This window comes from Strongylocentrotus purpuratus, unplaced genomic scaffold (genome assembly GCF_000002235.5).
Source record: "Strongylocentrotus purpuratus isolate Spur 01 unplaced genomic scaffold, Spur_5.0 spur5_scaffold_19, whole genome shotgun sequence".
NCBI classification, from domain to species: Eukaryota; Metazoa; Echinodermata; class Echinoidea; order Camarodonta; family Strongylocentrotidae; genus Strongylocentrotus; species Strongylocentrotus purpuratus.
The window spans coordinates 7563340-7694945 of NW_022145604.1; the positions used below are offsets into that span (position 1 = coordinate 7563340).

A 131606-nucleotide genomic window follows, 5' to 3' on the forward strand; every position below is an offset into this window, starting at 1 on the left:
CCCTCTCTCCCTCTCTCTCTCTCTCTCTCTCTCTCTCACACACACACACACACACACACACCCAGTGGGTCAATCAATCACTATGGGGGTAATTTTGGCTGGATGGCTGTTGTCCAAGGGTGTGACGATACAAAGATACTTAAAATCCTTGTACATGTAAATGTACGGTATATCTTCTGGAGCCATACTCGTACACACAAGTTAATGATTTTTGAGCTGGCTCCAAACATACGATATACTCCCTAAAAATGAGATAAACATTAGAAGAGAAAATTAAGTGGCACAAATAATAACAAAATATGGATATTCTACTTTTAAGATTGTTTTATTTGTAATAAAGATACAATGTACAAATATTTTGAGAAGTACCGTATACATATATTATACAACATTCAAAGGTGTTTTTGATAAGCACATTAACTACATGTGTATTATGCATATACAAACATTTTTCATTTACAAGCATATACAATGTATATACAATGTATATACAATTTTTACAAGTATTTAAAAAAAAATCTTCAATTTTATTTAATACAATGGTTGATATGAATTGATCTATTGTCGAATAATTTCTTTTTAGTAGTCAACGAGCCTTAATGACTATCCATGGGTTAACTATAAGAATTTTATCAGTGAGATTGGGGAAAGTTTAGAATCCATCTTTATTTACCCAAGATATATTAGCTATATTACATAATCCATCTGCCCAAATGCAGCTAGAAATATGTGAGGAAGCCTGGATAAAAAAAGTCAACAATTTGACTATACATAATCATTTTTGAAATCATTTCATTCTCTCCTAAATTATGTCACTTTTAAGCAACATTAGTATGATATTGATTATTGGATACATAAAATAGAACAACCCAAGGTTATTCACTATTGTGGATTCATGATTCTGGCCAACAAGTTTGACTACATTTTATCTTGGTCTTTCATGTACAGAAACACACAAAAACATATAAATGCATCAGATGTAGTTTCATTCTACAAGTAAAGCTCATACACTTTCTAATATGTAGGCAAAGACTCAACAGCTTCTGTTTTCCTCTTCAAGTATAGCAAATTATCTTTCAAGTCTCTATAAAGAAAGCAGTGTTGGTGCATACAGGAATTTGCAATTAAATATAACTCAAGCATTGAACATTTTTCTGTTTACTTAATTCATTTAAAAACAAAAATAAGTGTGCAATTGAATGGAATTATCATTTCAGGTTTAAATAATTTTCTACAGCTGGTCATACCAGCAGTACCTGTACAGACAAATCTAAATAGGCATTTAAAAAACTTATTTTTGAACATGTCTTGAGAAAAAAAATTATATGAGAAGTTATTAGAGTATCTATAAAGTTAGATATTTTCAAAAACATATGTTATGTGGTGAAATATAAATAAGATTCACCATTCTTTCATTACGAAAGAATCCAATGCTGATTTCAGGTTGTTGTAAGCTTGAACTTTTTCCTCGCTTCCACAACAAACTTCATGAGGTTGTTGGACTTGTTGAGCCCTGCGACCATCTCTGGAATTCCATCGATAGCTGGGCAGCAGTCGGTCACTTTGGGTCAAAGGTGACAAAAAAGGAAATTATAATTACGGTATTACTCATATTTTATGGATCTAATCACTCTATATACAATTACCATTTAATGTAAATATTGTATTGCGATTGTGGCACAAATATTTTAAAATGTACATGTACCTAGAAAATACATGTATGACTTTCTTTCATTTGGTCTAATGCCAATTTATCTTGTATCTAGCACACCAGTGAAACAAGACTCTGGGTTTTTAGGAAGGCAAGGAATCTAGTATTTATTCAAGTCCCATTTGTGAATAAATGATTCAACTTCTTTGTTATTTCAGGCATGACATTTTTCAGAAGTGAACATAACAACACCACTTTAATTAATTTGCATCAATTATTCGGCTTTAATTTCAAGAGCATGAAGAACTAGTCAATTATTCAGAATAATTTCAAGAGGTTATCTGTACTAAAGTTGTACATCGGGAGGGGCCTGAGGGCTGCGGATGTAGTAAGCTACAGAGGGCGCTCTCCTACTTCCCTACTAACAATTTACAACAAGATCAAAGACCCTAGAAATACCAATTCAAAACAAAGCTAAATAAGAGCCTGTTGCTTCTGACAGAGGAGAAGATGAAAGCACTGACAAGGGTACCATTAAAGGTATAGACCAGTTCTGGTCATGCGATTGCATTGTGAAAGAAACGTTGTGGAATTGATCAAAAAAGGTTGATCATCTAGCATATAAGTATTGGTGTATACTGCAAGGTTCTGGAATCTTAAAAATGATTTTAAAAAATTTGGCCCAGTCTTGGTAAAGTTACAAGCACTGTGCACAAAAAGATGTATATGGGACTACCCGATATCAATCCAGGCAGGCTAGATATGATAATTTACCAAATATATCAATAGTAGGCGGTTTCCCAGTAAAATTTGAATCGTCACGTATTAGTCAAAACATATTCTTTCACGTGATTGGTAATAAGAGCTTCCATTTCATTTTTTGAGAGGGGGGCGTTTCCAAAACTGGTCTTTACATTTAAGTTGGTAACGACGGAAATACAGCTTCACATACACACGTACCTTGATATTGGCTGTTATCAATTTTGATTGTGAGATAGAAGCTCCTATCATGGTTCTTAGAGTCCACGTTAGTGAAGACAAACTGCAGATGATCACCTGATATAAAAGAACAATCACATGAATATTTTAGTACTTAAGTTTTTGCAGCACATAATACAGAGGAGTCTTGCAATTGATAATAATAAAGATTTTCAAATGAAAATGTGGGTGAAAAAAATAGGTAGACATTTTTCAAAATGTTTGGAAGTACTCACTGGGTTATTGAAAAGGGTCCAGGTGCCTTTTTGTTTACTCCTCAATCTCATTCCAGAACGTGTTTTCAAAATCAATGATAACAAAATTTCACATGAGTTGGTCCTATAAAAAATATGTAAAACGTACGAGCAGGAAGGGAAAAAAAAATCCAATGTGTGCCTTGAGAGTTGAGTGACCATACGCTGTTTGATTAAATGAATATTTAAATAAAAAATACAAAAATAATGTCATTTATTTGGCAGCAAATAGAAAAGTTCAAAATTCTTTTTGAAGGAAAAAAACAAAAACAGTCTGTATAATCAGCTGGTCTTTATGTACAGGTCTCTAATATGCTCAATGTGAATTTCTCTTCAGGGATATTAAATCAGAAAATGGAGAATATATAGACAATGGTCTTTCTGTACAGGTGGTGAAGAAAGCAGGTTAGACTGTGTCTAAAAATACATACTAGTACTTTCAAACCTGTATAGAAAGACCAAATTTGTATTTTTTTAAAAAATAAGGGGGGGGGGTGTCCTTTGAAAAGTTTCTCATTGGAAAAGAAAAGAACCTGTACATGAACTCCAACTCCCTTTAAAGACTAAATTTCTTAATGTCTCCCTTGAGCGGTCTTTATATACAGGTTTAGCTTTAGCTAGTTCTCACCATCGATCTTCCTGAACTCTAAAGCCATGATGTCCTTGAAGTAATGCTCAGCTTTATTCAGTGCTTCAAGCCTCTGTCTGGTTGCTCGCTCTTGGGCTTCAATTACTACAAGATGGAGGAATTCAAGAATACAATATTATATTACAGCCTACAACACTGTATGAGAGAAAAAGAAATGATAATGATACAGTAATGATGAGGATAATGACGGTGGTGATGATGATGATGGTGACAATAATAATGAAGAGGAAGAGGATGATAATGAAGATGATCATGGAGATATTGATTATATGATGTTTATGATGATAGTAATGACAATAATAATTGCATTTTCAAAGTGTCTTTTCCAGTTTGCAACTTGGACCTGGAAATATGATTCTAGAGCGGGCAATAAATTCTGATATCCCCCATTAGGTCAGCCAGTATTATGAATATGAATATGACAATGAAAAAAAAAGATTACAGACACTTTCAGAAAGAAAAACAACCATGAACATCAGGTTATTACATCAGGTACATAATATGGGATGATAACACCTATGGCACTGTAATGACTACCACCGCAATTTGATTAAAAAATTTTACATTCTTTCTGTTCTTGGCACTGCTTAGTCTCTTCCACCAGCTGTTTTTCCCATTGCTCTTTCTGGAAGAGTAGCTGCTCCGTTGTAGTACGGGCTTGTTCAATAGCCTTCTCAATGTCCTTGGCTTGCGACTCTTGATTTGCCACAGCTGAAATAAAAAACCCAAAGAAATAAATATATAAACAGATTTCCCTAGAACTTGGCATCAAATGTTAAATTGTATTTAATTCTGACATCATATATGATTTTTTAAACTTTAAATAACTTAAATATATTTTGATAAGAACAAACACTTTGATAACATTATAAAGATAAAGACTAACCTATGTGAAACCTATCGATAAAATCATCATACTGGCAATTTTGTCATGTCATACATGTAAATGCATATCTTTCTCTAAATGATTTTTTACACAAAAACAAGATACAATGCATACTGTTTGGTTATGATTGGATATTCATTAGATTGAAACCAAAGTAAAACAATTATCAAATATGTATACCTTTCTGTTTACAAAATTAAAGAAAGAATCAAAACACATTAAAAATCCCACTATGAATACATAGAGTTGGAAATAACCGAGTAGAGTGTCATTATCTGCGATTAACTTCTTGCACTGTAGGATCTTTTGTCATTTTACACCCAAAAAATAATTGTAATTTATCAAACAACATATTTATTTAAAGAAGCCTGCACAACCGGAGGCCCCTGGTGGTGTAATTTGTGAACATTTTATATTGTAGTCATATCTTACTTACCTAACTGACTGCTGGAAGCTTGCTGTTTTAATGCTACCATTTCTCCTTTCAAACTTTCAATTTGATCTGTAAAGGAATGGGAAATTGAATTTAAAAGAATTTCAAATGAAACATATGGTATGGTTTAGAAGTTAAAATTCATGAGAAAGAGAGAGAGAGAGAGAGAGAGAGAGAGAGAGAGAGGGAGAGATAATGAGAATGAATCTTTAATTTTATTTATTGTTATGTATTGGAATAAACTAACAAAAATTTGATATTTTCACTTTGTCAGGAAACTTCATCTAAAAGAAACATCAACTGCACACATACAAATGTGATCAAACTGAGCAAAACCAAGGTAAATGAAGAATCAAAGGGATACAGTAACTTGCTACTAATAAAAATTTGTTCACACAACTTGGGAAGCCTTCTCAAAAGCATCGCAACAGCAAAATTAAATTATGTAAGCATGGTTCACTTTGCATTTCTGTATCTTCAATTCTTCAAAAATATAGACAGAAGAATAGTGTGCTCTTCCTTTTTTTCCATCCTTATGAACTACTTGTTTACACCAAGACTTTTTTTGCACCATTCTTTAAAACAATTTGGTTAATTTTGCCCTCTCATGTCTGAACAAGGCTGACCAGCGCCCTGTTTCATGAAACTTGTATCAATAACAATTGCTACATTTCTACGACAAATTTGCTCTCAGTCAATAAAATGCCATGATTTCAGTAGCTCATAACAGGAAATGTTCTTTTTCCTCTTCTTCTTCAAGAAAATCTGCCTCCTTCAATACTGAAGATTCTTGCTGATGGTGTATACCCGGCCTGATTGGGGTGTGCAGGTGGACCACTACACCGGGGTTTCTACCTACTCTTATACGAATAGTGCAGTGGGTTATCAACGTGCAAGGGTGGTGACTCTCCTATACACATGGCCTCCATTTAACGTCCTATCCGATGGATGTTACTTGTTATTGATAACAAGTTTTATGAAACAGGGCCCTGAATGATTTCATCCAATACTCATTGCCTTAATTACCTTCCGCTTGTTTGATGAACTGTCGTAGTTGTCCTTCATTGTGCTTTAGATGCTGGAGAAGGTTTACGCCGGTCCATTGGTTGATGAACTTATCACTGACCTGGCTCAGCTTACTGGAGAGATTGGCGATCTCTTGGTCTGCAACGGTCCCCATCACGCTCCCAGTCATATCAGCATGCGACGTCATGGTGAAGCTTGAAAATGATCATCAGTGACATTGATTGATGTTGAATCTTCATAATAATAATATATCGAGCCATTAATGTTAGCGAGGTCGAGGGATACAATGACGTCAACGGACCGCACAGTGCCACTCGCGAACAAAAATGAGATCAATATTTTGTCTGAAAAGTGAGTGGCATCAGGCCTTCAGGGCAAACAAAAATTGCTCTAGGAGTCTAGCATTGTTAATGTTATTTTAAACGATATCCATTATCTTGCTAAAATGTTCTGAAACAACACGTCTTATTATAATTTTATTAAATTGTCAAGAAATATACCTGGAAGTTGGAAGATCGAAGAAGGAGAAGGAAAAGACAAAGGAGAAGGAGGGGGGAAGTTGAAGTATGAGGAGTAGGACTAGAGGAGGAGGAGAAACGTGTAGGAGGAGAAGAACTCAAGTCAGAAGGATGAGGGAGGAGGAGAAGAATTAAGAAGAAGAAAAAGAAGAATATCCAGGCCTAGATCTAGGCCTAATCTAGATCTAGTATAACCTAGACTCTACTAAAGATATAATAGTACATTACAATGCAGTTTTGTTCATTAACTTTGCATTGTTTCGGGGGTGCGTACAAAATTGTTTGCGGCGCGGCGATTGTAATATGAATCACAATCACAATTTGGTCACAGTTCGGCGGCCAATCAATCTAACATGATTTTGAACATGTGGGACAATACATAATTCTATAGCGATTTTGAAAAGAACATTTCTATATCATAAAGGCATCAAGATTAGCATGATTTATTCACAATCATATGAATTATGCTACATAATCATCTTCTTCTTACCTTTGAGAAAAGAAATCCACAATTACAGGCAAAACCGCAGCAAAATGTTGTTCGTCTTCGAACTCTAATTCTAAATCAAAACTTACCGGGAATTTTCACCAAAAATAGTTTTTTAAAGTTTTTAAAAAAAATAAAATATTAGTAATTAATACTTCAATAAACAACAAATATATATTTGATAATTCAACTGAATTAAAACAATAGTTTTATTTATAGTTTTAAAACCTAAAATATAAAAAAAGTAACAAAATAAGTGTACAGTTCTTACTTACTTTTGTACGGCAACGCAAAGATACTCTCTGTGGATAGATCACATACTTTGCATTGGACTCGACAGCGTAAACAGTCGTTTTGTGTTTTGTATATGATTCCTATATCTTGTGAGTGAAATAATCGAGCAAAGAAAGACAGAAAACATTAATTCCTTTTTCCTTGGGGTTACATTAGTTATGGGGAAATGAACAAAAAACAATGCCCGGAAGTGATAAAAGTGGGAATAAAAGGAACCTTTAAATTCACTAGCTGCTTTCAAATGAGTGTTTTTTTCTTTTTTCTTCAATATTTTTTCTTCTTAGAGATTTCATTCAAAATAAATCATTTCATAAAAATCAATGTTCATAATTCCATTCAAATACAGATCTTCATTTCGTTTTCTTAACATAATTGAATTATTCACAAAACAGTGAGCAAAGAAGGAGAATAATGGTATGAAATCACTAAATTTTTCTAATAATAATGCACATACTGATCTTAATTACTATCATCATTCATGAAAAATGAAATAAAATAATAATACATATTTGTATACAATGCACCCTAGGCCTCATTGGAGGGGTGGCGGGCTTAGGGTGCTTAAACCCCTTCTACTATTATAATTATGCCTACTCTCTCCCTCTTTTACACAATGCTAATTTCAGTTTTAATATATCGATTCCTTCTTAATTAAAGTAGTCGTGAAATTGTTCACATCTCTGTTAGCTAGCTCTGTAGTGATTATGTCTATTGATATTTTCTCCCCTCCCCCCCCCCTCTCTCTCTCCCTCTCTCTCTCTCTCTCACTCACTCTCTCTCTGTCTGTCTCTCTGTCGCTCTGTCTCTCTCTCTCTCTCTCTCTCTCCCCCCCTCTCTCTCTCTCTCTCTCTCTCTCTGTCTCTCCCTCCCTCGATCCCCATTTCTCTCTCTCTCTCTCTCTCTCTCCCCCCCCCCTCTCTCTCTCTCTCTCTCTCTGTCTCTCCCTCCCTCGATCCCCATTTCTCTCTCTCTTTCTCCGTCGATTCCCTCTCTCCCCGTGTCTCTTCCTATATCTCAGAGCACCCTCTATCCCTCCCTCCCTCTCTCTCTCTCTCTCCCTATCCCCCTCTCTCTCTCTCTCCATATCTCCCCCTCTCCCTCTATCTCTCCCTCTATCTCTCCCTCTATTTCTCCCTCTCTCTCTCTCTATCTCCCCCCCTCTCTCTCTCTCTCTCTCTCTCTCTCTCTCTTTCTCTCTCTCTCTCTATCTATCTATATATCTCTCTCTCTCTTCTCGGTCCTTTTCTCTTCTCTCTCTTGGGCTGCCCCATAATATAGCCCAGGGCCTATATACTATACTTTCCCTGTCGCCATTCTCAATATATCACTGTACATTTATCCAAGGGGACTAATTATGAAAGCACAAGTTTAATCTTGCAATTTATGTAGTACAAAAATGGCAAGTACATCATTCAGTATAAAATCACCAAGTACAAATTAGCTCTCTGAAAGGGGAAAATAAATACATAAGAATACAATTATTGAGGCACCATTTTGATTGAATTTCCTTTTTCTTAGACAAAGGTTACCCTGATGATATTTATAGAGATATTAAAAATATAAGAAAACTTATCCATTTATACTTTCGTGTTTATACTGCTTTTGCCAAACAAATTCCTCCAAATGTTCTTTCTTTCTGTAAAAGAAATAATAATAACATTGGTGTTTTAAGGCTTTTTTTTAGAAGGAAGCTTTTTAAACTATTATCATCTAATGAAACACAGAATAAGTACAAAAATCATTAGAAAATACACAATGTAAACAACAACAAAAAAAATCTATATTTTTTTCTCTATCTGTTGTTAAATAAATACACAGGCGTTTATGAAATGATTTCAAGGTAGTTAACCAATCATAAAAGGACAAGGCTGAATTAAGACTTTCGTGAAAGAACCATGTTGACTAATTCAAATAATACCAATATACTTAATGTAAGGATATTATGGGACAATTTACAAGGCATATGCCTATTTTCATGTTTTATAGCTACCCTGTCTCTTAATCTTATAACACACACAATGTCAGTCAGGTGACATTAAGTAAATGCTATTGTCTTCTTCTTATTTTTATTCTAGTAATCTTTAAAAAGCTATATATGCAGCCTATATAACAGAGATGAACAACTTTCAAAAGTGGGGTGAGGAACACCATGAGGTTGTATGGGATATGAGCAATAATTTAGCATGATAAAATGCCTCAGTATTAGTGCCTGAAAGTTCTATATTTTCATTTCATTTCAAAGACTTTATTTTCTGCAATCAAACAAATCAGTTATACAACAAATATGGATAATTATATAAAACACAAGGTATACAAACAATATAGAAAATATAGAAACAAATGTATAATACATGAGTAAGAGTAAACTTATACGTTGGGCCATTTGCGTGTATAAAGAAAGCAGAAGGTCGCCGTTATAAGCAAAAGTAGACGGTCAACCGAGCTAAGATAAAAATGAGTTGTGAAATTTTGGCAAATTAACAAGAAGAGGGGCCATGATACTCAAATGATATATATTACAATTAAATGTGAATGTAAACAGTTGTATTCAATATAAATAATTATAGAATTAGCATATGAATCTAATATTTATACGGCTACTAATTATACGTTAATGACAGAGATAAGAGAGAAACTAAACAATGTGATGGAGTTAATGCAATTGAGATTAGAATATACTTTTTTTGGTGGACAGTTGCTAAAATCGATTTTGATTTATCATTATTGATTTACCAATTATATGGACTGTCGACGTGCAATATATCTGCTGGAAGACTGTTCCACTCTGGGATAGAGCGTTGGGCAGAAGCAAACTTATATATATATATATATATATATATATATAATTGAAATCGGTCATAGTAAAGAAGAGAACTCTCAAGGATTTTTATTATACAGTTAACAACTGAATTATGAATACCCTTACCAAATTCTGAAATTTTGTTAGTATGTGGAAATTTGAATGTGTAGAAAACGTGTTATTATAGCTTACATGATCTAAAAGTATTGTTTTCCAATATACACTCCTTTCACTATCTTTCTTTATAAACGTTCCTTTATATGGGTTTCAGATAAATTCAGCATTATTAGTACATATGGGGTGTTTCACAAAGATCCTAAGTTGAACTTATCTCTAAGTTGGACTTAACAATTATGGAAAGCCGTTAGCATCTTTACAAATATTTTGTAAAAGTTATATTAAAAGGCATAAAATGTTGATTCAAATCATTCATATCTTCTATTATCAAGGAGATTTCATGTTCTTGATGTGGAAGTAATGAAAAGTCTAAAATACTTGAATTTTTGTTTTTGAACATATTTCATTTTCATGCTACAATTGGCTTTCCATAATGTTTAAGTCCAACTTAGAGTTAAGTACGACTTAGGATCTTTGTGAAACACCCCCCTGTAAGTATTATTACATCTAATGATAATTTTGTTCAGTGTTGTTTTGAAAACTGCTCGGCAATTTAAGGACCAGGAGGAAAAGAGGATGGGTCCTGGAGACATGGCATTGCAACAGGTTCCTCTGACATAGCAGTATATGGAGGAGAACCACAGCTTCCACCTGCACCCATGGTTTCTGTTATGAAAAGGACATTGATTTGACTTTATTTTATAATTATATTGAGTATAGAGAGATAGGGGGTAATCTTGCGACGACGACAAATAGATGAATATGAAAAAACAGGCTTCCTATTTTTACAATGAGTGTTACAAAATGACAAGAGAGGTGAACAGTGAGAAAATTTAAAATCCTGATTTGATGAGTTGATGTAGGCTGCTATACAATTATTTGAAGAAAAAAAATAGATTTTTTAAATAATCAATAATGAAAGATAAACAAACACACATAATTAAAACTTTATACGAAATTTATTACTGTCAAAGTTAACTTTATTGTACCAAAAATATGGGGTGCAACATTTTATTTTTAAATGTTCTTATGACCCCCCCCCCCCCCAAAAAAAAAAAAAAAAAAAAAAAAAAAAAAAAACTCCATAAGAATCGGCCATTTTCAAAGACAAAATTAAATCTACTAAAAGTATTAGATTCCACTGTATCACACACACACACACATACACACACCAGAAAATGCAACGCTTCCTTGAATCGAAATGGTTTTTTATCAACGCTTACCTGGTCCTGTACCCACTCGTTCTGCTTGCAGAAGCTCATATTTCTCACACCTGTCCTGATAGTAATACATCCTCTCAACTGTAAGCTTCATATTTTGGCGAAGCTGATTCACCTCTTCTACAAGATGTCTGTTCTGTTCCTCCAAAACACCCTCAGCGGACATCCTCAAGTGGTTGTTCTCCCCCTTGAGCAGTTTCACCTGCTGTTCGAGGTCTTTGTTCTTAAGCGAGAGCATCTCCGTCTCCTGCATAAGGGTGGAGACTATCTCGATTGTCTTAAGGTGGTTGACCTCATCTGACCTTCTTCTGCAGTGATACATTTCATTGATTTGTTGGACAAAGGTCAAAGGTTCTCTCACTGGCTCCGAAGCCGATGCCTTTGACATTGATGACTCTGATGTGAATACTCCTCCAAGTTCCGACTGGTCTTGGGAGTACGTTAAAGTGCTCGCGTATGAAGCCCCAGGGACTTTCGCAAACGCAGATCCAAAATTGGAAGGGATAGCGTCTGGTACAACATCATCATCAAAGTCCTCATTGTCTTGGACTCCTCCAAGTTCTGACTGGTCTTGGGAGTACTCTAAAGTGCTCGCGTATGAAGCCCCAGGGACTGTAGCAAACGCAGATCCAAAATTGGAAGGGATAGAATCTGGAACGACATCATCATCGAATTCCTCATTGTCTTGGCTTCGATCCATGCTTTCAGTGTCGGAAATCTGACTGCTCTTGTTGTTTGGTCCTTCACTCAATGAACTGTGTCTTTTGACTTGCGTATAAACTGTTGGTTTGGAGTTATCTTCACTTTCAGAAATCACTTGACTGGCTTCCACAATAAACGACTGTTCTGCAGAAGGTCCCTTCACTGACGAATCCTGAACTGTTTGCTCTTCTGCCATTTCAATCCAGTATAGGTCTGCAGTGCAAGCATCAATAAATCACCTGCATGGAAATGTGACAAATAAATAAATACTTATCTTAATAAATAACAAGACCAACAATGTGATAATGATAATGATGATGATGAATAGTAAGAACACTTGTAATGATAATAAAATTATGTTTAAATGATGATGATATAAAATTTTTTTTAATGATGATAATGATATTAATACATTTAATAATAACAACAATAATAATAATGATGATAATAATGATAGCAATAGTAATAATAATAATACAATAATAATAATAATAATAATAATAATAATAATAATAATAATAATAATAATAATAATAATAATAAATCTTTTAAAATACGATTAGCATAAAGAACAATCAATATAGTCAATGAAATTTGTTTCTGACCCAAAAGCTGAAGGTTCCTTTATTTCATCATCAACCCCAAACATCATCCCATCTACTTTTTTTTAAAGGGCCTTTTCAATAGCCTTATGTGCCTCAACTCTTGTCAAGTGCAAACACAACATATTCGGACATGATGTCTGCGGGATATACAATAAGGTATTCAAATTGCCCTAGAGTTTATTTTTTTTCAAAAAGATTTTCAATCGTGTTCCAAACTTTTTCATGTCCAAGGAAAACAATCATCTAAGGATCTTCTTGCTCTGTTAACATTAGAGTTCCGTGCTGGCATCTTATCAAGTGATATTCTTTAGATATTAATTCTAAGAGATATTTCAAAATTAGATATCAAAATGGCTTCCTTGCTAATTAAAGTGGGTTGATTATAACCAACATAATATTTTGGGCTCTCATATATCTCTACAAACTAAAATGTGAAATCACCATTTCAAAATGGCATATTCAAAATGTCAGATTAACTTTTTTTTTTATTAAACATGCTAGATTCAACCTTTATAGTGTTGAATCCATGCAGCAATTTGAAAGTGTAAAACTACAATAATATTTTGAAAAAGTAGTCACTCGTCAGCCCTTTCAAATGATGATTCATATATTACAGTGTGCAGAAGTATAACTCTCTGAATCAAATTCCATGCAGATTATCCCATCATGCTCTTTCATCATCGACCATTATTTTGATATCTACCATACATCATTGGAGAACCTTTATATCTAATTTTCATGAATCAAAAAGCAACTAAATGTGGAAGATTAGTCGCAATATTTCAATACACAACTCTATTGTCATACCCAACAAAGCTAAACATTGTCTGTATTTTTGCAGTCTTTAACTAACACAGGTAACAATGCTATGACCCTGGCTTATTGTCACCAAGCAAATAGCTACCCTGAAGAAAAGTAGGCCAAGATATTTCCATTATATTATATCTCATGTATTACTACAACCATTTGCACAGTGTTGCCTATTCGCTTTCATGAAAGCTATAATCATAGTACTATGATATACACTTCGCATCGTATACAATGATTCTAAAATAAAATTTTGTTCACAATGAGCAATTTTCATTCTCTATACTACTTACCAGAAAGTTATATTTCTGTCTATATACGACGATACGGGATTATTGCTTTAGTTTTACTACGGTAAACATGGTAAAGTAGGTGTCTAATATCAAAATCATTTCATTTTTTAAAATACTTTTAGAGGCATGATATTATGAGATCATATCGATATATTCATACTCACGAGTTTTTTTCGCTTGCGCTTGTATCTAGAGCTGTCATCGTCTAGTTCTCTCAACAACAAAACATGTGAATGAAAACTGAAACTTGCCTGATCAACAAGTTGGGAGAGCATTCATTAAAAATATTTCTTGGTCTGATAGCGTTCTTTTACACATTAACACTTCAACAGATAACTACGCGTCACGGTGCATTGACATATTCAACTACGTCATCGTAACAAAAGGTGGGATTCCCCCCACCTTCGAACCGACTCGAAATGGCTTACCTGTCTCCGCTGTCTGGCCTTTTATGGAATTTCACTTGTTTTCCCCACATTTCCCGAGCTCCCTTTGTGTGGATCTGTTTGGACACATTAAAGGCCTCATCTTCGCGTTGATGATGCTCATTTTATTGACCATCAAATTGCCACCTTAATTGAGGTGGGGATACAGATTTCCTATATTTAATCATCTGAATTCTTTTGAATGGGGCATGACGTTTGAAATACAACGCCCCCACTTTCACATATTTGATATAACGAACATAATTATAATTCGAATGAGCATAGAAAAAAATCTATATACCGCCCCCTCCCATGCATGCTGTGAATCCACTGCGGAGTTGCATGCATGGACCCAAGTCCACATCCTAATGCCCCCCCCCCCAAGTTAACTTGGTACAATGTTTATTTTCTTTATACACTGCTGCCAATATAAAAGTTAGAATGACCAGGGGCGGATCACGGGGGGGGGGGGGGGGGGGGGGGAGGGGGGGGGGCTGGACGTCATTTTTTAAAAACTTTTTTTTTTTTTTAATGTCGGGGGCAATTTTTTTTTTTCTGTGCTTTCTATCTCCCAGACCGTCATATTGGTCATATGGATACATGACTATACATTTCCCCTCTGGCAGCATCCTTATGTACCCAATTGAGGTTGCAAAGACCGTCATTATTTTGTTAACATATTTTTTAAACGTATATAAATTATGGGGTCGGCAATATAAAACAACTTTATTATTTAAACACCGAGAACTCCAGGCATTTATTGCGTTTTTTTTTTAATTGTTGAAATAAATAAAAATCCTCAAAACCAAAGAGAAAACTTTCTAATGCCAAGATCATTATGTACATGTAAAGTATGATATACTATATCAAACTCCCTTGACAAACTCTATGAACATGGAAAGTGTATAGTCCTACACATTACCCAGGCAATTATGTTTGAACTACAAGTATTTTACAAGATAGTATATTTCCCCGAAGTGTAAACATATTTAGAACGGTCTGATAGTGTTATCCATAAATTCCAAAACAACGTTAGGTATTTTTAAATTATTTTAGGCGTAACCGTTGACTTAGTATTTAAAAAATTCTAATGTTCTGAACCAAAAACCAAAAAAGAAAGAAAAAACGAAGAAGATAATTATAAAGATTAAAAAAAAAGAAAAAAAAGAAGAAGATATTATAAAGATTAAAACAAAAAGCACACAAACCTCGGATACTCATATATTAACCATTTTGTTTGGTCAGTGGCGTAACGTGAGTCCATCAATCGAGGGGGCGCTATGATGATGATTGGAGGCCGGGGGGGGGGGGCCGGGGGCGGTGCACTGATCTTACTCAGGAAATTAAATGCGCGAATTATTGTGTAAGGCTGCATGAATAAGGGTGTGGGAGGTGGTCCGTGCGTTTTCTGTCTTATCCTTTCTCCCTTCTCCTTTATCCTTCCTCTCTTTTATTACTTTTTATTTATTGTTATGTCTTACTCTTTCAATCATTCGATTTTTTTTGGGGGGGAGGGGGGGGGGGGGGGGGGGGGGGGGGGGGTGGGGGCACGCCCCTGTGCTATGTCACAACAAATTAAAAACAAATTAACAGAAACAAAATCTTGCCAAAGAATGGAACTAGGCTCGACTAGCACTTGTGCTAACTTCTCGTTCCCATTAACAACTTCACCTAAACATAGTAATATACATATTTACGTATATATCTTTTGTACATTTAATAGTATGCAGATGTATGTCTAAAAAATATCGTTTTAAAACCATTACTGTTCAATCGACATTACTCTTATGTTATGTATACATGTATCAGTATTATTCTTTGCATTGTATGATTGTTCATATGTACTGTCATTATTGTGATGTGTTGTTGTTAATAAATTCAAATTAAATTAATTGGTGAATGAACGAGATAATAAAGTAGTTTACCGAAACTTCTGAAAGTGAGTCTGTCTCCCTCTCTGGCCACGTTGACTTAGAAATAAAACATTCTTTTTATTTCTATGATAGGAAAGGGTATAACCGTATAGCGTACTGACCTCAATATTATTTTTGTTACCTTGCGTGTGATAGTCTTTGTCAGAAGCAAAATAGAATACCGGTAGCAGTATTGTAAAATTAGCTCCTTTATAATATAGGAAAGTATTCTTCTATACTTTTACAATGTTTCTTGGTAGACAACTAGAACGGCCATTCGGTATTTTAATGCAATATCTGATGTTAGCCGTGTAACTGCTCAAAAGTCCAAAGAAAACTACTTGAATTTAATTAATTATTGGAGCTAGCTTTCATGAGTCTTACTTATTTGAAAATCAAATTTAGTAATATAAATGTAATGCCACTCAGTTTTTTTATTGAAATATTGGCCTATAATTCATTAAGCAAGTAAAATAAAAAACGGAAAAAAAGGATGAAAGCGTAAAGCTTACATACGAAAATCCATAATCCTAATTATTATCATCAAAATTGGTGGAGAGTGGAGATGTTTGTAGATTGGCCTACCGACCGGTAGCTTTCAGCACCTTTTATCAGCATTTCCAAGTATAAAAGTGAATCAAGCAAACGAACAAATATTTATACTCTATATATTACACTGACAATCAAAAACAAATTATGGTTCACCTTGCTACCATCGCTGAAGTTACAGTTTCGCCAAATTAAATCAGGGGGGGGGGGGGGGGGGGGGGTTACTCAAATGTTAAGACATACGGGGGTGTGCTGCTCTAATGGGTAATTTTTCACAAAAAATCCCTAAACATGGGTCCCATTTTCAACAAAAATACCCCTAAATATGGGTCCACTTTTTCAATTTTTCCAGGGTTTTTGCCATGCAAACACCCAAAAATGTTGTAAAATGGACTTTACTTTAAAAAAAAAAATCAACCAAAATGACCCTTATAAATGGGTAGGGGTTTCGAGGCTTCAGCGGCAGCTCCCTGTTAAAACCAAATCTGAGTACCTCCCCCGGGATTAAATCAGGGATGTGAGAGTGTCTCATGCAGACATGCACCTCCCTGATTTAAAAAATATATGAGTAGTTACCATGCAAGAATGTTTGTCCACTGGAATTTCCTCAGTGGGTCTTCGTAATGAGACTATTTGAAACCTTTACCATCCTGTAAAAGAAAACGACAACTGTATATCGTAACGCGTACTAGTACTGGATTCGATTAACTGGGTATTGTTCAAACTTCACGGATCGTTGAATCTCATCATCAGTTTATAGTTAATTGTATTCTTTTTGTGACGAGCAGCTGTATGATTAATACTTTCATGTATGAACAAGGGGATGTTTCCTTGACTATAATTTGGTGTAACTCATGGGACGCGAGTTAAAATCAACCATCGGCGCCGACTGAATTGGACAGTGGAAGTGGAATTCAGAATCAGTTTTTTGACTAGATGATACCATTTGGAATTGCAGTTGCAAGTTCGTGTTTCAAGCAATTTTAGCCACGCCAGTGGCATATTGCAAGTAAGTATCACAGTCAACTCCTTCGTGTATATTCAGTATGCTCTCAATTTACTCAATTTCATTGTCCCTCCCTCTCTCTGTATGATTATAGACCTCTGCCTTGTGTAGACCGTATTTTCCGTCTCTTTCGTTCGTTAGCCTCTTATTGGGGTAGGGTCGGCTCTCTCTTTAGAGACGGAAGCCGTTTATACACATATCCTTGCTAACGCCACGGCCAGTTCTGGTCGTAGCGTTTTGCCCCCAAAATCCCCCAAAATGTCATTTTACCTCGAGCATGTTATATTGTAAATTAGGCCTAGGCTATAATAAATCAGTTCCACTTACCAACTTGACTGAAATAATCAGTTTAATAGTCCCTTTTTAGGAAATTATGGGTCAAAATCGAAATCCATTTTGAAAATCTTTTTCAACATGGATTCCGATTTTGACCCATAATTTCCTAAAAAGGGACTATTAAACTGATTATTTCAGTCAAGTTGGTAAGTGGAACTGATTTATTATAGCCTAGGCCTAATTTACAATATAACATGCTCGAGGTAAAATGACATTTTGGGGGATTTTGGGGGCAAAACGCTACGACCAGAACTGGCCGTGGCGTTAGCAAGGACATGTGTATAAACGGCTTCCGTCTCTAAAGAGAGAGCCGACCCTACCCCAATAAGAGGCTAACGAACGAAAGAGACGGAAAATTCGGTCTATGCCTTGTGCAGCTGAGTCTGAAATAAAGTTCTCAATTGAATTGTGTGTTTGTCTGACTCTCACCTCGACACCTGTACCTGCCCACTCTGTTGTCTTTCTCTTTCTCTTCTCTTTCTCTCTATCTAGCTTGGTCATGTTGGTCGAGCAGTCAAATGTGCAAAACCAAAAGACTAAAGTCTGTCACAAAAAAGTAAGACTAGTCTAGTCTAATGTTAAAAACTTAAAAAGACAATTTTGAATTTGCCTGATGAGTGATCATTCATTCTCAGTATTCTGATGGTTGTGAATCAATGATTGAATGAGGTCATCCTAGTTCTACTTCATCGTTCATAGATTTTGAATTTGACAGTCAGAATGGAAAAGAGTGCACTAAAATGACTATGACAATCGGACAAAATAAGTAAATCAATGTACAAAAACATGTACTGTATTGTGGCTGCATTGTTGTTTAATTTTTACAGCGCGTATCAATATCATTCAGTTGGGAATATTTACAATTTTACACCATCGTTATTGTGTAAGTTTCAGTATCAATTAAGTTGTGGCTTTGTCATAGGCTTGGTGATTTATAAAATATGATATTGATATAAAATTATCAAATCTTACTGGACCGGGCATGCATTTCGCTGTCTGCGTCCTGTGTGGCATCTAGACAAAACAGTAGAGGCGCTGGTCCGAGAATGAGGATCGTTCGCATAAACGAGGATATTCTTGTATACGCTGCGCGGACAAAATAAGAATCGTACGTTTTTTCTTCTTCAGCGCTCTGCAGGTTTCTGGTTCCCTCGTAATGAAATACACCCAGTTTACCGTCTACTTTCATGGGTTGTCCATCTCCCTGAGGATTTATCGCTCATACTGTAATGTGAAAGTCTCTGTACAATGTCAATGTAAAACGCATCAAGAAAATCATTGCTTAACCAAGAATTGTCAGGGAAAATTTGGACGATCCTTATTTTTATGGATGCGTCTGTCCGCGTTTACGAAGATGATCCTTGTTTGTGCGGACGATTCTTATTTTCAAACCTTGCAAACTTCTGTACCTTCAACATTTGCTTGAGGAGTCTCTGTGTAACTGTTACTCATTCAACACAAAGAAAAAATGCAGAATAATTGAGAGAGTCTTGTTATTTCCTCTTCTTTTTCCTTCTTTTGTGCAGATGCAATGGGTTATGTCTTCTCCAAGATCTGGAGTCTTTTCAACAATGAAGGTGAGAACTGAGATCTTAAAGGGCTCATTCGTAATGTACATGTACAAGGCATCGTAGAATAAGGGAGTTTACAGATAGCACATGGAGAAGTTCCACTTTGAGCATCTCAGAATAATAACTGCCAAAGTCCTAGATGTGCTTCATCATTCATGAATACCTTTTGTTTGACCTCTTGAAAAGAATACTTCCACCTGCGTATCATAGAATGTACCGTTGGTGCATAAATGAATAATGTTACATAACTTTCATGAGCGCATATCCAGTATTCATCTCTGTGGTTTTACCATTTTGGTACAAATGACCTTTATCTGCCCATGTGATCTGTAAACTCCCTTATTGTAGAATTTATTGACTCTTTGACCCCCTTTCAGAGTATGAGAGTACAAACAAACATAAAAGTATGAATAGCAATGAATGACTTGTGAATACAAGTCTTATACATGTACATTATACATAGATAATGACACAAATCTATACAAACAATAATAGGTCTATAGCGCATATGTAAGTCAGGCCTGATTAAAACCTGATTTAAATCGGGTTTCCCAATTTACATATTTTTACCTGATTTTTTTCTTCTTTTTTTACCCCCCCCCCCCCCCTCATTGCAGCATGAGCTAAATCAAGGATTATTTTTAAAGGATCTAAGATAAAATTACCGGATCCCTTTAACAAACTTCACTTGCTGCCTGTTGAAAAACATGTTGTATCCAAGATACTCATTATTGGCTTTAAAGCACAGAACGGTCTCGCTCTATCCTCTGTATAACTATAAGAAACTCCAGTTACAGTATGTACACTACATTTAAATCATCATGACAACTTCTGGTGGTACACCCTGTAGTAATAATACAAATGGAAACCGATCCTTCATAGCATCAGCTCCTTAGGAACCTGTCTTCTCTTGATATTAATAAACGGGCTTTCATGGGGAATTCAAAACCATTTGGGTTTGTTTGTTTGTTTGTTTTATTTCCGTATAAAAACACATCATGCTTTCAGTACAATAATAACAAATAGAATAATGAATAACAAGATAAAATAAACGGCTGGAAAGCCCATATTCGCTGGTCTTCCATGGGGACCAGAATACAGTAAAACAATACATTAACAACGACAAAGAAAAATGGCAAAACATAAATTCCCAAGCAAAATATAGTAAGAAATTAAATATCCAGGACAGACAGTGTAGAGAAAAGAAACAAGTATTTATAGAAACAGAATTGTGTGAAGTAAACTTACAGATAACTCAAAAGTCTCTTAAATGAAGACAATGTATCACAGTTGCGTAACGCCAATGGTAATACGTTTTACAGTACTGAACTTCTAAAGTCCTCTATATACAAAGGTTCTTTTACAGTAATTTGTCCTGGGTTTAGGAAGGACAAGATTACCAGCGTGTCCACACACAAAACAATTTATCCTGAAACTCTATAACGAAACGTCGTATAAAGAATCATCGTATAAATTTTAGAGTGTCCACACGCAAGAAACGTCGTATAAATAATCATCGTATAAATTCCAGGATGTCCACACACAGAAGAAAGTAATCCTGAAACTCTACAGCGAAATGTCGTATAGGTGCGCAGTTTGCTACTGCGGTCATGAAATGGAAGCGAAAATGAGAGGTCTGGTCTCCTTTCGCTTGAGGTCACGTTAAGCCCTGCCCAGTTAGTTACGCTAGTTACACTCCCCCTGTCCACACACAACATTTTCCGTGATTAGGCGTGATTCTTTATTGAGTTTCAGTTTGAAACGATGCCCAAACCTACGTTTCTTAGACTAGTTTCGTTATACGACGTATCGTTAGTGAGCGTCCACACACACAATTTTCATCGTAAAACTATCGCGAAACGGTATCACTATCGCGAAACAGTATAGCTAATCACGCCTAATCACGGAAAATGTTGTGTGTGGACAGGGGGTAAATTGGCTTTGAAGTGTGTATCTAGTAGCTCTGGGTGTTTACCATATGCTGTCAATCACCAGGATTAGCCTTCAGTTTCATGACCAACAGGCCTTATGTAATGCCCTGCATTTCCACCCATCCCTCCATATGGCAAAGTTATTATCTCACACTTCCCTCACTTGAACCTGAAGACTCTCTGAGAGACTAGGGGGTATTTCTTGATGGGACCACGGGTTTGCTGTGTGCATTACATGTTCTTGTACACCCATTAGGCCATGTAAAATTGATTTCATGTTGATCGTCCCCGCCCGCTTCCTTTTTGGGGGCCGCCTCCTATTTTTTGTTATTTGTTATTTTTTTTTTGTTTTTGTTTTTGAAATTTTTTGAAATTTTTTTTGATTTTTTTTTTTTTTTGAAAGAAAAAAAACATGAAAAACACTGCTAAAATGGCTCTATTTCTGATTTAAAAAAAAAAAATTGTTGGCGGCCATCTTGAAAAAAAATAGCCTCGACTGTCAGGGAAAATGTACCGAGCGGCCATTTTGAGCGGCCATTTTGAAATATCAAATATCAAATAACATGGTACACCCTCCTCCTCTTTTTCAAAAAATCCGGACGATCAACATGTAATCAATTTTACATGGCCTTAATGGTATTTCCACCAAGTCTGAAGCCAGCAAATTATGACCCCCTGCACATGGAAATTGACGACTACAGGTGTATCTCCCTTTAAGACCTATTTTTTTGTTTATTGCAGTAGTGTTGTATTTTTCTGTATTATTTTTATTTTTTTTTACAATGTATGCTATCCAAGTTTGTAATGTAAAGCGCACAGAGAATATGTACTTTAATATGTGCTATAAAAATTCAACATTATAAATTTAACAGATCTCTGCATAGCAAAGCATTCCAAGAATGCTCACTTTTCTGTGTGTTTAGAAGATAGAGAATAAGTATTTTTTTTCTTTTGAATAAAGCTTCACATTCATGTATCTGACTTCTAAATACAGAGATTGAATAGTGACCTTTGTAAATGTGCCTTTTGCCATTCATTTACATTTGTCACATACAACTACATGTACGTCCCAATCTGCACGTTTAAAATAGCTCAAGGCTATCTGTTGTTAGAAATGAGCAGCTCATTCCTAAAATTACATGAAGAATACAACCTATTATGCTTAAAAAGCCCCCCCCCCCCAAAAAAAAAAAAAAAATCTTGTGGAACACTTTAAGACCGCATCTAACAACTTTTCACACCATTATTTAATACTACATCATGCACAAACTGGAAATGGGCTTGAACTCCTTGGAAGTTTGCAGTTACCCTACCGGTATCCTTCATTCCTTATGTACATGTACATGTAGCTAATGGCTGACTAGAAACCTTTCCACAATTCCAAATCCTGTAACAATGCATGAAACAGAAATAGCTATTCTGGTAGAACTGATTTGGGTATCGTAAGAAGTAGTCCAAATTTACGTTTCATTCTGTATGTCGTGCAGATTGATTGTCATTGTATTTAGGCCCAATTGTATGAGAAGTCTTCTTATTTATTTTGTGTACGATAGAGCAGTATCGACTGACCATGTGACTCAACTTGCGTGTACACTCCCACAAGCTATTGTAAACAAATCAAACTGTACAAACTATAATTCAGGTTTTAAAGATTAAATTTGAGTTCTGGTCCCTGTTTCAGAAATTTTGTTATCAATAACAAGTTGCAGTAACTGTTCTAAAAGCTACTGAAATTGTTGCACGTGATTGGCTGTGAGCAAATTTGATACAGAAAATTTGAAATTTGATACCTGTACTTGACTGTTATTGATAACGAGTTTTATGAAACTGAGCTATGAGGCCCTGGTCATGTAATTGCAATGTGAAACAAGATTGGAAAGGTTCATTACCGGTATGAAACACATCGGTGTACTACATGTTACATGTATACTGTAAGGTTTTGGAATCATAAAAAATGATAAGCAATCGGCTCGGTCTTACTAAGAGTCACAATGAATGTGTACATGTATACAGCAGGCCTTAAATTTCAATATTTTTAGGGCAAGGCCACTTTTCTGTAGGGCACATTCCTATATTACAGCACAAATAGGAAGAATTGGAAAGGGCACAAAAAATGTCCAAGGCCAATGAGAGGGGCATTGAGGCCAATCAAAGGGGCATCCACGGCCATGGCCTTGGTGGCCTTGGATTAATTTAAGCCCTGATACAGTTGTATGAGACTACACAAGCATGTTGTATATACTCTTCCACACTATAGAGTAACATAAAAAGAATGAAAAAGCTCACAAATTATTTTTAACCTTTCCAGGAACTTAATCTTCTTTTTACCATAATCTAGAAGTGCTTCTATTTACTTTGGTGAGCATGCACACAGTGTAACTGTAAGGTATTAGCTAAAATGAAGAATATCAGCTAGAGAAGGTTGACTTGCTGAGTAGTGAGTGTTATGGGGACAAAATGAGTGAAAGTAGACAAGGCCAGTATTTGAAATGTGGTTTAATTTGGAAACCTCTTTATTTTAAACATTCAAGGTTCAAGGTTCATTTTATTTCTTTCTTTCACAACATTTTTACATATAATAATAGAACAAAAAACATCATAAGAAAAAAACAATTGAAGTGCAATTTTAAGTCAATATATAATCCAAATGAAAGATGAAGACAATTAAAATTTAATAAAATCCCATGCACTGTATATAAATTTCAATATGATTTCAGAAAGTTTGGCCAAAATTTGAACTTGGGTTCTTGATACATTTTGATTTGCATGCTGTGAATAGAATTGGTTTATGATGTACCGTACACTGAATGATGATTGGGTGTCTTTTAATCAGCCAAGCAATGGATGATATGATTGTCTGGCTCCACCTGCCCAGACCAGCAAACAATGCAAGTGATTGGTACATGTATGATTTCAAACCAGCAGTTATTTGGCTAAAAGCTTGTGCATTGTGCATTTGATTCAACAACAGTATCCACTATCTAGTAGTATATGTAATGAAGATACATGTAAGCGTACTTCTCAATCATAAGAATTTGTGTAATACTTTGTCCAGACTTGTATATTTTTCATACAGTATGTGTACAGAATATCATACTCTAAAATGAAAGAAAGAAAATAATATTCAAAACCACGTCATAAAAGTAAATTCTGATATTAGCATAGTACATTGTACATGTAGTGACTAAAGACAAATTTCTCCTGCGCCAATTGCTCTGTGATAAATACGCTTGGCATCATTTCATCAAAGTTTTTGGGTTAGGGTTGCAATTTATGGGGGTTGGTTTAGGTTTTGGGTTTATGGTATGGTCTACTTTGGTATAGTGTTTGGTCCAGTGTTAAAGTTAAGATTTAAGTGTAGATTAAATGGCTGAGTCAATTGCAGGCCTTAAATTAATCGACGGCCATCGACGGCCAGGCCGTCGATGCCCCTATGACTGGCCGCGGTGCCCTCCCAAAAAAAGATAAATTCACGGCCAAAAAGGCCGTGCCCTTTTTTTCCAACTGGCCGACGTGCCTTTTTTTCCAACTGGACGTGCCCTTTTTTTTTAAATTTGCGCACATAAAACCACCAATTGCGCCCATAATCATCTAAAACTAGACGGCAAGGCGCAAGTGTTTTCCGTGAAAATGCGCCCATAAATTATTAGAACAGTAAAAATACACGAATCACGAACAGTCTGCCGCCCACGAGCTCTCTTCTAGCTTCGTATTTAGTGCTTTAATAAGGCGCAAGTGCCGTGAAAATGCGCCCTTTGTTATTATATAGGCAATGCGCTAGCGCACGTACAATCACGCGATCGCATGATATGCATATGGTGCATGCTGTTGACGCACGCACGTACGTACGTACGTACAAATCGAAGGTCAGGATCAAGAAAACAAATCGTCAAATGGAGAAATAAACAAGCATTCAAATAGTCATTAGAGATCTGTCGAGGTTTGTTTGTAGGTCTAGTTTATTATTTTATCTCAAATAGAATTTAGAATTATCTTATTAATAAGTTAAGAACACCTACGATGTTCTCGATCGTAGTTACTCTCATTTTGCCACCAGCCGACCTCGCTTCAAAAAGCTACCCCGCCAGCTTCCCAAGACGAACGTTTCGAGTCCCGGTAAAATTACGCGCTGCGAATCTCCGAGGGTGCATCGGTTTCGCTGGCAAACTTCCAGCCCGACAGCTTCCCACCAAAAGTGGCGAGAGTGTGTGTGCGAGGAACGATTTTGATTTCGTGAATGCACGTTACGCAACTGAGCTGAGCGTGTCACTTTCAGCTGTCGAATGTCTATAAGGACATTTTTACATCTTATTTCATTAGTTAGGCCTATCTAGACCTTTCTATACAACAGTTAAAAAGATAATTTCTTCAAATTTGCTCCTACTACCGAGAGAGTGGCGGAAGGTTTGTGTGTGAGGTGCGATTTTGATTTGGGATACCCGGCCCGGCCCGGTAAACTTGCCAAGTCCTTCTGACTTTCGTGTTTGTGAAATTGACAATTTATTTATTCATTTGCTCATCAATATTTTTAGTTACTTTAAAATACTGTTTAATGTGCAAGTTTGATGTTCTTAATCAATCTTTCCTGTTCATATTGTTAAGATTAAAAAGTTATTAAATTGATCGTTCGATCTATTCACATTATGAAATTAACATTTGTAGACTCTCTTTGAACTTATGATTAGATAAGGGGGCCTATCTCTTTTTGGAAAATTGCCCCTTGCTCTGGTAAATTCCCGTGGCAAAGGGCAACTTAAAAAAAAAATTGCCCCTTGCTCCTGCATGGCTGCTAAATCTAAGGCTTGCGGGCCGCCGCCTTGTTTGTATGTACCGTAGACCTCTATACATTCTGTGAAGAAGCTGGTGCTAAAAGTCGTGGGAAATTGATCCCGCTCAAGTTTCATAAAATACACATGACATCTAACAAAAATAGAATCAATTTTTTTGGCCTCATACTCGATGCCCTTTTTGTAAAATATTTTGGCCTCGATGCCCTTTTTGTAAAAATATTTTGGCCTTGGTGCCCTTAAAAATATGAGGTACTCGAGGCCAAACTGGCCTTGCCCTAAAAATGACGAAATTTAAGGCCTGCAATTGACATATAGCACTTATTACAGGACCAAGCTTAGTATGGGTTTCAACAGTACATACATGTAGGCTACCTCATGCAAACAAGTACATTGTACATGTATGTGTATTGCTTGAGTGTATAGGAAGAAAACAATCAAATGTGTCATCATTATTGGTACCACATTACTTCCTGAATTCTCCTTAAAGTCATTCAAGTACAATGTAGACCTTTAGAGGTCGTACATGTGTGTTTTTGACACTCCAACCCACACAGGAAGCTCTGCTGGGAAACAACTTTCTTTACCTGTTCCAACCACAGTCTCAAATTCAGACCTTACAATACAGTATTCCTTTGTTGCCCATATGGCCTGCATGCACATACCAACTACAATAAATTGTTCATCAAATTGGCAACAATAATATATTTTCTTTTATGCTACATTGTTCAAATAAAAAGCAATGTCTCAGAAAATATAATTGGGTAGGAATTTTGTTCAAAAGTTGGAAAAAATTGCCAAGTTTGATGGAAAAAATTTGATTTTTCAACCTCTCAATAATTTGCCAATATTTCCCTTTTTTCCCTTTTTGCCCTTTTTTAAAAAGTTCCTATCATCAAACACATTGTATTCATGCAATAAATATGGACATGTAACTTTTTGTGTGCAAATTTTTCCCCTTTTCAGTTTTCATGCATCTGGTATATTTTTTTAAGGCTCTGAATCAAAAGTTACCAGCCAAACTACACAATGTGGAATGCTTACATTACAAGTCTTGAAATAGTTAGAAAGGCCATTACAAGTAATATTTGTGGGGCTTTTTAAGTATATTGAGTTGTATTCTTTATTTCATTTTAGGGATGAGCTGCTAGCTCATTTCTCAAGTAACAAAAGATAGCCTTGGGCTATTTTAAACGTGCAGATCGGGATGTAGTTTTATGGCTGCCTAAATTGGGTCAACCTTTGTTCAATGCAATGCATTGTAAAAGTAGATCCTGAAAGTGTTTGGAGCAAATAGAAGTCTTTTATGATATATTCTATATGAATAACAGAACAGTTTGTATTACACAATGTGTAACAAAGCAATTATTTTAACCATTCACTGCATTTTCTTGAGGTACATGTACCCCAATCTGGAAAATTGAAAGCCTATAAACAGATAAAGTATAAACACTACTGTACTACTGGTTAAAGTGTAAATGTATACCTGTAGGTATTTACAGTGCATACATGTACATGTATTATTAATTTACAAAAATAAAATGGATTGAAAATGTTTGAATTTTATGCCCTATTGTACACTGTAAATCATAATTCCATAAAGATGGGATAAAAATGTTCAAAGTTTTTGCCCTTTTATCACATCCAAAAATGCAATTAGAATTGAATATTGGATGTCTACTAATTATTGATTTGTTCTCTGCAATGAATGGAGGAACATGATAGAGCATAACATATTCTGAGATTGAATGCTTTTTATGTTAGAAAACAAAATGGGTTGGTTGAAGAAGTGCACAGAGAAATGTTAAGGTAATGTACATGTACAGTACATGTACATGAGTAAGTCATAATGTGATATTGGACAACACTCCAATACTCCATGAATTCTCCCTATGGAAGGGTTATCTGTCAGTCAATTGTATATTTGTTCATTTGTTGATACTAACAAATACAATTTTTTCTTTCTTGATTTATTTTTGTTTTCAGAACACAAGGTGATCATAGTAGGCCTGGATAATGCAGGCAAAACAACTATACTCTATCAAATGTAAGTAGTTATTGCATTTCAGTGTTTTCTTTATTGATTTTGTTTGTTTTTAATTATATAAGGATTCATTGAGTATAATATGATCTGCAGTTCGCTAATGCAATTGTCGAGTCAAGAAATTGAGTAGCAAGCATGATGATGATGTATCCGTGTGTTTACAAGGGGATATTAACATGATTGTTGAGTCAGAAGTTGTTAGGGAAAGAAGAAGAAGAAAACATTTAAGAATAGATTAATAGGGAGGGAAAGAGGAGAAGAAAGATGGAGAGGAACTAAAATTGTTATCACAGTGTTTCTGAATACACTGCCTACATGTACATGTATTTTGAAGCGTGTTTGGTAGAACATTGAGTGTTTTATTAAAATTATTCAAATATTCAAATTATTATTCTGGCCTGTCTTTCAATCCTGAAAGTCTAGATGTTTTTGAGAAATTACCCCACTTTTTTGTATGAGTACATGCAAATGCAATAGATACTTCTCATTCAGGCAAGGTAATAAAGCACCCACCTGTCTATAGAGACCCCCTCCCTCTTAAAGATGAAGTTGAGTTCTGGTCATGCGATTGCATTATGAAAGAAACGGTGTGGAATCGACCAGAAAAGGTTTATCATCTAGCGTATAAGAATTTGTGTGTATTGCAAGGTTCTGGAATCATCAAAATGATAAGAAATTTGGCCAAGTCTTGGTAAAGTTACAAACACTGTACACAGAAAGATGTATATGGGACTACACGAACACGTGGCGTAAAAATCCCACCCCCGAGTTTTACGATGTTACATGGCATATTTAGATTATGAAGGCATTTGAGGAGCCATGCTTTTCGGGGAACATGTCTTATCTGATGTTCTTCCACACTTGCATAATAAGAATGATAACGCTCACAAATTATTTTCCACCTCTTCCCAGAACTCAACCTTCTCTTTAAACAGAATTTCTCAATCATGAAATAAAGGAAAAGAAAAAAGATGTTTGTATTAAACCTGTTTATCTTGTATGAAGGCCACCTGCGTAAAGTGCCTACATGATTGTCCATGTACAGGTGTGTGAATTCTGAATTTCATCCTCTCTTATTGAAGCAGTCTATAAGACAGGTGTGACTGTTATATAATCATAATTACATGTACTGTACATGTACATGTATGTTAATGTCTTCTCCTTGATTCTCTTTCTCAGTTTGATGAACGAGGTAGTGCATACGTCACCCACCATCGGTAGCAATGTGGAGGAAGTCACATGGAAAAACATACACTTTTTAATGTGGGACATAGGAGGGCAGGATTCACTACGCACAGCATGGAGCACGTACTATGCAGGCACACAGGTAAGACACAAATTATGATTTGCTTGCATTCTTGAAAGGATACTATATTTGTTTTTACCTGACTGCTAAGAAAGTATTTCATATAATGTACCTTGAATATACCTTTAAGGCCACACCTCGCCATCATGAGGCCCGTCTTCACTATCTCGAGATTGCCAAATATCCAGCTATTTGAACTATCCCGATCGCAAACTATCCAGCTATTTACGTCTTCATTAGAACGAAGTAGCAAATTAGCTGGATAGTTGGTCGGGATAATATCCCAAGATATCTCGGTCTAGTTTGCAAAATATCCCACTATTTCCGAACTAGCGGGATAGTTTGCGACCGTCTTCATTAGACCGAAGTCCGGAGTCAAATATCCCGATCCCATCATGCACAACGATTTCCGGTTCGCACATGCGATCTATACCGCTCAGCGGGCTAGTACAACCACTGACCTCGAGTAAGCACGGAAAACCGCAAACTAGACTGAGATATCTTGGGATATTATCCCGACCAACTATCCAGCTAATTTGCTACTTCGTTCTAATGAAGATGCAAATTAGCTGGATAGTTTGTGATCGGGATAGTTCAAATAGCTGGATATTTGGCAATCTCGAGATAGTGCAGACACGCCTATGGGGATGAAGTTCCAGTAGATAGTGTGGTGTGGCAGGGTTAAGGGGGTCCCATGGAACCCATTTAAAAACCCAGGTTGGATAGTTGGCTTTTGAAGCTGAGGAGTGTGGGAGCATCAATGGCAGTTTGTGGCAGCTTGTTCCATTTGCTAACATACCGTAATGACATATACATGTATGTACTTGTAACTAAGCAGCCAAGGGACCAACTGCTTTACATCGTCTCAGAAGGACTTGGTAATGAGGATTAAAGGGCACTAGCGCATCAAATCAGTTTTGAACTCGGGATCTCCTAGTTACGTGACCCCCTCTACCACTGAATCATCGGGCCTGCCTCTTTCGACCAGGTTTAAGTGGGCAAATTAATTGATTTGTCGAGCATGGAGTATAAATCTTCTAATCTAGTAAAAATTGCCATCATCGTGTAACCCAATAAACGAACAAAAACTATGTTGTCAAGTTCTCACTTTAACTTCATGATGGTATTATTTCATTTGATATTTTTTTGGAGAATGATTCTGGTTAATGTGAGGATAAATCAAAGTTAGGCTGGGATGTATAATTTGCACCTGTACATGTAGGTAGCCTACTGTGCATTCTCCTATTACATTGTAGATACTCTGTCATGAATAATGAAGCACAAGTCCTTTTAAAAAAAAATCCTGCTCATGAGGTTATAAGTTGATGTTAAATCTACTCCAGTGTGATGACTACATATATTTGGGTAATTCCTGAGTAAAGACTTAAATAGTTGAGTGAGATTGTGAAGTGATTTCCAAGCATAATATTGCATCCTTTAATGTCATACCTAGAATCACTTAACAATCTCACTCCACTATTTAAGTCTTTACTCAGAGCCACGAATATGTGTAGGTTCCTTACATGTACATGTACTATTGTATGTAAGTGGGTCCTTGATTTATGGAATTACCCATGGTATTTCCCTTTAGCGCTTCATGTACCGGTACATGTATTCATAACAATAGCACAGACATCAAATGCTCCACGTGTGCATTCCGGTTGTGATTCATCCGGAATGTGTAAACACTAAAACAGTGTTCATATTAAGGTGACTTTCGGTTCTTTTGTGTTCGGGTAAAGTAGTGAATGAGATGGAATTGATGACGTGTTTGTTTTCCTTTTATACATGTGGGGGAATCCCCCATGGTTATACATAATATGGGATTTTCTTTTAGTGTTACTCCATATGTACAGCACAGATTTACAGTATATGCATACCACTGTAGCAGGGAATAATAGTGCCAAGGCTTACACTTGCATGAACTTTTATATTTTATATTTTACACATGTATATAACCCCACTACAGTTGTAGGTTTTGTTTCACTGTATTCTTGAATGATGTAGATGTTCACTCTGTTTAGGCATGAGATATTTATTATTGCTGTCGTTCCGATGCAGGATCCTGCAATGCGTGCTCCAGAACGATCGGCTCAATGACTAGTGACAGGAGTACAAATATTATACAACACTGCGCCAGAACGCGACGGCGTGATAATCGTCCGACTGCAGTAGGATGAATTGATTTATAATTGAGTGAAAGAAAGAAATTTGAAATTTGAAGTACCGGTAGTAAAATACCATGGAAACAAAAAAGAAATTCTTCTTAACATATTCACTGACACATTGCATATTTGCAGACCTGTATAAATGTCATACAGAAAATATGCGTACCTGTACATGTACAGTATGTACCAGTAGGTCCATTATTGTGCATGTATTCACTGTAGGTGAAATACTAAGTTGGTCTCTCCTTAAGTACACACGTACAGTACAGTGTATGAGTACATGTTGTATGAAATATATTACATGTTATTTGAATAGGTAGGCCTTCTCTGTGTATCAATGTTATCCTAGGAATCAGAGTGACTCACTCTAATGTCATTGCTTTTGCATATTTGTTGAGATATAAGATACATATCATTTCAAGGTAAAATATACATGTAGGTCAATTTGTATGGTTGTGTGAAATTATCACTCGTGAACAAGTGTACAATAGTTTGTTTGAGCATCAGTTAAAGGGGAAGTCCACTTTGGCATAAAAAGAAAGAAAGTAAAAACCCATAATAAGTAGAGCAACAAATCCATGGCAGCTCTACAATGTACATGTATAGGAAAATCTAGGTCACCTTGTTAAACTGCTGTGGTTTTTATATAATGACCTACATTTATTGTACTGGTAATTAATACCCTTCACATTTCCGTATCTGATAACACAGTGAATATGTGCAAGGCTTTGGTTGGGCGCAGTTGCCATATATACGTAATTACGTATAAACAATTATTTTAAAGACACAGAGCGGTTTGCTACAGTACTTCTGAACAAGCCTTGAGGGATAAGAAAGTTATGCAGTTTTAAAATTGTACTCATCAAACACTGTGCATCTCTTCCATATGTTGTGTAAATGTGTTGCTATTCTTTTATTCATGAGGCATCTGCCCTTGTAGATTATGTTACTGGACACATTCTTAATATCTACACACACCTCTACATAATAGATCAGAGCAACTGAGAATATTCAAATTCTATATGTAAAACAACTAGAGGGATGCCCTCAAAGTTCATATACATACATGTACTTTACTGTGTATGTGGATGTGCATTATTAAAGATGTCAATTTTTATTTGATTGATTACAATTTTAATTCAAAAGTTCACAACTTTTTGTTTTCTGTCATATCCTGTCATACAATGTACTGTACATTGAGATGTACCTTCCTAAACTTCCCTGATATGTAATTTTGTGTAATTCGTCTGCCGTTTAAAAATTAAACTAACGTCTAGATGGACAACAACAAGAACAACAGACAAAAAATAAATAAATTGTGATTTAAATTTTTAAGGTAGCCTTACAACTGTATGTACTATTGCAAAGACATGAAATAATATTTCTTTTCCATACTTCACCATTATTATTAAATTGCCCTTTGCAAATAAGTTAGTGATTATTGTACCATCCTGTATTCCTGTATAATTGTCTTGACTTGGTTTCCTTGTTTCAGTTTATCATTCTAGTAATTGATAGCACCGACAGAGAAAGGTTGCACATAAGCAAAGCAGAACTCTACCAGATGTTAGCTAATGAGGTAAGATAATAGCAGTCTTTGAAAGTTAAAGGTAAAGACCAGTTTTGGAAACGCCCCCTCTAAAAAATGAAATGGAAGCTCTTATTACCAATCATGTGAAAGAATATGTTTTTACTAATACATGATGATACAAATTTTGCCAGGAAACCGCCTACTAATTGATATATTTGGTAAATTATTATATCTATTTGGACGGGATAGATGTCGCGTAGTCCCATACATCTCTGTACAGTGCTTGTAACTTTACCAAGACTGGGCCAAATTTCTTATCATTTTGATGATTCCAGAACCTTGCAGTACACACTAATACTTATATGCTAGATGATCAACCTTTTTTGATCGATTCCACAACGTTTCTTTCACAATGCAATCGCAAGACCAGAACTGATCTTTACCTTTAATACCTAGGCCTACAATATGTAAAGTGGATTAAGTATAACAGATTTCTACGAAATTTTGAAAGAAACCTTTGGATTTAAAAAGAGTACTTCAAAGAAGTGCTCTGTAAAAAAAACACTGCAGCTGTCAGGCTATTATAGTCAACTCATTACCTTAGTAAGCCTTTTTTGTTGTGGTTGCAGCATATGGGGCTTCATCATAAAGCCCTTAGCACTGCATAATGAATGAATCAATAGAGAATAGAAGTTCCACGTGTATACATGGGGAGTGCCCTCCCTGCTTGTGCTCGATTTGCATGCATGCACGCTCCTAGCTGTGCTGTGATTTGGTATGTGACGTCCACCGTTCATCCACTGGTGACAGCGCTCCCACTACATACCTGAGTGAATATCACTCGTAATGTACATACTGGTATGCAGGTGATTGCAAAATGAACTGGAAAATCAATGCTTTCAAATTTTGATTTATCATTAATCAACCCAAGATTATGGTTTTGTTCTCTCCTATTTCAAGGGGGAAAATGATTATAATTGCACCTGTATTAATTTAATATTCAGCATGTTTATGGCTGTGGTACATTGATTTAATGTCATATCTCCCAAACATATGGTCACCATTTTGATTAAATTTCAGCTCTTCATTTCATCTTCTTTGATCAAAATTTGAGTTAGTGTTTGTATCACATTTTAATGAAAAGTAGAGTTAAGTACAGTACATACATATACTACTTAATGTACATGTACATACACATGGTTATGTTGTTATCGAAAGTAGAGTTATACAGTGCAGTCACATTTTAATTAAAATGTCAATTTCATACTTAATATCTATTGACATCAAAATTGGAACTGTACATTGTACAGCCTTCAAAATGACATAGAACCAATAACATGCAAAAATGATTAGAAAAACAATACTATATAATGTCAATTTTGTGTGCATGTTATTGGTTCTCTGTCATTTTGTTTGCTATACAATGTACAGGTCCAATTTAGATGTCAATAGATAAAGTACAAAATTGACATATAGCCTTGTTTTTGTAATTATTTTTGCATGTCCATGTTATGCACTTGTCAAAAAAGGTTGGCATGATATTTACAATGCTGTTTCATTGTGACAGGTTGTTAATTGAAAAGCTTAAAAGATGAATCACTGTATCATAGACTATTTAGGCCGCGCGAGTCACACCGTGCTTACATGTAAGTGTACATTATGCATAGCCACGGCAATGATTAAGATGTCATTTTGTTCCCTAATAGCTAACCACTACTGCATGTAGATGGGTGGAGGGTTTTATAATGCTCTAATGGTGTCTAGTGCTTTACATGTAGATCAAAGGGTGACCTGAAATTTAATCCAAAGTGCTACCATACCATGACTACCATACCGGTACTCAAAATATTCACTAGAAAGAGAGAAATATCTCACAGCGTTATGTTTTTGTTATCTTTCTGTCTATGCTTCATATTGATTTCCTTTTCACCCCCCCCCCCCCAAGTGTTAGAGATCCTTAATTATGATAGTAAAATAGAACTTGGAATTATACTTGTTGAATATGTCCCTAAATTTGTCAACTCATGATAAGAAATGATATTAAATCTGGATTTATATATAACTTAATAGTTAATATAAAAGAAATACTATCTCTAAGCACTTTACAGATAGGATCCCACCGTGCTTAAGTGTTCGTTATGCATAGACACAGCAATGATAAAGATATTGTTCTGTTCCCTAATAGCTAACCACTTCTAGATGAGTGGAGGGTTTTTATAATGCTCTGATGGTGTCTAGTGCTTTACATGTAGATCAAAGGGTGACCTGAAATTTAATCCTAAGTGCTACCATACCATGACTATCGGTACTCAAATACTCAAAATATTCAGTAGAGAGAGAAATATCTCACAGCGTTATGTTTTGATTGCTATCTTTCTGTCTATCCTTCACATTGATTTCCTTTTTCGCCCCCCCCACCAAAAAAGTGGTAGAGAACTAGAGATCCTTAATTATGATAGCAAAAAAGAACTTGGAATTTAAATTTATGAATATGTCCTTAAATTCTTCCATTCATATTATAATGATATTAAATCTGGATTTGTATAGCACTTAATATTAAAGAAATACCATCTCTAAGCACTTCACAAATTACAAATAGGATCACACTGTGCACAAAGGTAGTACATAATGCATAGCCACGGCAACGATTAAGATGTCATTTTGTTCCCTGATAGCTAACCAAGTACATGTAGATGGGTGGAGGGTTTTATAATGCTCTAATGGTGACTAGTGCATACATGTAGATCAAAGGGTGACCTGAAATTTAATTGTAAGTGCTACTCAAAATATTCACTAGAGAGTAGAGAGAGAAATATCTCACAGCATTATGTTTTGATTAATTAATATCTTTCTGTCTATGATTCACATTTTCTGACCCCCTCCACTCCCCCCCCCCCCAAAGGGAAAATGTTAGAGATCTATCCTTGATAATTCTGATTACAAAGAAAGAAGTCATTGGAATTAAACTTGTTGAATATGTCCTTGAATTTTTCCACTCATGGTATGAAATGATTATAATAAATCTGGATTTATATCGCATCTCTATACTATACCATCTATAAGTACTTTATAGATACAATATAAAGGATAATGTACCAGGTACATGTATTTTGATGTTCTATCTGTGATTTCCATTGAAATGCGGTGTGTCATATTATCTGAAAGGAACATCAAATCAAAGGCCAACCGGAGATAGTTTTGTATAAAGCCTTGAGCACACATAGGTGTGTGTTTGGTAATTACTCGTAATACACATCTTCATTGCACCATGGTTATGTTTGCAATCAGGATTTCGCTGTAGTTCAGGGTTAGGGCAAGGGTTATAAATAGTGTTTGATACAGGGTTCTGAAGTTGGGATTCCAGTAATTGTTTGAAATTGACTGCAGAGCAATTGCCACAGGGGCATGCGCTGTACAACCAAATTAAGAATCTATTCCCGTGTCCAAACACAAAAAAATCATTGTATAGCTATCCCGTTTCGAGATAGACATACAATGAAATTTTGTGTGTGTACGCTTACTAACGATACGTCATAAAACAAAACGCGGGTCTGGGCATCGTCTCGAATCACAAAGAATCACAGAATGTTTTGTGTGTGGATGTATGGTCGAACTAGAACGGTATGCCGTATTAACTGGGCGGGGCTTAACGTGACCGCGCCCAAAAGGAGACCTGACCTGTCATTTCCGCTTCCATGTCATGACCACGGTGCGGTGCAGTAGTAAACTGCGCACTAATACAACGTTTCGCTGTAAAGTTTTGGAATTACTTTTTCTTGTGTGGACGCCATGTTCACTATACAATGATTCATGTGTGTGGATGCCTTGTTTGTTATACAATGATTCTTTATACAACGTGTCTTTATAGAGTTTCAGGATCATTTTTTCTTGTGTGTGTTGACACACTGCATGAAATTAACATTGTACTTTTGTTGCTTTTGATAGGACCTGAGGCATGCTGCGGTTCTCCTCTACGCAAACAAACAAGACCTCAAGGGCTCCATGTCATCGGCGGAAATCTCACAACAGCTCAACCTAACATCAGTCAAAGATCATGCCTGGCATATACAGGCCTGCTGTGCTCTTACAGGAGAGGGGTGAGTAAAACCTGCCTATAGAGGACACCTTTATTTAGGCCACCTGTCTATAGTGACCATGTCTTTAAAAAAAATGACCACTTGTCTGTAGTGGTCACATTTAGCGTACGGTATCAAAGATCATGAGTGGCATATACAGACCTGCTGTGCTCTTCCGGGAGAGGGGTGAGTAAAACATGCCTACAGTGGACCCCTTTTATCAGAATGCCGCTGGTTTATTATAGACATCTGACCATGGGGCCAGTTTGTATGCAGTTCACTACATTTAAACAACAGTTCAGGGACAATGAGAATGCATACCGTAAATCTCTGTGTATAAGGCGCACCTGTGTATAAGGCTGATTTGTGCTTGTGAACTTGTCACAAATAATAGTAACAATGTCGTTTTTAGAAGAATGTGTAAGATCATTAATGTAAATTAAAAACAAAAGAGTACATATGGTACCAGTGGTGCACCTTGTGGTACACCATTTGTTATAGAAAAAAATATTTGAGGAATTATTATTATAAACTACATATTGAGATCTATTAGAAAGATTACTTTCAAACCAAGATGACAGACAAATTTGAGTGTTGTTGTAGTTTCCGAGTGGTGAGTCAACACACTGATTACTGAGCTGGGTGACATTGCCAGGCATAGCGCCATAAATCGAAACTAAAAAAAAAAAAAAAAAAAAAAACTTTTTTTTTCTGTACCTGTGTATAAGGCGCACCCCCGACTTTCACATTTTTTCGGCGGCAAAAAAGTGCGCCTTATACACGGAGATTTACGGTATATCGAGGGTTCAGTGACACAAAGACGTAACTCCATATTTTGCCAAAATGAGTATTTGATATCAAAATGTTCAGAAAAATGTGGGCTTTCCAGGAAAGCCCAAAGACTTAACTCAATCCAACACTCCATTGAAGTCAATGGCTAGTGAAACATAGACTTAACACCCTAAGGCCCAAGTGGACCTCTGTCTTTAAACCACTTTTTCTCAAAAGGGCCAAAATGGAGTTACCGGTACGTCTTTGTGTCACTGATCCCTCGATATATGCATTCTCATTGTCCCTGAACTGTTGTTTAAATGTAGTGAACTGCATACAAACTGGCCCCATGGTCAGATGGTCGATATGTAAATGTACAGGTATTCTGTGCTCTTACTGGAGACTACTGCCGTATTTTATAAGGGTCTTTTTTAGGCAGAATGAGAACACTTTTTTTAAACAAATACCGTTAGTTGCATAAACATGTGTTTGATTGGAGGACGTATGACCCATTCAGACCAACCATCTCTCTGTTTAAGACTGGGCTCTTTTCTTAGATCATCTGAGATATGTCTCAACATTCAGAAACTGTAGATGTACGTTAAATCTTGAATGATAAATGATGCAACTGTATTCTTTCTTTCCCGCCTCCCTGTAGACTATATCAAGGCTTAGAATGGATCGCCAATCAGATCAGAAGATGACGAAGGTTTCTATCCCGTCTGTCACTCTGTCTCTTCAATGTCCTCCATTCTCGTAAGTATGCTGAGAATGTGAACAAGGCCTTAGAGATACAAATGTACATTATACATGTACTTCTAAGGTCCTCTTCACACCACATGACATTATAAATGTCTGAGAAAACGTTGTCCTAGGGGGTGTTTCACAAAGATCGACTTTAAGTTGGACTTAACTATGACAGGCCATTCATGCCACTGGTTGCTCTCACTATTGGTCTCTCAGTTGTGATCTTTAGATAATATTTTTTCGTTCAATAATGACCTATCAAAAAATGTGCATTCTGTAGATTTGTGATCACGATTTATACGTCCCTTCAGAGGCCAATGCCAGTAAATGGTAAGAGCAAACAGTGGCAGTAACGGTCTGCCATAGTGAAGTCCAACTTAAAGTCAATGTTAGTCTTTGTGAAACACCCCCAGTAGATACTACTTGTTCTGTACATTGTACGTTGATTGTGTACTTGCAGATTTGTATGTTAATATACTTGGCTACCGTAACTACACTATTTGGCCATAGAGGGCAGCACAGGCCACGGGTATTTGGCAAAGGCACTTCTGGTTCTCATACAAAACCAATAGGTTGAAAACAGGAAATTCTGATGAAAATTGTAGTTTCGGATCCAATAAAATATAAGCAACAGATTGTGATGGTGCTTAGACAGATCTAACCAAATCATTGGGGGAATTAGCTCATGAAACCTGAACAATCGTTTAGTAAGATAAGGAATTAGTTGATACTGCTGTATATTATCTTTCCCAGTATCATATCTGCGTATGTGCTGACCTGCCCAGTGTGGGATGAAGGTCGCCATCTCCTGTCGAACATTTTTTTTGCAGTAGGGTCACGTGAAAATGATATTAGAAAATGTTCACTCCCATAAGGCGTAAAAAAAGAAAATGATGTTGTATTGACCTTTGCGACCAACACAAAAATCTTGAAATCTACGGTCGGCTTTATAGGAAAGTTTTTTAGAAAATAAATGTTTAATGAATAAAAAATATGTATTAAAGCATTCAAAACTGAGAAATATCAGCCCAAAGAGGGAGGGGGAAAAAATTCAAATTGACCGACCCATGTTTTGGCACCTAAAGGGCAATACGAAATCTTTTTTTCCCCCAGACTTTACCGGTAGTTCCTTTTGTTCGTAAATTCAGTCTAGAATAACTGATGTTAATCCCTTTTTTAATAATTTCTACACCTTCCTTTTTATCTTATCTCTACAGAGTCTCTTTTTGATATCCTAGAAGTAGCTAGCAGAAGAGCCTTTCGTAGTTCTACTCAAACTCTTGTCAGTGGTAACAGGCCAGCAAGTATCCAGCTCTCCGGCAAACTTGAAAAGTCTCCATAAGCCCCCGATTCTGATGGATGTATTGCCAAGTACAGTAATGTAAGAACAGGGTTGTGTACATGTACATAAAAGCCAAGAATGGTCAACCAACACTTTGCGCACGAAGTGATCTTAAGAGCAACAGATCATCACTTATTACATAGGAAAGCACATGAGCTACTCCTCTAACGACAGAATGTGTTATACTGAATCCTGTTCACACTGTTTTAATATTGAGTGTCTACATACTGACTGTCTTTGAACACATTGCCCTACCATAGTGAACACACCACAAAAGGGGCTAAGCACTACTCAAGGAGTACTTCATAGCATTATGGGAACTCACCTCACAGTTGCTCGCCACTGTTTGTTGTAACACACACGGAGACCCAATGACCCATCTCTGGAATAGTGTTTGAAATCTGTGAGTGCAAAAAGGACTCGTATGCCATCTTCTGAACATGGAGTATGTAACACTGTAATGACTTTTAGGTGTATCTGCAGAGAATGCTGTTGTACTTGCAAAATGACCATTTAACCTTCCAATGATATTATGTGAATGCGAAAAGGACTTGTATGCCATTTTCTGAGTGAGGAGTTCTGTAACGGATCATGTGTGTCAATTGCTGCACAAAATATTGAAATGGTAGCAGTGATCATTTAACCTTCATATGATCATGATTGAGTATGCGATTGCAAAAAAAAAGGAGTTATGAATGGTCATGTATTAAAGCATGGAGTGGAATGTTGTAATGAACTACACAATGTACATGCCACTTTGAATGCAAAATGTGAAATGTTTAAATACTTAGAATTGATCATTTATTTAACCTCACAGTTATCATCATTGATTACATGTACGTGTATATGAATGCAAGAATAATACTATGAACACAGAGTGGGAATTTGTACTGAATTTCGTTGCACATAAAGATTGAAATGTTCCTGAGCAGTGATCATTTAACCTCCACACTACCATTACCGTGATATATGACATGAGTTTTGCAGAAAGGGCACATTAATGGTTTAATGAGCATGGAGTTGAAACCCTGTATTGAATTCTGTGTGCCATTTTTACACAAAATTAGTAAAATGTTATGTAAAAATGATCATATAACCTCCACATTACCATGTCATATTTTGTGAACTTAAGAAGGACCTTCTCATCACTGCAATGAATTCTCTTGTGTCATTTTTGCACACAAAGATTGAAATTCTGTTGAGAAGTGATCATTTAACCTCCGATTCATCATACTGGAGTTTGCGAGTGCTAAAAAGGACCCATGTTTGCATACAAGGTGAAAGGTCAATTGAAAGGTCATTGATCTGAGATACTACATGTACATTTGTATGACATCACTTTGGTACTTTACATTTTTATATGAAAAAAATACATGTAGCGACGCAATGGGATTTTAACAGAAAGACATTTTAATGTTTTAATTTAGTGAAAAGTGTTTTTTTTTAAACAGGGGGCAGGTGTGGAATGTGATGGTTTGAAATATATTATTTTTCTTCAAATTTTACTTAACGCTCAAAGGTTGTACATGTCTGTATTGCATTGATTTTTGTTCAGTGCCATATATAGTCAACGGTAACATACAATATGTTATTTACATGATGAATACTTTGTATTGAGCATCGCAAAACATATTCAAAGATTAAAAAAGTCAAGCAGTGCGCGTGCTCACATGGATCACTTATTTGTATCTACATGTATTTGACACCATGCAGTATGATATGCAAATATTTTGTCTGCATTTTAAATTAAGAGATTTTAAGCAAATTGCAAAGTTTGTGATTTTTTGTTGTGTTTTTAAATTATTATTGAAAGCAGGATAATCCATTTTGCATTCTATGCATGTACATTTCATCTGTTTGGAGCCAGAAGGGTGTTAAGCCTATGTAAAACTATCTAATTTACGCCTTTTTGCGCTCAATGGACGATTTCATTCGTAGATACTTATTCTTTTATTTTTCCAATTTCTATCTATTTAAATGTATGTATTATTACTCTAGTGTCTTTTGTGTATATTATTGTATCATAAACTATAGTTGAATCGCGCCAGGTATATAAAATGAGCAGAGACATACTGTTGATTTCGAAATTTTTCACGGACAAATTCAGAGTATGACAAGGGTGCCTTGAGTATGTGCAGCGCATCTAGAGGCTGTTCAGTTCACACTGGCATGTTTCAAAGTTAAGTCTGTACAGGAACATTCTTTTTGATTTGATGTGAACACTCTTTATGTTAAGTGGCGTCTTGAAACCATGTGGATATACAGTATTTTTTTTCTTGCTTAAAAAAAAGAGAAGTCAATCCAATCCAAAAGTTATTTGGTATCAAGCATTTTCTTCCAGATAAACGGCGGCATTAAAAAAAAATATTCACATAAAATGTAGGTGACATTTCTGTATCTTATAATTCTGAGTTCGGTGAAGACGCACAGGACTCTTGTTTTGCACAGTTGCTATTCTATTTACACAGTCTATTAAAAATTGACAAACTTTACCGTGTCATATCTGTCATAATGGGCTGAGTACATTCTGATTAGGACAAGTTGAGAGAAACTGATCAATAAAAGTTTGACGGAAATATCACAAAGCACAAGAAAACGTTGTAATCGACTAAATACAAATTGGCAACTTTAAGATTAATCTACTGTAATTACAAACATGTATGCACTGTATCCTCACAAATATTACAAATTGTATAGAGCATGTAATTCAGAATTATGTACAGACTGATGGTTAATCAAATTATAGATTATACATTTCTATTTCTGTTCAATCATTTCAAGCTCGGTAGCAGGTTGAGTCAAGGAATTGTTCATATTCATGAATGTGTTGATTGAATGACATATTTCTTTTCAAATGCATACTTTCATCGGCTGTGAATAGAACACTCGCAAACTAATTCATTTTGGCATTGTCATTTTTACATCCATATTCATGCCAGGGACAATCGGTTTGTTTTCTTAATCTACAAAATGTATTGTCAGCATTCATAAAGGCATAAACCCACATGAAGATATGAATTGGTAAACTGCTTTGTGTTTTTTTCTTTATTACGTAACACAGAGTTGAGTGAATGTGCATAGGGCCTTTGTTGCGCAAAGTTGCCTTTCATAAACACGTTATAAAGAAAAGAATACTGCAGTTTACCGTTTCATATCCGAGGGAGTCATAATAGTTACACAGACATGTAGACAGTCGGTCATGGGTTATAGTTTTCTGAAATCTGGCCTGTAGTCGTTAATTTCAAATGTTTCCAATTGATGCAATCTTTAAAAAAGGAAATAATTTGCCTTCATTTATGATGTGAAGATAAATGATTATTTTAGAGGTTTAAATTTGTAAGTCATTGTTTTGAAATGTTTCCTCTCTCCTTCACAAAACCAATATCAGTTCTGCCTTGTTTACATATAACAAGATAAGGAAAGATACAATAATTGAAAACATTTTTCTTTGCACTTTTTGTAATGTCATAACACACTGCGTGCAGATAATGTGTACGCTGTATATGAAAAAAGAGTTGTTAAAATTCATGCAGACATACGACAAGTGTTATTTTGATGCAGTCACTTGAATTTACAAACACAATGATGCAGACATACGTGTAGCCTCTTGTATGCCACAAGTAGGTTTGTATTGTAGTTTTATTGCTTCCTTCAAAGTATTTAATGATTTTCCTGTTTAATCGAGTGTCTAAATATCATCTCTTGAAAGTTTCTTTTAATTGTCAGTCAGGAAACAGGTGTTTGAACTTTGTAAAGGAAGTGATATTGAGAAGAAATGAAGTGTTGGGTTTATTAACAAAGTCAAAGTAGAAAGTGTCTATCGTAAAGAAACTTGATTAATGTCCTTGAATATATTCCTTTGCCTATTTTTAAACCAGTTTCATCACTGCACAATCGACACCATGGTGAATATATTTTGTTTTGTGAATGCAATTCTTCAGCATCATTTCACAGAACAAGTGTACCAAAGAATTTGATTTGGACAATGTTTTGTGCTCACAAATGTCACCGTGCTTTGAATAGGAATTGATAGTACAACTTCTTTTATGATTTTGTTTTAATGTATCTATTGTTGAAAAAGAAACAGGCCTACATGTATCTGTAATATGCATTTGGACAGCAGAATGCCATTTACTATAACCTTTGACCTACATGTAAACTGTAACCCCACTTTAACTCTTGACCTACATTTGCCACAATGTTTTGGTAAGCCCCCCCCCCCCCCCCCCCCCCCCCGGATTTACACAGGTATTTTTAAGGATGCTTACAATTCTAAAACTGCTGCATTTTCTTTTCCTTGCAATCGAGATGAAAACAAATCGTCTTGTTGCCATCTGAATTATCTTTTTTTTTCTTCATACCTTTTTACATCTTTCTGAATGGATTTCACAATTGATACCCCCACCCTCTGCTTTTATGAATTTGTTTTCTTGTATCCTAAAGCTTAGAGGTGTTTGGCCTTACAAATAACGTCTCATCCTTTCATATAAGTGTCCTCTGTTTTTCAATTAATTATACCAGACTACTTATATTACATATGAATGGAAAGTTTGTTTTAATTTCTGCTTTAGATTTCATGAAAACTTAATCCCCCCCTCCCCCAATTTACTATTTTATTGCATTGTATTATTTTTGGAACAATCGAGACGTCCGTGCATGATAAACTTGTCATCGATATGCTCTTCATAATGAACATTTTGTCATGGGAAATAAACAGTATGATGTACAGTATAATAAATCCCCCCTTGTTCTTAACTTTTGAGATGTGTACAGATTTGTTAACGCTTTGTCGTTGAGATGTGTTAGAAAATCATTTGAGGAAAATACTTTTCTGAAAAAGCAAAAGGGCACCAAAGGATTATTTTCTTCAAAGGAAGATGCATTTTTTAAAAAGCTCTATTTGCATCAATAATGAGGTCAGATAGATTTTTATTATGATTTTTGTGTGTGGATACAGTGCAAGAGATGTAAGAAAAGAGACAATGAAAAAAAAAAGTGAGACAAAAATGAGAAATGTGGAAGACAGAGAGGAGAGAGACAAAGATGCATGTCAGAAATGTTTTCTTTCCTTCTAGAATAGGTACATATTTTCAAAGGTTATTAATATGCACTAAATGTTTATGAACTAAATGGCAAACAAAAACCTGTGTCCACCCAACCATCTACCCACACACAAATAAAAAAGGACACTTAATTGTTTGGTTCAGCTTTTTCTGACTCTTTTGCTGTCTGAGACATAATATATGTGCAAGGCAAGCAAAGAAATCAATTTATTCTACAACAAAACGAAACAAAACAGCTACAATGTATAAACATTAAGATACGTTGTCAGAATCATACTCGTAAAAATGTTACCAAAATGCCAGCCGTCTCCTTTTGCAATATGTGGCAATCTATACATGTCTGTGCTTGAAATGACTAGTTCCTTTGGCTTTTTATCCGTTATCATATTTCTTAGATTAAATATACACGTATTTTGAATTGATAAAACATACTAGCATTCATCTTCAAATACAAAAAGGCAAAATATATATATTATGCAACATACCAGATAATTCTATGTACAGTATCAACGAATGGTAATTTGATGACTGTCAAGTTAGTAATGTGGAAGTGCATCACGAAAGAAGAATTATCAAAACTGAAGCTAGATCAAGTCATAAGTGGTCCTTACATTATAAAAAGCGATTATCCGTAGATTGATTGTACAAGAATTGTAATATCACCGATTATAATTTTGCGGTAAATTATCATAGCCAATGAACGATTTCTCTTCCGTTTACCGGTAGATAATTGACTTCCAGAGGATGAATTAGAAAAAAAAGCCTCCCTTCACCTTCATATACATGTAAGTCTGCAAAAGATAATTCAACATATTGGGCAAGCTTTTGATCATGATAAATGACTATTGGATATGATGACAATGATTAAATACAGCTAATTAAAGTTTGTAGATGTTTACAAGTTGGTTTAAAAATGTACATTATATACAGAGACAGTTACTTTCTGTTTCTGCTTTTGTACATACTGTCCAAAATATGCTGACATCGACTTTCCATTTCTGTGAAATACTGAGACCTAAACTTGGTAACCTGCTTCTTCAACAGTAAAGAACTGATATCCCCCTCTTCTACTTTATGATGTCAAATAACACAGGAGATAAACTCAAACCAGCTTTTATAGAAAACGCTACCATGAAAAGAGAGCATATTTTAGATAAATGCAAACTTATTTGCATGATACATGTATGTATATTTGGATGTTTGTAAGTTAAAAAGCAAACAAACAGCCAATGAAGGTAATCCTATTGAATATATAACCTGAAGAACTGCGACGCCTTATAATGGACGCTGGTACGAAATAACTTCACCAATGTCATTATGTAAAGACAATTTATTCTTCAGTTTCATATACCCTGCTTCATGATAATTAATTCACAACAATTTTGAGTAATTTCAAATCTTGACTATGAGAACCAGATGGGTGTTAAGTCTGTGAAAAAATGGTAAAAGTACATGAATAACTGTCTTTCTGGCTCTCAAAAATACAAATAGAAAAAAAAACTAACAAAACACTTATCCTTGCAACAAATACACAACAAATACACCTGCAAAAGTGAAGAGTATCAGGTGTGAATACTAGAATAGATGGCTCGACACTAAACAGGGATGCCCAAAATCTAGGTCCAAATCCCCCAAATTTTAAAGTTTGCACATCGGGATTTTCCAACTTTGATTCTATATACCAAAAGCATCTAGCAACACACATATGGACAGAAATTAATAACCTATATGTAAGTTTACGTGTACTGGTATGTAAAAACTTGAACAATACAATACATTAACTTTACACTGACATACATACGTCAACAAACAATGCGATAGTCATAGAAAGTACCCGGTAATGCACATCATTTATATACATTCTATTTAAGTTGTGCTTTATCCGGACTAGATGCTTGTACTAATACATTACTCAGATCAGTTTTGACGAAAACAAACTTTGATTTTTTAATAGATAGTTGTAGTTTCATACATGTTTTTAAAATATTGTTTAAACAGTAAACTAAATACTTAACATGTGTATTCTTAATGGTAAGTGCTATTATACAAAGATCTGGACAAGGAAAATGGAATGGACAACGTCTCCAAAATATTTTCTCCTAGTTCAGACAAAGTGTTTTATAATTGAAATTCAGGCACATATAGTATGGCAATGCCTTTTATAATGTACTTGTGCAATCAGGGGGGCGTTTCACAAAGCATTTTTTTCAATGACAAATAACAAAAATCAGTGAAAAATCTGCTGATAACCAATCAAAAATCAGGATTTCAGTAGCATATAACAAAAACTGTCATTTGTCACTTATGACAAGTTTTGTGAAACGCCCCCAGGTCATGAGTTCTAAGATTTCTTTAAATACTTGCAAGAAAAGAAAGAAAAATAAATAAATAATAAAGACTTTCTCTAACCAATTTGGATGTATGCACAGCTGGATTAATACATCACCCTTTATATTGCACAAGCTAGCTAAAGATACGAAGGTTACCTCTATTCTCTTACATGTAAAAGCTCTATCTACATTGTATACAGTAATTAGTATATAGGGGTAGCAGAAAAGTCGGTGTCCAATATAATTCCCGAAAAGCGGTTTGCCTGGAGTACAGTATATATACAAATAACACTTAATCTTGAGTTCTGGGACCCGTTTCACAAAGCCCTTTTTTAATGACAAATGAGAAGAAAAAAAAATCAGTGAACAATCTGCTGATAACCAATCAGAAGCAAGAATTTCAGTAGCTTATAACAAAAACTGTCACTTGTCACTGATGAAAAGTTTTGTGAAATGTGGCCCTGGAATTCAAATTAACAAGAAACTGCCTTTCAAGTCATTCTAGACTAGAGTGTACATATCAGGCAGACAGATTGGTTTATGGACCAAAATAATAAAAGCAATTTAACAGAACCTTGAAAGAAATCCCATCCACTGAGAAAAATTCTCATTTATACCTGCAGGTACATGTAGGACATCACACATAAAGTATGTGTATGGGACTACTCATTTGATTTCTTCATCAATCTCTGTTTAGTACTCCGCTATAATACACTGTCTACCAGAAACATTAGGAAGACATGGTTTTAGTCTTGACGATGCATATTAATTTTCCCTGATTATGCAGGATTTTCTTCTCCGTCGTTACCAGAATTGACTTTTATCATAAAGCAAACATTCAAAATACAAATATATAATTTCACAAATCAAGTTTGATTTACAATCCTGGTAACGTAATGATGCCTTATCTGGAGCACAGTTTTTTCAGCTGCAGACAAAATCATATGATAACACCTATCCGTGGACAGCAGTCTCAAAATGATACACAAACCAATGGTAGCGTCGTTCCTGACAACATCTAGAGGGCACTTCTCATCTAGCGGAGTGTTGGCGAGGCAAAGAAATTAGTGCCCTTCTTGCTGCTGCGATCGCTCTTACTGCCAAACCTTGGGTGAAAGAGACAAAAGGACATAGTTGAGTATTTTATCATTCATGTGCTGCATGATTCTTGTGTTATCTGTTGAAAACCAGAAACGTGTATTTCCCACACCATCTAAACATAGAGTTAAAGCCTCTCTTAAGTGTTGGGACTCTTGGGAGCCCAAAATTTTGCTTAAATTGTATCATAATGTGAAAGAGGATGTCATTAAAGACACATTCTGCAAAGAATCACTCTCAAAATAATGTGTTTGAAGACAAATATTGATCAAAGAATACATAATTTGGGTTTTCCGTTGTACGCAGAAAACCCTAAATTCTGTATTCTTTCATCAATATTCGACTTCAAAATATTTGTTTTGATAATCCTTGCAGAAATGTGTCTTAAATTACATCCTTTTTCACATCATGATACAGTTACAGTGAAATTTTGCTATCAAATTGTTGGGGCTCCCAACACTTTAGAGGGGCTTTATGGCCCTTCTGTTCATCAGGAGACAATATTTTATACAAACCTACCTATGACGGCAAAGAACAAGCTCTACCCTTTTATTTGTTAAACACAAGCAGTGGTGCTTTATGAGGAAAACTATTAAAACGAAAATAGCACAGCACACTACACTTAACAGATTGTGGTAAACAGAGGCTGAGGGAGCCAAAGAACAAGAATTAAACATCATGAAAACAGTTTCCTTGATAAAGAGTTGTTTCATAATTGCCAGTGAAATGTCAGAGAAAAATTAGAATGAAAGAGCAGAAATATACTGTATGAGGAATACGAGAAGGGCAAAGTGCATACCGGGTACTTTTCCAGCAGTAGGAAAATATACACTGCACATACAAATTATTTAAAAAAAAAAATCAAAAAAATCAGCATGTATATGCTGTAGATCACAGCAGACAAGGATGCAAAGAATAGTACATATTCTGCTACATATTCAGCTCAGATTAAAAACAGCTAAGGTGTCATAACATTACATGTAAAGGTCAATGATAACAGTACTTTCATGAGATGATACAAATGACATCAAAGAAAAGAAAGAATTAGATCAAGCAGATAGGATGCCATGATCGTAAAGAAAACAGTTCAGTAGAAATACTGAAAACACAAGGTCACCATGCAAGATAAAACAAAATTGAAAGAGGTTAGGAAAACAACTTCAACTCAACAGGAACATGCAAATGTAGTTGTCTGAGGGTTTTCCGGTAAATTTTAAAGGGGGCAGTAGAGAAGAGCTGGTTGTCCAAACTTTAAAGGTAGCTCCCACAGTTGGGTGTGGGGGGGGGGGGTGGTCTGGGTTGGTCATACTGATACAGAATAAGTTGATTGTCCCAAAGAGTAGTTTTCTTTGGAAGGTGGTAATAGTCTGGGCGTGCATGAAGTTGTCCTGATATAGAATATGTAATTGTCCTAGAGAGTACTTGTCCAGGGGGTAGTTGCCAGGGTTGGTGGTAATGGTGTGAGGGTAGTCATCCTGGTTCTGCACAGGATAATCCACAAGAGCAAATGTCATGCATATCAGATAAGACAACTACATGTATCTGACATTATTCCAAGTTTTCTAAAACTAAGTAACTACAATAAATAATAAACACTTTCAGGTCACTGCAAGTTCTTTGGCACAGGCACCACAACACGTCAAGACATACAATGGACCCTTGGGGGTGTACCTCATTGAACTTCGAGATGATCTACTCCCAAAGCTGTGTCAGTCATGAAAGATAAACACAATGACACCAACATGAAATATATGATAAGAGGAAAATGACAATGGAATGAATGATTAAAAGTTATTATCTTCATAATATCTTCATTTTTAAACTCTAAAATGGAAGGAGACATGATGTCTCAGTGGCAGAGCAGTGGTCTTGTAACCAGGAGATCCTGGGTTCAAAACCAAGTCGATGACCTAGTACACTTTGTTAAGGCATTAATCCTCATTACCAAGCTGCTGGTCCCCTGGTTGCTTACTTACAAGCATAGTAGCAAACACATGCTTTTTTAGCGGTTAGGTAAAAACAAACCATCAAACCAAACAATCCTGTCATTGCACACTACTTGCCCCAGTGAGGATTCCCCCCAAGTATTACTCGATACTTTATCAGTAGAAAAGGGTAGAATTTTGTTGTTTTAAAAGAGTTCTTCAGATTTTGCAGAGCTGCTCTACTTTTTTTCTTTTCCCTCATTGACTTATCTTCACTTGCCAACCTATCACACACATTCAAAAAGGGAACAAAAGGTAGGAATAAATCTGATATATTTATTGACTACCCAGTGAGTGCTCTGCCAAAAGAATTGGGCAAGCATAAATATTAATCAGATATTAGGCATCTTGTTAGTCCCACCTGACACCTGTAGGAATAAATGGTTAGTAGTTATTTATCCAACCTGCAACCAATAAACATATTCAATGAGATGAATGATGACGGCATGTAAATGATATATCAAATACATGTACATTCATAGTACAGCTGTGAATAACATAGGTAACCTTTATTAGAAAGATACAGTAGATCTGATTATGAATTTGGGGAATGTATACTTGTTCATTTTTCCCATGCCACATACATGTAATTGATTAGATTACATAATTGATAGCTCAGAACTTATACATAAAACAAAACGAGCAAAGATCACAACAATTGAACAATTACAAGGTTTTTACTAAACATACATTACTACATACTTTGAGTGAAATGATTGAATGAAGATGTTAATATTGGATAGATACATGAAAACTGTTCACATAAGACATACATTGTACAGAAGAATTTCAAGGAAGGACATATAGTTAGGATGACACATAAACATTCAGGACTGGGGAGTTCACATATCATGAATGCTAGTTCTTTTCCAGTTGGAATCAACAGCTATTCATCAAACCGCATGTGAACTCCCCCTGCTGTTGACAAACCTTGAAGTCCCTTCAACCGTCTTTTTTGCAGTGCTCGTTTTAGTGGAGCTCATGTAAGAAGACGAAGAGGATTTCTTCACACTGATTGTAAGGAGACAGAGGAGGAGGAGCGAGGAAGGAAAGGAGGAGGAATACAAAAGTTATACACAGAACATAGGATATACAAATAAACATTGCAAGGGGGAGGGGGGGGGGGGCAAAAGTAGAAAACTACAAACAAAGTATGATACAGTACAGTCAAACAAGTGTCTCAGTTCCTTTCACACAAATCTGCAATTTTGTGGCAAATATCCTATACATTATTATATCCTCTCTATTGCACACATATTTTACATTTGTTTTATCAAGGTTTATGACATGAAAGAGAGCAACAGGAGTCTAATTACAAAGGGCAATGAAACTACAGCTCTATAAGAAAGGGGGAACGTAGAAAAAAGAAGAAAGATTATATCGTTGGGTATATTTTTATAAATTAGCTATAATATAATATATATTACATATAATAAAGCAAAAATATATGGCTTTTCTGAAATTCTGAACTGAAAAGATCCTTCACAGTACTGTGAAACTGTATTTGTATCCTTATAGATCGGTCGCCTTGTTTGTAACATGTCCTATGCAGTGTGCCAGGGCTAAATTGTGGGATTTGTTTTCTGTTCATTAATTAATTTATTATATATATATTCAAGATACCAAACCACACATCACAAAACCATTCCCCCACCCCCCCCCCCCTCTCTCTCTCACTCTCTTGCCAGTTACCAATGCCACTCCTCACGCCAGAACTCTACATAATAATTTTTTTTTCATAATTCCTGCCCCAGCCTTATCTCTTTTTATCATGATTGTTCATTTTCAATCCTCTCTTTCTGTTTATCTTTTCTTTCTTTACATAATATTTGTTTAGTGTTGTGGTGTCCCTACATGTAGTTCATTAATTTGAGCTAATTTATCTCCCCAAGTCTCTCACTCTCTCTCACACTCCATCCTTATCTTCTCTTCCTAATCCAATTTTTCTCCCTCCCTCCCTTCCGTCCTCTCTCTCTTTCATTTCATTCTTCATTTCTCACTTTACCCAAGGACAAATCTTTTTACTTTTGTACAAAAATAAATCAGAAAGCCTATTCCAAGTTACCAGATCCTTGTTCATATTTACTCTTGCTTAAATCAAAAGAGGTAAATCCCTTTTAAATCTAAATGGACAGATCTCTTTTAAATCTAAATAGACAAGATCTCTTTTTAATCTAAATAGACAGATCTATGTTACTTTGAGAGCGATTCAACCATGCACTGTGAAGGATCTTATCAGTAGTGATTCAAACCAACCTTGATGAGATGCTAGAAGACTTCTTTTCTGTAGTTTTCTTCATGCTATGTTCGGATGATCAATAATTAAAAAAAAGGGAGAAGATTAGCTCTATATCTGCATGTGGCTCTATGATGCATGCCCCTGGGACAAGTGCTCTGTGATTATCTTACACTAACCAAGTTCCTAACTTCATTTACGACCTGATCACTACACCTAAGGTAAACCTCACACCAAATCACCCTAATCATAACTGCAACACTAATCCACACCTGCCAACATTTGAAAATAAGAAATCTGTACCCTCCTAACAGGCGATCGCACGGCCTTACCATGGCCATGTATGCAACAGCAGTGTAACTGGCGATACCTGGGAAATCTGTACAAAAAAGCAAATACAAATCTGCTGCTCTACCGTGCAGCCATTCAAAACAGTTGACAGGTATGCTAACCCTTTATCTTTGACGAAATTAGTCCTGCTTACTGCTAGCAGATTTCAGCTGTGTGGTCTTCATGAACGTCAAGGCAAGTATACATAACAGATACATGTACATGCTGTTAAATAAATTGTTCACTTTAAACATGTTCATGTGAATCTCTTGATTTTTAACAGTAAAACACACATGATGTTACATACAAATAATCATAAAAAACAAACACAAATATTCTTCCATGCAACTTTCTAAAACTTTAAACAGATAAAAAAATAAAAACTGGAAATAGATATATTTACCTTGGAGTGAGCGATGACTTGCCGAGGAACGTCTTAGCCTTTCCCAGGCTGCTGTTAGAGGGCGTCTTAGCGGGTGTTTTTCCCGGGGTACGTACAGGTCCCAACATACTCATGTGGGCTATAATGAATAGAAAATAAAACGAAATACGTGTACATATTGAGGTGATTCGTATTACCAAGGTACCAGTAGGTTCCACCAAGTGAACCCGTAAAAGACATTCAGACATGTTAGGATCCCACACGTGCTATACAATATAAAGTCTTTTCAGGACTACACACCCCCAAGAAAGATTACAGAGTCAGAGTCCTTTTCAGGACTCCTCAACCCCCCCTCTCTCTCTCTCACACATGGTGCACCCACAAGCCTACTGTATATCTACATCACCATGCAAGCCGACACTTACAAGCAGCAATATAAAGTCTGTAAAAAAATTGAAATCAGACCATCAGAATATGATTTATGAAGTGCAGTTCACAATGCAGTATCTACTAACATAGATAAAAGTTTGCACAAGTGAGTAAAAGCATTTTTCACACCTCGGTTTTTTGGGTCTCCTTTTATTGGAGACGTCTTACAGCAACACTGGACAGGCAAGAGTTGGCATTTGGGAGCACATGTGCACCAACGTAGAGACTAGAACCTTGTTTCATAAAAATTGCTATCAATAACAACTGCCACAGATCTATGACAAATCTGCTCACAGCCAATCAAATGCAAGGATTTCAGTAGCTTATAACAGTTATTGTAAATTGTTATTGATAACAAGTCTTGTGAAACAGGGCCCTGGACTCTGTCTTATAAACAAGTTGTCATTGTTTCAAATCTAAAATATGTTCTAGGGAGTTTGTACACCTATCATTGATTGGAGGACCTGCGATCAATCCGGTTCACTTGCGAATTTAAAGGAGACAGGGCCATGTCTATGTAAACATGAAAAGTTCTTCTCGCTAATTATTGGTGGTCTAATCTTACATGGCTGGCCAGGAGTTCCAGGAGTCCTGTGGCGGTTGGCGTAGATAGTGGAGTTCTCTTGTTCAGCCTCAAAGTTGATAAAGGCTTTCCAGAAGTCAGACGGGAGTGCCATCAGCCTCTCCACAACCTTCACAGGAAGAGAAATAAAAAGATAAGAAATGATTTAGGTTAACATTTTTACAAATTTGCTGTATGACATCAATAACAACTTTCCCTGACATTGATGCCCAGCCGTATACAACTAAGTAAAACAAAAACATTTTTTTTGAAAGAGAAAAAAAAACGAAGAAACTTTCAGAATTCCTTGGTTGAACCCATCATTATATCCATTATATTGAACGTATCCTCAAAAGGAAAAAAAAAAAAAAAAAAAAAAAAAACAGTCATAAAATTCTTCATCTTTGTTTGACATAAAAGTTAATGGTGTACGGTAAGAAGACCTGTTCAGAAAACTGTATCTTGAATAAAAGAGATCTCTTAATGCATCTGCATAGTACAAATTAACAATGACAATGAATTTAGTTGTTAGAAAGTGGTGTGATGCATCTTTATTTCACACTCTATAGTTACAACGAAGTAGAAATTTGACAAGTGTAGAAGATAAATTTAAAGCAATCCTTCCAGGAATGATGGTTGTATAATCAGAGGGTGGGGAGGGATAAGAAATTAGGGGTGTGGTCACTTAACCTTGGCCGTGTCTTGGTATTACTGAACATCTGCATAGGTTCTGATCAGAAGAAACGTGCCATAGAACTGTTCAACCATATATACCCTTGCAAGTTTAGACACTAGCATCTTACACTTTAAGGGGAAGTGGGAAAGGGGTGGGGAGGGGTATGGAAAGAGGGCTGTGGTCACTTACCCTTGGTTGTGTCTTGGTATCATTCAGCATCTGCATAGGATCTGGTTCTGAGCAGCCATATCCAATGATGGTTGGTCCAAACACCTTGGCTAAGTTAGACACCGGCATCTTACATTCGGGGCTCTCTGATACTCTAGAAGACAAAAGTTAATAAGTTTGTAAAATAAAGAAAATCATGTTATGACAAAGTTGCTTACATGATGCTGTGTCACAATTACATTTACAACCATTACTCTACTTATTATCAATTTTTAAAAAAGTCAATTAGAACATCATTTGCTGGTTGGCCTTGTGGACTTTGTAACAGAAGTCCCTTGTACAGCATCAACAACAGTGAATTACAAAGAGGTAATCCACTACTTATACTGATGTCATAAATGTATGTACCGGTAAACGTTAATTTCCCACTAATTTAACATTGATAATTTGTTTTCACCCTTTTCTTGGGAATGGTATTTTTCTCATTCTTTTATGCAAGAAACTCTTCTAGATGGTCCATCTACTTTCATAGCATGTCAAAATGTTAAAGGGAGTGTAGCATGGCAAATACCATCAACGTCTTCTTTAGGACAACTGCAGCGACTTGATTAACGGTAGTCAGCGACTTAATCTCTACACGGTCAGCGTTCAATTTGGTTTTGCGTATGTTCCATGCAAGTGATTGCTGCGGTCGCGTCGTCCATAGTTGTATTATACCTGATTAGCCACGAGTCAGGCCACATGTAGTCTCTTCAGGCTACACTCCTTTTAAACAGTACCTTTGAAAATCAGAAAGAGTTACTCACCTTTGGAGATGTGTGATGAGATACGCCATGGTGTCTCTGTTAGCGTGAGGAAGCTCACTCACAGCCTGGTACATAGCTGTCGTACTGTCATCAATATCATACAGTTCTACAACACAGAAGAAATAGAGGAAATTACATGAATAAAAAAGTTAGAACGAGTTAGGAGAGCTTGGGTATTTGTTTCTAGTTCATCGTGACTGTACTATGGACCAGTAATGGCCTGGTCGTTGAGTCGCTGCTCGGCAAGCAGTAGATGGCAGGTTCAAATCCCGCTGGTTTCAAGATTTTTCCTCACTTGTTTTCAATTACAGATCGATCAATCTTATTTACTGGGTGTAGGCCTCAAATATATTTAAACAATTGAAATTTCTCCCAGGAAGCATTACATTTATAAAATATTTATAAAAGAATGAAGAAACATACAGTCTTGTTCAGATTTAAGTGGTTTAAGGCTGTGCACAACAGTGTAATGAGGTACCCGAGTACACTCCCAGGCTCACAAGCGAATAGTCGAATATTCGGACGCCATGTTTTTTTTTAATTTTTGGATTAAATTTTTTTTTTTTTTAATTTTTTTTTTTTTTTTTGCCACTACCATACCACTCGGCAGTTTCCCAGGTCTCTCGCCAAAAACGCATGCAATTTTATTTTGAGTTGCAGTTGAAGGCGCCGATTTAATAAGAATAATAACAGTAAACAATGCAATTTTAAAAACCAAAGATGGCAGAATAATCCATTTTCCTCCAAGTCCAAACAGAAATCTGGACATTTGGTCCCAGTTTCTGAAAGGTGAGTTTGACAGTGCTTGAGTTGGGAAACATTTTTACCGACGGTACCATGCCAGCGGTCGCTGCTCTCCCTGGCACGGGTAAGCGTGGGCCTGGACATTTTTTTTTTTTTTTTGCGGCCGAATATTCGGGTACGAGTCAACCGTGCGGGTACTCGAGCATTCGACTACCCGTCGCAGCCTTAACGTGGTTACGTTTTTTTTTGTGATGGCACAGGTGTTACACGCATCACATTTCTGTATCTTATGACAAAGGACCTTTGTCAAGTGCAGTTCCCATTCATTTACACGGTTAAAAAAAAGCTGCGGTTTACCTCTCTGTATCTGAACGAGTGTCTAAGAAAGGGAGCAATGCAGCTGAGTTTGAGAAAGTATATAAACTATTTGTTACATAATTTGTTACAATACTAACCTGCGGCTTTCATGAAAGCCAGGTGGAGCTCAAACGTGACCAGAGGTTCGGGTAGGTTGCGGAAGAAATCCTTCAGCGCACCACAGACACAGTGGATGTCTCGTACCTTCTCCTAAATTATGCCAAACATAGAGAGCATTATTAGCGAATGATTGGTTGATATATATATTGAAAACATCTGCCCAAGAGCTAGAGAAGACATATCAAGCTTTCTCCAAATATTGGTAGCAAACAACGTTTAGTCAATATGCATACGGTTCATGATTTTGAAAAAAGCTTATTGATACATGTATCTAAGAATTAGTGATAAAGAAGAATAACAAGAATAATGTAGATATGAATTTATATAGTAATTTGCGAACTCATTATTTATTTGAAATAATATTGTACATTTGAAATTCTACATTTTCCTTATTACTTTTTTTCCATTTAATGAGCAATGTTGACTTCATAGAATTCATTTTGATCCTTATTCTTCAAAGTGGATCTAGTGTGTTGGAAAAAGTTATTAATGGAAATGATCGTTAATGTGTTGATGATAATAATGATTAGGATAAAACGGCTATGAGGAAGATGATAACGACAAAGATGAAGATGACAATGATTATAATGATGATGGTGATGACGACAAAGATGATGATGATAGTGATGGTGGTGGTGAATAGTGAAATTACTATGAGGAAGATGAGAACGAGAAAAATGAGGATGATTATAACGATGATGATAATGACGACAGAGATGATGATGATGGTAGTGGTGTTGAATGGTGATAGTGATGATGAGGCACAATTGAACTTACAAGATGAGGGTCATTCTTGAGTATGAGTCTTTCTCTGAGCTCCTTGACCTCTCGCTCTGAGCCTGAGATGCGATAGATACCTTCTTCTGTCAGCCCTCTCATTTCTATTTCATTAATGCAATGCATCTGGGAGCAAAAAGAAAAGTACATTGAGATGATTAAATATAATTACATCAATACTGTTCAGTTACCTGGGCTCCGTCTTATAAGGAGTTGACATTAATCGCAACTAATTTGCGATTGATTTTGATTGCAACTACATGTATGTATGTAAGATACAGGAGACTTGCCATTGATTCAGATCAATCGTAACTCTTTTTTAAAGACGGGGCCCAGGACTGCACTTCTAACAATCTTTTGTAAGATATTAATCTACGTTTGATATTCTTCCCCCAGACGAACTAGATGAGCATGCGGTTTGTCAGGGTAGTTCAGCAAATGCTGGCAGTAATAATAACCGTTCAATGCTTAAAACACTAGTGTAAAAGTGCTATCTGAAACTATCATGATATCAATGACTATTATTTAGCAATAAAATGGACACAAAAATGTAATTTCAGATGGATATGCTTACCCTATATGCATATTCATGCTTTTGTTCACCCTTTTGGTTTCAGTACAGATCTTTTGTTTCTAAAAGTGGATTTTTTATCTTTGTTATTCGTTTCATGCCATTGTAACACATTTAAAAAATCAATAAAACATACAAAGAAAAATAGACAGATATTGTGAAATTTGAAGAGAACAATTATAAGATGAAAGCGAAAGGAAAAAACACAAGAAAGAAATTGTGTCGTACCACTAACGATGGGACGTAGGGTGGATTTTCTGGAGTGAATTCATCTAGAGCTGATGCTGTTCTGGTCTTGTTTGGCGTTCCAGCAGTGGGCACGCATGGCAAGGAAGCACTATCCTTGCAGTCTGGATGACAGACTAATCTGCAATCTGAAAGAAAGAAAGGGGAAGGATGCTGATGATCTCCTTTTCAAAACCTTGGAATTTTATTTCATTTCACAAACATGATAAAGGAAACAACTAAACAAAAAATGAGGAGGAATAAAGGCCCAGGGCCCGTTGCATAAAACTTACCATTGATGGTAGCTTTGCCATCAATGGCAACTACCATGGTAACAGGGCTCAACAGCCAATCAAACTCAAGGTTTACAAGGTAGTTACCATAGATGGCAAAGTTACCATCAATTAGTAAGTTTTGTGCACAGGGGCCCATATTCATGTTCACTCACTTGTGTTTTTGAAATATGAATTCTGAAATAACCATTTTCTTAACCAACTTCACAAGATATTACTAAAAATATCACATAGACACACGTACCGTTAATATATATTTTATACAGAATTTTAAACTAGAAAATATTAGGAGTAAATTTCAGGTAGTAATTACAGTAATTAAGCCAGAAAAAACTAATTTTTCCAGAGTTGACACTGGGAAAAATATGTTTGGTTCTTCACCTGACATGCATTTTCAGTTTGGTATATAAAAATAAAATGTTAAATCCATACTACATATACTAATTCTCTATCAGTTTCTAAATATGGAATCACTGATGAAATGGAATGCCATATATTTTCTGAAATATATGTCTAAAAGGGTGTTCTCAATTTGACAAACTTACCTTTACATTTCAGGGCATATTTTCCAAACTTGATTCTCTTTCCACACTGAAAACAAAGAAATACAAATTGTTTTACAATACAGCAATTGATAATTACAATAATGCTCTAAAAAGATGGGTATATCTTCCTTGTAAACTTCCTTGTAAATCTATTACTTTGTTGATGTTGAAAAGGTACTAACTTAGCAAGAAGCTTTTTTTTTAATCCCTTTTAATCCACTCAAATCAAATTAATCAACCAAAGACTGTCTACAGAATTGATGTTTTAAATTTCTGAGCCTTCTACATGTAGTAAAAATCATACTGACCATCTGATACTGACAGATATTGTAAACCATGTTTATACATGTAAAATTATGGAGGAGTGTGCAAAATTTGTGTGGTGATTAGTTGCTCTACAAAAAAGGGTGAGGGGGAGGGGGCATCAAGCCCTCTCCATATCGTTAACATCGCTATAAAAGTGCAGCCTTTCCTAAGGTCATAGCCCTTCTTTCCTCAGAGATATGTCTTACCGGGTCACATGACTCTGGTTTGATGACTGTCTTGGTGCAGAAGGTGTGGATCCTGGCTCGCTTGTTTCCTGGGGTTCTCAGCTGGATCGGGGACATCCACAGGAACTGCTCTTCTGTGAGGTAAGAACAAGCAAGCATGGTTGATGGTTTCTTTTTTAAACTGATTACTAAGAAAACATTGTATGCCTGTAAGTAAGCCAATTGAGGACCAATGACAAGGGACCTGGTAATGAGCATTAATGCCTTAACAAAGAGCACTAGTGCATTTACATGGTTTCGAAGCAAGGACCTTCCGGTTATGAGAACTCTGCTCTACCACTGAGCCATCGTGTCTCCTCTAATGGAGGGCATTAACTCTGTGAAATGATTTGAAAAACTGCCCTTTGGCTTCGACATCAAAATAAAATTGTGCTCATGACAGGAATAAATTCATACAGCATCAAAAGTTACATCAAGCTTTTTAAAACTATACTTAAGTGACATCAAAGCAACACTTCTATCAGGAAAATTTGTAATAGCTGAGCAAAGTGAGTTCATATGCATAACACAGTCTCATATCATGCAAATGATTATCAAAGAATGTGATTTCTTGCAAGTTTCAGATAAGTTAATTTCATTACCACGCACCATATAAAGCTAAAAGTATACATGCAGTTGCATAATCACTCCTGTATGTTTCAATACATTTTTTACAGTTCCCTGAAATTCTGAAAAGTTAAAAATTGTCATACAATGTCCTTCTACACACGTTAGTGAGATCTCAAAGTTGGCCAATCAAAAATTGCATTAATCAGTGTAGGTAGTCATTTCATCAATGACAGAATGACTTTCATCTTATTTACCTTTGATAGGAAGGGCTGGCTGACTCATGCTTCTCCTATATCTACCATTTTTCTCTACATTTGTCGTAGCTATGATGGGTCCATGATCATGGGGTACCGTCACCGTTGTTACAATTGATGTATCCTGTAGGTAGAATGAAATCAAAAATTGTAATAAATAGCAATATGGGAGGGCTTAGAATCCTTGGATATGACAGGTGTCTTGTATTTCTCAATATGAAGGAGAGTTAGTTGTGCAAACACACTCCAAAAAACGTCACCCTTGACCAAAGTTCAAAGTAGAGCCCTGAAAAATGACATAATGAACAATACTTCATATCTACAGCTAGCATCAAACAATGCCTTCAATAATTAAAAAAATAAGAATACTACCTTTCTCTACTAAAGCTTGTGTGTCTTTGCAACTGGTATTGGTTATATCTACAGCTAGAATCAAACAATGCCTTCCATAATGACCAAAAATAACAATATTATCTTTCTCTACTAAAGTTTGTGTTTCTTTGGAAATTATAACATTGGTCATATATTGTTCGCAAAATGATTTGCTGAAATGCATTTGCACAGCAAGACAAACTACTGCAGATAAATTGATCTACAGGATTCGAACCCAGTACCCTAGATCATAAGAACTCATCTATACCTACTGTTCTATAACAGCTCATCAACCGGTCACACTAACATTATCTCCAAATATTGATAATAACATGAAACGTACATACTGTAGAGAAAGGCTATGATTCAGGACCACTACTTACGTGGCTCAATCTTTTGTTTTTCCTTGGCGGTGTCTCATCTTCCTCCTCCAAAGGTGGTGCACTTGGCTTCTGGGAAAACAAACGAGGAACAAAGGAGTAAGTTATAGAATAATCAAAGCGTTATAGATCAATCTGCAAACTACTATATTGTCTGTTAAGAGCCGAAAAGGCTTAATCCTGTGTTAAAGATAAGCTCCAGTACTGGTAAAAAAAAAAAATTAATCTTCACAGAATCAAACGAAACTTACACTGAATGTTCAAAATAACAAATAAATGACATGTGCCAAACAATTTTGGAAGAAAATGTATACTGGCTGAGTAATGAGCATAGAAAGACAAGGAAATCAAGGTAGTACTAGCCCCGACACCATGTGTGTTGTCCCATATATAGCTTTCTATGTGAGTGCTTGTTACTTTACCAAGACTCGGTCAAATTTATTATGATTTTGATGACTCCAGAACCTTGCTGTGCACACCAATACTTACATGCTACATGATCAACTGTTTCTGATCCTTTCCACACCTTTTCTTTCACAATGTAATCGCATTACCAGTACTAAAGTTTATCTTTAAATGCAATGAATCAACACCCTTCTGGCTCCATACAGACACCATATTGACGTATACACTTTGTTCCCTACAAGGTTTACAAAACAGGGAAAAAAGTAGCTATAGGAAGTATCAGAAACAGATATATGATTCAATGTTTCTTCAGATAACTTAATCTTATACAGCCAGAACTGACGTTTCTAGACATAGATGCCTCAGGATAAGACAAGGTAAGAGAGTCTGCAGATCATAGAGATTTGGTCCTCCTATTTCCTAGCAAGTTACTTGATTACAGTGAAGTGTAAATCTTTAGTCATTATCCATTCTTTCTTGTTTTATCTCCCAATTTCAGACTAGGGAATTGATGCCATCTTTGGGAAACTTTGAATGCTGCATGAACAAATGGTTTCCTCACCCTCTTTTTGCGATGCCATTTCTTGCCGTCCCTCAACACGGACACGTCTAGCTCCTCCTCCGTGTGATCAAGGTCAAGGTCAGAGTTCGACAGGAGGTCAGCAGACTTCTCGTTGATGCAGGAGAGGCGTTTGTTGGGAGAGCCTTGTCCTGGCTGTGGTGTGCCAGCGTTGTGGCTGAGGAACAGGATAGATTCTCGCTCCTTCTCGGTCAGCGTGTTCATCTTGTTGTTGTCGTTGGTGAGGAGTTCACGGATCAGGGCGATCTGACGCTCCTGTTAGTGAAGTGCACAATAAGAAGAATCAGTATTGATTAAACTTTTCCACCAGTGGTATGGTAAAACCAGACAAAGCGTACTGTCTATGACTTTCATTTACATGGTAATAATAGGTTTGTTTACCCCTGGTCTTACATCTAGTCTTACACTAGTGAATGAGTCTTGTAAGCTGAAGAGCTGAAGAGCTGAAGCCTTCCGCTTCTAAAGTGGCATGAGGAGCAAGGAGATTATGAATTGACAAGACATTGCAGGGACATCATTAACTCAAAATGGTTCAGAGGTTAATGTCCATTAAAAATATCTAGATTTCATCAATGATACTAGTAGGAGTTACATGTACCCAGCATGATCCAATATACTATATCTAAAAAAATGACCTCTGATCCTAAAACACAATTTTGGGAACAACTCCTGTGAAGCATCGAATATGCAATAAAAAAGTACACAAGGCTGAAAAATAACGTGTTCTTCTTACCAATTCCTCTTGTGATGATTCAGCCTTCCTTCTTCTTGACATCTCAGATTCCAGTTGATTTCTGGAGATGAAAAAAATGAAATCGAGTAAAAGATGTGCTCACTATTTCCAATTTCTTAAAATTGAAAAGTTAGTGGAATTGCTTTGAATATAAACAGATTTGTTGTCGAATAAATGGATCGAATTTTGAAAATGAGGACTTGCAGCATTCAAGAGGGGTTGTTTGGGAGAACCAAAGCATGCCAGCGTGGTATTAGCAATGAGGGTGTGATGCACTGCCAAAGAGACCGGATGAGAATAATTATTTATTTTCACCACACAACTCCTGCGACAATTGGTCCACGGTAATTACCTCTATTAATCAAATTCCTAACTTTAACCCCGGACCCAACAATATACCTACCGGTAACTCTAAACCTAACCAAAAACCCAATCTCTAACCCTATACTTGTCACAAAATAAAGCCCAAAGCAACTGCCGATATAGCAAGCATCTGGGGGGTGTTTCACAAAACTTGTCATCAGTGACAAATGACAGATTTTATTATAAGCTACTGGTTATCAGCAGATTTGTCACTGATTTATGTCATTTGTCATTGTAAAAAGGCTTTGTGAAACACCCCCCCCCCCCCCAGGTCATCAATCATTCAGTGTACCTTGCATGTTTGAGCTTTGTCTGGAGTGCATCTCTCTCGGCACCAAGCTTCATGCCTTGCTCCTTGCCTCCCATCCTATCCTGCTCTACGGCCAGCCATCTCTGTCGACACTGCTCCTGGTGCTTCGCAAAGACCATAAACTCTGCAGATAGTGATTCAAAACACACAAAATATAATCAAAATGAAGTCTTTACACCTTTAAAACAATAGACGGGACTGAGAGTGATTTGATAATATCATTTACCTATATTTACGCACTGTATTTATGTTACATGTATACATGGTACCTTTATCCCAACGTCTTTTTTCTTGACTTGATGTAATAACACTATATTATAATGGTAATTTAAACTTTCCAGCACCTTGCATAATGGAAACGGCACGTATTCAGTACCGGTAAATGCTGACTATTTAAAAAAAAAAAAATTATGATTATCATTATCTCCTAAATTGTTGACAGAGCCATTATGCATGTAAAAAAGAGAGACAAATGTAAAATACTGAAATGTATTTTTTGTCAATTGATTGTAATACCACTTAATAAAATCTCAGATCAAAGAACAGAAACTTACATACATGTACAGGCAGCTCCAACTTCACAAATATTTATTTTCTCCATTTAATGTTACAATGCTTCTCTCCTAGAATAAGGTAAAACAAACAAGTAAAAATGGAGCCCCCCCCCTTTTAAATGAATATTGAAATTATCGATTTAAGCTACAAACTCTTCAAGAGAAATTATTCTAGTTAAAAAAAATTGGAAACTCCACTCCACTGAGAGATGATGACTTACCTTCTTCACACCCTTTTGACAGAATGGATGAATAATGGACGATTTCATCAAAGGTCGCCACTAGAGACTTGGGTTTCCTCACCAAGGACGTCATGATGAGGCACTAGCTTCTATCTCCTCTCTCTCTCAAGAAACGGCAGGAAACCTGAAATATTTAAGAAATTGTATGGTGTGAATTGGGTGGTTCATCACCAATCACAGAACTGGCAGTGCAAATCCGAGTCGGTCACAGATTCTTATTATTTTTCACAATAATGTTTCATTCCTTTTCACTCAAAAATGGAGAGTGCAAGTAGCGCAATATGCTTGCAGTCTGTTGTTAATTGTTATCACACATGTCACACTATTTTTCAAATAGCAGCAGTAGAGGCACATGACCAAATAGATTACTTTTATAATGTAATCAAATTCAAGTGTAAAGTGCATCGTTACAGTACACTGTACACTACAAATTATTTTGGTCTAAAAATTGTATTTCAATCGTCAGAATGAAAATTGCACAGGCATTGTTTATGTGAATGTTAGGTAGGGCAAGCGTTGAAGCCATGTTTGTCATACCTAGCAACAATTAATGTAGACTCCTCCAGATCTATAGAGTAGAATTCACATTAATGACAATGTCTAAAAAGTCACAAGCATTGGCGATACGAATAATAGATTCTGTGATGATTTTCTTGATGCATTTTAGTTTTTACAATGACTTTGTAGCCTACAGAGACTTTCACGTTATGAGCGATAAATCCTTGGGAAGACGGACAACCCATAGGAGACGGTGAACTATAATTTTCTTATGCGAAATCGGTGGAATCAGAGATGCCAAGTTGAAGTTCAAAGATCGGCAATGCGTGACATTTTTATGATTTGGCGCGCGAGTGCGCGTGCGAGGGTATAAGGTATAGCGTTTTTTCAAAATATAGCGCGTGCGTCGTGCGTAAGAGCATTTTCAGACCCTCGAAATGCGTGATGTCACGCCTAATGCGTGATACTTGGTAGCTCTGCGGAATCCATTTTTTGCATCGCCAGTGGTGAGTGGGCGGTTCGGAATTCGGTAACGCGAAACCCGCCCGCAGATGAAAAAACCCTCTAAATCCAACATTTAAAGAAAAACTAGATCTATTGTCTAATACCCCACTTCTGAGAGAATTTGTTTAAAAGAATTCAGAATCTTGCGTGTAATCAACACCAATGTGACTGTCAGCTGCTAGCTGTCCGGATACGCGGATCGCCTATCATTATCACTCGGGTCGGCCGTTGGGCTTTGCTATCGGGCATGGTTCAGCCTCAGCTCCCGGCCCAGGCGGGGCGGGGAGCAGGACTAGGGCCTACTTCGAGTGGGTAATTCTGCAGAAGCTTGAAGTCCGACTCAAATAGCTTTTAGTTTTACATGGAAACAATTCTTATAATTCACAACCTTTCTCTCATCAAGTCACAGGAAACACATATGTAGGATTCATCATAAAACTAAACGTATGTTTTATATACTTTACCTAAAAGATGGAGTTATACAGTTGCTTTCTATGTAGTTTTCGTCAGAATCATCAACGGCCCATTCATTCGTTTCACGCGCTACCAAAATATCAATAATCGCATTGGATCAGCTGCAGCCAATCACAGCAAAGAATACCTATCACATGGTACATGACCTTTCGATCCTCCGAATCTTTCCGATGCCTTCCGATCCGAAAAACGGTGCAGTGTGCGTGACCCCTGGAAGAATTTCACATCGCCATGTTTAGCAGGGTGGCAAAGACGAGTTTTTCGGCCGTAAGGGCTGCAAAATCACAATTTTCACACTCATTATCACAACAGACGAGTAAAACATGGGTACCAGCAGCAACATGTAGCAGTAAGTTGATCAAAAATAGTCGTATTCATTGTCTATTTTATCATTAAAAAATGCCGGGTGATTTTCGGTTACATGCATGTGTGTGGGTTTGTGTGCGTGTCTGTGTAGTGCCGTGAAATGCATTGAAAATGCCGGTGCGGTGGCGCGGCTCAGCAATTTTTTTGATTCGTGCAGTGATGATGGGTGATGTGAACGTTTACCACCTTTTTTGTGCCAAAATGTTTATAAAAAATGATAAAATATATGTCTAGAATGTACTCAGTTTTGTGATTAAATTAACGGTTATTCCACAATTACTGCCCAGATCAGTCCAAACTTCCAGAACATCCTACAAATGACACACAAAAAAACTTAAATTTTAAAAATCATCAAAAATACCTTCTTGAAGCTGAAGTTAGGCCCTAGAAAATGCAAAATAACTAGTCTAAAGGCAAGGCCCAACATTGAAACTAATTTCTTGAAGTAGTCTAATATGAGTTTTTTTCTTCTTCTGTGCTCTGCGAGTTTCTGCCTGGTTCCTGTTCTGCGCCCTGGAAATGCAAAAAACGTATTTCGCGTAAAAAATATCCCCAGTTCATCGTCTACTTTGGTTGTCCATCTTCTTGAGGATTAATTGCTCATAATGTGTAAGTCTCTGTGCAAAGTCGATGTGAAAAACATCAAGAAAATCATCGCGGAAATCCGATTTTCGCATTGCCAACGCACAAAAAATCTGTGAAAATGTGGACGATTCTTCATCTTATTTTTGCGAACACGTCTCTCATGCTTTTCAAACTTGCTTGCATGAAAATAACACTCTTTAAATTGTTTTGCATTGAACTCAAATATTTTCGGGCTGTTTTGGGCATTTCAGGGGCTAATTTGCCCGAGCCCCCATGTTTTTTTCCCCTGATGTACAGCTTCTCTGTAATCTGAATATGACTTGACTGAGTTGCTTGATAATGTTCTGTATTCTACATTTACTTTAATTTTGCAGAACGATCATATGCTGCTGAGGCAAAGACGTCAGCAGCCCCAGTTTCGGGTCAGATCGTAGCTGTCATCGGAGCTGTCGTCGACGTCCAGTTCGAGGATGACCTCCCACCCATTCTCAATGCCTTGGAGGTTCAGGGAAGGACCTCCAGGCTGGTGTTGGAAGTTGCACAGCATCTTGGTAAGAACTGATTGAATATTGCTGTTCACATCAGAGATGACAATGGGTTAATGTTGCCCTCACAATGTGAAGAGAGTCCCACGAAAAAATACAAGAGTCCCCTTAAAATGTTGTATTTTCCATACAAGGATGCTTAATGCTTGTTTGACATGATGCAATGTGTAATTTGGACTTCAAAAATAGCCTACCCCCTCCCAAAAAAAAAATGAATTTAAACTTGTTATTTTCCCCTAGACGACATGCATTTCTGCGAATATAAGATTGATGAAATAAAATTTGCATAGATCTCCTTGCAGTCCAAACAGCATTCATTCATATGACATGAGGAAAAATGTTAAAAAAAGTCTTTTTCTAAGGATGTTTGTGGAAAAAAAAAAATTGTATGCTTCATTAGAAATTAGACCACAGTTTGTGAGGTAAATGTTAAAAGTGAAAATTTCAAAATTATACCGACTAACAAAGCAAGTCAAAAGAATGCAAAATCCTCTATGAATAATTATCCTCTTTATTATTTTTTTTTTTATACAATAATTTGTCATTCCATAAAGAAAACGCTTGTTTGAATTTCATCCCCATCTTCAATACAGAATACATTGATTTTCCATGTAACCTAAGGAGGCTCTAATGTTCAAGAATGAAATAAATGGAGAGTGTAAAAAAAATGAGTAAATTGCATGTGATATCTTAAAATGTAAAACTTGATCTTTTGTGCAGGTGAGAACACAGTTAGGACAATTGCCATGGACGGTACAGAAGGTCTGATCCGAGGCCAGAAGTGCGTTGACACTGGCTCCCCCATCAGCATCCCCGTCGGCCCCGAGACGCTGGGACGCATCATCAATGTCATTGGTGAACCCATTGACGAGAGAGGACCAATTGGAACAGACAAGTGCGTAGTCATCGAGCAGACATACTTCCCCAAGTTCACATCCCATATAGTAGTTCAATGACACATAATAAAGCGATAGTTACTCTCCAGTCAATATCATTCACTTACTGAATTTTAACTTTAAACCCTGACCTTGCAATATTCCTATCCCTAAACCTAACCAAAACCCTTACTCAATATCTTTGACAAAGTCGAGCCCAGAGTCATCATCACAAGAGCACGAGTCACAGCATCATTATTTACTTTGAAGATATAGAATAATGTTAGATAATGATTAAAACTGCCATGTTTTGGGGGTGTGTTTGCATGAGATATTCTTAGTTTCCGGTATGGCCTACAGGTTATGTCTGTATTGTTTGCAGTAATTTCACTGAACCAACAATTTTTTAACCCTTCTTTTCGACCCTTGTAATTAACAGGAGATCAGCAATCCATGCAGAAGCTCCAGCATTTGTAGAGATGAGTGTAAATCAGGAGATCCTTGTTACTGGAATCAAGGTTGTAGATCTACTGGCCCCATACGCCAAGGGAGGAAAGATTGGTAAGATTCTCATGGTTCAGAGTCTAGAACATACAATAATGATAATAATAATAGCTCACTTTCATAATGCGCTAATACCAGCCTGGCTAATACTTTGTTTCTAGGCGCAGCACAAATTTAGTCCGTTCCACTGGATGGCTTCATATTGTGTTGAAGAATGAAGAGACTCGCTATTTATTGGTGAGGCAACTTATTAGAGAGGACACTGCTGTTAAGAGAACATAATTTATAAATAGAAGTTTAGGAAAGTGAAATTGAGTTCGCTGCTGTGTGAATGCATTTCTGAGCTAAACTACAGAGCACAAGAACTTGGATCGAGCTGTAAGAGGAGTCGAAATAAACTAATATTTTCCTACCCGTTATTTCTAGGTCTGTTTGGCGGTGCTGGTGTAGGAAAGACTGTACTGATCATGGAGCTGATTAACAACGTAGCCAAGGCCCACGGAGGTTACTCTGTGTTCGCTGGTGTAGGAGAGAGGACCCGTGAGGGTAACGATCTCTACCATGAGATGATTGAAGGAGGTGTCATCTCCCTCAAGGACGACACATCAAAGGTAACCATAAACTAATAAAAGTGTAGTGCTCTTCATTGTCCATATTTTGTAAGGTCCAAATTAGTACTATTAGGGGTCGTTGATGCACCCAGCTACTCCCCCCCCCCCCCTATTCCTTGCATATTATTTATGTGCTACTAGGTTTTTGTTATTGTTTAATTTTTTTGGGTCTATCTTGGGCAGTTCACCTCTTTATAACTATCTTCCAGAGATCTAAGTGGTTTTAGCAGGTTCAGTTTAATTACAAAGTTATGCATTAAGCACCTCCATTTTTTCTCGATTTATTTTCCCAAAGTGCACAAAGTTGGGACTTTTCTTTTTAAAAGATCTGTGGATTTTTGGGATCACCTGACCATGTGCTAACAACAAACCGGTCAATTTTATTTACTGATTTAATTTGCTCTGCTGACACACAGGTAGCGTTGGTGTACGGACAGATGAACGAGCCCCCTGGCGCCCGTGCCCGTGTCGCCTTGACCGGACTGACCGTTGCCGAATACTTCCGTGACCAAGAGGGACAGGATGTGCTGCTCTTCATTGACAACATCTTCCGCTTCACACAGGCTGGATCAGAGGTGAGGTTGCACGACTATCCTCCCAAGACAGGGGATTTCCCCCAAGATATGGGGACTAATTGAGCTTTTGTATATTTGTAGTGTTGAGTCATGTGCATCCATGCTATACCAAATGGACTTGCCTTACAGATTTTGTTAAAATCATCTTATCTGTGTTCACACGGAAGTATTCAATTTATGAATGAGGGATCTACATGTTATTTTTGGTTATGTGGGTAACTAGGTTACAATTTTACTATTACTCATATTGATATAATACAATTAATATTTCACATTAAATTATTCAGTACTTAATCGTGGATATTATGCTCCTTACATGGGTTTTTAAGGGGATGTTTGTTAGAAATTCTTTGGAATTTAGACACCTGTCCTGTTATTAAAAAAAAAAGACGTTGATTTCTACAAGCCTCATGGAAGTCCACCATATATTTTGAACATGTCACCTTATATCACGTGCAGGTATCTGCTCTGCTGGGACGTATCCCATCTGCTGTAGGATACCAGCCAACCCTGGCCACTGACATGGGTACTATGCAGGAGCGTATCACCACCACCAAGAAGGGATCCATCACCTCAGTACAGGTCAGTAAGCAGTCAGATTCTACTACAGTCAAACCTGCTTTAGTGACCACCTGTCTACAAAGACCACCTGTCTATAAAGGCCACATTTTTTGTTTCCCTTGAAAATGGTTTCATTTTGAATCATGTACTAAAGGAACCTGTCTGCAAAGGCCACTTTTTGTGTTTCCCTTGGTCAGTTGCTATACACAGGTTTGACTGTACATAGGGTTCTACAATCTATCTGTCTATTGGGAACCAGAAGGGTGTCAACTTTGTGTCTGAGTATATGACTTAATGCTCTTCCGGCTCCAAACAGATGGTATATGCTCTAGCTACAATTTTCCTGTAGTAACCAAATACTCAACTTTAACCCTGGACCAAACACAGTACCGTACTATAAACCTAACCTAAAACCAACTTGGAACTCTAATCCTATATCTTTAATATAAAGCCTGGAACAATGTTGCCATAGCGAACAAAGTGTTACATAGCTTTGAGTCTGTAATATTTTTGTATTGATTGGCGTGAAGGAGGGGAACCATAGTTGTAACTCTTTGTTTGATAAAAAGCCAGAAGGGAAAGAATTCAAAGATGTCATCCAAATCGAAGGAACATTTGATGTATATGTTCATCCTCACACAGCATCAGGTTTTAAGATGCGTCTTTCTACATGCTTTTTTAAAATACTTCATGGATGACTCACATCTGTATCTCTTTGGCATTGCCTAGTATCAACTAACCAGGGTCTTTGTCTAACTACCAATCCTTTGAAATCAACTACCCATGCTTCTGTTTGATTATCAATCCTTATGTGTCTTCAGACACAACCCAACACTCCCATATTACTTTACTTACCCATCGCCCTTATCGCTTTCACCAGGCCATCTACGTGCCCGCTGATGATTTGACTGACCCTGCCCCTGCCACCACCTTCGCCCATTTGGACGCCACCACTGTGCTGTCCCGTGGTATCGCTGAGCTGGGTATCTACCCCGCTGTGGATCCTCTGGATTCCTCCTCCCGTATCATGGACCCCAACGTCGTCGGAGAGCGTCACTACGGCATCGCTCGTGGAGTGCAGAAAATCCTCCAGGTGAGCTAACCAACCCACTTGAACTGGGGGGCATTTCACAAAACTTGGAGTTAAAGTATGCTGTGTGTGGTGTATGTCATTAGCAAACAACGTGAAGAAATGAATGAACTCGAACCCTTACAAGCTAGACATCCATTATTATATCATTGACTGTAGTATTATAATGAGTCTTGAAGTAAGATTGAATAAGATCGGATGATGAAAATTTGAATGTTGTTCCTTTGACTTGAAAAGATAATATCTGTTTTATAAATAGTTCAAATGGAGCCAGGCCACATGATATGAAAAAATCCAACACCCCTATTAATTGAGAAACTTGTAATTGTTTGTGAATTTCCATTTCACCAGCAGTTCTTTTCTTGCAATTTAGAACAAGACCCTTACACAGTATACTTCATTGTGTTTGAGTGTGTCCATCTTTGAATGTCAATGTTAACTTTGTGCTTTTTTTTTTCTGCTTCTCCAGGACAACAAGACCCTGCAGGACATCATCGCCATCTTGGGTATGGACGAGTTGTCTGAGGACGACAAACTGACCGTGTCCCGAGCCAGGAAGATCCAGAGGTTCTTGTCCCAACCCTTCCAGGTCGCCGAGGTCTTCACTGGCAGTCCAGGAAAGCTCGTCTCGATGGCAGAGACCATCGACGGATTCGAGTCCATTATCAAGGGTAAGAGCTAGTACCGGTAAATAATAGGGGGGTTGAGTGGGTGATGCGACTCTGCTGACCATGGCTCGCTTAAATTTGATGAAGGCTGTTTTTGCTATAGATGTAGAATAAAGGATGCAGACTTTCAGGAGTTGAGAATTGTGATGGAGTTAGGTATCGTAATATGGGCAGGGTTGAAATTACGAGTTGGACCAGTGTAAGAAATTTACTGCAGAGCACGTGTCTGTCAAGCATATTGCTGCGATGTACATGCAGTCACGCCAATGTGAATGACCGTCGACATGTTTAGAAGTATAGATGCCCGGTCACATGTCTGCTTGTAACTAGTCATGTGATCAGGATCTGCGTCATTTTATAAAACAAAAGTAACTTAGCAAATTTTGCAGATTGCCAAAATAGTGTCTCTTTTCCACTTCATTGTCTGCTGAGAGCCAAACGGATTTTAGCTCTGTGTTAAGGGCAATAAATAAGTTAATATCTTTCTGGCTTCCGATAGAAAATGTAATGTATCACTTTGTAAGAAGCATGTTAATAATTTTGTTTTTATTTCTTGTTCTTTCTCTCCCCAGGCGAGTGCGACCATCTACCAGAGATTGCTTTCTACATGGTAGGCAACATCCAAGATGTCAAGGATAAGGCCGATAGGCTCGCAGAAGAACTATCATAAATTATCCCCCCTCCCCCAAACAATGAAATTTAGAGCTGGCATGACTACGGGTCCAAGACACCCCTCTTCTTGCTTGTTGTTGTTCAGGGCTAGTCGCCTGGGCCCAAAGAATTTATGTTCAGAGTTATAACTTATATCAAGATTGTTTTCTAAATTGTAATTGTGAAAAATTGAGAGCGAGGGTATTCCAACCTAGCGTAGTTTTGTCACATGAATCTGTCATTTTCCTTCTTTTTTTGCTTGTTATCCATAATAGATTGTAAATGCACAAACAGCTTGGCAAAGTTTGTAAATTTGATCATAACCATTTATCACAATTTAAGGCAGTACCTTCAGCACATTGGTGTGTCACTGATGTCTGACTTCATCTATCTTGTCTGATCTAATCTTATTAGAAATTGGCCAATGTCCAAATATTTCCAATGTAGATATTGACATATCTTCACTTGATTTCTGTGTAGAGCCGTTCACTTATGACAGATGATTGGCATTTATTTTGAATGGATGTTATAGAGCTTTACTGAACCCAGTTGCGATTGTGATTTCCTTGTGCGAACAGAATCGCAACTGACCTTGAAAAAGAAAAACAAGTGTATTAAAAATTATTGGAAGGTTCAAGAACCAAAGCGAAGGCCTGAACTAGTATTTTTGTTCAAGTTTGTAATTGTATCCTAGGAAACAAGGCAAGGAAGAATAAAAGGAACTACAAATAGTAAAGGAGAGATGATATAGACAAATGGAAAAAGAGCAGTATAGAAAGGAAAGGGGGGAATATACAAGAGTTCCAAGAGAGAAAGGGAGAAGAGAGGAAGTTGACGAGTGAAAAGGAGAAGAGAGATAAAGAGAAAGGAATAGGAGAGAAAGGAAGTGAGGCAGGACTAGAGGGTGTGAGCAAGAAAGAAAGAAAAAAGAGAAATGAAAAAGAGTACAGAGGAAAAGCAGAGGGCTTAACAGAGACGTTACTTGCAGGGAAGCAGAGAGAAAAGATAATATTGATAGAAGATTAGTATGGCTGGAAAGATAGGGGATGGGTGCAAGAGCTCGGAAAATGGAATGCGAGAGATATCAAGAGAAAAATGTGGAGGGAAATTTGGAAAGAAAGGAAATTAGCAATAAGAAGGAGGCCATGAGATACAAGAGGCAAATGATCTTTCAAAACGAACAAGACAACGGACAAATCAATCAGCAATAAGTAAAATTTAAAGGAACTATTGCCTCATTTATTCATGTAAATACTCTCCTCTCCACCAGAACCAATGTACATGTACATGTATGATGTTACACCTTTGCATATTACAAATGGTAGGAAAAAGATAAGACAATATTGTTCACTGACTTCATTCGCATTTGGTGGGTGTTTATATTGAGACAATTTAATTCAATAAATAAAATTGATCGGTGGGTATTCATTCACAAGGCAACAATAATTGCATATACATTCATCAGTATAAATTTTGGACGGTTTTACTTTAATACATACATGTATAATGGAAGTAATCTTATTTACAATATATACAGTAAAATATGCATGTTCTATATACAGCAGTGACTACATCGTCATCTAAATATTTACATTTTTTGCAAAGAGCTAGAGGAGCATTTACTTCTACATAGTTAAATTCCCTTCTGGCTCGCGACATGATTGATCGATACAGCGTGCATATGTTTAAATACTGAACAAGCTAGCATATATTATCAGCAGTTTTGAGTATCTTCTCAAAATATACTCGACAACTTTCGGAGGGGAAAAAGATCAAACACTATAACATAAGTAACATGTAATATGCACATGTGCAATTACAATATCTAGGAAGACGATAAAACAAGGTTTCTTCCAGCTTTTATAGAGAATGTATTGCAGTGTCAACTAATTCATTATTTTACTAAGCTATTATTAAGGTTTCATCTACTCCCCCAACGATTTGATGAGATCTATGTGGGCACCATCATACTCTGTTACTTATACATATACCGTAAACTATAATTTTTTTATCAGACTTCCCAGTTCTTGACCCATCGTATTTGTATGGGAACCGGAAGTGCCTTTGCCAAATACGCTCGTGGCCGGTGCTGCCCTCTATGGCCAAATACTGTAGTTGCGGTAGCTAGAATTAGGGAATAGTCAACCTCCAGACTAGGCACAATACAACATGTCACAATTTCAATTGCCCTATTCTGTCTAGTGCATCAAGTTATTCCACTGATTTATGAAGCGCTGAATGCCAACCTTTTCATCTGTAAATTAAACTGGGCAAATGGTATTAAACGTGGCTGGGTTGGCTTCAATTTTACAGAAATAATTCTTCAACTATTGATTTAAAGAAGAGGGCATTTTGTGGAAAAGATCTTCAACAACCAAGCACATCGATCTCTTGACACAGAAGTTTTAATAATACAGTGCCCATTGTGTTCGAGAAAAGACTTAGATTCTGTTCTTCATTTGTTCTGCCATCTCCATGCATTGTACATGTATGTGGGAGTGTATGGAATTGAAACCATACCTCTTGCATAAATGAAAATGAATACCTTCCAATAATACCCAGGCGGTGTATCGATATCACTGCATACCTGACCAGTCACAAAGGTCACATTGGGTACACTAAAAGCTCCTATGACGCAGAGTTTGCACAGAAATAGAAAGGGAGAGAGAAAGAGTATGAGGAAGTGAGAGAATGTAAAAGAGAGATAATCCAAAAGAGAAGAAGAAAGCAGAGAAAGAGAAAGACAGAGAGAGAGAGAGAAAGAAAGACAGAGAGAAAGAAAGACAGAGAAAGATATTGACCAAGGGAATAGCTACAGTCAAACAGCAAGAATGAGGTGGGGAGAGAAGAAGGGGAAAAGAAAGAAAAGTAAGTGGAAATTTAAAGGTAGATAATGAGATGAAATATAAATAGGGCAGTACATGTGACCAATTTTTAAAGAAGAACAAAACATGGCCAGTGACACCTTTACATCAAGTAACAAACTATTTACTTGGGCTGGCGTAATGCACAATTGGGCCTTTGTGCCCAGGGTAGCCACATCAAGTATTAATACCACACCATCTGTGCATGGCAAATATTACCCCAGTCCCCAGCATTGCCAGGTATCCATTTTTAATACACCTGGGACAAAAAGTTGGCACAACATCTTGTGCGAGGATGTACATTGTAAGAACTCTGCAAGATCATAATCCAGACTTCTCATACGAGAGTCAAGAGCCTTCACCACAGTGCACCTAATAGTGCGTGGAGCACTTTTACAAAAAATTTAAATATTATCACTGTATCCAGATGACCAACTGATGGCTTCCTCACAACATTTGATCAGCCTTCCTTTTGAATAGTTGTTTGCTCTGTATCCATTAACAATTTACATGTAACTCCATGCAGGGCCAGAAAGTAGTTGAAGCAAGAAAAGTAGTTTGTTCATGCTGTGAGGTCATAACAAACGTTTCATCTTTTGAATTTGAGACACCTCATCATTTGTTCTTTTTAACCCTTACTGTACTGGGGGGGGGCCTGGGAGGCCCCCCCCTCGACATTTTCAAAGGTCGCGCCGCAACCGCTTGGAATTTTGAATTGTCGTTTCATGACTTTTTTCCCTCAAGTCTTGCGCACATTTTGATACCATTTTCGTCAAAATCGGATATACCTGTCAGGTGTTACATAACAATTAGTATGCGCATGTCATCAAAAAAGTGCTATAATTGCATATATTCATGTACAAGCAGAAATGTGAAGATATGAATTGATATGAAATTGCTTTTATATGTTTCTCAGAGTAACTTGATGTATTCCAGAACAAAAGAATACATTAGAAATAAAACAATAGATATAATAAGAAAAAAAAACAATAAAATACATAAGAAAAGAAATATTTGAAAATCGCATCAAATTTGCATAAATTATCATTATTAATTACATCAAATAACTATTTTGTGTTAGAAAAGAAGTTTCATATCGATAATGAGTTTCAACATTCAAAAAGTGCAGTCTGACAATTTTTGTAATAATTCTAGTCCCTAAATATAGTTCCAGATTTGATATTCATGAATGCGTAATTTGCGTATTCATAATTTATGCAAATTAACCTATGCATTTTCAAATATCATAAAAATAATGAAACCTCATGAATTTGAGATGAAGGAAACATTTATTCAATACATTTCCAAGATTCTTCACAAGTCTACGGACAAATATGTAGAGTTTTCTGTTAAATGCATAAAATTAGCATTTCGCATAATTAATTAGGCTATAACGACAAAAATTTGCATATTAGGAAAAAACTAATTATACCATCTTGTTCCTTACGTAAATATCTACAAATATGCAAATTTTCGCGTTCATCGGACATTCGACGGCCGAGATCATAGGGGGGGGCCTCCCAGGCCCCCCCCCAGTCAGAGGGTGCTCAAAATAGCCCAGTACAGTAAGGGTTAATGTAATACTGGTTTAACAATTAAGTAGCAAAGCAATGGCCATGGAAGTGTTTGCTCTGTATCCTATTAACAATGTACATGTACATGTAACTCCATACTTATACAGGGGCAGAAAAGAGTTGAAGTAAGAACATTTATTTGTTCATGTCGTGAAGTCATGTAAAACCCTTTATTTCTTTATACTTCAGACACCTAATCATTTGTCCTTTCTTTTTTACCTGATGAAATATCAGACCAACATGAAGTAATACTGGTGTAACAAAAGGGGCAACGTAATGGTTGTGGAATTCTTCTGAAGTTGGTGGAGGATGCGCCCATTATATTCAATATAACTCTCAGTTATCGAAGTGCATGAAGACCATTCTTGTTGACAGATCTATAACATCCATTATCAGGTTCACGTATATATCCGAATGGTGTCCAATTTCCCAGGAAAACTCAAGATAATGTGTCTTTAGTAGAATATACTACAAAGATTTGGGGAGGCTGGGGGGGGGGGGGGGGGGGGGGGGGGGGGGGGGGGGGGGGGGGGGGGGAAGGGAGGAAGGGAGGAGGGCAAAAAGAACCAAAAGAGACACAGCTTTATATTCCAGAAGTTCCCCAACATTAGCAGGAATCAGGATGCCATCAAAATACCAGGGTTGGCGGACGGAGGTCTGCTGTCGTCGTTTATCCACCTGAGAGGGCGACAGAGCACATATTATAAAGATCAGTATTTTCACCAGAATGCAAGCAATACAATACCAGGTTATCCACCATAGGCATACATAGAGATTGTGCAGGGCTGGAGCGAGTGCAAGGCTATACACAGACATTAGTGAGGAGAATGCACATGCTAAAAGGGTAGAGCTATATGCGAATTCAGGAAGCAAGTGAAAAAGGTTAAGTTGCGTAAGAGTAATCAGTGCCAATGTAGTCATGAACTAGGGCCCTGTTTGATAATTGTTATAAGCTACTAAAATCCTTGCATTTGATTGGCTATTAGCAGATTTGTCATGGATTTGTGGCAGTTTTTATTGTATAACCAATATTGAAACTTAGCTTTAATATCTTTTCTTTTATCGTATTTTATCTGTATAAACATCTAAATGTTATCCCACCTACGTATCAAGGTTGCAATAAACCTGTAAATTGTTAATTATCAAATTTCTATTTCATGTTAAACGAACGTCAATTTTATATCATCAATGAAACTGTAAATCGTATTTAAATATACACAATATTTGTTAAGTGTTCTATATATTTTAATGTGTTAAATATCAATGCAATGTTATGCCATATACTTTTTACTCTTTAAATTGAACAATTTAATCTTTTAGCTGCATGTCCGATGATTTTTATCTCAATAAACCAATACAATACAATACAATACAATAACAAGTTTTATGAAACAGCTATAGGGCTCAGATTTAAAAGAAAAGCAATCCCATAAAGCATGTTGCATGAAAAAAATTGCATGAAAAAAATTGCCATTGATATATCATGGGAGTAGGCATACTTGTACATGTAGAATAGAAGTACTTGGATGACATCAATACAGAGTAGTCAATAGAAGAGTATATAAGTACGGCAGGTTGGTGCAGGGAATTAATTGAGAGGGCATGTGCAAACAGCCAACTTGAAAACACATATTGCAGGAAAAAAAAAATCCTAATTACGAAGCGTGCAAAGGCACACAATTTGCAGTGCAGGAGTAAGGCAAGATGACGATGGTGCAACTAAAAACCACAGATACAAAGGACACAAAGTAAAACAATCCACAAAGACAATGATAGCTGACTGATAACAGGTGCAGGTGAACTCAATCATGGAAACCAAGATGTGTAGATATAATACATTTCCAGTTATGAAGCAAGTGAGGGTATAGCCACAAAAGGCAGAGCATTGGCAGACAGAGGTTGTCAATGGCATGGGAAGTCAGAGACAGAACACATGGAATGCGAAATACAAGTACCGTATTAAAGCCATTAGGGCCCTGTTGCATAGCACTTACCATCGATGGTAACTCGATCTGCCATTAATATCAACTACCATGGCAACATAACAGCCAATCAAATCAAGCTATAGGTTTCCATGGAAGTTACCATTGACAGTAAAGCTACCATTAATGCTGAGTTTTTTGCAATGGGCCATAGTGTAGTCTATAACAATAAAAGCACATAGTGAAACATCATAGAAATTGATGAAGAAGTTGGGATGGAGAGAAAGAATGCAGAACATGAGCAGAAAGGGTTATTTTTTAAATTTGTTACTAGAATGAGAAGTCAGAGACAGCACAAAAGGGATGTGAAATACATTTTTATAATAAAGAAGTGATCATGAAAGTGTATTAGCACGAAGTACACAGAGACAAGTCTAAATACATTAAATGCAGGTGCTTTGTTATCTGAATGTCCCAGACTAGATAAATTTTTAAAGCAAAACTAGAGCTCTGGTGAACCAATATTTCTCTTTCAATTACATACTAGTATACAAATTCTATGAGTACTGTACACATAGGGATGGAAGATACAGATCAAAACCAGCATACAAATAAGTTCTCAAAGATAACTATATTCTTTTAAAACAGTATTCATGAAATGATAGAAGTTTAGTGTTATTGTAGCAACATACATGTAATCAACAAAGCATGTATTGCTCCACACTAACAATCTTTCTTTAATTTTTTAATTTTTTTAAAATGTAGATAAGGAGAGAGAAATATAAATAGGGTAATAAATGTAACCAATATTTTTCAAAAGCAGTCTAGACAGATGGAGTCCCTAGATAATTTTGAAATGTTGGGCCCCTTTTAGTGTCAACCCTAGCCATAATCAGTGCCAGTACCACACTGATCGTTTCTGTGCCCCTTCAGAAAAGACTTGTATAATTCAAATGCGAGGAAAAAAATTATGGAGTTTCTCTTTGAGCACACAGAATATCAAAATTTCATTGTAAACTGTGTATTCTAGTCCCCTTTGGCAAAAGTAATAGATAATGTGGAAGGCAAATAAGTTTAGGCAAAATTCTATTCAAGCATGCAGATTGATATTATTTGTTCACAATGTTTTCTATTCCCATTTAGCAAATGCACAGATAATTTAAGAGGCAAATAAGTTCCTGCAAATTTCTATCCCAGTGCGTAGAATTACAAAATTTCATTGTACACTGTGTATTCTAGTCCCCTTTAGCATATGCAAAGATATTTTCTACGGCAACTAAGTTTAAGCAAGTTTCTCTGTGAGAGCACTAGCTGACAATTTTTAGATGATAATTCTATTGCTTTGAACTCTGCAATTTTATTTTTCAACTATTTGTTTTACTGCGATGAGCTTTTGAAAAATGTTAAAAAGTACCTTCAGAAACCATTGGGTAAAAACCAAGGATTGCTGTAATCTTTCATATATGTGGTAGTTGGGTTAGGAAACATGTCGATTGCACTGAGAGGGTACATGCAGGGAAAGTACAGGGTGAGAGTTAGGATGTGTTAAGGGGTGCGAGAGATGGGTGTTGCTAGAAAGGGTGATGGAACAGTTATTCAATAGAAACAAATATAGATTGAATTTTTGTACTGCAACATCATTCCTTCTTCATGAACTAAAGCTTACTTGATCATACATTTTAATTTCTGTTCTCATTTAACAAACATACATCTACTTGCTAGTGCTACTATGTAAATGTACTACTGCTACTAAACTTAAACTTCTGCTGTTAGAACAATTACTACATTTCAATCGACTGATACATTTCTATTTTTATCACAACATGGACATGTATACTACAGTCAAACCTGCTTTAGTGACCACCTGCCTACAAAAACCACATTTTTTTCCCCCTAGCTTGACTAATGGTTTCTCATTGAAATATTTACTAAAGGAACCTGTCTATAAAGACCAATTTTTGTGTTTCCCTTGGAAGGCCGCTATAGACAGGTTTGACTGTACCGTAACTACTTCTACACTCATTTCCAATACTGCTGCTACTACTACGTACTATTACCAATTGAGGTAAATAGATATCACTTCTACAACTAATTCTACTTTAAATACTATTAATACCTATACAACCACCACCACGACTATGACAATGGCGATAATGATGACCACTACCACTACTATCAATACCTAATACATGTACCACCGCCACCGCCACCACCACCACCACTATTACTATGACCACTACCACTACTATTATCACTACCAATATTACCCCTCTAAAATATAAATTTGTGCAAATGTGCTGTTGGTAGACACTGATTATCCATGCTACTTTACACAACACATCAGTGAAGGGGGGGGGGGGGGGTGTGCACACTGTTAAATCTCACCTGGGTGGGGGAGGGGTAGGAAGGGGCAAGAAGTTTCCATCGGTGAAGGCTTCATAATCATCGTCTGGTTCTACGATCTGACCCTCTGTATGGCAGAAAGATAAGACAATATTACTTGGTGAATTTATATGGCCTGTATACAGGATGTAGCGTTATTGAAACATATGACCTATTTGTGTTAGTTTAAAAAGATTTATTATTGAACGTCATTTCAACATAAACATCTATAAAATCATTCCAAAGTATTATGTGTAACAAAACAATAATGGAAGCACATACTGTGAGACATTATTTCCTTCATCAAAATTAAATTTAATGATAGTTTTAAAGTTAAACACCTTAAAGACTCAATTATGGTAACATTTTCAAAGTTTGCTTGATTGCTGAAAAATTAAAATGCATGTTCCTATCAACATTTTGGTTTGGGGAGTCAAAAGCTGAAGCCAAGTTATCTGTTACTGCTTGAACCCTTTCAAACAAAATATTCAACCTGTTTACACTATTTTCAGTAAAGCCAAAAATGAAACATTGCAAATAAACATGTACATTAGAAAAAGTACGGAACTAACCATTCACTGAGAAAAGCTCTATGCCTCGCCCTGGTGGTGGGGAGACGGTGTATGCTGACATGACATCAAGTTTTCTGTCCCTGGTAGGATTAATCTGACCTATACCGGGCTGAAAGGCAGGAAGGGGTAAAAGAGTTTGTAAATATCCGCCTTTCGGATGGTTACGTTAAAGGTCGGTCCTCAGAAATATTCATATCTGATTGAAACACGTCTGTAAAAACCCAATCACACACACATACGATGAAAATCATAGAAAATAAGCATTTTGATAATGTTACAATACATGTACCAGACACTTTCATGCTCATGAAATGTTTGCAATTAAATTTTGCAATTGATGAAATAGGTCTTCATCACATGATCTGGCAACAATTGCTATGTGGTCAATTTACTACCATAATGAAATTCTTGACTTCAACACTAGATCAAACACTATACCTAACAAGAACCAGTACCAGAACCTGAAACCTAATCATAAACCTACTCTTAACTCTTTATATGCCACTCAAATAATCTCCCTGTGCCCATCGTATTCATCAAAGGAAAGATATACATGAGATAGATATAACAAAGGTTTCAATGTTATCAAACTGTTTCCAGTGCAAGATATATCTATACCAGTGATAAAAGGTTTGTCATGAAGCACATCAAGACCGAACTGAATTGATGACTTTGCAAAGACACTGTGTTGCATGAAGGAATCTTTCCCTCAATTGGTGCCTATCATTTTGTGCAGAAATGCATGAGCACATGTACAAAGAGGCAAATAAAGCAATGAAAGTGTTATTTAATGAAATAAAGTTTGGAGTACATGGTGCTGGAGCACTGCCCAAACTCAGGTCATTGCCATACTCCAGAGTAACATGTATTTTTCAGCAAACTTTTTAAGCCTATCTGCACTAGTTTCGCCAGGAAGGATTAGACCTCCCTGCATGGCCACTGACAGGTAGTTATGTCATCAAATCAGCTCTCAATTAACATAAGAAAAAAAGGGATCGTGGGGGACCAACGGTTCCGCTTAGGCATTGTTTGCTATATAGAGGGCGCAAGTAGCTACAAGTAATACAGACAAGCTTTAAAGCTTACAGTGAGAAGTGAGAATACTACATACCAGAGGAGGATGTGGTCCCTTGCTGTGCTTGGTGTTGGGTGTTGGCTGGGGCGCCTGGGGTTGGATGGCTGCATTTCTTGACACTTGGCTGCCTGGGGCATCATTCTGGGTAGGGAGAACATGGATTATAGGGAGATTTCATCAATGAAATGTATGTACCTACGGTATTTAATCATTGTGATGAAAAACCTCTGACTTGTTATGTTTTCTGGGGCATCATTCTAAATAGTAAAAATGACATCAACTCATGGAATAAATCCATGGTTTGAAGCTCTAGAGGCACAGTACATGCATGTCATGATGTCCAATGGGCGAGCATTAATACAGCTACTTACTAATGCACGTGCTTATAGAGTGGAAACTCAATTACGGCGTAGTTTAGACCATGGTGTAAATTAATTTCCCTCACAAATTGGACTATATAGATTTGGGAGATAGTCTTCTATGATGGAAATGATATATTCTATTCTATTCTAACAGTATTTAAATCGGACAAGATTAGTGTGTTGATACTTACAGCATACGTGACTGTTGCATGGTGGAGAGTGGCAGCTTGCTTCTGTAGCGTTTGTCGGAGATAGCTCTCATCCTTCAAGGCATACATGCTGAAATCAAACAATGTTTTAGAAACAGAATTTTAAAAAATGCTGAAATTCGACAATATCTCTAAGAAAAAAGAAAATTAAAAAACTATAGGGCCTACCATTTTCTCTCTCTGTCTCTGTAATTAATTTACTTTCATATGAGCTGCAGTAAAATTGCTCTCTCTCATGGTAGCTTTGCACTCTTTGGTATTAAATATACATCACCTCTCTCTTCTATCTCTGCCTACCCTCCCTCTCTCTCTTTTTCCCCACTCCCCTTCTCACTCATTTTCTCTCTTTCTTGTCCTCTTTTCTTATCTCTGTCTCTCTATAATTTTTCTTTTCAAAAAGTGTCCTTCCAACTTTATATTTCAGTTGTAACAAACCCCCTCTATAACACATTATCTTCTGATAACAAGTTAGTGCTAGCTTAGCAATCTCTTTTATTTGTCTCTATCTCTCGTTCCCCTCCCATTTTCTTTTGTCTCAATTTATTTATCCCTTTTTCCATTGCTCTTTCTCTCTCTCTTAACTCATCTTCTCTGCAGCAAGCTAAACATCTTCTCACATAATTTGATTCACTTGGCAAGCTCTTTTTTTAGCCTTGCTCCCTCTTTCTTTTGTCTCACCCTTTATCTGTCTATCTATCCCTTTTCCCTTGCTCTCTCTCTCTCTCCCTCTCTCTCTTAACTCATCTCCTCTGCAGCAAGCTAAACTCCCATAACTTGCTGCTCTTGGCTAGCTCTTTATTCGGCCTGGCTATCTCTCTCCTCTTTTATTTCCCATTCTCTTTCTGCCTAGCTCTTTCTATCTCTTAATTTCCAACCAGCTCTTTCATGTAAACTCACCTTCTCTGCAAGACACTAAACTTCTTCTCCCATAATTTAGTGCTCTTAGCCAGCTCTTTCTTCAATCTTGCAATTTCTCCTCTCAGATGTTTCTCCAGTCGATTCAATTTAGATATTTCTTCTCCTGACTCTGCTGCCTTTGCAAAGGTTGCTTGTTCCTACAAATAGAATTAAAGCATGATTATCTAATTAAAAGTGACTGTTTTAATTGAGTTGTAAAGGTGATATTCATTTTCAACAGCTGAAGTTTGTGGCACGTAGCAGTGTACTACAAAAATGACAAAATCTTGAACCTCAAATGACTTTCAAAAATACTATTGTATAACTGCTCTATAAATGAATGAATAATTGAATAGGAACAATCTTTACCCTAAATGGAACAGAGTAGAAAAAATTCTTGTGGATGATTTTTTGGCATCATGAGCTTTAACAACTTTATATCTGAATCTTACACATATATGGTGACAAATGCAAATTAGCATCAAATTTATAATCAAGCGTCAAATAACTTTCTACAATTTAAGATTTATTATGAATTACATCCGTTATCAATAATATCAGAGATGTGTGGCTCTCATTGATATGAAGATATGAAAAACTAAAAATATTGGGGTTGGTATATAAAACTTGAAAGACATGCTTGAAAATACAAATACACAAATATAGAAAATAGCTGGATACGTGTAGCTCTTTTCAGAGTCATTAACAAAATAGATCCCTGTTCCATGAAACTTGCTATCAATAACAAATGCTAAATTTCTATGGCATATTTGTTCTCAGTCAATCAAATGCCACAATTTCAGTAGCTTATAACATTATTGTAACTTGTTAATTGTTACGGATAAGTTTGATGAAACACTAGGGTCCAGGGGGGCGTTTCACAAAACTTGTCATCAGTGACAAATGACAGTTTTGTTATAAGCTACGGTAATCCTTGCTTCTGATTAATTATCGGCAGATTTGTCACTGATTTTAGTAATTTGTCATTGAAAAAAGCTTTATGAAACGGGTCCCTGTTCCTTATCATCCAAGAGGTCCCTCAATTAGAAAGTAAAGAAGAAATGCCAATATTTACATTCTTTTGGAGTTCCCTCTCTTGCTTCTCTTTCTCCGCCTCAAGTTTCATCCTCGCTTCCTCCGCCTTTTGGGCGTCTGCTGCGTGTTGCTTGGCGAGGTTCAACATCTGAAGGCAAGAAGAAAACAAGAAATAGCTGGAGCATTTCATACCAAATATAGCATATTATAATGGACATACATAAATTACAGAATTTTATACACACACAATTAAAAAACTATTTTATGCGCATAGTGGGCATTTTATACACAGATTAGTTACTTTCATACACAGAATTGGGAATTATCATACACAAAAACAGGTAGTTTAGCCATAAACTATGGCATTTCATTCACTGTATAGGATATTTCATATATAACTAGGGCATGCATTAAACAAAAATTAAAAACCTTATGGCATTTCTTACACAAATCAGCCATTTCATACACAATAGAGAGCAATTTAAATACAAAATGGGCACTTTATACACAAAATAGGATGTTTTATACATATGTGAGCATTTCATACACCAAAATAGGCTACTTCTTAACAGCACTCTTTTTTTAATACAGATTGCACTGCTACCACATGGTTTTAACTTATAATCCCCGACTTGCTCATGTTTGTACAGGGCCATTGTATTCAACTACAAAGACTGTGCCCTACTGCCTTATGTATAGTTGAATAAATAAAGATAACAGGCCAGGCAGAGATATCACATGGACCTTGAAACACACATTCAACTGCATGGTCAAAAGATAGTTTAACCAATCGTCTCCTGTAACCAGAGTTACCAGACGGTTCCTATATATGAAGCCTTTATAGGAAAGAGAGAATTCAGGAGCCAATGGGTGGTATTTTCATAAGATAAGCCGGGACTATAAGTCCAGACTAAACAAGAATTTTAGTTCACACTTCTATGGAATGCTAGGTTTCATCTTCCTCCTTCAATATTCATGACAAAGATAATCTACCAAAGACTTTGTTGAAACTCAGTTCATACTCATATTATCTTCTTCTTCCCATTTCATTCCAAATTAATTTTTGGACACGTTTCATTGAAGGATTAAAATAATCTGTACAGGGTAAATGAGTTGGCAACAGGCATTCCATAAAAGTGTAGACTAACTTAGTACACGCTAACTTAGTACGCGCTACCGGAATACCACCCAATGGGTTTAATTTCTATATTTCATTACTATGTTTCATGAAAGTGTGCCTGGTTACAAATACTACATGTATTTGCGCATTGCCTTGGAAACACCAGAAGGATTATTACTCTTAACGTTTTTCATAATCACTTGATAAAGACTTTAGGTATGTCAAAAAATTGTAACCTAATAAAAACTTTTGGGTTTGAAGCATGAAACTTCTCTTCTTCATCACTTCTTTCATGTGTAATGAATACATTGTACAGGTTTTGTGGCATGTAAATGTGTGGCTTAGTAACAGACATTTTGTTGCTAGTGTAATTCAAAATTATATTGAATCAAAATTAAGTGGGCAAGCAAACAACAATTGTTAACAGATTTAAAAATGGCATTAAAGGTTAAAGGTTGCAGGCCAAAAAAATGAAAAGGTTAAATTCCAACGGCATTTGAAAGACAATACTAACTTAGAACTTTCCTCAAAACGAATGGTCTTCAGTGAAAATGGCTTTTAGCAGGAAAATAGTACCATTAGCTGTCGAATCAACTTAAGTGATTGCACTCACCTAAGTAATACTAAGTAATAGTCTGATTTTCAAACTTTTTTACTGAATGGTCGTACGTTTTGTGCTGCACAAAGATTCAATCAGTTTGATTTTGGCCATTACAAGTAGTGGGTTATTACTGTAGACAAATGCTCATGTACCTCTTACAGCTCTTTTATGTACGTTTTTACCAAAGAATATGTCAGTCAGTCACTCAATACTGTCTGACAGTGAAGTCTAGAATGTAAACGGGTTTCCTAGCATAAGATAGCTACAAATATATTAGTCGCAGAAATTCCACAGCAAAGGGACTTACCTCATCTCTTGACTTCTTCATTTTTTCCTGCATATCTTTTTCCTGGTTCAGTCTCTGCTTTTCAGCCTGAAAATTAAAAATAAAATAAAATAGAAAAAAAAAAATAACATTAAAATATATCATTCAGCTGACATGATACAAATCCAATCCAGGTATTTATAAAGCGCCAATATTATAGTTGCCTAATCAAAGGCGCTGATGACACTGAAAAAAAAATACTAAAAATGTCTGTTCATGATTCTAACTGGGAAAGACAAAAAAAGCAGTGACTAATTGAAAGCAATCTGAAATAGGTATGTCTTTAGTTGAGTTCTGAAAGTGAATAACTGGTGACAAGAGCGAAGGATTTGGGGAACACCATTCCACAATATCTTGATGCACAGGATGATCGATCGATCCCCTAGAAAAGATGTTATTTTTGTTTATCCTCTTCCTCATCTACTCAAAGTTATTCCCTAGACAAGTAAGTAAAGCAGATATAAATGCACTTGTACGGAAAAAGAACACACGCTTGAATTGAGCTCGTCAGCTCCGTGCACAGGGTCTTAACGTTACCCTTTAATTTCTTCATACTACCTCACTATTAACCCTTAGAATGATGGGTAAAGTTTTCCCTTTCTTGTTCTTGTCTATGTACACAATATTGTACCAACATTATTTTTGAGGGATATTGGCCCCCCCCCCCCCCCAGAAGTTTATTTAATATGAAGGTAATTCTTTTGAAGAAAAAAGGCTGGGGCAAGTGAGAATCAAACATGCTAAAATATTTGTTGTAGCATCCTGTACAAGCATGGCTTAGTGTAGGTTTTCCTGGATTCCATGGCACCAGCTATTTATGTATTTAAAAAAATATGTATTCATACAACTGTAGTTGCTTCTTAAGATCCATATTGTTTGGAAAGTTGATAATTGTGCAGTTCAAGATTATCTACTATTTTTCTTGAAATGTTCTAGGTCTTTCACTTCTTGGTTTGGTATATAAAACTTCAAAGACATATATGATAATACAAATATATATGAATCTAGGAAACAGATGGATACATGTAGCTCTTTTCAGAGCTACAAATAAAATGGCCCTGTTTTGACTACAAGGTCTGTAAAATCAATAAAAAACAATATATAATACAATTGCAATAATGGCTGAGATGCATACTAACCTGTCTCTTCAAGGACGAGATCTCTTGCATTGCTGTAGCTTTCGATTCTTCCAACTCCTTCAGAAGCTGTGGAAACAAAAACATGGAGAAGAAAGTTTTAGCTCTTTTATTCGTGGATAATGAACTAATGGCAAGAGGGGGTGAAAAAAGCTACATGTAAGCATCAGCTGTCTATATGCCACACAAACAATCTCCCTGTGCCGCACTAGCTGTATTCATCATGCTATTGATAATACCAAAGGCTAAAAGATTATCTAACTGATTCAAATGCAAGATTAATTTACACCTGTTATTATTATTATTTTATTTGGCAAATCAAGCATTCAAACATGAATTGAGATAAAATCAATAAAAAAAACACATAAATATTGCAATAGCAGGTGCTTCCGGTCGAGCTGCCCGGGTATGGAAAAAGTTAACCAAATAACTGTGATCTGCACACCTTCCTCCCCACACCCGACCAGATGCACCAGATATTGATTGAAATAAAGCTTTAAAAAGAAAAGAAAGATGAGGAGATGGAAATGGAGAAAAAGGGAGAAAAAAGGGAGAAAAAAGAAAGAAAAAGAAAAAAGGGTTGCCATGGAGCTAATCAAGACCAGAAATGAGAAATGTTGCAAAGCTGTTGAGTTCCACACAGCAATCCTTCTGTCAAGCAGTTCCTATCATTGGTAAGTGTGGCGAACGAGCAACCGTGTAGCGAGACAAAGGAAGCAATCAAAGTGTTAAAGACCTCTAAACATGCTCTCTGGTCTCTGTGTTTTATTTTATTTCATCGCATTTTCGCTCTACGGCACCATACGTGAACGACGGTTAAAGGGATCGTTTAACAATGTTAAACCTGAGATGCATGGCCCTACATGTTACCAGTGTCTTTGATATGATGTAATATTGAAGCCCTAAAAAAGTTGAGCTTCCAAATGATCATGAAGTGCCTCAAAAAAAGTAAATATCTTTGAGTGACTGGTTTTACCATACAGTACTCATTTTCCCCAATAGACTGTAGTGTTATGAAAAACCATTAAGAAAACGCAAAATTTGATTTTGATTTCCATTCATAAATATCTTGATAATCAGACAAGCAATCAGCTTGTAAAATTCATGGGGTTCCTGACTGAACTAAAGGTTTATAATTATCATTACAGCATGAGCTAAATCCAGGACTTTGTTTCAGAATCTGAGACAAAGTTACCGGATCCCTTTAACAATAGAATTGATAACATGATATCTTACCTGTTTTATGTGTATTCGTTCTTTCTCCACATCTTTGTTTAGTCTCTCCATATCTCTGTCTGCAAAGAAAGAAAGAAAACGAAAAATAAAGTGATGGCTCTGTGGTAAATACGTAGTCTTGTAAAAAAGAGGTTCTGGGTTCAAAACTGACATGATGTACTTATGCCCTTTTGTAAGGTACTACATGTATTCTTTAATTACCAGGCCCCTCAGATAGGACCATTGGCTGTAGATTCACAGGTTACTATCTAAAACGATATAATTACTTGCTTTCTAGGCAGCTAGGTAATATAAAAAGACATCATCATCATTTTTGTGGATGAAATTGAGACATAACTGTGCAGATGTTCCGTTAATTGCTACATGTAACAGGGCATCTATTCATTATCAAATCCAGTCTAATCAAGGAATTTGACAAATGCCAATTTGCATAATGCTCAAAAGACAAACATATGGTGTATATGCAGACCACGATTCATCTGGGAAAGACTGACTAATGCGGTGGTCACAACCCGCCGTACTTGCAAGTGAGTGCTGTCCAAGTGCAAAAACGTGGGCAAAATTTGGGTATCCGTAAGTGGTGAGTACCACCTCCGGTACGGATTTGGGAGCATGCAGACACACCGTAGCACTTTTAGTGCACAAGGAACTTTAGCTGCGTTCGGGCTGCGGTCGGGCTACCGATTCACCCCCAGTGCGTGTGACATGCGTTGCTGGTACTCCCTCCCTGCCTTTGCCACTCCCTCCCTACGTTTTCAGAAAAAACGTGGAGGCCGTGGCCTCCCCAAAAACACGCACAGTGGGTTGTGACCAACGTTAATGTGGCTAGTTTAATGCAGGAATAGGAATGCAGATTACCACCTCGCCCCCTCCCTTTTTCACACCAAAAGACATTTAGACAACAAGGTACCACATGGGTAATTTTCAACAATACTTCATCAGGAAAGATGGTCAACTGAGGTGCAATCAGATCGTTTTCTGACTTCCAACATGACTTTAAAAATCATACGCGTGGGTTCGTGTCCAGTGATGAGCAGACAAAAATATAAAAATAATTGTTACAGCATTGTGTGTCAGCGCGCCCCTTGCCTCTGTTCTCGATACAGACTCAGGATCAGGGGGAAAACGCTCTGTTCCTTGGACAGAACATTAACTGTAGGCCCTGTGTGTAGGAGGATCACACCCTGTGCACTTCAATATGCTACACTTCTCCCAACTAAAAGCAGGGTGTAAACCAGGGGGGTGTTTCACAAAGATCCTATGCCCTAACAATTATGGAAAGCCATTAGCACCTTTGAAAATATTTTGTAAAAGTCATAAAATGTTGATTCAAATCATTCATATTTTCTATTTTCAAGGAGATTTTCTTAATGTGGAATTTATAAAAAGTCTAAAATACTTGAATTTTCGGTTTTGAATATATTTATTTTAAGGCTACAAATGGCTCTCCATAATTTTTTAAGTCCAACTTAGAGTTAAGTTTGACTTAGGATCTTTGTGAAACACCCCCTGGTGTCTAGTGTGCCTGCATTACACAACAGGTAATCTTCCTGCAGATCTTTGTCATAGGCTCCAAAGCCCTTTTAAGATTAAACAGAAGAAGAAGAACACTCAGTTTAAGTAACTTATGAACTTACTCAATTCTTCTATGAGTTCATCTTTGCCGTCTAGAGCTGATTCTAAACCATCCACTTTCCTCTTCATGGCCACCATCTCATCCTTGAGCGCCTCCACCTCATAAACGGCAGTGGGTGTCGACGCCTCACTCCTTGGGGCCTAGAGAAAAAAGAGAAATCTCAAATGTTACATGCATGTAAGTCACTCTATAATCTATTCATTAACTTATTAAGACTATCAAACATATTTTTAATTGAAATTAAAAAGCGATGGTCATCGATTCGGCATTGTTTGCTATATAGAGGGCGCAAGTAGCAATAAGTAGTGCAGTAGGGCTTTAAATGAATAAAGTTTAAACAAATGGAAAGAAACAAAAATGTTGTAAAGTTGGCCAATTACGATTATAGGCTAAAGTTGCTTAACAACATGCAACAAAATTAAATCACATTTCTGATGTCTTAAGATCTGTCAAAAGTGTAGAAGGTCTGGACACATATGCCAATGTAGATATGGTCTGTATGTTATAAACTGTAGGAATGATTCAATTTGATCATTAAATAACAATAGAGATAGGAATATTACAAGTTTGCGATTGTGATAAATCCCAAGCAGTTGCAACTGTCAATAAGACAGGTTTTACTCACGTTTGCCTGTTGTTCTAGTTGCATCTTGAGCATCTCGATGATGCCTTCCTGAGATGCTACCTGATTCTGTAGTGCCTTGTGCTCATCTTGTAGGGCGGCGGTGTTACTATTCTGTTTCTTCAGCTCAGCGTTCATCTTTTTACTTGCATGATTCTGGGATAAACAAGAAACCATGAATTATTAGAATGTATGAATTTCCCCCTTTTCAGGTGCATTGATTCAAGTTATAATAATTGCACCAAATGCTTGTTTGATTCTTTTTAAACCTAATTAAATATGCTTTATAAAAATATGGTGCCTATTATTCTTCTTGTTCTTCTTTTCTTAATCTAAAACTCTCCAAATGATGAAAAAGTGAAATATGATTTCACTTCATGTAATGATGCTTATGATGCTTTTTAAATAGTTCTATTTCCATGGTAAATTAATATATTTTGGTCTTTAATTCTCTTTTTCATAAAGCTGTAAGATAAGAAACGTTTGCAATTTAAACATTTTGCAAATCATCAATGGTGGCGATATTTTTGCAGCAAAAGACGTTTTGTGAATTGTATGAATTCAATCCATTATTCATTTAACTTGCAGGTAGAAACATGCAAGAATTTCAAATATTGGTGAAATATATGAAGGTTGTTTTCAAAAGAAAATAAGTACTACAATATCAAAGAATTGCATACTGATACCTTTCATCCTGCTCTCATGAGATTAAAATACGAAAATGAAGAAAAAAACTAAAGAAATCAAACAATCTAATAATTTTTTGTTTCAATTTCTTTGCATTCTTATTGATTTTGTAATCCTGGTCACAGGATGAATGATCTGCAGCTTTTTTTTAGGGTGGAGCTTAGCACCCAGTTCTGAGAAAATTATTTAAAAAAATATTTTAAAATTTATGAAATATATTTAGACGTTTGAATAACAAAATATGAGGTGTATGCAGCCCTGCACATCAACAGGAATCAATTTATACATCTATGTCAACCGACTTTTATAGATGAAAGGAGCTTACCTTCCAATCATGGGCGATCTTTGCGATGCTATTTGTGAGTTGTTGTCTGAAGCTTCTCCTTACTACCTCCACGCGCTAGAGAGAGAGAGAAATAAAACACATGAAAATTACTAAATCTTGGTCAAGAGATGAATGAATCTCCTTATTACCATACCAAGCTAGTCAGATGAAAAACTGAAAAGCCTGAACATCTATCCTGATCAAAACATATCAAAATTATTGTTTGAGGCATCTGTACCTCTTATAGGTTTGCCTCAAAATGTTTCCTGCTGCAAGCTTTCAAGGTGTTATATCCCAAGTCTAACCAACAATCTGATTGATGCCTGAACAAAACTTCTTGAAAAGTATTTGAGTACGGCTCCTTCTTCATTTTTGGATACCCTTCTATTGTTCGATGATACTAAGCTTCACAACATTACAAACTGATTTTGAAACTGAAAAAGAATAGTCTCTGGAATTGTCCAGGTAGTTATTGTCCTAAGGGTAATTGTCTAGATGTCAGTTTAATGAGGGTGGGGAGGGGTGTCCAAGAATTCTCTCCTACTTTTTCTCATCATATTATTGTAGAATTCTATAGATTTCTGTAGATTTTTGTACATTTCTTTCCCATTCTATGAACACTCTTTTCACTTTGATTTTTCATTTGCCGGATCAATTTATTTCACCAGGTGCTTTAGTTGGCCGTCTAACAAAAAATAGGTTTTATTGTGTTTATTATTATCGTTATTACAATTATTATCATTATTATTATTATTATGGAGGGGGTAGTAGTCCCAGTATCAGAGTTTCTATATACTTCACTCACCTCTCGATGGGCCTTTTCCAGGGCTTCCACATGTTCGTTGATTCTGCAGTACATGTCAAGAGCTTTTTCTTGGAGTTTGTTCTCATAGTCTGCTCTCATCACCTGCTTAGCCACTGCAAGTTCTCGTTTCAGCTCCTTTGATTCCTACAAAAATTACAAAAACAAAAAATCACACATAGGTAAGTTACAAAAAACTGTGAAGATAAGAAAAAATGTAAATTTCAATGTAAGGGAATTTTCTGTCAAAGACTTACAATCAGGTACATTCTATGATCAATTTTACTCACAAGAAATTAATTCAGACCTGAAATTTGGATTGGAAATGATACAGGAAAAGAAATCTCCCGCTCCATCCGAAGCTAACAAACCTGCTTTAGTGACCACCTGTCTACAAAGACCACATTTGTTGTTTCCCTTGAAAATGGTTTCTCATTGTATCAAGTACGAAATGAACCTGTCTACAAAAGCCAATTTTTGTGTTTCCCTTGGGCAGTCGCTGCTGACAGGTTTGACTGTATAACTAATCAATACATCTACATGTAATTTGTTTTTTTCCTGAAGAGAAAAGTAATCTATCTTGAAATTTTCTCCTCTACATAAACAAAACAAATTTTTCTGTCTCCATCATTTGGGAGTGCCATGATACAAAAGCCTTCAGAATGTTTGTGGGTACTGTAAAGAATAGGGAAATACGACACAACATGTACAGTACATGTTGGTCTAGAGGGATAAACGAAAAACTCATAAAGTGAAACCTGCATACGAAGACCACTCCAGTGAGAAAACAAAATGACTTTACAGGCAGTGAGGTGACATTTGCTTTGGTATCGACTGCTCCAGATTTACACTTTATCAAATATATAGCATAAGGTTAAAGGCTGCAAATAGGTGAAAGGCTAGGTATTTGGCCTAGGGATGAAGACTTCAACATTAAAACGGTAACTGACCACCATACCATGTGTTATAAAATCTCATGGGTTTTATAAATGCTATATCTCACAATGTATAGGTTTCAATGAGGGCAATTTTCAACGGAACGTACCCCCCCCCCCCCCCCCCCACTCCAGCAAAGCATAGAGTCAATGCTAATGCGACTTGACCTCTAGCACTGCATACTTGCTGAGAGGCAGGTATAACACACAAATACACACACTATTGCATAGATCGACCGCACACAATATAACCGATGTGGCCGATCAGAAAATTTGACACTAGACTTACAATTTGAATTATTAATTTTTTTTCTTCTTTTTTTCAGTAAGTTGAAAAAATTGTATTTCACTGCTATTTAGGTGTCATCAATTGTCACTAAAGTACCGATTTTGAGTGAAATCAGTTGAGTTTTGTACAGCGATGATTGAAATGTTGATAATCAATAAAACAGCTTTTAATACACAGCCAGGATAGTAATGCAGCTATGTGTGCCCCTTCCCCAAAAAGCAGTCTTTAATGACAGGGGGTCTTCCTTTACGTATGGCCACTAAATTTGGTTTGACTGGACTTACCCTGAGCAAGGTCTGAAGAACGAAGGTCATCTGCTTGAGTTCCAGGATCTCAGACTCCAGGGTCTGGGATGCCCGGTCCTGACGGAAGAACCCAACCTTCTGCTGGTCCGAGATGGAAGGCCTGGGTAGAATAGGAACAATTAGATTAGAACCCAAACGAGAGGAACCTAATCATACCACTCCAGCAAAGCATAGAGAGTCAATGCTATTAAATGCGTATTGACCTCTAGCACTGCATACTTGCTGAGAGGCAGGTATTATACACAGATACACACACCACACACTATTGCATAGACTCCACACAATAGCACCAATGTGGCTGATCGGCAAATTTGACACTGGACTTACAATTTTAATTTTTAAATTATTCTTTTTAACATCAGCAGACTAAGTTAAAAAAATTGTATTCTACTGCTATTGAGGGGTTATCAATTGTCGCTTAAGTACCGATTTTGAGTTTTGTACAGTGGTGTTTTGAAATGTTGAGAATCAATAGCACAGCTTTTAATACACAGCCAGGATAGTAATGCATCTATGTGTGAATCATACCACTGCACATAGAGTTTAAAAGTTATAAAGGCAAAGATTACAATTTAAAAAAAAGTTTCAGGTCGCGCGTGCGAGTAGTTAGCGACCGTAATAATGATCATCATCCTCATAATGAGGATCTGAGATTACAGTCGCTAACTTCACGCACTCGTGCGCACCCCTTTGTCTGTACACTATACAATTGTATTGTAATTGTACAGCAGTTTGCTGTGAAACCTGTGAGAAAGTAAATTTTAAGTGACTATAAAATCCTGTTAGAGGAATAATTATCTTTTCTTTGAGGTTGGACAAGGGTGGACCAGTGTACAATAATTCGGTAGCATTTGGAAGGGATTCGCCTCCCCCGGAAACGGGGTTTAATGGTGTTTCCTCTGATGCTACAACTAGTGTGAACCCACATCCCGTTTTGGGTTTGGACAAGGGTGTACCAGTGGACAATAATTCAGTAGCATTTGGAAGGGATTCGCCTCCCCCGGAAACGGGGATTCATGGTGTTTCCTCTGATGCTACGATTAATGATAACATCCACGAATCTAAGCAGATTTGTGGCGGCCAGGACAGCATCGGTAAAGTGGCGGGGGAAGTTCCCAACCCAATCTCTAGTAAGAAAGAGCTTCCTTCTCACTCCCCTTCCGCGGGTGCGACCCATGGGGCCAGGCCTCCAACGGAGCCAAGCCCATGGCTGACACCCCCCTGGCCACCGCCTACCGGTCAGAATCCCGACAACCCAAAACTGGACATGGACAGATGTATGCCGCAGTAAGTCACCATCCTCGTCGCCAACTGGAATGATTGTGGGACCGGTTGATTTGATTTTGGGTGGCAGCAAATTCAGTGAACATGTTTGTGTTGCCCCAATCGATGATGACATGTTGTTAGAGGCAGACCTCCTGCGGAAACATCGTGCATACATCAATATACCGGATTCCTTATTAACCTTTCAGGGCGAGTGTATAGAAATGACCTGTGGCGAAGATGTGAATAAAAAGTATTCTTTGCGAAGTCAGTAACCATCCCCCCGATGGCGGTCAAACGGGTGCGATGCAATCTCGATTCATCGCGTACGAGTGACCAATTCATTGTGGAGCTGGATGTAGCCTTGACCGGGTTTGTCCCACATACTCTACATGGTGGGAAGGGTTCAATACAGTTGTATGCTCTTTAAAATGGAATAAGGGGAAACTCATTAGTGAAGTTTTCAGAGCCTCTGTTTTAGAACCCGCCTAGAAGATCCGTCAAGTAGATTTGATGGGGGATGCACAAATCCCTTCCCATCTGCAGGGTTTTTGGGAACGGTCTTCCGAGTCTTTAATCTCAGAAGAACAGGGAATATTGAAGGGTTTGTTGCTAGAATTCGAATGTGTCTTCGATCGCCAGAGACGATTTCCCATGGAACGAGGGAGGAACGAGCATGCCTGAATAAAATGCTGTCACCTGAAGTCATCCAACCTTCAATGTCACCATGGGCATCAGATCCTGTACTAATTAGGAAGCGAGATGGAAGCGTCCGATGGTGTACAGACTATCATAAATTAAACAATGTTACTAAGTAGGACGTCTACCCCCTTCCTTGCATTGAAGAGTGTTTGGATACTCTAGCCGAAGATACATGGTTTTCGAAACTGGATGCAAACTGATTATTGGCAAATTAATCTCCGAAAGAAAGACCTGGAGAAGACAGCATTCATCACCAAATATGGGCTATATGTGTTGTTCGTATGGGTTTGGGCCTATGCAACGCTCCACCTACATTATCCGGAGCAATGACCCTCATGCTTTAAGGGGACTGACTTGGGACATTGCCTTAGCCTTTTTTGGAGGATGTAGTAGTGCTCGGCACCTCGTTCTCGTTCAAGGTGTTGGAGCGTTTTTAGGGACTTTATAGCTTAAGTTAAAGCCCAAGAAAATGTTCCCTTTTCCAACGCCAGGTAGAGTTTCTGGGCGGCGAGGTGGATGGAAGTGGTTTACACCTTAAGGAAGAACACATACAAGCTGTGGTGGGCTGGCCAACACCTTAATGTACTAGAGAGGTGGAACAGCCCCTCGGTCTTGTGAATTTCCATCGAGTCTTCCTTAAAGACTATGCCCAAATAGTAGGACCATTATATGGTCTCACGGGCAAGAACCAATTCGATCAAGTCCAAATATTAATGACCACGTACCGCCCCTGCTACCCAACTCTGTGGATCCATTCATTATGGATACCGATGCGTCAGGCACTGCCATTGGTGCTGTACTTTCTCAAGTTCAGGAGGGACAAGAGCGAACTATTGCTTACGGCAGTTTTTTCCTTATCCCCCGAACATTGACGCTATGGCTGGAAAGCAAGCTCCGAGCTGGGACGAGGGAATCACCCCAGCCAGCTTCAGCTGCTGGAGAAGTTTCCCTTGCCCCAGCTGGGGAGTAGGGGAGAGTCGTGGTGCTCTTCTTCTGAAGAGCCCTCCCGCTCCGGGAGGTATGGGGAGGGGGCTTGGTGCTCTTCAGAGCCCACCCCTTCCGGATGGGTAGATTGCCAAATAAAAGAGGTAAGAATTCAAAATATTAGCGATTTCCCCTTAATTTTAAGTGACCGAATATTACTGGGCATTCTACCCTACTGCCGTAATGATCGTTTATTTCTGTACCAATAACAGGAAATCCGTACTACTAGGCAGCTCTGTTTGCCATGTTGAATCAACAATATTACAACATCATCACATGGGTAGGGTCCCTAATGACCGCATGAGGGCGATATTGCAAAATCACCCTCTGGCTGCATTGGACTCTTTGTCACCAGCGAACATGCTTTTGTGCAGTGTGTGCCAATACGAGGGGCGGATGAATTTCACTTTCTTTATTTGTGATTCACCTCTCATGAATATTTATAAGCACTTACCTTATTTGGAAAACTTTACAAAGCTTCTGACATCAGAATCACCGTCAACCCGATCTGTCTTTGTCTTCAAAATCACCTTTGAGCTCAGTAGTAAGAGCAATTTTGACCGTGTATGAGCGATTATTTGTGCTGTTTTTACGAAATGAACTATGAGACCGGTAGGGACCACCTTAAAGTGTGGTATTATCGGAAAGCTTATGTAATTTGTGATTGAATGTTGACAACTCCAGAGGCCCACAAGCTTTCAGCGATAGAACATACCAGTGCTAATGATACCCTTCCCGCCCCGGCCGGGTTCAATTTTGAGAGATTTCGCGTACGGAAGTGGGCAATTAGTGGCAGTGCCATTTTTGGCAAAAAAAAAATCTCTTTATTGATTAAATTTGTGATTTAGGGTAAGTTCTCAGTGAATTTGCTTTGCATATATGATGTATAAGATAAATCAGTATACATCTATCGCCATTACGGGAATTTTAATTGGAATTTTATTTTTTCATAATTATGACCATGGGATAAATTGGGTCAGGATGAGGAATCACCCTTTTGGCTTTTCCCCATCAAAGTCAAACTCAAAGACTTCTTCAAATTATAATTTCAAGTGGTTGTCCGGCCAGACGAGCCAAACAACACTGTACGTCAAAATTGTAATTACTACTTCTTTACATTTCGAATTTTTTTTCCCCCAACCCGCTGTTTGAATCGTTTTCCTGTGCAGGCTCTGGAGCTCCGACGCCTTCGACGGCGGAGCTCCCTGGAGTTAGAGCCCGCCAGGCGTTGGGCGGCGGCATGGGCCAGGCTGGGCTGGATTCCAGATCAAAGAATGCCATGAACAACTACTCATTTTCCACTTGTTAGAACTCACTACATACTTTTAATGGTTTTCATAATTAACGTAAGAACTTACTGGATATCATCCATATCGTAGGGTACAACAGCTCCATCATTTGCAGTAATATTAGCCAGTTTTTTAGTCGTTGCCTTCGACTTCGGTGGATTGTTGTCACCATCCATTTTGTTGTCAAGAAAAACTACACAGCCGAGAAAATGGTGACACGCCATCTACGGTCGGTCGACGCAGAATTCGAAAGTGATCGTGGAGAAGGCCGGATCGTTGAACCTCGGGAGGAGGGGAGCGGGGGGCGTCATTTTTTTCTGCGGCACAGATTGGGGTTTTTTTTTTTTTTTTTTTTTAAAGAGGTCTTGATTTAACCCTAATCATAACCCTAACCCTTAATTTTCCCATAGGCTCAACACGCACCTAACCCCAATCTGTGCCGCAGAAAAAAATAACGCGAGCGGGGGGTGGGGGGGGGGGGGGGGGGCACACATCAAAGGCCAATCAATCTGGGCACCCGTAACACAAATCTTAGCAATGGATTAAAATGATTATTACCACTGACTGCACATAGTGACCAGTGTAATAAATAGCAAACATCAATCGTATCTTCGATTGCTAAGCTCTTTGTTACTTGACCCACTGGAAATGCCAATTCAACAACATTCCAAAAATGCTATCTTTAATTTGTTTACATATTTTTCTTTTACTTTTGAAATTCTTCTTTTTTCCATTTTAATACTGAACAAAAAAAAAACATTAACAAAATGCGAGAACCCTTTTTCAAGACTTGCCACATTTTAAAGTGGTAACCTAAATGGATAAGCCTATGATTCGGCGAAAGTATTGATTGGGTAAAATCTTTTAGACATAATTAGGAATATGTCTGAGTGTTAGATAATTTGTGATGTAACTAAAACCGAGATAACGTGAGAGATTATGTCAGTCGTTATTCAGGAACTTATTGTTCGTTAGAGAACGGAATAATTTGTCTGACCCGTGCCATGATCCATTCATTTAATTTGCCTTATCTATATCTATTTCATTTCTCTTGAGATCTTTCTCTCGATGTCAACCTCTCCATCTCTCTCTCTCTCTCTCTCTCTCTCTCTCTCTCTCCCTCCCTCCCTCCCTCCCCCCCTCTCTCTCTCTCTCTCTCTCTCACACTCACGACCTCTGATTATCCTCCTTTACGTTCACATAATGATATATCACTGTCTAGACGTTCTTTTCTCTCCCGCATTCCGTTTGGTCTGAATCTGTCATCATTACATCTCACTTTCGATTTTATGTTTGTAACCCCCTCCGGCGTCTTTTTTTTCAACCTTTGACTCACCCTTTGGCCTTTTGTATCATCCTCAATCGTGCTCACGATTTTAGACTTGGAAAGGGGGTACGGAGAGAGAGAGAGAGAGAGAGAGAGAGAGAGAGAGAGAGAGAGAGAGAAAGGGGAAGGGGTTCTTACTGTTGATAAAATGTGAGAGGACAAGGTCATCAAGGGGGCGGGTTGGAATGGAGGGGCCTAAATATCATTTTCTTTCACGTTACTTTTCCCCTCTTTCGTCAATGTTCTTTTTTCCTTTCATTCTATCTGTCTATATTTCTGTTCTTCCTTTCTTTCATTCTTTCCTTCTTTCTTTCTTTTCCCCCTTTTCTTTGTCCTTCTCCTTTTCCGTGATTCTTCCCCCTTTTTCTGCATAATTATGAGTCATTAATTTTGGCGTGGAAGGAGGCCGTTGCGCGCAGGCGCCTACCCGGGGGGGGGGGGGGGTTGTGTGTGTTTTGGAGGAACCCCCCTTCCAAAAAAAAAAAAAAAAAAAAAAAAATTGTGGTAATGGGTGACCCCAAAAAGCTGACCTTACCCCCCCCCCCCAACTAAACAAAATATCGATTGGTCAAATTTTCGAATTGTGGGACACACACACAAACAAAAATGTGCTCTTACCCCCCCCCCCCCCCCCCCGTTTATTCAGCGGCTGGCTGAGTTGTTGCGAAATTTTCGGCCCGATTTGAAAATGTTAAACCCCCCTCCCCCCTCCCCCCTTGAAAAAATCGTACGTCACTGGTGGGGCGTATCCTATTATTGGACATAATTATCACGGTAACAACACCTCCCTGTCGTAACATAATTAAGAACAGACACCGTTTATAGGACTTGAAATCTCTGAAAAATCAAGAATAAACAACGAACACCTGTTAATTATCTTTGATCGATCTTTATTTGCTTGGGATAAAAACATGACAATTTTGTAAAGAAACCTTTTAAAAATTAGTAATGCGATTGAATACTTTTTTTTCCTGAAAATAAGTAAGAAGAAAGACTTGATAGAAGAGACTATTTTGGAAAAAACATGCAATACCAATTAATATGTTTCCCATAACATAAATCTAATATAGTTTGAATTGGCGTTATTGGAATGTAGATTTTTCATTATGCACAAAACAGCATGAACGAGTGGAGAACCGGGTGAAAGGGCGCCCTTAATGTCATGAAAAACATTTAAATGACTGATTTGCCAAAACGAAATAACCATATTTAATGATGCATTTTACACTACATTACCCTTATCTTCAATATCCTCGAACTATTTTAACACAAGTAATATTGCTAGTTTCTCTATTTTGTTCTTCCATCTACAGGAATTTGGCTTCAAGTCTAAACTTGTCATAAAGCTTTCTTTATAGCCCTTTGGAGATTATCAAAAGAAGAGAAAAATTCTTTGTTCAAAGATGCATATTAGTGGGCTCTCATTAGGGAATTTGACACCATTCGGGTGTTTACCCAATAACGGTGTCGTCTTTTACCACAAGTATTAGTATTCAGTTTTATGACCAACAGGCCTTATGTAATGCTTTGCATTTCCCACCAATCGCCTCATATGGAAAAGTTCCTTTCTTACATTTCGCAGAACCGAAGACTCTCCAAAGGAACTAGGTGGTATGGAACTACGGAGTTGCTGTGTGCGAGACTCGAACACCCATTATGGTATCTCTTTCCAAGTCTGGTGTCAGCGAATTATGACCTACTGCACTTGAAAACTGACGATCTTCCCTTTTAATATAATTATGCTCGGTTCCAAACAACAGTATGCGTAATTAAAGATTGGCCTGCAACTCATTTTCTTGAATTAATTCAATTTAATTTATTGAAATTTTCCCCAGATACTAAGCATGCTTCGAACTAATAAAGACCCGCGTTAGCCTGAAAAAAAAAGGTTATGCAGGTCCGAAATCCATCTCGAGTCCTGAGCCAGCCATTTCCTTGTTGTAAAACTCGTCAAATCGTTTGTTTTGATCGTCTGTGAAATAATTCTTCCAATCTCCGACTATACCTATAGTGATAAAACGCAAAACAAACACTCGCAAATTATTATTCAATAAAATCTGAGAATGTATACTGTTATTTAGATCTATTAGGAATAAATCATTGTCAAAACCATTCCGTAAATTGCAGTAAAAATAATAATTATTCCACCTTTATGACCAACAGAGTAGAAGAAGAAAAGAAAATGATAGAAAGGGGAAATAGAATATGGGTAAATAAGTTGAAAATGTACCGCGGCTGCAACAATGATAGCTAGTGAACAAGTACTCTTATGATGTTACTGGAAACAGAATCAAGTAAAAAGTAAAAGATTAAAGAGAAGGTTGAGTTCTGGGGAGAGGTAAAAAATAATTTTGAAAGTGTTATCATTGTTATTATGCAAGTGTGGAAGAACATCAGAGAGAAAAAAATTCACGACATTGTTTTCCTTCTTAGTTCTTATTTTTTCCGATTAGAGAGGAATATTTTTTTTCTTTCTCATGAATGACTTATTTTCCTCAGGCACTCTTAAAATCTGGATTCGAGATAATAGTTTCCTTTCTGACATTCCTCTGGAGGGGAAAAGGGGGAGGGGTCATCTTGCCCCTGTATCAGTTTAAAATAGCTTACCTTTCCTCATGAAGGATCTACTTCCCTCAGCCGCTTCACCCTTAATTAAAAAATCAGGATTCGCTGACGGACTCTTTTTCATCGCTTTGAATGTCGACGCGTCCGATATCTTCTGTATGACGTCAGCGGTGAAAGACTTGCCCATAAATTCGACGATTTGCTTGACGGCTGCGGGAAGATCCTACCAATGAGAAAAGCGAATAAAAGGGGCATTGAACTTTTGATAGCCTCATTAACTTGCTCTCTTAGATGATTGCAAATCCACTGGAAGTTTGTGGTCTGAATTACTCTCTTGAGCATGGATCCCGCTATTTTCAACGCGGATTTCGACCTCAAAACGAAGTAATCGCTGCTACTACGGCTCCTGAAATAGTGGATTTCCACTCCTGTAAAATTTGTTATTACTAATAAGTTACAATAAGTGTTATAAGATGCTGAAATCGTGGCATTTGATTGGCTGAGAGCAAATTTTGTTGTATAATTTTTTTTTTTAAACAGAGCCCTTTACTTTTAGGTAGTGCATGATTTAAGGAGTTGATATGAAAAACTATGAATATAGATTATATATGCTTTGGCAATAGTTCTCACCTCACCTAACGTTGCAGAAAATTTCACATGAAAATAGGCATTAAAAACTATAGTAAAAAAATTACAATAGCGAAATCATTGCCTTTCCATAAAATAATTTGGTAATATGGTGACACATACAGGATCAATGTTATTTCATTAAAATAAAGTGATTTTTACAACATCTTTCCAATGTATGTCAATTCCCGATACACGATTATATCAGTTGGAACTGGACAGCAATATAAGATAAGAATATATACTCGAAACATGAAGAACGTATGGATTAAGTCATCCATAACAACGCCCTATTGTACACATCGTTCAATTGATCATAACGCGAAAAACAACAAACTTTATCAAACAAATAAACAAACTAACTAACTAATTAACTAACTATGAAGCTGACACTAACTAACTAATTTGATTATTAACTAACGATTTACTAACTTTTAACTTACTAACTAACACATTAACTAACTGTTAACCAACTAACTAACCATAAACTTACCTTCTTCATATCCTCGTACTTGAGAAAGAGAACATTTGGATGATCCCTTCTCTTCCACCATGGCAACACGTTTTCAAACCACGATCCTTGAGGAACTATTGTATGAAAAGAAACGGGTGTGGTATAAATTATTATGAAAACCCAAACGACACGTATTAAATACCCAAGTGATGGAGTTATCAAAAGTTTGCCGTCGATCGATCCGACACATTAATTATTTTTCACCGTAATTAGGATTTATTCCACAATGGGAGGCTAATGAATATTTTATTACCATTGCCTCAGAGAAGAAATGCAGTTTGGTCGGATTCCATCTAATTAGTTTGATATAACTGCTTAAAGGTAAAAGCATAAAACTAATCAATATTACAGTTACCATTATAGCACAATGCAGTGGCGAATCAAGGAGACGGGCGGGGGGGGGGGGGAGGGGCGTAGAGCACATCAGGGGCACGTATCCCTCGATGAAACACAATTTGGCATACCTTGACTGCAAAACTATAAGTCAGAATTCATACATAATCTTGGATCCGCTCCAACATATTAATGGGAGTGAAATATTGCGTCGAAATACCTCTCAAGTGGTATAAGGGGGCGAATACGTACCCCTGCCGGCGAGAAACTCTTCAAAGAAGACATCCCAAGATTCGTATGAGGGTAATGCGTCTATGAAGTGACAGAAATGGTAGTAGGATACCGCGGCATCTTTAGGATTACGAGCAACGTAGAGCACCTTGACATTTGGAGGACAAAAGGAAAAGTTGGACAGACTGATTATGAGAAATCCTGCACGGGAGGCGTACCTTATGACTACAACCATAGACGTAATACATTACGTCTATGCTACAACATAGTAAATAGGTCATTATTCAGGACCCCGTTTCATTGCGAGTTGCGATTGATCCGGATAAATCGTAAGTCCTCTTTTCAATCGCAAGTTTGCAGTCCCCTATATCTTTTATGTGCATAGTTGATATTGATATCAATCACAAATCAGTTGCGATTAATCGCAAATGTTCATAAGACGGGGCTTAGGTCTCGATTAAGTATCATTTGAACGTCTGAGATTGAACGAATCCCTACAGAACACAGGAATGACATGAGTGACAAGGAGTTTACTTCGTCATGAAATAGATTAAGATATTTTGTAAAACAAGATTGTCTATTCAATTATGTTGTGGGTATTAAATAGTGATTTGGTGTACTGCATGACATAGTTTTGCAATAAAGCAGGATAAAATTTAGAATAACGTTAAGATAAATTCAGAGTAGTATAGTGGTAGTAGCTGTTGTTGTTGTCGCCGCCGCCGCCGCCGCCGTCGTCGTCATTGTCGTATAGTAGTAAAGTAATATCGATAATCTACAAAAGTGACTGTAACTCTTGTAAAATATTAATCCTTTAACAAAATACCAACCTTTCCTTTAGGGTCATCAGTGCTGACATCGAGAGGGAGGAATTTAGGTAGACAATGAGTCCTCATGAACCGTGGGGATGGCATCTTTTCCGCCTCGTCGATCTTCAATGGAGCCGTCTGAAAATGTTTCACAAATTTGATTATGATAATCATGATAATCTTTGTGATACCGTTTTCTTTTAAAAAACATGTCTTTATCAAATGTCGCTCATGGCTGCAATAGATTTGTCAACATAAAATATCAGAAAGAATAAACTTTTATAAAACAGGAGGATGTGACGAAACGGAACCCTTTCGCTGCAAAACAATGTTTTTCCATCAATTATCAAATGATATATAAACTTGTTGTTTTTAACATGTAATTACATTTGATCGCAATAATCTTTTCATTAGCAAAAACATTCGCGGGCACAGCTACAGGCTCATCTACAGGTACAATTATGGTCCACATTAAGGTTCACCGGGGGGGGGGGGGGCGTCCAGTGTCCCCCTGCCCCTGAATACGCTATACTAATTATGTAACAGGGAGAAAATGACATACCTCTGGGTTTTTACTGTCCATACAAAGCTCGATAAACGGAATCATCTTCATGATATGAGAGCCCTCTAGTTTCGAAGTGTCTCCATCATGTTTGATCAGTAGGGATATTTGTTCAGCCCATGTTGTCCCTTCAGAAAGAAAAAAAATCGAGAGATTAAAAATAGCTCTTTAAGATTGGTAGTTTCACATATATCACATGGGAAATCCTCGAGCTGTGAGAACCAAGATATATAGACTACCAGGAAATCGACCCAGGGTAGTCGTAATAGCCCTGTTCATCACATATTATGATGTAACTTCAAACCTGCTTTAGTGACCACCTGTCTACAAAGACCACCTGTCTACATCAAGCACATTTTGTGTTGCCCTTTAAAATTGTTTCTCATTTAAAAACATGTACTAAAGGAACCTGTCTACAAAGATCCCTTTTTGTGTTTCCCTTGGGCGGTCGCTGTAGACAGGTTTGACTGTATACATATTACAGAGAAGTATAACGTAATCTGAACATGATTTGTAAAGACAGTACAATTTTTTTAAATTCTTACAATCGTGTTTTCAAGAAGTATATATATATCATACATAATATTTCTATCAGAGACATGGACTTCAGCCCTAAAAATATCTACCGCTGTACATACTCAAACAACAAAATATCACACGAAAAAGTTTACATTGTTTCTACTACTCAGTAATTTGTCAGTAAATGATACAAAAACTAATCATCACTTTTTAACAGAATGCGTTGGTATATACGTGTATGCCTATTCATTGAAATTGTGACGTCGCGACGCGTCGTCGGTTTAACTAATTATACAGAAGAGTTTAGCGGTTCGATATTTACATTAAGTTGTGTAAATAAAGCGATCAATGGAAGAAAAGATTAGACTGTTGAGCGTTTCTTTAAAATGACATTTCATTTGGATTCAGCATTGTCACCGTGTGCTTCGATTATCCTGGGACAAAGGGGGAGGGGCGGTGAGGTACCTTTTGTTTAAAAGGTAATGGGGTATTTATTTAGGTGTGAAGTCGATTTCTTTTTCTCCCCTTCCTCCGTTACCCATCTCCCACTTTCTCAATCCCTTTGAACGCATTGGTCATTGGTCTGCAGTAGCGTAGATAAGTGTGTGTGTGTGTGTGGGGGGGGGGGGGGGGGGCACGCGCCCTCAACGATACAACAAGTCGATGGACCAAAATTGTTACTTTTTATGAAGAAAAAAACGGTGACAAATACTAATTGGATGAAGACAGTGGCCGTTTGGCAACGTGTACAGTAGACAAACAGGGTATTACCAAATGCTAATGTAACAGAATGGATCAGTAAAGTGGCAAGGGACATGAATGGTATTGGTCTAAAATATCTAAATGGCAATAAACTGGTGTTCTATCCTGTACCTGATTTTGGATATGTAACGATGAAAAAATCATCAGACTTGACTTTGAACTGTCGTACTCGATCAAGCGCCCTCTTTGGCATGAGATGTGCCATGATCACGCCTTCGTGCTCGTAGCACTTCTCGACCACGCAGTCGGGAACCAGCGAAGAAAACCCATTTCCCGTCGAACCTGACATTGATGGAAAAGAAATCCAAGATGTACACTTTAATGTATTATCGTTATATATCGTACGCTTTGCATCTTATGCACAATGAAAAGGCGCTTTTAAAATCGAATCTTAATACCTTAATCACAGATGACAAGTAATAATAATAACAATAATATTACTAATAATTGGTATTTCTATAGCGCCTTTTATCTTTATACCTAGACATTCTATTTCGAGGCGCACTAATTATTACCCCGGCTTTAGCTTAGCTGCCATTACAGCGCTCCATGCAGCATTTCAAGGAATTAATTCCTGCCAGGTACCCACTTACATCACGTGTGGCAAATGAAGTATCTCATTATTAACACAAAACTAAACAAGGGAGAAGTAAAGCTCGGCTTTCATGAGGATGATGAAGAGCAAAATTATCTTTGTCAGTTATTTTTTGCTAGTCTTTATTACTTTTAAACAAAATAATTCTGTGCGGAAATCTGTAGGTTTGTATTGAATTAAAATTGTCATTCTATAGGGGTCATATGCAGGGAAAGGATGCAGGATTCTTCTCTTAAAATGATAATTTAGATTTTAAAAAATATCCCCTTCCCTCTTCAAGATGATACGCTTGGGCAACACAATATATTAGCAAATGTTCGCGTTCTCAATCCGTCTGAAAGAATTTTTCGTCATAGTTTATAAAAAAAAAAACCCATATATTTGAAGTGCTAAACAGCCAAAGTGACATTTTGATAAAAGAAACCCCTGTAAAATTGATGCGAAAGTGCCGTTCACATAATAATCAATATCATAATTCAGAGAGTGCATGCACCTACCTTTCGACATGGTTAACCTGAAATTCAGACGCAGATAATAACAGAAGTGAAGTCCAATTAAGTGATGGTCTTTTTCCAAGGGCTTATTATCTTTTATACGACAGTCTGTTGAGTACAACTGTCACATACATTGAATGCATGTGAATAGAAATATCAACAATGATTAAGCAATTTTGCTATTTGCCCAGACCACCGTCAGTAGGATCCACTAATAGTACTAGCAAATACGGAGAGGCTAACACAGTTTATTCAGTGTCACGTAATGGTGTGGCCACAGGTGTTTAGAACGGGTGGGAGGGGGGGGGGGGGCATTGTTCGAGCAACAACAAAAAGACAAGTCGGCGTATACTATAAGTTATTTTCAACGTAGTTCACACACAAACACACATAATATACTAGTCATATTACTAAAAATACACCGATGTATTTAATTTCAATAATGAAAATGATAATAATCAATTAAAGACAGGTCACCACTTGTAAATGGGGGTTTAATTTATTTTTTAATTGAAGATGATTTCCAGCAAGTTTTTGTGAGTTTGTCTTTTATTTTACTGGTTCAAACAATAATTCTACTGAAGGATTAACAATCCAGAATGAATCACGTAGCCATGTTTCCTCGTCTCTAAAGTGTAGCTTTAATAATGAAACACGTTGGGAACTTAACATAATTAACACAGCACAGCACAACAAAACACAAAACAAGACAGCACAGAAACCAGATACCACAAAACATCCGTATCCGGACACAACCCCCCTGGACCGTTCACCCCGGATAACGGGTGGTTATCCGGGGGTGGATGTCCAGGGGGTAGGTGTCAACACCAACACAACACAATACAGTGCGCCCCAGAAAAAAAGAAACCGAGAACTATCGACGTTTTATCATACCTTAATCACAATTATAATTGATAATTGATAATTGATTCATGCAACTCATATGATGCATATTTTACGCATGAGTGATTAAAAACAACTTGAAGAGAGGATACCAAAAAGTCATTTGGCGGGCAGTATCTGAATTTTAAAGAGAAAATCACATTTCTAGAAAGTTTATTTTCTGCACTTTCATATGTCACCTCAATCAAGAAAAATGAAACAGGATTAACATAGTTTTGTTTGTTCAAAGTAATGCTTGCATTTCCATAATTTGATTAAACGAATTCGTTTTCACTGGCTGCCTGTCGTAGCAACAAACAGAGTTGACAAAAGACTTAACTCCATTTCGTCGACGATCAGCCATACATGAAGTCTTTCGTCTTCTTTGTGACTGCAGGATAAACAATCCAGAATATAGCTATGTTCTTAAGCTAAGCTTTAATAACGAAACACGTTTGGAACTTAATACAACACAGCACAGCACAGCACATCAGACCACAAAACTACACAATAACACAGCACAGCACGTACTGTGTCACACAGCCCAACGCAACACATCGCAGCATAACACAACACCTACAACACAACACAAAACAACACAGCACAACACAACTCACAAAAACACGTGCTCAACCCAAATACAACGTAACACAACAAAACACAACAAAACACAACAAAACACAACGTAGAATTACAGCACAACACATAATTGCAACACAACGAAGCACAACACATCACAAAACATCAGTATACATTACAGCACAACAACATTTCGCAACAATCAAACAACACAATCGTCTAATTTCCAAATCTACTAATCGATATGATGGCAATCAATTTGGCAACATCTCAGCAACACGTGCAGTCTCAAACAAGTCAAGTGTTCCATAATATACGACTAAAAATACATCAGTTAAATTTCCATAGTAGATTTTATTCAAATTAAGCTCAATCATAACTATCATTGCTCATTAAGCCCGTCATATTGCTAGTAAGATGTATTCTAAGGCTATAAGAAAAAACGTCAACAATTGATTTACTTGTGTGTGTTTGTGTATGTGCGCATTTGTGTGTGTGTGAGTGGGTGGGAATGAAGGGGGGGGGGGAGTCATGAAAGAACATGTCCCAGGAATCGGGAGTTAAACCTAATGTTGTTGTATCTTAAATTTAAGTGGAAAGACACTCACATCTAACACCATTTTAGTGAGAATGTTAACGAATGTAGTTTGAATAATTTACCATTTTTTTCATCAGAATAGTCCGATATTGCTTTACAATCTAAACAATACCTGATCGGAAAAAAGTCTTTTCAACTGTTTATAAAAGCGCAACCGTTGGCAATTTATAGGTAATTATAACCTTTAAATAATAAATTGATGAATACAAATAAATAAATAAGTACATGAATAAAAGGCCTACATGTAGACAAATACATAGATAAATAGACGCTTAATAAATATCTTAATAAATAAATAATAAATAAATCGAAAAATTCATGAAATAAATAATTCATAAAACTACTTGTGCTACCTTGTAGTAGAAATTGTCATCATCATTTTAAGAATCATTGGATATGTATTTATTCGTAGATTACAGGAGATCAGTTGATCCTCCACGTAGACAAGCACTGGAGATCTGCCACAGTACCATTACGGTGTACCTAAATAATAAGAAGGAAGGCGGAAAATAAGTTCATCGTCTTTAAAGATCCCTAAAAACATGGAAATTGCAGCCCTACAGGTACGATCAACATTCGTAAAAATGCATTCACGACGCCTAGAAATGAATGACAAGTATTTCACGAAAAACTAAGTAAAAATCCAATTGGGATATTAATATAGGTGATTATCCCATTGTCTCTTGAGATAGACGGATGCCAGTATACATGCATAATCACGATGATTGTAAACCAGAAAACATACAGGAAATCCAACTGGAAATTATACTAATAAACACCAACACTAATTTGTACGTGTGGTGTATGTTATTTCCCTAATTGACCCTAGCGATTTTCTTTGTTACGTTTTTCATTATTCGGCAAACTGCAAAACCCTACCTTATAGATAAGAATTGTACAATATGGAATGCCTTTAGAGAATATTTTAAATGCATATTTTGGTCTTGGCTTATCAAATTATTTGAAAATGCGCCTGTTACCTTTGATCTCCTCAGTCTACATGTGCAAGTATGGTTTACTCATGAATCTCTGGATAAGTGAAGAAAATTGGATTAAAGAAAAATAATAATTTACGATTTCATGAGTTAATGGAAGGATATTATCACATAATAGAAAACAAATTCATTGAATACGAAGTGGTTCGAAGTTTCTAACCGAGAACATGACCAACCGAAAATAATTTACATTTTTTAGTAACTGTTAAAATCAATTAAAGCGATACTGAACTGATGAATTTTCTTCCTTAGCGCACTGTTGATTGCACAGAGCCATCTCACATGTCTCATGGTCAACTTCCATTACCACTTCGCAGACATGGTACTCGAGAACGTACAACGCAGCGAATTACAGCACGCTATCTGTCGCTGTTGCTCTTAGATGGCGCCAGAGGGGATTTTGTGCTAGTGTTACTTCTCTAGTATGACTTTAAAGGCATATTGCCCCAGTTTTACCTTACCGATAACGACAAATAACTATACGCGTGAGTAAACTTTACTCATGCCTTTAAGGCTTTTTAATCACAATGACACGATGGCAAAGTTTCACAAAGCCTCTTTTCAATGACAAATGACAAAAAGCAGTGACAAATCTGCTTATACCCAATCAGAGTCAAGGATTTCAGTAGCTTGTAACAAAAATTGTCATTTGTCACTGATGACAAGTTTTGTGAAACGCCCCCCCCCCCCTCCCAGGCTGACAATCTTACCTACTCCACAGTCTGTTCCAACATATCCAGCTGCACAGGTGCAACGGAAGGACTCGCTAAAGATGCCCTGGAAATATTCGCACAATCCACCATTGGCACAAGTGTCAGCAGCACAACCTAAATGAAAAACAAACAAAATCAAACGGAAACAAATAAAATCAAGCAAAGAAAAGAAAAGAAATGAAAAACAAAACTAAAAACAAACAAACACGCCGAGAACTACATGGTCGTCTCGGGAACATGCTATAAGTTCACAATTCCGAAAGAAAAAATCAAATATTCAATACCCAGTGTTATATTTTCATTCATATTACATATGTACTAGCCTATGAAAAGTGTTGATTTTAATTGTATTTGGAGTAGAGCTTCGAGCGAAAAATATAATTCCAGATAAATACAGTTCTTATATGCAGGAATGAATGAACACAAACAACTCTTCCAGCAATTTTGATTATAATTGAGCTAAAACTGAGGGAAAAAAATTACCTTGGAATGCGAAGGCATCATCGACGAAGCTACATGCCTCTCCGATTGACTGGAGATCGAAAACCATTTGGACGTAGAATTGGATGATGTCGAAGTCGATGTATGGGCTGAGATTAACGATGACATTGGCAACATCATTGCCGAAGTCAGTACATTGGTCGTTGATGATGAGCGTATGTACCATGTTGTGTATGATATCGACAGCGAGTGACCAAACCCTTGAATCACGGAGGTACCCCTGATGGGTCTGTAGAGGGTCTGTAGCTTCAACAAGTGCGTCGCAGAGGGATTCGCGATTGTCAAAGCCGCTAAACTCGGCTATAAGTTGCGACACATCAACCATGAGTGTTTGGAAGAAGTCAGGCACGCCCTCACCTGGTTGTTCATCAGTCCGGCGGAGAACATCGTAGATAGCGTCCCAGTGTTGACAGATTTGTGAACCCTGAGCAATGGCTTCTTCCAGGAAGATCTCGCCGGTGGCTTGGATTAACCGTTGAGTGGAGAAATCAGAGTTGACGAACTCATCGAAAGCGGTACAGATGGATTCCTTGTCGTAACTGTGGAGGTTGAAGATGCGGCGATTGATGTCATGGCCCACTTTCTCGAAATTGAAGTTCCTCACGACGCCTATGCCCATCAGGGACTTGCCGGGCGTCATTCTCCGTCTACGGCGTGCGGACATCGGGTCACCGAGGGTAGAGTACACAGCGTCGCAGATGGCAAACCCATCTATACGGGTGTTGGTGTTCAGAGAGTCAAAGATTGGATCGCATATACTGCTGATGAATTGTTGTCCCACAGGTACAACCAGACTGGGTGCAATGTCTCGGCAGAAGATCCCGAGAACCTCCTTCATTTCCGTCGCGTGCCAAGTCTTCCCGACGGTGCTGATGGCATCCTGAACAGTCAAGCCAGGAAAGATTACACCAGGTTGCTCGAAAGGATAGGAGTAGTCGGCGTATTGTTGTATGTGGTTCTGCCATTCAGCATCCCAGTCAACATGGTAATCGCCTGTTAGCATAGAGATGGAGAGAGAGAGGGAGAGAGAGAGAGAGTGAGAGAGGGAGGGGGCGGACAGGGGAGGGCGGGCGAGGAAGGTGCGAGAGAGAATGCGAGGAGAGAAAGAATCAACGAAGGAGAAAGGTAAAAACAAGAAAAGAATGGAGATCGAGAAATAAAGAAAAAATAATCAGAGAAAGATTTAAAAAAGATAAAATAAAAAATTAAAGGCCATATATACTACGGGAGTAAACGAAATTACATATATAGGCAATAGGCCTATTAACCGAAGTGTTGAAGTATAAAGACATGAATAACATTTAGGAACCTAATATAGTGTTTAAGAAAGGTTATTTTGGGTGTTGAGAGCCCCCCAAAGAAGTGGATTTAAGTATAAAGACAGATACTGGTCCATTAACAGAAGTGTTGACGTATAAAGACATGAATAACATTAGGAAACCATAGCGTTTAAGAAAGGTTGTTTTGGCTGTTGAGAGCACCCAAAAGAAGTGGATTTATCACCTGAAATGCGATCGGCAACTGAATCACCCACGATGAATAGCGCAAATGCTAGAATCAGACACGACGCCATATTGAGTTCTTCCAAAGGTAAAGGCTGGTTGATCGAATGGAGTTGAAAATGAGGAAAGTGGTCGTCGTTTCCAGTTGATATAGCCACCACTTTTCAGAAAGTATCAACATCAAACTCCACTAATTGTTTTATCGATTTGATGTCGTTGTATTAGAGTTAATCTTTAATTCAGATCACACAACCTATTCAGGTCCATCTGTTCCCCACGTGTTAAAGGAAAACTTAATCACCTAAGAATTAATGAAGTTAATATTTTGCTTGTATGATATAAAATATTTGAAAAACGTTTAATAAAATTATTTTTCCTATTACACCACCTGTGTTTTTCTCCCGTGTATCTACTTTCTTGTTCTTAATTGTTCACATATATCCCTCTTTCTAGTATAGACTAGGGGATGTCGTGTTAAAAAGTTATTTGTTATGGATCTGCACGATGTGCATTAAAGGGATCGTTTAACAATGTTAAATCTGAGATACACGACCCTACGTGTTATCAGTGTCTGTGATATGGTGAAATATTGAAGCCCTACAAAAATTGCGCTTCAAAATGATCAAGAAGTGCCTCAAAAAAGTAAAAATCTTTGAGTGACCGGTTTTACCATACTCGTTTTCCCCAATAGACTGTAGTGTTATCAAAATTTGTAATTCCAACCATAAATATCTTGATAATCAGACAGGAAATCGGCTTGTAAAAGTCATGGGGTTCCTGACTGACCTAAAGGTTTATAATTATCATTGCATCATGAGCTAAATCCAGAATTTTGTTTCAGAATCTGAGACAAAGTTACAGGATCCCTTTAACATTAAAACACGTCATTATGTTTGTACGAGCTAGCGACAATGAGTGTACGCAATAAATTTTTCCTGTGAATTTGTCGTGGTTGTTTTGGTTGGAGATAAAATATGAAACTGAAGTACTTGTGCTTTATTAAATCGCATTTATGTTAACAGTCAACATCTGTGTAGAACTTACAGCAAGGCTCGACTTTTAAAGCAAATGTAAAGTTGCTTGAAAGTTTGTGAAAGCCATCATTTCCATCTTGTTAAGTTTTGTTTACAGAGAAAACATGCAATATGAGATCCATGAATTCATGAAGTTAAGTTTCATGTAGCAGCCATCATGTGTTTCGAATTACATACTAGCATATCAAGGTCAGAATAGGGTTAAGTTGCCTTGTAAACTTGTTATGACGGCGAAATTTTATTCGCACAATGCGTCCATATCGTTGAGTTTACTTTTACAGTTGAAGAGAATAATGAAATAGACCTATAAGATAATTAAGTGAATTTGGCGTCCTGTATAATCATTGTATCGGGAATTACACTTTTGGACTATTTAAGCAAAAGAGTTTAGTTGCTTTGCAGAATAAATGTGTTATGATTGTTTCATAAAGTTTCTTGACATTGTCAATGATTCTACAGTCTGTGTATCTTGTTGTTTTTTTGGAAAAATTTGAGAAATATGAAATATGAGATATACGGTCATCATGAGATGTTTCGAGTTACATAGCGCTATGGTACTTATTGTTTTTAGCGCTCCTAAATATTCGATATTATTATTATTATTTTTAAACTATTTAATAAATTCTTATACCTCAGTTATTTCGGTCCAAATTAATTCCACACCGACTCCACTTCTTGGCTATTCGGGGTAATTTTTTGTCCGGTCTGGTGTCGGTCTGGTGTCGGTCTCATGTTGCCTTGCGAACTTTTCCCGTGACCGCGAACTTTTTATTGAAGCCATAAATCTATCGTGTGAACACCTTGAAGCGTTAACTGTCCATACAGAAATCGTATCTCTCCTCAAAGAAAAGGAATCAATTGATACCACAAAATACCACAGCTGATATCGCAAATTTATCGATAAGATTGGTCTATCGTGTGGAAATTTCCAAGTAATTTCTGTTCATACAGAAATCGTACCTCTCTCCTCAAAGAAAGAAAAAAAATCAATAACAAAATATCACAGGTGTATTGACTCACAAGGGTTTTCAAGTTGTTACTCGTCTAATATTTTTCTTCCTGTCGTGACAAGTGTAGGAAAATCATTAAAAACAATTTAGGAACATTGTGCAACTACTTGAGAAGAATAGTTTGCGATAGGTTTAGAGGGAAACCATGTTTTTAAAGGAAAATTATTAATGTTTGGTTGATTTGATTTGATTGATTTATTTCTGTATGATTTTCTTTTTCTTTTGCATTTTTACAAATATATAATGAACAGAACATTGCAAATTTACACATGACAAATAATATATGTAGAATAAAGTAAGGCTGGCTGTAACTAATTGACAACATCAAATAGGAGGGTTAACAAAGTAAGCAAAGCTTGATAGCATGACTACCCTCTATGGATACATTATAATACAAATATGGAGGAAAAAATATTGGTAAAGGGGGGAAAAGACAGAAAAAGAAGGACACAAAGAAAGAGGGGGTGTACATCAAGATTCACAGATGTATGTGGTAGTTGGATTTCAATTTGATATATGATATATTTGGTAGTGTGACCATTAACATTTCGCGGATGACAAATATGTGACAAATTTGTTAAGCGTATTACACTTACGTCATCATAAAAAAGAGCGTCCTTATTAAAAGAGAGACAAAAATAGAGAGAGAGAGAGAGAGAGAGATAGAATTACAAATAATTCTTAGGCAGTAGGGACTCTCAGAATATTTAAAATATCTATTGTAACCAATAGTGCCAAGGAAATGCAAGGGCACCGACACCAGTCCTGTCCAGTGCCCTGTTTGATAAAACTTGTTATCAATAAGGCCATTACAAAAGTATACATGTTTAGCGTCCCCGCCCGCTTCCTTTTTGGGGGCCACCTCCTATTTTTTTTTCTTCACTGAATTAAAACATGAAAAACATACAGCTAAAATGATCTAATTCTGATTGAAAATAAATAAATAGTGGCGGCCATCTTGAAAAATAGCCCGACTGTAAGGAAAAATGTACCGAGCGGCCATTTTGAGCGGCCATTTAAAAAAAAGGGGGCCTCCTCCTTTCTATTTTTCAAAAAAGCAGGACGCTAAACATGTTTTTTGTTTTTTTATTTGGCCTAACAAGTTACAATAACTGTTAAAAGCTACTGTAATCGTTTGCATTTGATTGGCTAAGAGCAAAATTTTTATAAAAATGTGATATTTGTTATTGTTATTGATAACAAGTTTTATGAAACGGGGCTCGGGTTAATAAACCTTCCTCTTGCAGACAGCGTCATCAAATTTGTTGGTAGGCGATCCAACTTCACAGGTTTTCACAACCTTCATGGAAAGCCCCGCATATAACCTTTGTAAACATAGTTAAAATTTACTGTTACTTTGTATATTTTGATTTTCATATTGCGAAATAAAATTGAATTGAATTGAATTGAATTGAATTACATGTACATATAGAAAGCTAGAAACTTTGGTTTGTATTTTTTTTTACATTATCATCTGTTAGCTCTCGTGTTCAAATGTTGGACTGTGGACGTTACTTTGACTTTTCTTTATAGCCGTTTCTTAAGCGCCTTACCAGTTACAACGTTACCGACCAAAGCGCTTAAAATAGTATTACCACCGTCACTGGATTCCATTACGATTCTGGACTTTGGAGTGCACATTCTCCGCTCCTCTATAAAGGGAGCAGTTCAGCATCACATCTTACTGAGTATCCGGGAGCGATGGAGATAAAATGCCTTGTTCAAGGACATAAGTACTGTGATGGAGGTCAAACCCATGACCTTTACGTTAAATCTAATGACTAAACCACTTGACTTCAATGCCTATACCAATTGTATCTTCTGGACACTCTTAAGAAGAAAAAACGACGATTAGAAAATGGCACTTGACCTTAATCTTCTAAAATAAGAACCATACTCTTCCTAAAAAGCCTTTATAGGTTCTGCAAGTTTCAGTAACAGTTTCCTAAACAACTAGGTTTCTCAGTCAGGCAAGGAATCTCCTAAAAACCCAGACACTTTTTTAAAATGCTCATTTTTTAACCGATTACGTAAAAAAAAGTGAAATTGATAAACATGGGCAAATAGTTGAGGGTCAGACAATTTTGTTTCTACATGCTTTAGTCTGGGATAAAATCTATTTATTTTTCTGTGCTTCATTTTTGTTCTTACTCTGTTATAAAAGATACGAATATGACTTTAAAAATCATTTGATCTTTCTGTGTTGCGCATTGATACTGAGGAAAACCGGTGGTGAAATTTCCTACGATTCATAATAAAAAGGTTCCACTAATCCTCTCGATGTAGGCCTACTGAATACGTGACAAGGTTCGGAACCATTAAACAAAACTTAAAATGCAATTTGCCCTGAACTTGGGTTCGAAATCCAAAGTTCAATTACACGCAAAAAACTGAGGTGCTAAATGTTGGGTGCTGAGTGAGATTCTGCACTTGAAGTGCCAAAATCAGCACTTGACGGGTTAACTTTAACAAGGAAACCGAAACGTGCTGAATATTTGAGTGCAGAAAACGAGTGCTATAACAATATGCAGCACTTAACATCGAGTGCTGACTGCATAACCTGATCTGATTGGTCGGTTAGTATAATAGCTGTTACCTTGTGAATATTTGTTTTTGAATCAAATTCAGCTAAGAGATTCTTACATTCTTCATTCTCCAGGTCAATACCCAAGGCCTCAAAAGTCTGAATAACTTTGCTCCTTAAACTGTCAACAACATCAGTATTCAAAGCTGTTGCAGCAGATAACACTCTGTTTGTCATAGCATGGGTCATGTTGGTGTTTGATAAAAGAGAACCAATGAAAAATGCAGCTGGTCTCACTATGAACATGACAGACAATGAAAGCGGACAAAATATACAGTTCCTCAGGTAGACAAAGGAACATCCCTTGACTGCTATTATGTAAAATGTGTAGAACAGGTGAATATGCATGTGACACCTGTTCTACACATTTTTACATAATAGCAGTGAAGGGATGTTCCTTTGTCTACCTAAGGAACTGTATATTTTGTCCGCTTTCATTGTCTGTCATATTCATAGTGTCTTGTACTGTCATTATGCATTGCTCCATCTTGTTCTTGTAGTAGGCCTATCCTATCATCATCATCATCAAATGCATCATTAATCAAATGCATCATAATGCAGGATTATGCACTTCACCAACAGCAACACCCAAATCAGCATCAACTAGACCCTCCATACCCTGTACAACTTCAGGTTCAGGTTCTTCTTGTGGATGTTGGTTTAATAAATGTTTCCTGTAAGAGTTGAAAGTGGTAAATGACGAAGGACATCCACCTTGACCACATACCAAATGTAGATGGGGCATGTCAAACAACGCATGAGTTAGCACTTGCACAAGGGCTATTCTGCTAGCACCCAAAAGAGAGCAAAACTTGGCACTTTAAGTGCACAACAGTCAGCTCCTTTGGGTACTAGCAAAGTAGCCCGGGTGCAAGTGCTAACTCAGCACTTCGAGTGCAGTCACTATGCGAGCTCCTAAAAAGTGCTAAAATTGAATCTTTAAGTGCTAAATTTAGCACTTTTTTTTTTGAGTGTACATCATGCTTCCTGAAGTTGATTTCCGATTCATATGATATAGAAGAGTCTGATTACATGAGTTGATACAACCTTGAGTTCTGTTCTCCGATTCATACATCAAACAACTAGAAAGAGGGTAAGTTATTGTGAATAGACCATTTTCACTGTATTTTTATCTTCTTCAAGGTCCACTCGATGAAGAATCAGTTTGATTTAAAGACTGTCTTTCCGTTGTAGGTTCATTCATTTCTCTCTCCCCCTTCTCCCCTTCACCCATTCGCATCTCCTGCTCTCACCATCTTCATATTTAAGGTTGTTATAGGTCTATTTTTTCCAGAGCATTTACCATTACCATATCAATATTGTTTTGTCAAAGCTATTTAAATATGCAACTCGTGTTGTCATATTCCTGAACAATTCTTTTCTCATAGAACAATTTTAAATCGTATGCTTTAATGTTATAACTTCATTCCTGATATGTGATTTATTTTAATTGTGTTTTTATCATCATGATCATAACCTACTATATCTTTTTAAAGGATCGTTACGATATTACGCAGTAAACCGCAACAAATAATTATAATAATTAAACAAAGAAATGGCAACTGCACGCAACAAAGGTCCTACACATATTTACTTAGCTCTGTCTTACAAGATACAGACATGTGAAGCGTATTGTATATACTTTTTACGTCATTAAAAAACCCACCACGGTTTATACCGCTGCATAATCTAGCTTTAGGCTAATGGCTTTCAAATCTTAAAAGACAATGTCGGTTTTTCCTTTATACAAGTTATCAATGCCATTCTTTTTTTTCTAAGGCCTCGAAACAATAGCATAAAAATTGCAAACGTCATGTTAGCATTAACTAACGAAACACTTCAAAACATGTAAACATTAAGTATGATACAAAGATAGAAAGATGTCATTGCTGATATGATTTTGATAAAGGAATCAGGGATAATACTAAAGAAAGAGGGATTGGAATATGGACTCTAGCTACTAAGTATTCACGGTGAATGATATTGACTCATAATAAATATTAGTATTTACACATCTTGAAATATTAACGCGTCGGGGTTCGAGGTCAACTATTAACAATGCGTGACAATAGCGTAGCTACAGGGGGCCGTGCACGGCCGCGCCCCCACAAGTGATGAAACAAAAACGAATACACAAGAAAATAGGGGAAGAGAAAGGAGAAGGGGGAAATCAAAAGGAAAAAAGGCGTCTGGAAGACTGGACCACCTCCAACACCTCCCCCATAATCACTGTAGCTTTGTCAATTCGCGCTTCTCTTTCTGAGTAAGAGCGGTGTTCCCGATCGTTCCAGCACCTCCTCAATGGGTGGACTCGTGTTCCACCCCTACTAACAAGGCGCACATGGTCACCACATGGAGCTCTATTGTAGTTATTATACACACGCAAAAGCCGGAATTTCAACGATTCATGTGGCATGTAATTGTTATCGTCACATATGGGTTTTGAAGAAAGTTTGAATTTGACAGGCATGGGTGAAGACTGCATAGAGAAAGGCTGGATAAATGAATAGGTTAAATGACAATTAAAAAAATATGCAGAAATGAAATAGATCTGCATTTGACAGATCTGTCTGTGCGCATGCAATGGATCGTAAAAGACCGGTTTACAAACATATATTAAAATTGAATGCATACTTTAACCTAAAAGCTTGTCCAAGGATTGCCCGACATAGCAACAAGTAATCTATGCAGACTGGATTCCAGGTATTGTAGTTCACCATTAATAACAGATTAACGGTATAACTCCAGTGGCGGATCCAGTAATTTCGTACCGGAGGGGGGGGGGGGGGGGCACAAAATCGCATGGGGTGTAATATATGAAAAACGATGGAGCGAGGCGTCAGCGGCGAGGGAGCGGAGTGACCAAGCGGGGTAGGTCTGGGAGGGGGTCAGAACCTCCTCCCTGAGTAGGAAGCATTTGCAATTTTAGAACCACATTAGGTGCATTTTCAGGCACTTCCTGGAGTAATATGACGTAAAATTGCTTTCTCCTACCCCCTCAAAGAGTAGGGATCCAGGGGATCTGGCTTTTTGCTAAGGGGGGGGGGGGTGGTTGATCCAATGACGACACGGAGCATCGTCCACAAGCCGCGAAGCGGCAAGGCGATTTTTTGGGGGGTGCTATTTTGAACCCCCGTAAGTGATGTTTTCCTGGCATCTATATAGGCCTACTAACACAATGGAGACCATAAAAAGTAGTGCATGATAACGTATTTTTAAATCAAGTAACAGTTTAAGGGGGGTTCGACCCATGACGATGCGGAGCATCGTCCACGTCGAGACGCGAAGTCCGAGCCGGGTAGCGGCGAGGCGATTTTTGTAGGGCTATTTTGAACCCCCGTAAGTGATATTTTCCTGGCATCTATATACTAACACAATGGAGACCATAAAAAACAGTGCATGATAACGTCTTTTTAAATCACTTGAGTAATAGTTTAAGGGGGGTTCTACCCAATGACGATGCGGATACTGTGTGGGTCTGGACACATGATGGCGTTTTTTTTTTCACATCACATTTTCACTTGGCAGTCCAAGGGGGGGGGGGGGGGCGGGGGGGTTAAACCCCCTAACCCCTCCCCCCCACCCCTCTCCCACAGATCCGCCACTGGGATCTTTTGCAAACTGGAAGCAATAAGCATTACATGTAGGCGATGGAAAAAAAAGTGCTTGCGAAACGGATAGAAACTTCCCGGTCACAGGGATGACAGAAAATAATATGACAATCAAACCAGCAACCGTGGCAGGATTAATGGCGGGGACAATCTGCATGCTGAAAGAGCACTTAGAATAGGTATATCGGAAAATTAATTCAAGACTAAGTTATAAGTTATAAGTTAGAAGTTATAAAGGAGATAAAATCTTTGGTATTAGTCATGTTCGACTTAAAATTGCATCCCCCCGCCCTTACCCGGTAAAAAAAAAACCTTCTTATAATATCACCCCCTTTCTTTCTTTTCCCTTCTCATTATTCTCCTTTTTCCCCTTTTCTCTCCTCCGTCTTTCCGCCTTTTCTCTCCTCTTTCTTTCCCTTTTTTCCCCCTCCTTTTTCTCCTCTCCCCTTTTCTTTCCTCCCTCTTTTCTTCTTCTTTCTCTCTTCCCTTTTTTTCTTTTTCCTCTCCTTTTTCTTTCCCCCTCCTTTTTCTTTTTCTTTATTTTTGGCCGGGGGGGGGGGGGGGGAGCACGTGCCCCCTGTGCCCCCCTGGATCCGCCACTGAACTCGTCACTATAGGTCCAGGAAAGAAACATCCATAAATTTGAATATGATAGTAAACCGGTATAATATTCTTTTAGCTGTACATGATGCTGGTGGTGCGTGTAACAGCTTTTCAACTAGTTTCCTCTTCTACTAATTGCACGGGGTTCATTTTTTATATCAGTTTGCTTAGTTCATATTTGAGGTCAGACTGCACAATTTTCGACTGATTATTTTGAAGTGTTTCTTTGGAAAATATATAACTCATATTTTGGGTGAGTATACATATTCAGTACTCATTTGAGTACTGTATCCATTTCCGTACAATGTACACTGCCTACGTGCACTTGAACCATGTGTAGTGTACTTGTGTATTAATATACCATCGTGTGTGTAAGAGACCATCCATTGCTTGTCAGGTCCAAGGTCAGATTGACACGCTTTAGAAGCACAGTGGAAAATTCTTTCGGTGCTTCTCCCTCATATTGTATTACTGTTTGCAATTTGGTTTTATGATAATGCTTGTTGAACTAAATCACTTGAACATGGGCTTCCTCCTGTTCATTAAAGCTCCCCTTCGTTAATATGTGTTTCTGTAAAGTATGTTGGAAAGCAGATATCATAAAGTCTTCTTCTTCTCTTTCTTCTCAGTCGTTTTCTTTACTGAACTTCGCTTCCGATTTATTCTAAACTCATATTATCAGGTTAGTTTCTGTACTGCAACATTGCATACAAAGTTAATAGAATGTGGGGATGCATCGCGCCTCTTTTGAAACACCATGTGTAAGTGGCGTTGTAAAAAGAGTGAATAGTAAACTGAACAGTGCAAATGATGCTTTCTGTTAAAATTGTGTATGGGCTTAATACTTAGGTTTAATACTTTGGATCTAGAAAAAACAAATCTTGTTTGATCCATTTTTCCATTCTGATTCTTCACCTTCTCGAACAGATATAGGCAGTAAGCAGCATGAGCTCTGGGTTTTCATGTAAGGTCCCCGATGGCGTAGTCCAAACCTGCTACGAATATGAAGGAGTCATAATGCCGAACATAATGCCATCGGAGGCGATGAAACGCGTGAGGAAGCTAGCGTGCAGGCCCGATGACATGTTCATTGTGACCTATCCCAAGTCAGGTAGGTCCTACTTAAACTCTACCAATTAATCACATAAAAATATAATGTGTGTTTAGCAAGATTGTACATAACCATCCCAACAAAGTATTACCTGGCATGAATATCCCGAGACAAACATTCTTGTGGAATATTCAGCATGGTGGCTGTAGCCCATGGTAAGTAGTAGAAATGGTTCTTCGGAACCCCTATACCTAATTATAGACACTTAAAACACATCTCTAAGATGGATATACATTGTATAATGATTTATGGCTTTTTTAAGGTATTGCAAAGGCCGCCATTTTGAAAATAACCACTTTCTGGGATCCGATTTTCTTAGATTTGTATTATTTTGTTTCTGATGTTAAACATTACCAGAAACCGTTGAAAAACCCTTTGTTGCAATTTGTAGGGGTTGTGGTAATTTTTCCCTAAATTGACCCGACAATATAACCCTAGGTGATCTCGGAACTGTACTATACCCCGAGACGAAGTTAAGAATGGCTAGTCGAGTTGAGGGGCTTGGTGCAGTCTCGAGATTACCGAGGATCTATAGTTTTAACCGTGACCCGAAAATTCAACAGTTCTAAAAATAATCCTTGAAATAAAAGTTTGCAGTAAGCTTAGGGACTAACTTTGTTATATCTTTTAGAATCTAACTTGTGCTCTTGTCATGGGTATACGATCTGCAGTATAAGTTAATAACCGGTTATACAAAATTATGAGACAAAAGAATTTATCTAATACGTGGTTGAAGCAAAACATTATAATTATTTTTTTTGTATGATGTAAAATTGAGAATGATTTGATTTCGATTAATAAAACTCATTATCATTTGAATTTCTTTTCAAGGTACAACTTGGGCAGAGCAGCTGGTTCTGTTGATCGAACGTGACGGGGACGTCACTAAGTTAGAAGGCAAACATGTTACGCAGATGATCGTGTTCCTTGAGATTATAAATGAATATAACACATCGGTACGTATAATGAACGTTACACACGAGTCGTCATATGCCTGACGTAAACCTGCGTCAGCGACAGTTGCGGTCTTTGACGCACCATGTGACGGTAACATCTTAAAAGCAAAATGCACAGTGCAAGTATTACGTTGAACAATTGGTGAATGGGCTAACTAAATTCACAGGCTTTATTGGCGCAAGTCATAACGCGATAAAATTGACGCATCGCCTGCGACGGGCATAGATGAGCCTGAGCGATGCATTACCAACGGACATTTGACAAATTGGATTAGCTGCAGAATACACGACCATACATCAGTGTAATATATTAGGGTTTGGGTTAGGGTTAGGGTTACAAGCTATGAGCAACAGTTGCAAGGTTCATGTTGCATTCACTTTGTGCACACATATTCCCATAGTGTGTCAAGGACATTTCAAGTCGCTGACGCAATCTTACGTCAGTAAAATTGCGCCACGCTCGTGTGCAACATGTATTCGGGTTAGGGTTATTGAATTTTACTTTGATAAAAGGCTTATACATGTACCTCACTCTTACCACCAGGGGGTGTTTCACAAAGATCCTAAGTAGAACTTAACTCTAAGTTTGACTTAAAAACTATGGAGAGCCATTTGTAGCCTTGAAATGAAATATATTCAAAAGCATTAATTTAATTATTTTAGACTTTTCATAAATTCCACATCAAGAACATAAAATCTCCCATGATAATAGAAAATATGAATGATTTGATTCAACATTTTATGCCTTTTAAAACAATTTTTACAAAATATTTTCAAAGGTGCTTACAGCTTTCCATAACTTTTAAGTCCAACTTAGAGTTAAGTTCAACTTAGGATCTTTGTGAAACACCCCCCTGATCGACTCCAAACCGACTCTTGCCCATTCGGGTAATGTATTTCTTGATCGGTCGAATTTAGAAATATTGTGCCCCCCTCTTTCACAAAATCCTGGATCCGCCCGCCCGTCAGTTTGGTGTCGCTGTCGTTGGCGTGACTGAGATATTATGATCAAATTCGATCTGGTTATCTGATATCATTTATGGACTTGTTTCTTTGCTAGGCGTCTAGACAAAATCAATTAATTCTTTTCAGTTAGGTAATTTAAAACTTTGATGTCACCATAAAACTATTAACTGCAGTTGATTCTCGTCTTGCTAAATTATCTCCGTTATCGCAGCCGACAGCTACAGACTTGCGGATCGATGAAGTTGAGATCATGACGTCACCAAGGACGATGAAGACTCACTGCGAAGATGCTTTCTTACCTCTCGATATTAGCAATGATGATCCAAAAGCAAAAGTGAGTTAGTACATATCTGAGTAATACCGTTAGGCGTATGTTTGATTTTAGTTCCAATACTTTTCTGCTATTCTACTACCACTATTACTGATATTATTACTGCTACTACTATTATTGCTACCTAATACTACTACTTAAACTACTACTAATACTATATACTACTAATACTAATAATACTTCTACCACTAGGCCTACAATTCAATTTAATTCAATTCGTTTTTATTCATTTCCATTTCCAACACAAACAATACAAAGAAATATACAATGATAAGCATTTGCAATATATAAGAAAATGAAATTAGGGAACTAAAAATAAGGCCAAATGGCCTAGCGGAGGCATAGTTCCCCAAATAGTAGTTAAGACCGTAATACAACTCACCAGCACCCCTTCACCCTCATTATTACCAGCACCAGCACATCCCCATCACCATCACTAAGATCTCGGCCATGATTACCTCAATCAATATCGCCTCTACCAGCACCATCACCAATGCTCCCTGCAACGCCACCACCACACTACCAAATCTCCACCACCATCACTAACATCTCGGCCATGACTACCTAAATCCATATCGCCTCTACCAGCACCACCCCCACCACCATCACGGCAACGCCACCATCACCAATGCTACCTGCAACGCCACCACCACACTACAACAACTACCGCCACCAAGACCACCATCATAATTACAACCACCACCACCACCACTATCACTTCCAGCACCACCATATCTATCACCAACGTTACCACAACCACAATCGCGTCATCATCATCATCACCACCACCACCACCATTACCAATACAATCATCATGATGACAACCACTATCACTACCATCACCACCACTACATCATGACCACTAACAACTAATAGCATACTAATGTAAGCCCTTTGTATTTTATGGAAATTGAGTAATGTTACGGTTTTTGACAATATTCATCCATATGCATAACAAATTTACTCACAAATCTCAACAAAACACAGGTACTCTACATAGCCCGGAACCCGAAGGATACGGCCGTTTCCTACTATTACTTTTGTAACTTCCTTAAAGAGCTTCCCACTTACGAATCCTGGGATGTCTACTTTGAAGAATTCCTTGCTGGCAGAGGTTAGCTATTAATATCTTTCTTATTGTTTGTATTATTACTATCATTATGACGAAGATTATGATGATGATGATGATGATGATGATGATGATGATGATGATGATGATGATTATTATTATCATTATTATTGTTATTATAATTAACAAATATTTGGTGTCAATGATTGCCTCGGATGAGAAAAGCGACCGTAATCGCTGTGACCTTCGAGTCTCTCTTCTCGATATAACTAAATGGGGGTGTGCAAGTAAACCACTACACCGGGGTTCGCTCCTCTCCTTATTCGAATAATGCAGTGGGTTCTTAACATCAGTGCAAAGATGGAGACACTCCTCTACACGAGATCTCCATTTAACGTCTTATCCTAGAGGCAGAGTGCTTTCACTGTAACCTAGCCTCCGTGTATGAAACAGGGGAGGGCAACGTTAACTTAAGCAGGCTTAAGTCAACCGCCATGGTTGGATTCGAACATATGATCTTTGGTTCCTCAGTGGGAGTCGCTTTACCAACTGGCCAGCTCGGGTCCTCCAAATAATACTTTGATGAAATCCAGTTGAAATATCATTTCATGGCTAGATTTTGTTTAGTTCTGTTGAGGTGTCATTGTGTAGTGGCTCATTCACTTGACTCTCACTCCAAAGGTTTAGGGTTCAAATCCCAGCCCGTCACTCACGTCCTTTTACAAGACTTTTATTCTCATTTGCCACTCTCCACTCGTTTTTAAAAATGGGCAACTGGCAATTGCTGTGGTAATAATACATTGAAGGGCTCATTTGAAGAGCAGTATTAGTACTGACGTGGATACCCTGGTTTGATAAGACCTAACTGTTAGGAATTTTAGTAATAATAATTATCATTATTCTTAGGTGAAAGGAATGTACTGAACATTCTGAAAGTCTCAGTTTGAAGTTTCATGACATTTGTGTTACTTGTTTAACCTCAGCTCCTCAAGGATCGTGGTTTAATAACGTGTTGCCATGGTGGAAGAGAAGGAATCATCCAAACGTTCTCTTCCTCAAGTACGAGGATATGAAGAAGGTTAGTCGCCGGTGAATGGTAACTTGCGATATAACTGAGGTTGTGTACGCTGGTATTGCTATTTAAAGCCCCACTGTCCTACTTGTAGCTACTTGCTCCCTCTATATAGAAAACTTCCCCAATCGGTGCCTGTTGGTTCCCCATGATCCTCTTTTTCTTATGTTAGTTGAGAGCTGAGTTAATGAGATAGCCACCTGCCAGTGACCTCGCTGTATGGTCTAATCCCTTCTGGCCCATTAGTGGTGACGGTCTTTAATAGAGCCGTGTCCTTTTCCCTTTTGGTTAGGTTCACATTTGAATCACACGTTATCATGCCCGAAGAAATCACGATATGAGATTTTGCTTTACTGCTTCAATATTGAATTGCATAAACTGTTAAAATCTGTCATGTATTTTTCATGGGGCTGTTTGGACCAGGCAAATACACAGTTAAGGAATAAATGAAATAGATGATAGAAAAATATCTACAGATATGGACATACGGTACTTTGCTTTGTGTGTCAGTTCTTTTTGGCCCCAATTATACCTATCCTTATTTTGTGCTTGTTTAATCCTCTCTGTTGAAATTATGCGTCAGATATCACATATTAAGTCTGTCGGATTCAATAAGAATCATACAAGAGTAATTACCAACCTCACACTGAGCAATAAGTCGCAAATATTTCTATTCTCAGGATCTTCCCAGTGCAGTGCGACAGATTGCTGAATTCATGGGAAAGTCCCTTTCAGATGACGTCATCGAAAAGATATCGAAAGCGTCGACGTTCAAGGCAATGAAGAAGAACCCTGCATCGAATCCTGATAGTCTGATACCGAAGGACAGACAGAAGAGTAAAGACTCCTTTATGCGAAAAGGTACTAGTACCGACGACATGTTTTTTGCAATCTCTCTGTGTCTTTCGCTGTCTCTCTCTCTCTCTGTTTATTACTATCTCTTTATCTTCTTTTCTCTCTCTTCCTCTTTCCCTTTTCATCCCTTCTCTCACCCTCTCGCTCTCCACCCCTTTCTACCCCTCTATGTTTCTGTCTCACTCTCACTATCTCCCTCTCCCTCTCCTATTTCTGCATGTCTCTCCCTCTCCAACTCCCCCTCTCTCTCCTTGGGTGCCAGTTTTATAGACTGGTGGTCTTGCTCTTTCGAACCCTTCTCATTTAGCTCCACCCTCTGAGCTATATCGCTCCTCTCTCCTCAAGCCCTCTCTCCGATCAGTCTGTCCACAGATAGTCATCTTCTCCTTCTGCTTTTCATATTGCATTATAAAATAAATTATTGACA

The 131606-nt window shown here is 37.2% G+C and overlaps 8 protein-coding genes and 1 long non-coding RNA gene across 15 annotated transcripts in view; 3 read left to right on the top strand and 6 right to left on the bottom strand.

Moving 5' to 3' along the window:
* Positions 1–319: 319 nt before the first annotated feature.
* Positions 320–6993, bottom strand: LOC592672 (kinetochore protein Spc25). Its single transcript, XM_792183.4, has 7 exons — positions 6886–6993; positions 5878–6071; positions 4855–4920; positions 4097–4243; positions 3512–3616; positions 2612–2707; positions 320–1561 (listed from the first exon to the last, which is right to left on the bottom strand). The coding sequence occupies exons 2-7, from the start codon at positions 6062–6064 to the stop codon at positions 1440–1442; spliced, it is 723 nt and encodes a 240-aa protein (XP_797276.1). The 5' UTR covers positions 6065–6071; positions 6886–6993; the 3' UTR covers positions 320–1439.
* Positions 6994–17279: 10286 nt separating this feature from the next.
* On the top strand, positions 17280–41043 carry LOC115925997 (ADP-ribosylation factor-like protein 5B). Of its 3 annotated transcripts, XM_030990174.1 has the most exons (8): positions 17285–17616; positions 19476–19526; positions 28225–28285; positions 29462–29609; positions 33252–33335; positions 37233–37384; positions 38793–38890; positions 40099–41043. In XM_030990174.1, exons 2-7 carry the CDS (start codon positions 19481–19483, stop codon positions 38836–38838), a joined length of 537 nt encoding a protein of 178 aa, XP_030846034.1. In that variant the 5' UTR covers positions 17285–17616; positions 19476–19480; the 3' UTR covers positions 38839–38890; positions 40099–41043. The 3 variants fall into 3 exon arrangements, with proteins under 3 accessions (XP_030846035.1, XP_030846034.1, XP_030846036.1); XM_030990175.1 differs by lacking the exon at positions 33252–33335 and having other exon boundaries at positions 17280–17616; XM_030990176.1 differs by lacking the exons at positions 17285–17616; positions 19476–19526; positions 28225–28285 and adding an exon at positions 29317–29327.
* Positions 41044–48016: 6973 nt separating this feature from the next.
* LOC115918778 (rac GTPase-activating protein 1-like) lies at positions 48017–66790 on the bottom strand. 5 transcript variants are annotated; one of them, XM_030990178.1, is made up of 20 exons: positions 66680–66779; positions 65751–65781; positions 65193–65337; positions 64400–64541; positions 63745–63805; positions 62994–63266; positions 62030–62098; positions 61275–61398; positions 60433–60545; positions 59921–59966; positions 59086–59231; positions 58287–58412; positions 57488–57599; positions 56289–56394; positions 55504–55636; positions 54642–54768; positions 53669–53786; positions 52956–53000; positions 51630–51710; positions 48017–48722 (listed from the first exon to the last, which is right to left on the bottom strand). In XM_030990178.1, the coding sequence occupies exons 3-20, from the start codon at positions 65284–65286 to the stop codon at positions 48653–48655; spliced, it is 1986 nt and encodes a 661-aa protein (XP_030846038.1). In that variant the 5' UTR covers positions 65287–65337; positions 65751–65781; positions 66680–66779; the 3' UTR covers positions 48017–48652. The 5 variants fall into 5 exon arrangements, with proteins under 5 accessions (XP_030846038.1, XP_030846037.1, XP_030846040.1 ...); XM_030990177.1 differs by lacking the exon at positions 65751–65781 and having other exon boundaries at positions 66680–66790; XM_030990180.1 differs by lacking the exons at positions 51630–51710; positions 52956–53000; positions 65751–65781 and adding an exon at positions 50386–50418 and having other exon boundaries at positions 66680–66790.
* Positions 66791–66870: 80 nt separating this feature from the next.
* Positions 66871–74365, top strand: LOC115925998 (ATP synthase subunit beta, mitochondrial). The gene is made up of 10 exons (XM_030990183.1): positions 66871–67038; positions 68015–68191; positions 68906–69080; positions 69500–69621; positions 69991–70175; positions 70592–70750; positions 71210–71332; positions 72192–72404; positions 72871–73072; positions 73642–74365. The coding sequence occupies exons 1-10, from the start codon at positions 66921–66923 to the stop codon at positions 73737–73739; spliced, it is 1572 nt and encodes a 523-aa protein (XP_030846043.1). The 5' UTR covers positions 66871–66920; the 3' UTR covers positions 73740–74365.
* On the bottom strand, positions 71217–71562 carry LOC115925999. Its single transcript, XR_004064919.1, has 2 exons — positions 71487–71562; positions 71217–71399 (listed from the first exon to the last, which is right to left on the bottom strand). It is a non-coding gene; the product is annotated as an uncharacterized LOC115925999 (long non-coding RNA).
* Positions 74366–78700: 4335 nt separating the features above from the next.
* On the bottom strand, positions 78701–101083 carry LOC100893805 (uncharacterized protein C10orf67, mitochondrial). The gene is made up of 16 exons (XM_030990184.1): positions 100939–101083; positions 96611–96731; positions 95106–95249; positions 94301–94375; positions 93292–93444; positions 92668–92806; positions 91031–91089; positions 89798–89863; positions 88641–88706; positions 86653–86760; positions 85578–85735; positions 84663–84750; positions 84146–84250; positions 83035–83143; positions 82466–82550; positions 78701–78836 (listed from the first exon to the last, which is right to left on the bottom strand). The coding sequence occupies exons 1-16, from the start codon at positions 101043–101045 to the stop codon at positions 78776–78778; spliced, it is 1644 nt and encodes a 547-aa protein (XP_030846044.1). The 5' UTR covers positions 101046–101083; the 3' UTR covers positions 78701–78775.
* A 1986-nt stretch (positions 101084–103069) lies between these two features.
* On the bottom strand, positions 103070–110220 carry LOC593358 (sulfotransferase 1C2A). Its single transcript, XM_792837.5, has 8 exons — positions 110211–110220; positions 109230–109400; positions 107838–107965; positions 107297–107413; positions 106488–106614; positions 105882–105976; positions 104804–104984; positions 103070–104201 (listed from the first exon to the last, which is right to left on the bottom strand). The coding sequence occupies exons 1-8, from the start codon at positions 110218–110220 to the stop codon at positions 104086–104088; spliced, it is 945 nt and encodes a 314-aa protein (XP_797930.4). The 3' UTR covers positions 103070–104085.
* A 1782-nt stretch (positions 110221–112002) lies between these two features.
* LOC593369 lies at positions 112003–116111 on the bottom strand. Its single transcript, XM_003729905.3, has 5 exons — positions 115979–116111; positions 114458–115468; positions 113972–114088; positions 113247–113295; positions 112003–112749 (listed from the first exon to the last, which is right to left on the bottom strand). Exons 1-4 carry the CDS (start codon positions 116046–116048, stop codon positions 113282–113284), a joined length of 1212 nt encoding a protein of 403 aa, XP_003729953.2. The 5' UTR covers positions 116049–116111; the 3' UTR covers positions 112003–112749; positions 113247–113281.
* An 8788-nt stretch (positions 116112–124899) lies between these two features.
* Positions 124900–131606, top strand: part of LOC115926000 (sulfotransferase family cytosolic 1B member 1-like) — an 8227-nt gene continuing 1520 nt past the window's right edge. The window contains exons 1-7 of the mRNA XM_030990185.1: positions 124900–125072; positions 125747–125930; positions 126762–126886; positions 128064–128186; positions 129171–129297; positions 130236–130330; positions 131005–131185. Coding sequence (XP_030846045.1) covers positions 125765–125930; positions 126762–126886; positions 128064–128186; positions 129171–129297; positions 130236–130330; positions 131005–131185 — 817 coding nt within the window. The 5' untranslated portion in view covers positions 124900–125072; positions 125747–125764. The remainder of the gene's footprint in view (positions 125073–125746; positions 125931–126761; positions 126887–128063; positions 128187–129170; positions 129298–130235; positions 130331–131004; positions 131186–131606) is intronic.

Bases quoted from the DNA above. Each gene is read 5' to 3' on its own strand.
- LOC592672 (XM_792183.4), bottom strand. From the start codon at position 6,064: ATGACGTCGCATGCTGATATGACTGGGAGCGTGATGGGGACCGTTGCA. The intron at 4,244-4,854 runs GTAAGTAAGATA...TTTTTATTTCAG, and splicing joins AGCTTCCAGCAGTCAGTTAG to CTGTGGCAAATCAAGAGTCG. The intron at 1,562-2,611 runs GTACGTGTGTAT...TTTGACCCAAAG, and splicing joins TGATAACAGCCAATATCAAG to TGACCGACTGCTGCCCAGCT.
- LOC115925997 (XM_030990174.1), top strand. From the start codon at position 19,481: ATGGGTTATGTCTTCTCCAAGATCTGGAGTCTTTTCAACAATGAAG. The intron at 28,286-29,461 runs GTAAGTAGTTAT...TCTCTTTCTCAG, and splicing joins ACAACTATACTCTATCAAAT to TTTGATGAACGAGGTAGTGC. The intron at 29,610-33,251 runs GTAAGACACAAA...TCCTTGTTTCAG, and splicing joins CGTACTATGCAGGCACACAG to TTTATCATTCTAGTAATTGA.
- LOC115918778 (XM_030990177.1), bottom strand. From the start codon at position 65,286: ATGACGTCCTTGGTGAGGAAACCCAAGTCTCTAGTGGCGACCTTTGAT. The intron at 64,542-65,192 runs GTAAGTCATCAT...CACTATCTGCAG, and splicing joins GTCAAAAGGGTGTGAAGAAG to AGTTTATGGTCTTTGCGAAG. The intron at 59,967-60,432 runs GTAAGACATATC...CTTTGTTTTCAG, and splicing joins AACCAGAGTCATGTGACCCG to TGTGGAAAGAGAATCAAGTT.
- LOC115925998 (XM_030990183.1), top strand. From the start codon at position 66,921: ATGTTTAGCAGGGTGGCAAAGACGAGTTTTTCGGCCGTAAGGGCTGCA. The intron at 71,333-72,191 runs GTCAGTAAGCAG...CGCTTTCACCAG, and splicing joins GATCCATCACCTCAGTACAG to GCCATCTACGTGCCCGCTGA. The intron at 73,073-73,641 runs GTAAGAGCTAGT...TTCTCTCCCCAG, and splicing joins ATTCGAGTCCATTATCAAGG to GCGAGTGCGACCATCTACCA.
- LOC100893805 (XM_030990184.1), bottom strand. From the start codon at position 101,045: ATGGATGGTGACAACAATCCACCGAAGTCGAAGGCAACGACTAAAAAA. The intron at 95,250-96,610 runs GTAAGTCCAGTC...TAATTTTTGTAG, and splicing joins TTCTTCAGACCTTGCTCAGG to GAATCAAAGGAGCTGAAACG. The intron at 94,376-95,105 runs GTGAGTGAAGTA...CTCTCTCTCTAG, and splicing joins TGGAAAAGGCCCATCGAGAG to CGCGTGGAGGTAGTAAGGAG.
- LOC593358 (XM_792837.5), bottom strand. The intron at 104,985-105,881 runs GTAAGTTTATGG...TCTCATTGGTAG, and splicing joins AGTACGAGGATATGAAGAAG to GATCTTCCCGCAGCCGTCAA. The intron at 104,202-104,803 runs GTAAGCTATTTT...TTATCACTATAG, and splicing joins TAGATCCTTCATGAGGAAAG to GTATAGTCGGAGATTGGAAG.
- LOC593369 (XM_003729905.3), bottom strand. From the start codon at position 116,048: ATGGCGTCGTGTCTGATTCTAGCATTTGCGCTATTCATCGTGGGTGAT. The intron at 115,469-115,978 runs GTGATAAATCCA...CTATGCTAACAG, and splicing joins AGTTGCCGATCGCATTTCAG to GCGATTACCATGTTGACTGG. The intron at 114,089-114,457 runs GTAATTTTTTTC...TTTTTCATTTAG, and splicing joins TGATGCCTTCGCATTCCAAG to GTTGTGCTGCTGACACTTGT.